Source organism: Puntigrus tetrazona, chromosome 20, assembly GCF_018831695.1.
Source record: "Puntigrus tetrazona isolate hp1 chromosome 20, ASM1883169v1, whole genome shotgun sequence".
NCBI classification, from domain to species: domain Eukaryota; kingdom Metazoa; phylum Chordata; class Actinopteri; order Cypriniformes; family Cyprinidae; genus Puntigrus; species Puntigrus tetrazona.
Window position 1 is genome coordinate 10187087 of NC_056718.1, and position 144179 is coordinate 10331265.

Sequence of the window (144179 nt, forward strand, 5' to 3'; positions counted from 1 at the left end):
AAGCGGCTAAAGTGGGAGATATTGTAACTCACAGACTATCACAAAACTCCTGGACAGCTTTTGGTATTAGAAGCACATTTTTACACACATTTTTATGTGCCAAAAGTAACTAACATTAATAGCTTTCGCTCAAGTGGGTTTTTGCTGCTTATTTAATTTATTTAAGGAAAATGAGCTAATGCAACACAAACATTTTGTCACAACTCAATTTCAGTGCATTCAACCAAATTAAATATAGAAAATTTCGCTTAATTTGCATTGGGACTATGGGAATTATTTTCTCTGTATGTATGAGAATCCGAAACCAAATACATTTTCTGTTGAGTTTATTAAATTAAAACATGGTCATTTGTTTCTTTTTAATTATTTTTTAAGGAATTTTCCATAAATTATATTAAATGAAGTTTTGGATAATAAATCATTGAACATTGCTATTTTTAAGTGGATTATATGATTGCTTTTACATTTATTAATATTATATACTTCAGAAAGACTTTATAATAACTGCACACTATGAATCATTATGTAAAGCATTAATAAAGTGTCAGTACAGCCTTTATAAAGCATTGTCCCAACATTATAATATGCATGCTAATAACTAATAGTAGTAAATGTAAAATAAAGTGTTTTACCGATGAGATCACAAAAACAGATGGTTGGTAATTTATATATATTTTTATAAAATACTTAATCATAAATTACAGCAGGAATATCTGTTAATAAAGCCTTTATTAACACACTGATCAACTATTATCATGTGTCTAAATAATAAGATTTACAACTGTTAAATATCTTAAAGTACTTTTCTAAATGTTTAACGCTGCAACACACCAACATCGCTCAATTGCAAACACACGTTTGGAAAAACATATTTTGTTAAACGCTCCATTTAAAAAATGCTGAGTACCTTTTTCCAACTCTATCAAAACACAGCAAACCTGGAGTCATTTGGTCAAAACATAATGACTATTTTCTACCCAACAGAAACATATAGCCAATCATAGCACACAGACTGACAAATTTCTAACAGTTGATGACTCTACAAAAACCACGTTATTTGTCATATTTTTATTTTTTTTGCAATTTAGTCTTCGGTTTACCTTCAACTGAAACCCATTTTACAGTGTTGAATGTGTTCATTCTTGGCAAGTATAACAGTATCTAAAACCGAATGAGTTATTACTTTATAGAATAGAAAATGTCTATGTGATAGAAAAATTGGGTCCTCTATTCAAATATTCAGTTGGAACCTTGATTGAAATTGCTTTCCAGTGGATGGGGTTGGATATGGATGGTAGCTGATGCCAGTCATCAACAAAAATTACAACATTCATGGCCTTTGGTTTTCACGCAAGCTTGTTTCCGTCACATAAAAGTAAAAACAGTAATTGTGACCTTTTTATCTCACAATTCAGACTTGTGAAATACTGTAAATTCACAATTGCAAGAAAAATAGAATTCTAGGATAAAGTCACTATTACCTTTTACCCTTTATTTTTCATGGCAGAAATACCCTTCATTGGTTCCACATCTGCTCCGCTTCCAGGCATTATCTCTATTCTTATAACTATTTCTAAATATTTCAGTGATTTGCTACTTAAAAATACTCATCAGTTGTTACAACATTTTATATATATATATATATATATATATATATATATATATATATATATATATATTCAGTATATTTTATATATTCAGTACTTTTGAGTTGTTTGCAGAACTAGGCGCTTTATACTATATTTTAGGTTTGGGACATTAGGTGTTCATTTCCGACATGCTAAAAACATAAAAAATTATAAGAAAGATCCATTATTTTGGTATGGGGGTAAACTTGTGTAGAAAGAAAATGCAAGCATTTTAGAAACGTGTTAATTGACTGAATATTGTGTGAAAACAACGCGCATTGTGTTAATGGTATGGTTACAAGAAACGGATGCTGTGCTAATTGTGTTCAGAGTTTTGAAAATCTGAACAGAGAATGGACAAAAGGACGATAGCAACGGAAAAAAAAACACTGACCTCTAAGATACGAGGACTCAAAAGCGTAAAAGTGTAAAAGTGATCAACATGAGTTGTCTAGTCTGTCATTTGAGAAGAATAGATCGAAGCTGTTATTCACTGAGATATAATGCCTTAATTTAAATTAGTCTTTATTTTGTGTCATATCAGATATATGTTAGCAATTAAATAACACAGGGAAGTAAAAAGAAATGAAATTTATAGAAAATAGAAAGCAATATCAGCGTGTGTGCTTCTCTTTCAATCTCCTTTACTCTGTTCTGGTGAGAGGAGTAAATTTCAAGGGAAGGTGTTTTGTTTTTGTTTGTTTATATTTTTGTGTTTGGTTTTATTTTGGGATTTAGGAGTATGAACGCCCTCTACATTAATCTGCTGTCAAAGGGTGCAGAGATATTAATGTATTACACACACACACATAAACAACCTCTGTTTAATATTTCATGTTTTCACGCTGAGGAAGTGAAAACTGAAATAAAGAGTTTGATGGAGTTCTTCTTCTTTCAAAGAAGGGGCTATGAATTATAAAACAGCTCTTTTACTTTTAAACCTCAAATTAAATTTACTGCCACACTCCTCACACTAGCTTAACAATAAATATATGCATATGTTCACACATTTTGCATTATGTGGGAGCGACTAAAGTCTTCCATGACCTTCATGATAATATTCCATTTATTATCAAGGCTTCAAATGTTCAGATGTTGACTAGTGTCTGTGTGTATATATATATATATATATATATACTATATTAGTGCTCTTAAACTATTAATAGCGATTAATTGCATCCAAAATAAACGTTTTTGTGTGCACTGTATACATGTATTATGTATATATAAATACAAACAAATGCAAGTATATTAAAGAAAATATATTTATATATTGCATAAATATAAAATATATGATGCGTGTGTGTGTGTGTGTGTGTGTGTGTGTGTTATACATAATAAATAAACACAGTACACAAACATATTTTATGTAAACAAAACCTTTAGTATGGATGTGATTAATCGCAATTTATTCATTTGACGGCACTAATTTAAATATATTCATATTTCAAATTATACAATTATTTCACAATATTACTGTTCCTGTTATTTTTTTATCAAAATAAGCACAGCCTTGATGAGCATACGAGACTTGTTTAAAATAAAATAAAACAAAAAAATCTTTTAAATGGTAGTAAAAATGGAAATGAAATCAACACATAACTGCAACAATTTTCATACTGAAGCTACATTAGATGTAAAGCGATATCTATATCAGCACGGCATGGCTAGACATGCACGCCTCTTCAATTCTTCTACATCCTGCATTTAATAAACATTACTGTTACATGAACATCTTCCAGAATATGTCTTGTGTTCCTTTTCCAGAATATGCTTTTCTCCGCACACACTATGAGTAATAGAAGCGCTGTAACGTAGAATTCAAGCCTAAATTGGTTTCCCACTTCAATGTGAAATTCAATTAGAATATGTTCCAGCGATTTGCCAATTGAATTTATTTTCAGTGCCAAAAAGAAACTGGTGGAGAGATGTGTGGAGTCCCAGCAAAGCCATAAAGTGGCATTTTGGAGGTCTAATTCAAAGGCATTGGTCCAGGTAAATGTGCGAGGCTGATTGCTCCAGCCCTGCTGTGAAAATGTCTCCATGTCTCTTTTACCCTTAATGAGAATCAGTGCAGCAGCCCTGGGGCATCGCACTCAAGACAAGCATCAAACTCATTTGCACACCTTTTATACACACACACACACACACACACACTCATTATATGCTATCATGTTTTCATCTTTAAACGAGAGATAAAGCACTAAAACTTTGATTAGGTGAACTCGAGAGGAAGAGTGTTTTTTTTTTTTTTTTTGTCGAAATCGCTCTTTGTTTGAAGTCGGAGTCTGCTATAGTCAGTGGCGTTTAAACATAAGAAAGATATTCAAGAGCAAAAGCGCCAGCGTCCCAAATGCACGTTCTGTATCTATTTACATATTCAGCCACAAGACAATTAATACAATAAAGTATGATCAAATGAAACTGCGTGTTCCAGGGGAAAACCTGTTGTGCCTGTGTTTACGTGGCTTGCTAATGTCTTTGGGGGAGAACGTTTTGTAACATGGTGGTCTATAAACAGACCCACCTACAGAGCTCAAAGAGTGATCGCTTTAATAGGTGTGTGTGTGTGTGTGTGTGTGTGTGCGCACAAGCACAGCCACAGTCCTGTATTTTTTGCATTATATTTGATTTAGATCAATTTCAAGGACTCAGAAATCCCTTATATCTACGACCTTTACCTGACCTATAGGTGACCTATTCTGTCCTTACAGCAGATGTAAATGGTAAATGGCTTGTTTATTTCATGTGATCTCTTCTAAGGTCAGATTGCATATTAATAAGCGGTGCTATCTGCATATAAACCACGGACGAGATGCGAAATGGGAAATATAAGAAGATTGAACAATTCTGCTTCTGATTGCTCTTAAATTTGGCATGAAATGGAAATTCACTTATTTATCTGTTTTCTAAATGCATTTATTGATCTTATTGTGAATGATTCCCTCATGCATGCATTTCTTTTTCTTTTTCATTTTTAATCGAAATCTCATAAGCCTTCTCTCTGTTGACGCATGTAGGATTTCTCTCAATTTCTCTCAAGATAATTCAATCTTCTTAAAGGGACAGTTCACCCAAAAATGAAACATTTACTCATGTTGCGCAAATCCTATGATATTTTCCTTTGGACAATTCTTAATAATTTACAATTCTCACGTTTAAGGTAGAAATTTGAGAATAAAACATGTAATGGAATTTGGTTGCCAGATGCTGTGATAATAAATGCAAAATGACAAAGGACAAAACAATGTGGTAACATTTTATTCATTTATTACCACTAACAAACTAGGACTATGAGCATCAATACTGTTGCAACACTGATTTAGCTCACGTTAATGAAGCGGGACATAAAAAAGTGTACTTCCTACAGTACTTAAAAAAAGAAAAGTCACAGTCATTTGCTTGAGAATCAGATTGTGTGGCATCGATATTGACAACAGAATGCAAGCAAGAGAACAGATAAGAGAACCAAACATAAAAATCATGGAGAAAAAAAAGTTCAAGAAGCACACTTTTTATATCTTTTTATGGTACCTAAATGATATACTCAGATTAGCTTGCTAGCATTATCTGAAACCCACACTGAGAAGTCAAGTCAGCAAAGTCATTTCAGAAGAAGAGCACGCATTCTGTTTTAAGATTATGAAAACGTTTTTTCTTCTAAGTAACACGAAGCAATGAATTGCTCGCAATAAAGCCGAGAATAGGCATTGAGAAACTAAATGGGGTTCATGTTGACTTTAAATTTGTGGTGAGACACATGTTTATGCTATTGCCATAATGAATGAATGAGGGAGTTACGGAAGAGGATGAAATACTCCTTGTCCTTTGAGAACACTTACGGATGTTGTTGTCTTAAAAGCCTTAGGAGGTTCAAGGCATGAAGAAATACCCACACAGAATTATTCACATGTGCACAAAGCATACACACACCGTCCTGCATGTACACACATGCGCGCACACACACACACACACATTGATTAATACGTGGTGTCAGTGGGAGATGTGCAGCACTTGTGAAATGGAGATTCATTTACATAATAAAATCACTGAAATATCACACTCGCACACACTGACAGCATAAAATCTCACCAGAGATGGAAAAATGAGAGGGGCTGAAGGGTGAAGAGAGGAAAGGAGGATGGTACAGAGAAAGAAATGAGGTAATAAGAGGGATGAGAGGAAAAGAAGTGTCTGATGAGAGATGTTCAATATTTACTTGGCCTGAGAGCAATCTATAGGCGCATGCACAAACACAAGCATATTTCACTAGCAGTTTCCAAGAACATGGTGCAGTTTGGTCTCCCATGACTAGTATTTTTGACATAAAGCATATGTTTCTTGGTGCGAGAACTATTAGGTTGATAGATAAACTAACCAACAGAAAATTGTGAAAATTGTGCTTTTGAACACCTCAAATGTCTGTATTATCCAACTAAAATTGTGATGTTGACCAGTTTTTTCTTTTTTTGTCAAGTACATAAAAATAAAAATGCATAGTAATGTATTATAAAATGAATATTACTGCATGAGTCTTTAATCTAAATAATAAATTGCATTTCATTTTTACATCTTTCCGTTTTGTTGTCTAGACGCTGGCCACGTAATTAAGAATTTGTTCCCACATTTCAGTAAGTTCATTCCCTTGTCGCATTTTAAATCACGACCATGACTTAACTAAATTAAAACAAGGAAAGGAATCGTGCAATTTATCTCAAATGAGGGAATAAATTATCCCTGAATTATTAATATTCTGTTTGACCACCTGAGACCAGACCCTTATATTGTACTCCATTTGTGGAAAGAACCTATTCTCTTAGACCCATTTTATATTTTATTCAGTTTTAGATTTTGTCGACTCTGTACTTCTCTTGGCTTTTGAGTGAAATCAGTGTTGATGCACGACAGAAGTAGCCAGGTGAGGCTAACTGACCACAGTCCTGCTATTGACTAGTAGACCTGGGGCTCTTTCTTCATCAGAAGTACAAAGTCTAAACAGTATTGATGGCTCCATGAGGACTGAGCAACTCGGACCACCTTGCGCATTTCACTGTACAGTATTGCTTCTGTGTGGTATGCACAAAATCACACTGATTTATTTTACAATAATATAAAATACAGTTTCTTACTAAATACTCATAAATGCTTTATTAACTTGCACTTGGTTTTATGCAATTCTGGCTCAAGATCTTACAATATGCATATACAGTACTTAATGTTAGATATATTCACTGATTTATTCAAATCTGCATTAACTTAGCATGCTTTCACGTATTTCTAGAGTGCTCATTTCTCATTCCTGTCTATGTGATTGAAATCACATCAAGAATGCAACATTATGTAGCCAGCATTATTTGTACAAATGTTAAATTACATTATACAGTAATGAGAAAATAGCTACATCGCTTGCATTTCTGCCTATTGCTATAGCTTTAAGTTAGACTTGATAATGGATATTTGATTGCACTGACATTCATTCATTAAGCAGCTGCAAAAAGTCTTTTACAAATGTGGAATGCTTCAAAAAAAAGGAAAAAAAATCTACAAACTTGCACTAGGCAACCTGTTTTCAAACATTAGGATTTTTAGGCCCCCAAAATACCACTTTTGTGTAAATGAATCGCTAAAAGCATTAAAATGATGCTGTGTAAGTGTCATAATTAAAAATGTATCGCATGCAAATGCAAATGGCAATAGATAATTTCAGCGATGTCAGTAATTATCAGGAATTTCAAAATACTGTTTTTGTTTCAGAAACCCCCATTGGCTGCTATGACACATTAGCGCTCTGATTGGCCACAGTGTTTCCCACTGGCATTATGAACGGTTAAGATTAATGTCTGTCATATAAGGCAGTTACAGTAGTAGTATCCATGGACAAACAGACTATGGGAGTGTGAAATATGAGCCTATTTACAGAGGAAAGGCCCAGGGCTGTGACTTAACATAAGCACCATGCTTCAGTCTCTGTTCACCTGGAGATCAGCCCCAGCAGGGCTTCTTTAACTAATACACCTGTCACCCCATTTCACACCCACACGTGCGCCCAAACCACACACATAGCCTGACTACGTGCCTGTATCTTTTCCCTTTGTTTTCTCATTCTTTCATGTACAAAGACCTGCGCACCTGGTCTAGGAAAACTCCCTGACTCTAATTAAGATTCCACATCTGCTATCAAGAAGTGAGACGTGAAGTCACTTGACTTGACACCGCAAGCAAATACCGAATCACGCACCTGCACGCGTCAAGAAAGGAGAAAACACCTCGGTGTATCTGATTGAAATATTGGAAAAATGCGCAGGTCACGTTAGCGACATTTTGCTGCCAAATGTCCGTAGCGTCGCGAAGTATCAGCACAGCTCTCAAGGGAGTCAATTCAGTGCTTTTGTGTCACCAGCTGAAATGTGTGAAATTCGAAATATTTCCTTTGATATGGCTGGGTTTCGCTTCTACCAAATATTAATGGAGTGGTAGCATCGCTAAATTTTGCAGTCTAAAAAGTCAGTCTATAGTGTGAATAGTGTGGATGTTTGAAGCACAGCTCACACAAAATTCACTTTAAACCAAACAATCTGTTAGTCAACACAACGACTAACTGAATCAGCTGCTTACATGTATCTGCAAAATATTTGGGCGAAAGATTTTTCTTGTAAATTTCTCTGGGAAATGAACAATCAACAGTGCAGTCACATAGTTTAATGGATTTTTTTGGAAATAGCGAAATCATTTGACCTCACGTGACAAAACAGTCCTTTCATTTCTTTTTAAAATGGCTGGATTGTGCTCCTTTTGATAATCACTGGTAAACATGACCATACCTTAAAGGATTTCATACAAAAATGTGTTACACAGCTCCAATAACCCATCACAGTTATTTGACCACAACTGAGTTTGAATCAGCTTTTTGCCAAATCCGTTCCTCTACCTTTTCCTTCACACGAAAAAGGCTTTTATTTTGAAAATAGTAAAGGAGATAATTCGTGGGTATCTGTTGGTTAAGGTAAGGTTTTTTGTACTAAAGCTGCATTCATTTAATAATTTTAATAGCAATGATAATTTACACTCAACATGCTATTATTAAATCTTATTTTATAATGTACTACAATAAAGAGGTGCAAATATCTGAAATATCTGCACTAAATACGGTCAATGGCACAAATATTTCCTGCTTAAAAACTTTCGCTGACACTCAAAAATGGCTTGATTGCTGTAGGTGGAGGCACATTTTCTACTGCTCAGCCAAATTTTGAATGCATGATCTAATAATTGATCCAATAGGAAGTTTAGCAATAGGGCAAAAACCTGCAGATTTGCTTGGTTTGACAGTGACATAAGCACAGGTGTGTATATATATATATATATATATATATATATATATATATATATAATATGCAATTGACAATGAATCTACATTTTGTGACAACACCTTAACTGTAAATGTGACGCGTGTTAATAAGGTTAAAGGTAGAATTTTAAAAATAACGTCAGACATAATTTTTTGATAGCTTTATAGTGTGAGAAATCAAACGCCCACTCCATCTGCTCCCTCCTCTCAGAAAGAGGCTCTCCATTGAGATCACACACACTTCATTTACAGCCCTCAGACTTCTGTACCAATTACACTCATATCAAAAAGGCGCGGGCTGACATGTCCTACAAAGAGCCTGATTAAAGCCTCACATAAACACACGTGTGTCCTCGCACAATTTATTAGCCGGAAGACCCGAAAGGATATTTTACCTCAGAAGATAACATCTCTGCTCTTAATGGCCCACTGAACAATTGCACACACACACACAGCGCGTGGAGGAATGGCAGGTTTTCATTGCACATCCTGTGGGCTCTTTGACTGGCATGGAGGAATGAGACAGGTTCTCCACTAACAAGCCAACTTTTTTTTATTTCCTCTCCTGTCAGATGGCTCTAATATTAATCCGTGGTGCTATGAGACAGGAAACTCCTAGCATGCAATTTCCGTCTGTTTCTTGCAAAAGAGAGATCGTATTGATCAGCGGATGTCTCCGAGCGTGCACGTGGGTATGCGCATGCGTGTATTATATATTACGCGCACGTCTCTCTCAAGGACGTACTTCAAACAGGAGGCCTGTCAGTCAACTGGTGGTTGGATTAAATTGAAGAATGCGTTTGGAGCCATTTCCCTTCCTCCCAACCTGCAGACAAGCACACACACACACACACACACACACACACACACTGAAATGGACGCGCACCACCCACCAGTACCTGCTGAATCCATCCATCAGCACAGCTTTGTTTGCTTGCTCTGGTAAATATGTGAATCCCAGCTCTGTATTTGTTGTTGTTGGTTAAAGCTTCACTTGCATGTGGCTTTTTATCCTTTACCGTAGTAAACATGTAGAATTGGATTTGGAACCTGAGGCAGGACAACAGAGATGAACGGATAAGATGGGTTTAAATTAGGGCTGGTTAATTGAATTAATTTTTGTGATGTGCTGATTATTTAATCCGATCATGTGCATGTATAAAAGTTCTAGAGAAATTATTTCATAAATTATCGTGCCATTAAAGAACGGGCTTATGTATTTAATAATACAATACAATACAATATCAGAATGTTTGGGAATGGTCAGAATTTTTAAAGACGTTTATTTTGTTATTTTTGGTCTGTATAAATGTAATATCTTTCAGCATTATTGTAAGATGTATTAATTAAAAATTAAAACACCTGCATTATTTCCTGTTGTGCTCTATCCAGATGTTTTTGAATGTATAAAGCGTTATCTTCTGTAAATAGCAGTTAAACAGTTAAACAGCTGAATCAAAGCAACATTTTTTTTTCTAGCATGACCCCAGAAAAACCAGTTAAATGCAAACACCACCCCTGAGTCCATTCTAAAGATTTCATTGCTCGTGTCACTTACAATACTAATTGCCTACGAGAAAAATAAATAGCAATAAATAAATAATACTAAACCATAACCTTAACCTTGCTACGTGGTAGCACATGGCAATAGATTGCATTACTGTCACGATTGTATATGATTTTTTTTCTTTTCTTGAAAAGGTGACTGGGTGATTGATCTAACCAATAAAATCTGTTGCGGCAAAGGGTTTGTGCTTAACCGAGTTGAGGAAAAATCACACACATCAGTGACCTATGGCAACACTGAAAATGACTGGTGACAAATTATTATTGTTAGCGGCTTACAAAGTGTTAACTTAATTTAAATGAGCAGCAGTTCAGTGAGGCAGCTACTAATGTTAGTGAAGCTCATCAACAAGATGATTTCACTTCTATACGATTTTGATGTCTATGTGAAAAAAAAATATGCATGAAAACTGTCAAATTACTGTCTTTCTGTTTGATACATGCATTCATAGTTGTTTGTCTAGTTAATGATATGATGTATTTGCATTGCTGCAAAATAAAGCTAATTCTCTCTCTTTTTTACACATCAATACAACTCAGATTTTTCAGCCTAATTTTTATTTATTTTCATAAAGACTTAATCACACTCAACTAACGCATTAAAATGACAGTTCTAGTGTAAAATCATATCTGTTTCAGTGGCAGAAAAGTGATCACAAAAGAACCAACAAAACAAAGCCATACATTCATGAACATAGATGAAATATTTCATTTATCCTTTAGGATACAATTAGAGAATCGGTTTGAATACCATGAAAGCCAGATGCGTTTTGAAGATCTCTTCATGTCTGCGAGAGATCTATCACAGGAAAGAACTGGATTCTGCTCTGATACTGTGTTGCTCTTTTGTGTTCTTTGGATAAAAAATAATGATACTGAATACTCACTTTGTGACATATTTTGACATAGGCTAGTTGGCAGTCTGCCACCCTTACAAAAAGAACAAAATGTCAATTAATATGGTGACCGTGGCAGAGAAAAATAAGAAATATTCTGAAGGTTTCAGGAAGAGAACATCTGTAAATAAGACAACTAAGTACAATGATTTATTTAAAATATCAACTGTAAGCTTTTTAAAAAAACACTTCTGGGTTAAAAGCAACCCAGCTTGGTTTTCTTGGCAACCCAGCACTGGGTAAATATCGAAAAGAATACACGCTAAGTTATTACTGTAAATTTTTGCTGGGTTGTTTCATTCAAATCAGCTATTGTTTAAAAATTATTATACTGCTGTCTTAAAATGGACTGGATATTAAAAACACACGCTCAATTACATGGACAAAATACAAGACCAATTGAATTTATTTGGACGAATACAACATAACTTGTCAGAGACAGGCTCAACCCAGAAAAAAAGACCCATTAAAATAACCCAGCAACTTAGTTACAGAAAAACTACAAAATAAAAATGTTAAAAACAACCCAATTAAATGACCCATCTGGACACGGCTTAGAATAAAAAAAAAAAGGGTTAGAAAAAAATAACAACCTGGCAAGTATAAATTGCAGGAATATCAGCTTTGCTTTTTTAAAGAACAAAGTTTCATTTTGGTTTCTGGAAGTCTGCTTCTTGAGTGATTCTTCAAAGAGAGAGACAAGTTGCTCCACTGGAACATAAGCATGCCTTTGTGTAATTGTCTAAAGTTTGTGATAGTATGTGGGGTGAAGCAGAGAGGGGATGATTGAGCTAATGATTTACTGTGAGAATCCAGCACAGTGAATCATTAATGTATCAGTATATCATGGCCGTATATAATGACTCTCGCCGCATGGAGAAAAAAAAGAGAGAGAGAGAGAGAGAGAGAGAGAGAGCTGGTCAGAGACAGCACTGAATCATCAGCATCACTGCCATAAAAACAACTCGTACCTCTAATAAATAGCTTTTATAATCAAACCTCCTTCCCTTGCTCTCGCTCCATCTATTTTTCTATTCTTCTGTTGTCTTTCTGGCTTCTTTCCTTCAGTCATGCTTTACGCTATCTAGCCGCAGCAAAGCGCAGGAGTATTTCCGGTGCTCTCAGGCTCTGAGGATAATGTTCTGCATCACGGAGACTCCAGATGCAGGAAGTGCAGGTGGCTCTCCGGCGGTGGTGATTGATTTCCATGCGCGGAGAAAGCAGCTCATATTCCCTGATGTGCCCTGACAGGACTTCCTAAACACCCCTACACACACACACACACACACACACATACATTTTAATCTGTGAGAGATGCGTTTAGCGGAGCGTAATCTGTCACCTCCACCACTTCATCATCATCTTCTTCATCGCAATGGTGAAGATCAAGCAGTTCTACTATACCCATGAGACTTGGCTTGAATGCTATACAAGTAAGGCCAAATAACATATATATTGTCTGATATCATTTGTAAAATTTGAAGAATATCCTGGTCACTGTTTTAACATATGAAACGACATTTTTGAGAATATGAATGCTTTATTTGTTTATCTATAAATCAAATCCTGATGAGATGTTAAAGAAAAGTTAAGTAATTAATAATAAAGCACTATTTTGTAAATATTTATCGACAAGTATGAAATATCATATTTTGTGCATGAATTAATGAAAAGTCTAAATTAAGCATAACATTTAACAGTTTGGGGTTTCTTTACAGTTTCTTTATTTTTTTAGAAAAAAATCTTATTATTACCAATAAATATTATTGCAATTTATTGTTTTCTATTTTGATTTATTTTAAAATTGATTTTTTTTTTTTTCAGAAAAAAATTGCACTAGTCTTCAATATCACATGGTCCTTCAGAAATCATTTTAATATGCAGATAAAAAAATGCATATATATGTTTTTACAGTCACTTTTGATAACTTTCTTCCTTGCTATATATATATGTGTGTGTGTGTGTGTGTGCCGTAATATCCAGTACATAGATGAATACATATGTATATGTATATGTATGTATGTATGTGTGTGTATAAATCTAAATAGATAGATAGATAGATAGATAGATAGATAGATAGATAGATAGATAGATATATCCTATGCAGTATATCTTCCACAACAATTCATCATATTGAGCAATGCACAACATTATTTTCTCTCTTAAAGAGGAACTGTCAATTGGTCAGTACGATGCGAACAAAAATAAATAAATAAATAAAATGAGATTAATCACAAATTATTGACATCAAATTGAATCTAGTGACAGTTTCATTTGACAGTTTCATTTCATGAGTCACCAGAGGCTGTTTATATGCTGCCTAAAGTATCGATTTAGTACCCTGAATCGGTACCAGAGCCAAAATTTTAGTATCGATCCAAAGCTATACTCCAGACAGCAGTTAGCATCTCCTCAGGCTCTGACTGGGCTTTATTTATTTATTTATTTATTGCAGAACTTTGGCAGATCGTTTGTATCTTAATGAGAAGGCTCTATCAATGTATTAATTATGTCAAATTAATTTAATAATTTTAAACGCTATAACCGCATATAAATGTAAGCATGTTTATTTTTATAGCACAGAGATTTTTTTTTTTTTTCAAACCTGTTGTTATGGGGCTTTGGTTTTAAATTGGAAACAGGTGGTTCATAATTACACAAATAAAAGATCATTGTTCTAATTGTTATTCATCCAATTATGTACAAAATGTGATTTGATGACACGTGATGCTGTGTGATAAGAGGGAATGTGGTATTGAAGCAGCTGGATCAGAAATAGTAAAATTTAACAAGATTCAGCTTGACTCTTTCCAATTATAAACATTAAATGGAAACATTGTTCAATGTATTTTTGGCTCAAGTCTCTATATGTAGACCACATGCAATATTTATAATGCCCGTACAACAGATACAGGTGCTTTATGCAATCAGAAATCAGCAGCGCTCAGTAGAGTAGATACCACATGAAAATGATATATAACAGACACAAGATAACCATGAATAATATGGAATATTTACTAAATAATGCATGATGCGGAAGGGCTGCTTCATCTCTTGGCTTGCATTACACATCTTGAATTTCTCACTTGGAGGCGTGTGAGTTATTGGGGATGTATATGTAATGTACCATGTGTATGTGGTTTGAATTTCATCTTCACACTGAGACACCAGGTGCTATGACCCAACATCATAACAGTGTTGTGGAAGCAGAAACTACAGTGTAACAACACCTATATAAATGTAAAACATGGAAATGATTAGTTCTGAAATTAGAGCATTTATTCAATACACACACACACACACATACAAATTAAGACCCCTTGAAATTATTTGATGAATACCCTTTCTCGATGTCTTTTCTATTCGAACAAGTATAAGTTGGGTTGGAACGTTAAAAAAGTCCTCTCTCTGTCTCTTTGCCTTGTTTATTTATATGGGCCCAGTTTCACAGACAGGGCTTAGCCTAAGCTAGGATTAGGCCATGGTTCAGTTTGAACATTTAAGTAATTTTTATAAACATGCCTTTGAAAAATGCATTACCGGTACAAAACAAAGCCACTGGCATGTTTTAAGATCAGTCAGTGCAAGTTTCTTTCAGTTGAAACAGCTCAGATTTACATTTTCGTCTAGGACTAGGCATGCCTGTGAAACCGGGGGTATATTTTAAAATAAAATTAGGTCACAGCTATGAACCGTCAGCATATTAGGATGATCTTTGAATGTAGTAATGGCTGCTGAAAATCAAATCATCGCAAAAAAAATGTTTCAGAAACATTAAAAAGCCTTACTGAGTCAAAAACATTGTGAAAAATAGCAGCTTTGAACTGCATTTATTTGAAAAGTGAATCTGTGAAATGTATAGGTAACACTATTTCGATAGTTTCGACATGCAACTACATGTCAACTAGAGGTCATTTAAGTTGCAGACTGTCTACATAATAGCTTTATTTTGTTGGGTCCAACAACATGCCGACTATCAAAAAACTTTGCAAGTTTATGTGAACTTATTCTACCAACCTAACCCTCTGAAAGTTAGTTACAAAGCTACTTATAGGTAGTATAATATTAAAATAAAGCGTAACCTTTATTTATATAAACTGTGCAAATAAATCAATTCACCAAAATGAACCAGGCTTCCCATTGCTGTCTATCTGATGGTTAAGATGTTTGATCGGTACTTAATCTTGCAGTAAAACTGTGGGCACAATAAAATGTGTGGAAAAATACAACACAACACCAATGCTTTATGGAAAAAGTAGCTTGTTAAACAGCTGAGCTACTGTCATGCTCCTGAAAAAGTTTGTGTGTTGCTACTTTTAGCCACTTACTGTGCAACACTGCATCATGACCCTCCTTGCTCTCCCACTGTATGTGTCTAAGAAGACTGGAAAGATGAAAAATTTTGTCCTTCTAACTCTACTAAAAACAAACTGTACTTCAGAATTAACAAATGGGTATGAAACCAAGGGGCATGAAACATCCATTCTCAGGACAGCACCCAAAACATCAAGATTTAGAGAAACGTGGCATTAGAACGAAAGAAAATGTAATGAGAGAGAGAGAGAGAGAGAGAGAGAGAGAGAGAGAGAGAGAGAGAATGTGTGTACTGTAACAAAAGACCCTGAAGAGATGATTTAAGGAAGGATAAAGGAAGTGACCGACTGGATAGAACTCACATACTCAAACTGCGAGTCTTTCTTTCATACTCTCCTCCCAACATGGTTGTACGCCGCACATAGAGTCGAGATGCATTTCTGACTCGGACTTTAATGCAGGGGCCATTACTCAACTTTCTGAATACCCTCATGCATAATGTATAAGCCGAGAGGTGATTCCTATTCCAATTCATTTATTATTGCACTTAGAGCCAAATCCTACTGTAATTTCATTTTCAAAGTGAATCATATTCTTGCACTGCAGAAATATTTAGACTGATATCAGTAGACCTTTGAATCAATCATATCTCAGAATCGCCTAGAGTGCTCACGTCGTAGCCTCATATTAATGAGACTACTTATAGCAGCAGCACTGCCTCCAAAACCGCAATAAACTCCACGAAATAAATCACATTGTATATTACTTATTTCATTTTGACCACAGCTGTAGCATTTCTCTGTAATATATCTTTGCTTTCCAGATGGTTAGAGGCTTGATGTAGGTAAATATCTAATATTCAGATTTCTCTGGCGGTTCCCAACCTCAGTCTGCCAGTTTTGGGACCAACAAACTGTTATATTTACAAAATATTTTACAGTCACAAGCTAATTTTACCAACGAGTGGCATGACCATGCACCATACAGCTCTGTCTGTGCCCACAGATTCATATTTTTTTCAGACAATCCTCTCTTTATGTAGTGTTGAAGGATCTGATTCATTCTGATCTGATACTGAATGGTTTGTTCTAAAAGTGTTCTGTAGTAATGATGCATTTTGGTTAACGTCATCGTTGTTTCCTTGGAAAAAAGGATTATTGCAGTAAACAAGCACTGTAACCAGCCAAAGTTTTAGATTTTTATGTTTTCTTATTATAAAAAGCCCAGAGTGTATGAATTTTGAAATATAACATGTAGTCGCATAACATAAGCCCTTTCGCACCAAAGAAACCTTTTAATAGTTCAGAAACTATTTGGGGAAGTACCCAGATGCTCAAACGTTCACACCGCAGGAACTAGGAATAATTTTAGTTCTAGCAACTAAATTAGCTCCTACTTCAGAGTATGGTTTAAAACAGTTCTATAATAACTGCCAATGACATAAGTGTACGCTGATTGGCCGAATGCAGGTGCGCAAACGCAGGCACCCATTATTTTTAAAAGTCAGACGCAAAAATTAAGTAAATCAAGAAAATAAAGAAAAATAAAGTTAATGTTAACGCCATTTACCTGTTGTCATTTGTCTGCGCTATTGTGCTCTTTTCTGAGACTCGATCACATGTAGAAATACAAGCTGCCGATCGTCTACATTCTATTTCTATTATAACGAAACCCAGTATATAATTAAATGAAAAACTGCTCTGATCACAATGTCCTCCATCCCTTTGCTCAAATGATGCAGAGTCACTTCTGAGTTCATGTTGGCAGTGCGAATGCAACCAGGAAAAGCGGCCCGGTGGAACCTAAAGTTTCTATAACTTAATTCCTGGAACTATGCAGTGCGAAAAGGGCTTTAAAGCATGAGTGTCAAACTTAGTTCCTGGAGGGCCACAACCCTGCAGAATTTAGCTCCGACCCTAATTAAAGACACCTGATCCAACTAACCAGGTCCTACCTGGTATGTGTGTTGGAGCAGAGTTTGAATAAAACTCTGCAGGGCTGTGGCTCTCGAGGACTGAGTCTGACCCTTACTAAAATTTACAAACCCATGAAAGCTTTGCTTGTCTTCAGAATACAGTTATTTTCAAATGAAAACCTTGTGGCTTTTGACTGACCTATTCAATGCCAAATAAATAACACTGTCAAGGCCCAGATAAGTATGAAAGACTTTGTCAAAATATTCCATCTGCTATCATCTGAATATTATAAAGTGACGAGAATACTTTCTGAACATGAAGAAAATATTATTAAACAATACATCTTCTTTGTGTCTTCTCACATCACCGTAGCTCCATTTTGGATAATATCCACTGAACACTATGCTATTTTGTTCAAATCAAAACATATCCGTGTGTTGCAGCTGACACAGAATAGCACACAGTGTCCAGCAGATATTCTTCAAAATTGTGGTATGGTGATGCGGACACACATAGAGGAGAATCATTGTTGAAAATCATCATTATTCTACATATTTCTTTGCGTAAAAAAGTATTCTCATCGCTTCGCCTGCATTTAACATGGTCAGCTAAGTCAGCATATTTTGTTGACCCAGGAACAAAATTTTCATAAAAAATTAGTCTTGACCATATCTTTACCCATGATGTACAAGCACCAAACATTGATTATAAGCCTAAACTTCAAATCTGATTGGCTAATCTCAACATTGAAAGATAGGAACATGTTGAAATCAGCAAAATCAGGTTCTGCCGTCACTTCATACATTTCAGATTGAACCAATGATTGCAGATGGGCTATTTTGACTATTTCTTATACTGGGTCTTGACAGTGTTATTTACTTGTTAGTCAATGGGACAGTCACAGGTTTTCACAGGTTTAGATCAAAGCATTCACATGAATGACAATTTTATTTTAGGGTGGAGTAACCCTTTAATTTCACTACTATTAAACTTCTGGCAAAACTTTTATTCTTACACAAAGTGGATGGCTATTTTATGTTAAGCAAAGACCTTATCTCAAGCATTTAACCAAAAAACCCATTCAAACACACAAAATTGACTTTAGGACGATGGAACTGAAAGTGCTAAAATGCTGACACATTTGTGATGTTTGGCATACAAAAAAAATCTTATATGAAACATTAGAGAGTCCTATTCATTGTAATGAAATGCCATTTTGAATTGTTCTCTTTCATGCTCTTTCCTGAGAGTCCAATTTTCAGTCAAATGGGTTTGTTCTTTAATGTATTTTTTATGTGTGGAAACAAAAAATTCAGTTTGTTGTGAATGGTCCTCTCCCATAATAAATGTTGGGTAATTCAATTAATTCTACTGAATCAGTTTAGCTCAGATGGTTAATGTAAATGAACTGATTCAGTCTCTGAATAATGATTCTGACTTTATGCATTTATAAAAATGTTATGTAACTGCAACGAAACTGACTGTGACAATAATAAGATTTTGACACAGATTATGGTTTGACAAATTATGGCAAAATGGTGATGAACGATAGCAGGTTAGTAACTAATCTCTTGGAAACTTTGGTTGTGAATGGTCGTGACTTGACAGGAGCTTGAATCTGGACAAGAGAACCTGGAGAACACACCACAGTCGGAGACTGAGAATAGGAAAACTGGAGGAGAAGACAAGATGTAAGTATCTTATAGCTTAGACTCAGAGCTTTAGCGCTAGTCCTTTTCATGTAGCAACAAGAACAGACACTGAGGTAACTGTGGTGTGTGCGCTTTTTGTACTGTCATTGATGAGGTGACGATGATGTGCAGGTGTGACTGATTAGTGGGGTACTGCATGGTGGTTGGTTTTGGAAGAGCCTGGAAAATCCTTAACAGTACACCACCACCCCCCAGTTTACCAGCTGGCAGATGATGTGGACTCTTAGCCATAGTGCACTCCTCACATCCCTGCAATTGCAGGCCACCAAAATTGGTCTGATAGCAGTTAGAGGGTTGCGTTGGCCCCTCGGTGACCAGCAGGTGCTCTGTGTCTGTGGAACGTACTGATGATCTGGAGGGCTGATCAGGGAGTACCTGAAATGGTTGAGAAGCTCCCTCCAACCAATGTCTCCATTCCTCCAGGGAGAGTTTGATGACAAGTAGCTCTCTGGCTGAGCTTCCTGGAGAAGTAGGCACATGGATGAAGGATATCACTGCACTCACTCTGGTGGTTGAAGCATCAACTTCGACTAAGAGGTAATTCGGGGTCTGGGTGGACTAGAAGAGAGCACTGGTGACAGCTTGAGGGTTGCGAAGGCTTCAGTGGCTTCTAGGGACCAGAATAGAGACTTGGGCTTATTCTTGAGGAAAATTGTGAGTGGGCTGGATGAAACTGCGGTAGAAGTTGGCAAATCCAAGAAGTCTTTGGAGTTTATTAAATGGAAGTGGCTTTAATAAATGGAATGAATGATAATATACCCAATGAATTGTATGGAGGACTGATGGAGTGTACATATATCTGCCTTGAGGAATAGCTGGTACTCATGTAACTTCCTTTAGGACTGCCGCAATGTGCTGGCAATGTTTTTCCTCACTCTGGAAGTATATCAGAATATCATCAATGTAAACCAGAACTGATTTGTGGTACCTTGTACATAAAATCTTGGAATATGGAGGGGGCATTGACTAATCCATAGGGCATGACCAGATACTTGTAGTGGCCAGTAGGGGTCACAAAGAGATTTCCCTCATATATTCTGAGGTTGTAAGTACTGTGCAGGTCCACCTTCGTGAAGATCTTTGCTCCTGTTAGATGTTCCAGGGCATCAGGGATAAGGGGAAGTAGATAGCAGAACTTCACAGTTATGTTGTTGAGGGACTGATAATCAATATAGCCTCAGTCCTTCTTGGCCACAAAAAAGAAACTAGATGCAGCAGGGGAGGTCAGTGGTCATAGAAAGCCCTGTTTGAGTGCCTCAGCGATGTATGCAGCAATCTGAAGGTGACAGCACCAAAGAAGTGCTTGGTGCTAGAGAATGGCTGACAGGTGTTTCCGGTAATGATGTGGAGACTTCTGGATGCAATAACACTCTCCAGAGCAAATCCACAAGCTTCTGAAGGGGGTTAGCCGCATGTTGGTCCGGTCTTCTGTAACCATGACACAGTAGGGAGTAAAATAATGAGATGGTTTATTGACACAGATGAGTTATAGTAAAATGGTAATGAACAATAGCAGGTTAGTAACAAATCTTTTGAAGCTTTGGTTGTGAATGGTGGTGACTTGACCTGACCTTCTGTGTTGACAGGGGCTTGAATCTGGATGCAGAGAGCCTGGAGCACGCAACACAGGCAGTGACTGGGAACAGGAACACACTGGAACTGGAGGAGAAGACAAGAGATAAGTATCTTATAGCTTAGACTCAAAAGAGCTTCAGCAGTAGTCCTTTTCATGTAGCAACGAGACCAGACAAACTGTGGGAACTGTGGTGTGTGCTTTTGTACTGAAGTTGATGAGGTGATGATGATGTGCAGGTGTGACTGATTAGTACTCTGATGATTGGGAACATTGCGGTCGGCTGAAAGGGGTGCTGTATGGTGGTTGTCTGGTGGAAGAGCCTGGCATATCCATAACAGTAACTACATCAGTATGTGGTATTGTATGTAGTATGTAACATTTTTATGAACCTAAAAAAATGTTTAAGATTTATAGCTAAAAAATATTGTACTCCTATGTAACTTGTTAACTACTTTTTGTTTGTAGCTTTTTCCTGCTATAATTATGATTAGCTAGTTTCAAAATAGCTCCCGCAACACTGCTGTCTGCACAGCTTATTGTTTGAATGATTTCCTGCAGAACTCTCATGTTAAAAAGACATTTATCAATGCAAACTTCCTAATACATATTATCAGCAGCTCTTTGGAGAGCAAGAATATTGATCACAAAACGTCTTGTAGACTCCATGGGGCGCAAATTGTGGCCAGTATTGATTGCATTGCTTGAATATCAATTGTACTGACCTTAACCCATCCTAAGCACCTCTTTCCTCGATAAAAAGTGTTATGCTAATGAAGCATCCTTATGTTGATGCAGCATTTAAACACAAGGAAACACAGTTGAGACAGAGTTGGTGGCAGGCAATAAATGACTAAAGTCAAAGTTCATCCGCAATCGTGCTGTCAGTAAGGTGTTGCAATACGCCTCTCTAAATTAGATTCAAGATTTCACACAAAGGAACGTCTCTGGCTCTGAATAAAACATTTCCTTTTCACAACTTTTGGTGCTTGATAAAGCAGCAGAAAAGACCAAATTCAGGAGATGGGGGAAAAGAATGCATCCTCAATGGGGGCTGTCATCTTCCATCTATGACGAGGGAAATGAATTTACATGGCAGTGGATGGAGTTTCAGGCTTTGTCCAAAAGAGCGTGTCTGGAATAGTAATAGAGATATTCACACATTTTCTTTCTTTTTTTTTTTGGCTTGTTAAGTATAAAACTTTGCAAAATGTGAAGTGAAAGTTGTTTTTCCTCATCATTAAAAGGCCTCAACTACATTTTTAGTTCTCAAAGGTTATAGGGAGTAGAAAAATAGTTGTAACACTTTTGGTTTGCTCTTTTATCAGAAAATGTTTAGCCTAACCTTTGAAATTTTGCCTCAAAATATTTGCAGTCAGAATCTGTGTAAATACAATATAAAATTTAACTGAGTCAGATTAAATTTCAGTACAAAACCATTTTTTTCATTTACCAGTGCTGTATAGTTTTACCCATCAATGGCATGTAAATTTAACAGTATAAATTAAAGCTCTTTAAATGTAAATAAAAATGTGTTGAGATCACATACATTACCCATCCTCAAGTAAACATGTTTAATGGAGTATGTTTTAATAAATGTCAAAAAAGATATGTTTTAACTAAACATATACAGGAACAAAGAAGGACGCTTTTGCTTCAAGAGACAGTTCACTCAAAAAAGAATTCTATATTGGGGCGATTGGGTTTGGTTCCTCTTCCTCAGTAGAAATCGCAATTGTGGCAGCAGTACAAATCACATTCTGGTGGTTCCTCGGAAGTTGCGACCGCACTCACTCCAGTAAAAATTGCCCCCATCCTCATTTGTCAGCCCTTTGAATCGTCTTATCACAGCAGTTCATAAAATGAATGTCTGGAACCAATAGCGTTAACAAAAAAGCAAACACAAAATATAAATGCATTCGCCAAAGAAAGCAGCTTTCTACAAATATTTAAACTGTTTTAACATTGTCTGTGTTTTACATTACTTAATAAGGTAATGCAAACATCAAAATGCTTCAGCTGGCAATTAATGCATGATAAACGTGTCACATAGTATTGTGCAATTAACCACACAAAGAAATGGTAAGCAACATTTTAAATTTAATATTTCTTTATAGTGTATTTTGCCCAAACTTATTTTCTTTAAAAAAATATTTTTTATATTTTTTTCTATATGCAGTGAAGGTCAATGATTCCAATGCAATCTTAGATTCTACAGAGTGGAGAGAAAACAACACCCTGGAATCATTTCACAGGTAATGTTCAAACTAATAATTAATTTAATTAAAATAATTAATAATTCCCACAGGTGCAATAACATTAAATGATCATGTGTTAATTTAGCTCATTATTGTCAGTATAACGCCATTATATTCATGTGCTGTGGTAACCTTCTTGCACATTTTCAATATAATGACGCAGCTGCATGTGATGAAGGTGCATGTCAATGTAGCTTCATGCTAAGCATGCTGGAGGCTATATTGGATCCGTGTTGGTAATGGGGCGTTTGAGGGCGGGTTGCCTTAGCCTCATGCTAACCTGGTCTGTCAGCAGAATGTAATATGATGAGGCGTTGCGCTTCATTGTTTGGCTTGCCGCCTGTCTGATACGCTGCTGCTCTGCTGCCTTTGATCATTAAGCCAAACCATGTCACCGCCCTGGTGTCATGAATTATAACGTGCCGATCTTTGATCTTGACAAATATTTTTCCCATTTTCTGGCCCTTGGTGGGTGATGTGTTACATTCCCTAACAAGGCTGTTCTGTTGTGGATCACAGAATGAATAATTTACCTCTAAAAGGAGCAGAGCCAAGCAGTTTTCTTTTATTCGGCACGATTGTCTTAGCTCATGCTTCTCTGTTTCCTCCTTCTAGCCTTTGTGGAGTTTCAAAGAGCGCAAATAGAAATCTAGTCAGTTAAGGTTTGTCAAGTAGCAATTCAAGGTAATATTATTCATCGTCCTGAAGGTTTCAAGAATTCTTTTCCATTCGTCATGCTTAACCACTTGCTCCTGCATGACTATAATGAAATTCAACAGGAATTGTATGGAACACAATCAGGATGAATATCTGAATCAAAAACTAGAGAAACAAAAGCAAGGAAAAGGCTGAAGATGCCTTGCCTCTCGGTTTGTCTGATACACTGTACTGTGACCTTCACACCATCAACCTCACACATCCAAGGTCCTTTCACACACACACACATACACACACATTGTGCAACCTTGTACATGAGGGTCAGAGTCTTTCTGAAATGGAAATGCACATCCTCCATATGGCATCATTGGCTCTCATGTTTAGTGCGATTAACACGCACACGCACACACACAAAACTGTCACTTCCATTTATTCATAAAGCAAATTTAAGAGGAAGAGAAAATGGCCACAAAACTCCACAGGCCGGGCACATACTTGCTAGAGGTACTTTGCTGTCTTGGTGATTTTCATCTTCACACTGTAATGCATTTGACAGCCATGGAAAATTAAAGACATTAGCTCAGCACTGCAAATTGAATCTACAGGTCTGAATAATATATTATGTTGAGATGTTGCATGTGTTCAGTGATAAACAGCCCCAATGAAATGCCTCCGAGTGGCAGCACGAGAATTATTAGCCCATGCTAACTATTGGGCTCAAGAGCACTTTGCGAGGAAGCGCAGATGTGAGGTTTTGCTCCCCAAACCACCAAGATTGTGAGTCATTGGGATCTCAGAACACCTGGATAATCCTCCCGCAGATGGAAGGAGTTTAGGTATAGCAGCACAACAGCACTGTACGTTAATGCTGACATTATAGAACACATAAATATATGTGTACTGCAGGTGGAAGACTAAAAGCTGTACTAAATGTTTTAAGATTCTCTTTAGTACGCCTCAGTGGAAATATAACACAAACAAACTGATATGTAATGCATCTTTTCTTATTACGGTTTATTGCATGCATTGGATATACAGTCCTTGTTGTTACAGCTTTAGTGACTCATCTGTAGCAAACTGATTTACTGTGAAACATATTGTGATACATTCTACATTCTAATGTTTCTTAGGTGTTCCTTTTTCCTTCCCTGCTGGAAAAAAAAATAACAGCTTTAATCAGCCCACAAAGCACCTCAGGCCAGTTTAAGTTTAGTTTTTTTTTAAGAAGGATGGTCAATCTGGTTTAGTTTAGTGGTCTTAGGGTATAGCTTTGGGTACTTGTAGCTTGGCCATATTGGGCGATAAGCCAAAGATTAGATTAGTAAGAAAAGGACATATTTAGCTTGTTTAAGATGTCTCTTTCTCTCTTTCTCTTTAATGAAGGAAGACCAATCTGGTTTAGTTTACTGATGATGTAAAATTAGTCAGCTGAACAGCCAAAGATCTGCTTGGCCAGAATGGGAACCCATGTGAACCTGATTAGACCAACTAAGACCAGCAAAGCACCTCAGGCTGGTCTGGGATTTTCAATCTATTTTTTTACTGGTCTTAAAGACAAGCCAAACCATTTTAAACCAGCACTTAACAGCAGACCAGATGGTGAATTTGGTTTAGTTTACTGGTTTTAAAAACATTCCCTGTTGAAAAAAGCAGCATATGCTGGTAAAGTAGGTTTTTCAAGCTAGGATGCTGGTTTGAGTTGGTTTAACCTTTTTTTGGTGGGGGGTACTTTTCAGCTGTTAAAGCTAGGCAATTAGCAGGCTGAAGATCTGAACAGCAGCTTGACCAAATTGGTTAACCGGCTAAACCATTTTAAATCAGCTAAGAGGAGTAAATTAAGGTTTTTTTGTTCAAGGTTAGGTTACATTACACATTTGTTTCACTGGAAAAGCTATATTCAAAAAACAGCTGGAACTGAAATTATGTAGGCTGATTTAGTAGGAAAGTGCTTGAAGCAAAAAGTATAAAACAATGTAAATGTTAATCAAATTTTAGCATATCATATGGTTAAACTCTTGCATGTGTTTTGTACAAAATTCACCAGTATGACTTGGCTTTGGAATCATGTCAGCACATCTAATAAAGATTTATTTCTCTGTATCAGCATTAAAAGGTTCTTCTCTTTTTGCTGTTCCATTTAGCCTAATTGCACAATGACTCCATGTGAACCCAACCACAGTTAGAAATTCTCCCTAGAATTGCGCTGCTGCAATCAAGTCTTTTAACATTTAATTTTAGACATCAAAAATGGCATTCACTGTTATGAATAGGACTTATTTATAACAAAGACAAACACTGAGTCAGTTAAGGCCGATCATTACACAACAGTCGAAATTGTGTTGCCAATGCCAGGTACAGATTGTTGCTTTGTGTGTTTATTTGTTTCACCTGAAGTGCAGATGATAAAGAAGATTATAATAAACAGAAATCATGAAGGACACTACTACTTCTAAACTCCAAAAGAGCTGACAAAAAAGAGAAGTAAAGAATAAGAAAGTAGGCTATGTCAAACCTTTGTTGTGTAGCATCTGCCAATCTATAATACTGTATCCTGCTGAAGGACAGCTAGGAAAGAGTGGATGCATTGCTCTTTTAACGAGGAACCTGATCCGACTTTATCAGTTTATGCCTCACATTTCAGTGTGGATTGTTTTATGAATCTCTCACAATGCAATGTGAGATTTACAGTGAGGCTGTAACAAAAGAATGGGGTACAGCATGGGGTAACTACATTTGAGGTTATATATTATATATTATGTTATACTTGAGATTTCTCATTTCACATGTGAAGAGGGCATTTACTTTACATTTTACAGACATGATCCTTTCAGAGAGAGAGAAAAGAATGTTTACAATAACAGTTTGGAATATTAAGATTTTTTAGTAGTTTCTCATCGAAGCTGCATTGATTTGATTAACTTTTTGATTAACTTTTTTAAGACTTTTACAACCTGGTCTCATAAAAATATGTAACATCGTTTTTACGTGCCTTACTGCATGTTTTCCCACAGCTTCAAATAGAAATGTTAACTGAGTGGCGCTAAAGCACAGGTTCAATATGTAAACCCTGGCCCATTTTTATTACATTGCTATAGTACTGTGGAAGTTCAGAATTGAAATATCCATGGACTGTTGCTAAGTTAATGCTCTGCCATGTAGGAAATATGCCCTACACCAGATCCAACCATAAATCTACCAGATAGGGTTAACAAAGCAAAACTGATAGAAAAACTATTTTTTTTGCAACCGCATCATTTCAAATTCCTTTTGCACAGATCTGATTTTACCAAACAAACCTACCGTCTATAAAAACCCATAGATATGAAGCTGAATATGTGTGATGCTAACATTCAAAAGCATCAATTTTCAAATATGCCAGTATATCAATATTGTTTTGAAGTCATAACATGATATTCTTCAGGTAATTGTATGAGAATTACGCTTAACTAAATTTGTCTTAAAAAAAAAAAGATGAGTTTTACTGCCTCTAGTGTTCATTTCTTTTGAAAACTGCAGTGATGTTTACTTGTTGGTGCGTATAAAGAATGCAGGTGCATTTATGCCATAAGACCAGGTAGGATTTTTACAATTTAAAAGATGTTACTGATATTCTAAAAATGTTAATTATATATGGTGAGACTCTGAAAGCAAGAAGGTCAAATATTTATACAGAGAATCTGTAGTGTGTGTGTGACAAAAGATGACTTTAAACTATCAGGATCATTTTAAAAAATGATAATACATATCTCACTTTCCATTTTGTGAGGTCCCTGCCTGACAGAGCACTTATTGTCTTGCACTTGCCTCCCACTTTTTTTAAAATGGTATCAACATGAGCATAAATAAAGACACAGAAGAAGCTTCAGAACAGAATAAGCAGATAATAAAATAATCTTCCATCACAATGAACCTAAAAAAAATACACTTATTGTGTTTTTAAGTGGCAAGAGGTAAAATGATTCATTTTAAAATAACCATTATTTTTACATTTAAACATTATGTTTAAAGAATCTTAGAAACAAAGTTACTGGAAGCTAAAACAAATAATGGGTCAATCTCAACAGAACATAAGGGTTACTGCAACACACGTAGACGTACGTATATACAGATATATTCACTGACGTGCTTTTGTGCACAAACACCAAAACATCCACACTAATACAAACAGAAACAAACACGAACACACTGTGTTCTGACTGTCTGCAAGGTCAGCAGCATCTGGTCCAGAGTGAAGACAGAAGAGATAAATCACCACTGCCAGATTAGAGCCAATAAAATGGAGAGAGAAAGAAAGAGGATAGGGAAAAAAGAGAGAGAGTAGGACTTTAGAGAAAGATAGCAAATGGTCTACATCACAGAAGAGGGCATGCAGGAAACAAATGGTGAGCTAAGGGTTAGCATTGCAGGATATAGAGACTAATGGGAGTCTGTGAAGGTTGTTAGTGATTCAAGGTTGTTGCAAAGAAAATGGAAGCTACAACCATGACTCACAAATGAGACTGTACAAGTTCATTAGCACAGTGCAGCGGTCAACAGAGCCTGTACAGATTCATCTGGTGTTCATTTGGTGATACTTGCACTTTGTTTTATTTCAAACATAAAGACAAGAAGCCGCCTATACAGCTGCTATTTGTATAACCACAGTTTTACTGCAAATGCCATGGTTAAACTATGGTTAGTGTTACAACGCGTGGTCACCATGGCTCAACCTTTCTTGTAGTAGTAGTAGTAAACCACAGTTAATGATGAATAATGATGAATGTTGACTAGCTCAGTGAAAGGAAATCAACAAGGGTGGCAAGAGAATGATAAATACTTTATTCAATACTAAAAAAGCATTGATAATAGTTAGAAAAGTCTTGCACATTTTCAGGAAATAGCTTTTTTCATTAAAAAACACGATTGAATTGAATGAACGGGAATGTTCCATGCACTTCACATGAGAATCACTTTATATCTGTGTCCCAATTCAGAGGTTGTATCCTTAAAAGACCAGATGTTTCACATTGGCATGGCAAAGGCTGTCCCACTTCAAAGGTTCCTTCAAATTCAGTCTTGAAATGTGTCTTTAGATTCCTTGGCCACAAAGGATATAACAAATAAATCCGTCTCAGGCCAAACCAACCCAAGTGGTTTAAATGTTGACATTCTTTTTAAGATTGTGTTTATATACTGTATATAGCTCATACTTTTTAGTTTGTACATAAATGGATCATGGTGAACATATTTAGACAATACTCGGTTCAGTATCGGAAAGATGCAGCCCCTGAATTAAGATACAGCTTATATGTTCTTAAACATACAAATAAATAACATTAAATAAATATGTGGGTTAGTTTATTGTAATAAATTATTTCAATTCAATTAAACACAATTTTAAATTGATAGCCCTAAAGCATAAATTTGACATGAATGTTAAGCTGAATTACTGCCTTTAATCTTCATCTTTTATACAAAAATGTTTGTGTTAAATGAGTCAATCAGCTAATTAGAGAACAATAACATAGGCCCGCATTTACAAAATTTGACCTTATTGAGCTTTTATGTTCATCTCCATGGGATCAGTTTATAACCCTCTCTGCTCTTCAGTTTGCTATTCACAAAATATTCTGTTCTTTTCAGCGCTCATCAAATGCCTCTAGATGCATTTTAGAAAAAGACGACAAAGACCCCTTGTGTTGTCAGACAGTTAAAGGATGCTCTCATCTCCTAGCAACTAGTTAGCAGCCCACTCTGATAACACACTGCTTAGATGAAAGTCAAACAAAGCTAAATCTGATTACACTGCCAAAATGAGCACAGAACTGTCTCTGGCTAATATCAGGCAAACAGCACCTCACAATAGCCTGCTATATTGTTTATTTCAAATAACATGATGTAAGTGGAAAAAACGCCAAGAGCTTTAAAGGGGCTGCGAGTGGGACGTGAGGTTGTGGGTGGGGGGAACAGAGTGGTGTTTGTCTTTGCATTGTTTTCACCGAACACTGTGAGGCTTTGTTGTATTATGCACTACGGTTATGAATGTTTTGAAGTCTGAGCTGGTTTAACTGGATAAAAATGGCAGGTTGTGTACGTGGCCAGTGTGCTAGTGTGTGTGTGGAGGCAGTGAAAGAGGATCAGGATGAGTATTGATCCCAGGCGAATGCATCTCTGCTCAAGGTCGCACTGCTTTGAACCTGCACACATACACATACGCGCAAAAGGTGAAGAAAAGCTGCTGATCTTATTTAGGAGAGGTTATAACCCTGTCGTCCTGCCCGTGTCAAATTCCACACATTAATTTAGGCCTTTCTCATGCAAGTGACCCGCTCGATCCAGTTCACCGCGGGTTTCATTTGCATCTCATTTCCAGAGCCCTGCATGCTAATCGGAATGGGCTAGCAACATGGAAATGTCCAAGTGTGGTCATTTGGATGTGAGAATCGATGCTTTGGAGGGGTTGCGATGATCAGGAGCTGTGCGGATCGTGATTGACAGGTTGGGAGTCGGCGACTCGTGAGACAGGTCACAATATTTCGGCTGGCAGTCAAATATTAGCACAACCTTCGTGACACGAAGACTGTCTGGGTCAGGAGTATTATCCGCACAAACACGCACACACAAAGATAGACTCATCAGAGGGAAGCGAGCCCGCACAAACAGGACATGACAGTGCAGGAGACACCAGGAGTTTTGAGTTGGGCGTCATGGCAACAGGGGTCAGAGGTGAAAGGAGCGTGCGGCACGGAGATGATGATGATGAGAGTGCGTACTGCAGCAAGAAGTGAGGGGTAAAGAAAACTGCTTGTGTGAGGAAAGATGCACTTGATAAATACTGGCTCTGCTCCAAAGGCTAGTGAGCTGCCTTGCTGTATACTGCCTAAATATAAAGCTGCCTTCTAAAACAACATGGGAACTCAACCAGGCCTTAATACTTCACTGCCTTGTTGAAAAACAACATCTTAAATGAGCCTAAACAGTTTTTCTGGTCTTAGGCGGACCACCTGCAAACCATGGTTTGTTGGCTGGTTTTCGATGTTTAGATTAGCGTGTTGCTATGCTAATGACACAGTTTGAAATTAGACACTACAAAGACAGAATTTGACATTATGCTGCTAAGCTAATAGAGTTTGACATTAGCGTGTTGCGAAATGAATAATATGAAGTTTGCTATTGCTATTAGTATGTTGTTCATTTAAAAAAATTAAAAAAAAACAGCATATGCTGGTTAAGTAGGTTTTGAAGCTGAGATTGTGTTGGTTTTATCTGACTGGTTTAAGACCAGCACATGACCAGCTAAGTATCAGCTTAAACCAGCTCAAACCAGAAACACAAAACTTTAACCGGAATATACTGGGGGTTTTTCTGGTTTGTTTTTTTTTCAACAGGGAAGCTGATGCAGTATTTAGCCGTAGGAGAATCAGAAATATATTTTAAAGTAAATTATAGCAAGGCAGAGATGAAGTTTTAATTAAACAACTTGTGAAGAGTAGGTGTCAGAAATAATGGGAAGAGGAAAAAAACAGGAAGATGGTTTTATAACATTCAATGAAATGTGGGTAAAAGTAGAATAACAAGGAGAAATAGAAAGGAAGAATCCAATTGATCTAAGCTTAGATTTGGTCATACAGCACTAAACAGTACCTTGAATAAAATAAAGCAACATCAGACAGGGAAATGTGATCATTGTGATCAAGAGGAAATCATATTATAATGAAATGTCCAATGTATAATAATGAAAGGATTTTGTTGGAATGCAATTTGAAAATAACAATAAATGTGAAATTTGAGACATATTACAAAGGAATTCATGTGATGATTGTATCAATTTTGTAATGCTTTATCTAAAAATTACTAATCTAGATAAGAAGATATAGATATTTGGAAAATTGGCCAACACTCCTAGCCAGCAGGTGGCAGTTATGCAACTTGAAGCTATGTGCCAACTGCCATTAAAATACAAAGATGAAGAAGAAGACGTAGAATTATAATGGTCACCATGATTTTGCCAAGACATGATCCTGGATCAACATTTTTTGTTGATCCTGGATCAGCACTGCTGTCCAAAAATATATTATCCCAATCCCAATCCCTACCCCTAAACCTAACCCTACCCAAAAATGTATTCCTAAAAATCAGTGGCAAATGATAGCTAATTAACAAGGGTGGGTGTAAAAGCACCTAACCCCGATCATAAGCCTAAAAATTATTCCTCAAATCTGATTAGTTATTTGAGGAACATGTACTTGGTGAAATCACGCTCACCAGAATTTAATATAGCATGCATTTCTGACCCAGTGACGTGGAGTGTGACATTAGTAGCCTATGTTGCTAAGCTAATGACAAAGTCTGGCATTAGCATGATGGTAAGCTAATGACTAATGCTAACATCAGGCATTCATTACGACATGTCACAAAAACGTATTTAAAGTGCCAGTTTACATAGATCGTTTAATGATATCTACAGCTAAATGTTTACAAAACAGAAATCATCAATGATTTACTAGGCTTTGTTTTCAAAACCACTAAATTCAAAAAAACACTTTTAGGTATAAAATGTATTTAGTATAGATATATCTTCACTGTCGCCATTGTTTCTGTTCCCTCTGCCATTGTGATGAATCTTTCAGTGCATTCTGGGATCGCCTTCTCCACACTGCCAAAATAATAAATGTGTTTCTTTAAAAAGCTGCTGTTACCCCCTGACTTGCAACAATGTCATTGTTCCGATAAGCTGTAAGTTCTCAGCTAATCAGAAATGGCAGCTACATATCATATCTTTGAGGAAGATATTTTTGGCCGACGTCCTGGGGATCTGACAGCTGCGTGAAATGGGTCACGAACCAGGCAACACAAATTGAAACCCTTTGGACTATGCAGTGGACAGTGACATCATGAAATGCTGTTGATATTTTATGGGCCAGTGAAACTTATTAATATCAAAGGGAATATATATACATACTTACTCTGACCTAAATTTTCCATATGGCTGAATTTTGCATTACTTGCCCAGTAGATTTCTTATTAAACTGGCTCCAGGAAATAGACTCTAAATAGAAAGGAAAGAAGCCCAAACATTTTTATATGGGAGAAGACCACTAACCATTTCAAATGAACTTTAAAGCACGTCGAAAATCTTTTAGAATGTGGAAAGAGCTCAGAACATCTCTCGGCAGTCTATTTAAGAGTAACAGAGGCAGAGGAGGCCGTAAATGCTTTTCCCTCAGCACACGGCTTAATATACAATTGTAGAAATAGGTACAGGAGCGCAGAGATTTTTTTTTTTCTCTTCATCTTTCTATCTCTATAGTCTGGACTGAATTGAAGTGGTACCCTGGTGAACTATCCCTCGTTTCTGTACCTCTTTTCCTGCGCTCCCTAAAGGCCTCCGTTGGTTAGCAACCCACACGTCTGATATGTGTTTAAAAAACATCAAAGTACATTATTTAACAAGCATGTTGGAGAGGCAAACCGAGTAAGAGAGAGAGAGATGGAGAGACAGTTTATATTCTGAAAATCCTACACAACCCTGAAAATCCTGAAGAAGCGAGAGAGCCAAATAAATTTTGCAAAGTACAAAAACTTTTAAAACTTTATCTGAAGTGTATTTATTCATTTATTTATTTATTACTTAGCTAGGCTAACAGAGGCTTTTTGTGTCAGTCTTGGCCACTGAGTCATAGATTGACGCTTCCCATATGCGTCTACTGCTGTGGGGAAAAAAAATGCTAAGTAACACTCAAAGGTGCTTTCAATACTGTACATGGTCAATAAAATCATCATATAGAAAAATATGAGCTTAGGGTAACCATACATCCCTTTTTCCCAGACTTGCCCAAATTGCCTAAAATGGTCAACAGCAAATGAGTTTAACAAGTGAAAACAACAATAAACCTGGTTATGGTTTGTTATTGTTTTCACTTGTTGAAGATAATGGCTGAAAAGTAGTTTGATCAATAGCGTGCAGATATAATTGACCAACTGCGAGGGGGCAGGACCAACAGAGAAAGGTCAAAAGCAATGGAAATATGTATGCATATAATGTAGAGAGCTGTAGAGTGCATGTCAATACAAAAACAAAAACATTTTAGGCAATTTAGAAATCGCAACCATGCAGGACATTATATTATATTAAAGGAACACTCCGCTTTTTTTGAAATAGGCCCATTCTTAAACTTCCCCAGAGTTAATGAGTTGGAATTTTTTAATCCACTCAGCCGAACGCCAGGTCTGGCAATAGCACCTTTAGCGTAGCTTAGCATAGATCATTGAATCCGATTAGACCGGTAGCATTGTGTTCAAAAATGATTTTCGATATTTTTCCTATTTACAACTTCTGTAGTTATATTGTATACTAGGACCGGCCGATAAAGAGAACTTGCGATTTCCTAGGCTGACATGAACAGGAACTAATACTGCCATTTCAATCAAATAATTAAGTTTTGATATATTTACGGTATGAAATTTACAATCTTTGTGTAAACATTAACTTTACTTTTTGGTATAAAAGAAAAATAATTTTGCCCCATACAATGTATTTTTGGCCATTGCTATAAATATACATGTGTTACATATTACTGCTTGTATGGTCCAAGGTCAAATATTTTATGTAATCTATCCATAACTAATAAATAATAATCAAAGAATATGCTCAGACATTAGTAATAATATTCAACTCTTTTTAATACCTAAAAGAGTATTAAAAGCATGCTCATCATAGAAGAGGTGCATATATTCTAGAGGCATATTGGTATGCATTGCATATTTTAGCCATATTTTTCTATAAGTTATAATCTTATATCATAGAATTGTTCCACACATAACACATTTTTGTTAACCCAGCTACAGTCTAACCGCAATAAAAACGGCAAGCTGCATGTGAAATCTGAATTAAATATAGGGATATGTAACAATGTGATTTAAGCATTGAATCTCCCAGAACCTCCAGCACTATTTGCAGATTTTGAAATGCTTATGACAGACATCACTGTCTTCACACACCGCCTGGTGTTTTTTGCCTCTCATTTGCATAAACCTGAGCATTTCTCAACTTTTTAAAGCTCTCAGTGCTGTCAATTCCACAATACCACACACAAGTCTGTCACTCAGCTCCCAGAGAGAGTGAACTAAAACGCCTGCTCAGCTCTGCGCCAGTAAACACGTATGGTTAGCCAGTGACCGAGGTCAAAGGTGGGAGGTCAGATACCAGGATGTCTGATAATACTGATAACAACCAGGATGTCTGATAATGCTTGTGACAGCAGTATTTTGGTCCGGGTTTATGGGGTGTATAAATGTGCAAAGCTGCAAATATTATCTCAAAAAAGATAACAAAAAATAACACAAAGAATGAGTTTTTTTTTTGTTAATTTTCTTTACAAATTAAGCATGTTTAATAGCGTTATAAAATTGGTCAAACATATGAGTGTAATACTTATAATATATGTGACTCTAAAAATGTCATGCAGGGAATCAAAACATGTTTCTCTTTTTGATGAGGTGTGATACATGTGTGTACCATCTTATATTATATATATATTTGTTAAATATATTTAAATTTTACTGTATTTATTATAAATGTCATTGGGCATACCATATGACATTTTACAACATCACATCAACTGTCTTGATTTGACTTTGAATATTAATAAGCAGTGAAGCAGTTTTTATTTGACGTTTTTATGATTCTAAATGTCATGTGTGCAACCATCAACTAAAAATTATGCACTTGTTATATATATATATATATATATATATATATATATATATATATATATATATATATATATATATATATATATTATATTACACATTATAGATATAACAAATGTTAAATATATTTGTTATTAAACATTTGTATTATTTTAATTACTTAATGTGCCAGACAGACAAATGTTTTTCAGTTTTTCAGGTATTATGCTAAACTGCTTTTCATTTCAAGAATTTATTGTTCTTTTTTCTTTCTTTCTTTCTTTTTCTTCTTCTTCATTCTGAAATTTGTATCACCCCAACGTTTTAATTTTATGTCTGCAAAGGAGCACGTGCAATAATGCTACAGTATTTGCTTGGTTCAGCAGCTTATGAGTGTAATAATAATATTTGTCACTCTTATATATGATATTCTTCCTGTAGGCTGGTGGTTAAAAGATGTTTATCCCAAGGCAACTCATCGTAGCCTCCAGCTATAAAAACCATGCTTGTGTTTATCTGTGTGGTTTCATTGCTTTGCACACTGAAGCCTCCTGAGCTCATTTCTAAAGCTCTCAAATCACAGAGAAACCGTTCACGTGAACAATGAGCCTCAGATACCAGCCTTAAATAAATTCACATACAAGTTTTGAGTCTTTTCGCAGATTGTCTTTTCTCCGTGTTTAGAGTTGTTCCACGCCTCAGAGAGAGAGGCAGACGGAATGAAAAGCTCAGAAGAGGAAGATTTGAGAATCCTTCGCCTATCCTCAAAGCTACGCTGATAATTAGGCTGAAGAAAGAAGTGTGTAAAGTGAAGAGGAGAAAAACGAGGGATCTGTTCCTTTTCTTCTCAGCTCTTTTCTTGTTCTTTACTGCTCCGGTGTAATTATCTGCTCAGAGCCCCGTGCCACCTACCTAACCCTTGTGTGAGCAGGAGAGAGTGTGTGCCGGCGTACACACACTTATGTGTACGAGAGCTCGCCAACCTCCAAAAACAAGTCACCTCAACACAGTCAGCTGAACTCCTGCAGAAGGGATAATTAGGCTTATCAAGAGAGCAAGAGATGCAGAACGAATGGGTGCCGCCATTAGTGAGGCAACAGAGAGGAATAGGTTATGACTGGCTTAAAGAAATCATTCAGCCGAACATTAAAAATATAGATTATTTGTGGATTATTGTGACGTTTTTTTGTTTGGACTCTCATTCTGACGGCACCCATTCACTTCAGAGGATCCTCTAGTGAGCATGTAATGCTGTGTCTCTCAAAGTATGTTCTGATGTGGAAGCAAACTCATCTAGATTTTGGATGGCCTTAAGGTGAGTGCATTTTCATCAGATTTTCATTTTTTTTTGGATGGACATGTATACATTGACATTTAAAACTGAACTGAAAACGAAACCTTAAAAAAATGCATTTCACATTCGGCTGTATAATTTCAAAATCTGCTGAATCGCTTTAACCTGAAATGCTGAAAACGGTCATTTTTAAAATTAGAAAATGGCTCGTAATTCAGCAAAAAAAATAAAATAAAATAAAAAACTCTTATCAAGAAACATTTTTTTGCTGGATGTGGTTTTTGAGTTTGCTAAGCAGTTCTTTGGAGATTAAAAAAGCGGTTTTAATGCTACGTGTCAGCATATTTAAGTACAGTCAATATTGCTGATATCAATAGAATTTAGTCAGGGTAGCACCATATTTAACTTCCGACAGACGTGACATCAAGTCTGAAGAGGGATAGAAGTACACTATGTTCAATGGATTGTATGGTTGTTTAACAATATTCTGATTGGTTCAGCTGATGGGGGGGAAACTTTCAGAAAACAACAACAGCAAAAAATACGCCATAGTTAGTGAAAATAATGCGATCTAGGACCTGTATTCATGTGTGTTCTTTGTTTTCCTGTTATTGATCATTAGAATACGATTAGTAACTTTTCTACATGTCCAACAGCAAAGAAACCAATCAACCCTTGATAGATGTCACATTTAGCTTTGTTATTATTTAGTGGAGTGAAATAACTCTAGGTGATGCTTCTTTTCGCTGTCATGACCTCTGGCAAGACGTCTGTTTGTACGAGTGCTGTGAGTGTGACTGAACGCTGTCTGACAGCTTGTGCTTTTCAGCATTTCTGAGTCCAGACAAGCGGAAGGAGAAGTTGTTCTGATACTGCACAACTAATGGCTAGGCCTTACCAAGAAAAATCCTTAGCAACTGGCATAATTCATGTTTACAGTATCAGCATGTCGGAATGATTTCTGAAGGTTCACGTGACACCGAAGATGGATTAGTGACCTCAGAAAGATCTGCTTTGCCATCAAATTAATTACATATATATATATTAATGTGGCCCTATTATGGCTTATGAAAGGTTTGTATTTCAGTTTTGGAAGTCCCAAACAACTATTAGAAAAGATGTAAGGTCAGAAAACTGTTGGGTTTTTTTTTTCACAAACAATTCGTTCAACTATTCATTTTTGCAATTTTGATTTCATTTAAAGCATTGTTTGTGAGCTTTTCAAGTTCCAAAAGTGGCATCTAGCAAAGAATGATTTTTTATTTATATTTTCGATGCGAAAAGGCCGACAAGCGAGCAGCAATATGCTAATATTTCATGTTGACGTCAGCGGGAAACGGCTTGGGACTCGTTTTAAAAATAACTTGGTTTCAATGAATCAGAGTGGACTCTTTCTATTGAGAGACAATAACTTAATACACAGTGCTTAATACGCAGTGCATGTTTTAATTGTGTGACACACTGCATAAAATATAATATTGAATAATCCATAACTTTAAAATATTGTTTTAATAATAATTTTTCACAAACTATTACTTTTTTTTTTTTATTTTTGTTTTAAGTGAATGCAACCTTAATGATACAGTACTTCTTTCAAAAAAAAAAAAAAAAAAAACTTTTTTACAAAAATGTTTATAATGAATTGATTCATTATGCCTAGTATTTCTTAATGGGGGAAAAATCATAGCCCAGATGGTATTCAGGTAACAACTGAGAAAATTTTAGAAAAATTTGAATTTCTTATGGCATCAGACTGTAAAAAAAAATACCTTTTGGTAATCTTTTTGTTCATTGCTTTAAAGTGTGGGAGTGTTGTTGTTATTTAAAAGTGTTTGATGATATTTCCAGTCGCTGTTATGACAGATTTCACTTTTACAACCTGGATGTGACAGGCCAATATTACACACAATTTTGTCAGATGTTAAAGCAAATCCACTTCATGTTTAATATACAATGACGCAAAGTGATGCTTGAAGGCATGTGAAGGTGAGCGTGTCATATGAGCTTGTAAGATGATGATTTACAAACGGTTACGGAGAGCGGAGCATTGAATGCAAGTGCATTTCTGCAGCTCGCGCATACCTTTAAACCTCCGTGACAGAGGCACTTGACATCCAGATCAGAATTGATCGGGCAGTGCCATCGTTGTTGTGATCGTCAAGTTTCTGAGCGATACTTTCTTTGACTGTGACTTTTAGGAGATTGTTGCGAAGCCTTTCAAACCGGATTGTCTTTTTCAGGTTTCTCGGTGCTTGAGGCCTAAGGTGTGAACCTCAAATGTAAACCGAAGGAAACCGTGAAAGAAAAAAGGAATGATGCTTTGACAGAGAAGTGGATTTGGAATGTAGAATGTTTTAAACGCGCTGTAGTGAAGTGTACAAGAAAGTGACCCCACTTAGCTCAGTGCAAACGGGCACACGCACGTATGCACGTATAACACACAGAGCATCTCAAACGCACTAGAAAACACACAGTGGCATGCTAATGAGATAAGTAGAAGATAGGATCAGAGCTTACTCATAACTTACCTCCTCAGGGAACAACTACATGAAAAGAAAGAGAGAGAATGAAACTCAAGTCGCTGACCGTACATAGCCTTAATCGCATTTAGTCTTAAAGGGACAGATTAAAAGAATATATATATATATATATATATATTTATATTTATATTTTGTCATATATTTATATTTACTCGTTTCGTTTTATTTTGGAACCCATCGACGTTCACTGTGGGACAAAAACGTTCTTTAACATAACCCTTCAGGCCGTCCGAGATGTAGATGCGTTTGTTTCTCCATCAGAAAATATTTGCGGAAATTTAGCATGACGTCAATGGATAAATAATCCACACGACTCCGGCCCATCATTTAACATCTCGTGAAGAGAATAGCTGCGTGTTGCTTCTGGCTAAAAAACAAGCACTTTATCCTTTTTCTCCAGTGAACGCGTATTCTTGTCTAAATCAGGAAAGAGACATTCACAGATCATGCATCATTTATAAGTGAAAACAGAACTTTTCTAATATATTTCGGTGGATTTCGATGCGAGATGAAGCGTTATTTTGCGCTACAGACAGAGTTTAAAATGTCTTAGGCCACATCCACGCCAAGCCAGAGCTTTTCCTGTCTGATCTTTTTTTTTCCCTTGTCTCAAGAAATGTCTGCGTACACATGACACAAAAAAACAATAAAAAAACAGTTGTTCAGCGTTCATGTTGTTTTCAGATTTATCCACTCTGGAAGCATCTTTTTTAGATGTTTTCATCAGCTGTTCAGACTCTCGTTCTGACGGCACCCATTCACTGCAGAGCATCCGTCGTTGAGTAAGTGACGTAATGCTAAATTTCCCCAAAACAGTTCACATGAAGAAACAAACTAATGCGCCTGTTCACACGTCACACAGCGGTAGCTGACATTTTTCACGGTTACCTCTTAAAACCTCTCTAGTTTCATTAGTTAAAGGTAAATATTCCCAACATCCAGCCCTGCGTGTTTTCTGTTCTTAAGTATCCTGATAATGTTTCACGAACTGATGAACCGCATGAGCTCTCAGAATGAATGTGAATCGATTCCCTTTTTTGTGAACCCGTTTGGCCAGTTCACTGAAAAAGAAAGAAGCAAGTCAAAAGAACGATTAATTCACAAGTTCAGTCGACAAAAAAATACGGGACACACATAACTGCTGAAATATTCACACAGAAAACATTCCTCAGGTTCTGCATTCGCCACTGTTTAGAACGATAAAATGATGTCTATCTCTTTAAGACAGTCCTCTATGAGTAATAAACTAGTGAAAAACATCTCATATAAGCTCTTTCGATGCACACAAAAACACTCTCCGCTCAACCTTTAGCCCTAATAACTGTTAAAGTACTCTAATACATCCATATCCATCCCTCAGTGGACCAATGAGACTCCGCGTCCCCATTCAAAAGCCAATCACCGTGAAGTAAATTAATAATGAGCAACCGTTTCCGGCACGTCTCCTGCATCATTAATGCGCAGATTCTAAATATTTCTACCTCATGTGAAGACCAGATAATAAATCTTTATATGTCCTTTTGGGACGCTGTAATATTTGCACAATTTCACTTTATTCATATAGCAGATGCTGCAGTTCAGCATGACTCATGACTCAAAGGGACGCCAGGGCATGAAAAAACACGGTCTGGTTGAAATATGGTTTAGGGCATGGAAAATGTAGTCTGGAGGAAAACAAATTATTTCTGGATTCTGTAGGGAGTCTGAAGCTCAAGTGAGGGCCGGCCTCCCGTGAGGAGCGATGGCTAGTTAGCTAGCTGACCGTAATGTTCTGATCTGACCCTAATGCTTTTAGCAGCGGACTGTGTCTACATATGGGTTCCGCGAGGACCTCGCTGGTCATTTGTTCACAAATTATTCATTAAGTAGCTAAATACGTGTGACTATTAGGTAGTCGCTGTTATTGGTTGTACGTAATGGGCCAATCAGCTTTTCAGCCTCAATGAACTGCCATTACCATAACGATAACGTATAAGAACGAGGTTGTAGAATCGCTAAGAACTGTATTAAGAATGTCCGTTAAAATTCCAGTTCATTTCCTGAATTTGAAATGAGGTATAGACGCTCAGGGAACAGAATTGAAAGTTGAGTTTAAACAAGAACAGAACTGAAATTGAATCAGGTTCTTTACAACTAAAACTAAACCTTTTAAATAAACGAATGAATAAACAGCTATTTGAATTGAAATAAATGAAATAAAAAATGTTATTATTATGATTTCAGCAACATTGTTATTTATCTCATGTACAACATGTTTAACTAAAACTAAAGCTGTAAAACTAAATAATAATTAATATAGACATAAAAAATTACCAGAAATTACAAACACAATAAAATGTCTCAAATTAATAATTTTGTCTAAATTATTAATTAATTATACAATTATTTTATTATAAATTATATTACTACTACTACTACAATAGTATCTAAAATAATAGCAAATGGAATAAGGTTTGAAAAATCTTCACTATAACTGATGGGTATAAGTTTAGGTTTTATGAGGTATTTTTCGGAACATTATATTAACGTTTAAAATACTTGAAATACTTGAGTTTTTCAAATAATGTTTTTATTATGTTTTTGTTGTGTTTTATTGTGCTAGCTATTTTTTTGTTTCTTTGTTTTGTTTTATTTAACCTAATCAAAATAACCCAGCAGCAGATTTATTGAGATTAATTGTAATGCACATTTTCTTTTTTTGTGCGTTAATGGCTTGGCCAGTATAGTTTAATTTTTTTTATGTTTTCTGCATATCAGGAAATATACTTGCATTGTAAATTAAGAGCGTATTTATTTCTTCTTGTGACTGTGTTAAATTCCTCCAGATAACAAAAGAGACCATTCCTCTTTGTCATTTCTATTCAAATTACAATTCAACATCCTGTGGAATGAAACCAATTGAATTCAAATTCGCACTCATTATACGAACGGGAGCCAGTTCTTACATTCTGAATTTAGCCTAATCTAGCGAAGGTGGCGCTTCTTTATTAACTTTTCGGTATAAATTTGTGGTAATGAGCTGATAGAATGTAATAAGAGTTCATGAAGCGGTTTCGGTTTCCTTAATGAGACGGAAGGAAGATAATATCACAGATAATTTTTTTTTTTTTGCTCTGCAGTCCGGCTAACTTCAAAACCTCCCTCAAGCCATCTCGCGAAGAACATCGCTCCTTTTGGTCAAAAATAAATTCTGAGAAAAAACAAGACGGTGCGCGATCACGAACCATACGAATGTGATGAAATTCTCAGGTAACACCGGTGCGCGAAGATGGGCTTTGTGAATACACTTTTTGACAATTCTGCCATCATTTAGTCAACCTCGTGTCATTCCAAAACTGTGTTTCTTTCTTTCTTTCTTCAGCGAAACCCACAACTGATTTTTTTGTCTCTTTCATAATGAAAGTAAATAAGCTGTCAGTGTCTTTAAAACAAGCAGCTTTTGAAATTGAGTCGATATTCTTCGTGCGTTTCAACAGTATAAATAAATGCACGCGGGGTTTTAAATCAGTAAATGGTGCAAATGTAGCATTTTCTTTAAAACCGCATGCTAGGGCCACAGGTCCCCCTCTTGTTTCTCCCTCTTTCTCTTCATCTCTTATCTCTCTCGCTCTCGGTCAAGGCCGACCTCTCTGACGTCACTCAGACAGACCGGCGGCTCCGCGGTTCGTGTGTGTGTGTCTGTGTGTGTGTGTGTGTGTGTGTGTGTGTGTGTGTGTGTTTCGGCCCGGGCCGGTAATGATGAGCAGATGGCGGTGCGCGCTGATGACCGGAGACTCTCTCGGAGAGCGCAGGACATCTGCTCCGTAGACATTCGCTGCTGTCACGGGCGCTCCGCCTGCCAGTTTCCCCCGTCCCCGTCCCCGTCCCCGCCTGTCACGACGAGAGACGCGGTCAGGCCCACAAGACGGCGACGGAAGAAGACATCACCTGGGCAAATTCCCTAATCAAGTTTCAGCACTGTCATAAAATCCATTTGCACTGTCAATTCACGCTATTTAAGATTCACGGCACGAGACGAGCGTAATTTCCCCCATCTGATACTCATGAGGTTTTTTTTTTTGGCGTAACTAAAACCAAAGTGGCCTATATTGAATTAGTTTATCTGAAGTTATTACGGAGATGTCGGAATTTCTGAGCGTTCATCTCGAAAAGCCACGTTACCTCTTAAGTACTAAAGGTTGCTAAAGGTTACTAAAGGTAAAAAAAACCGCTAACTGAAAAAAGGTTCTAAAGTAAATCCAAAATGTTTTTTCCGACCTTTTTCCTAAATGCGGAAGTGAGCCTATGGGCGAGATTTGTAGTTCGTTGGCCGCTGAATGTGCAGGACATGGTTAAACGGCTTGCGCTACGAATCAGCGTGCTCATAATTAGGATGATATATTAAAACAATACGGCGAGACGTACAAAATCTCCGTTATCAAGCGCCGCAATTGGCCGCTTTGTACAACTAAAAATAGCTGGAAGCGACTGAGACCGGAAGCAAGACCCGTCAAATTTTTTATGGGGGGCGATATGGATCGCTGCACAAAAAAAAAAAAAAAAAAAAAAAAAGGTTATTTAGACGATTAAAATGTTATTTTTATATTATTACAAGTTATAAGTTATTTACAATAAGGGAAAATTTGTTATATAGAAAATTAAAAAAATAAACAGAAAGTAACTGCCTTTATTCTTTCTGTTTTGAAGATATTTTCATATTCACCTGTCTGTCTAATGAGTGTGTTGTAAGTCTGTTTTCTCCCCTCTTCCCAGCTTCTAGTCCTACTTTCCCACAGTTTTCCACACCTGTCTTCTCCTGATCCGAGGTGTGAAAGACCAGTGCTGAAACAAAAGGGGTTTCACGACAAGTCTTTTGAGGAACGGACTCACAAATGCTTCCTCTACACTTTTTTTTTGTTTTAATTGACGTTGAGGTTTCAAGGCTAACTATCAATCCAGCAGATCTTCTCTAAAGCAGAAGCAAGTTCTCTAAATGTTCGTCACATTGTTCGCAAAGGGCTCTTCGTGGAACAAAAATAAATGCGTCTTTATTGTTAGAGCGCTCTACGAATAACTTTTCACGTCTACGCATTCATTTCTAAAATACCCCGCGTAAAGCAGAGTCATTTGTAAAATACACTTCCATTCTGCGTAATAAAATATTTTGAATTCCAGTTGCATGTGTTGTTCATGCCCGGCCCCGGCCACCCTTTTCGGGTTTCTTTGGCGGTAATAACCCGCTGACTGCGCGTTACCCCTCGCTCGAGCTCGTTAACGATGCTTTCAGAATTGCTATCACGACATTAGATTTTCAAAGTAGCCCACCAGCGCGATACACGCACTTTAAATCCAGGAATCCTCGGTCCCTCTTGCCGATTAGCGGGCATTAAGGGGTTGGGTGGGGTTAAAGAAAGAAGATCTTCCTTTTGTTGTAGCGAGGAAGGCGGGGTCTTGTCTTCTTCGCTGTGACTTCCGGAGGCTGAAGGGGGTGACATAAGGAAAAAGGAGCCCCTCTCTCCGGTGCAGCGCCGCCGAGCGCGGCTAGAGGGCGCCGCTGAGAGCGCCGCTCCGCCGTTGATCTGCGCGAGCGAGCGGAGCCTCAGTACCAGACCGAGAGCAGCACGGATCGGTGCCAGAGAGAGACGGAGGAACGATTCTGTCGCTACATGCCGCCGCTACCGCACGGAACATTATAACGCAGCGGAAAACGGCCAACTCTATCGGTTTCTTCATAAAGGACGGAATTTAAACGATGTACCGTTCGGGAGGCGTGATGCTGGGGCTTCTCGCCGCTCTGCAGGTAACGTTAACGATGAAATCAAGGGTCCGACGAGCGGTGCGCGCTCGGGCGCGATGCCGCTTTATGTTTGAGCTTTGGCGTATTTGCGCTTGTAACGCGTGGAGGAGGATTACCGGGGCGCAAAACACAAACAAGCGATTTTGCCCGGTGGCAGGGTATTTAAACAGGGCGACAGCGCCTGGATCAGATTCAGTGCAGTGTGTGTGGGGGGGGGATAGTGGTTCGGTTCGCCTCGACTTCGGATCGCGTCTATTTTGCTCGCCGTGCAATTCTGAGGAGTCTTTATTCAAAGCGTCCTCGCTTCGGAGTTATTCACGAGCGGTTTAGACTCCGCGCGCGGTGGCTTCGTGTTGTGCAGCCGTTAAGATCGTGCACCAGCAGCCCCGTTTAAACCGTCCCGTGCTGAACCGGAGCCAGTCGCGGATGAATGCGGGTTTTCAAACGCGCTCTCGCGTCTTTTGGCACGGGATGGAAAAGTTGCCCTCGGGGAGGTGATTAGGTCACAATGGTCCCTTTCCTACTGATGAAACAAACGTAACAGCGATCGGTTAATGAACAGCCCGTCGGGGTGCCCCCCTTCCGCTGACTCCGTCTCTTTTAGATGTGCAAATGCGAAATCTCACGGCGGACGACGGCTCTGCGCGTAACCCAGATATGACAGATCACTCTGACCCGGATCAGCGATCGGAGAAATGAATCGCGCTGTCAGGTTTTGGGTCCCGCTGCCGCTGAAAACGCAGGGTCCGGCAGAATTAACGTTTGAACGCAGGGAGCAGTCGTGCTGTGTTTCCACCAGCCTCGGATGAGAAATCGCGAGCAAACTGTTATGTTGTGGATGGAACCTAACGTGTGAAAAATCTGCATGGCAATAAAGTTAACATTTGGCCACCGGCCATTTGGCACGGGTCTCCATGTTTTTTTTTTTTTTTTTGGTTTTTTTTATTGTGTTTGTGGTTCTGCAGTTGCAGAAGTTGCCGTCCTGACCTCGTAAATGCCTCACTGCGGCATGTTTTTTAAAGTGTAACGTTAACGTCGCATTTTACTACTGTTTGTGCGCGATATAACGGTTCCACATGTTTGAAGCCCCGCTGCTGCTCGAGAGCGACGTGCGGTTGGCGAACGAGTCATTATTTGGAGTCGAATCTTTTCGGCGAATCGTTGGAACTGGTTATGTGAGCGAGTTGGGCCGAGTTTTTCTTTAGCCGACAACTCGCTGATTTAATGAACCGTGGATCGTCCGATTCGTAAGGAGCCTGTTGAAAAAAAAAATCAATGTGCTAGTAAAAAAAAAAAAAAAAATCAAAGGGAGAACGCTTTCTTCAAAAGAGATACGGATGATTTTTAAATTGTTTAATGTAAATGCAAATTATATTTGCGTCCTTTTATGTCTTACTGAATCATGACTGCAACAAAACTGAACTGAAATGCGTGTAATTATAATAAAACACAATTAATAGAATATTTACAGTATTGTATACATAACACTATAATGTGAAGAACCAAATGATGATATATATATATATATATATATATATATATATATATATATATATATATATATATATATATATTTATTTTATTTTTTTTTAATTATTATTATTTGTTTTACCTGTTAGAAAACAAAACTCACTGCGTTTTTAAATGGATTTAATTTTTTACTTTTAAATCTCACTGTAATTTATCTCCGGCACTGTAAGGCCATAGCGACATAGCGGCTTTATATGCCTCTTTCTGCCTCTGATTCTTCATGTCAGCAGGGCCGCTGGTGCAGCTCCATCTAGAATCATTCGCTCTGTGTGGATGTGCAGAGGCAGCATATTGCTAAGCAATTGCTGACAGGACAGTTTAAAGTCAGATTTTCAAACACACCCCTGTAGTGCCAGCTTTTATATAGGCGTTCTGCAGATATATCATCAGCGAGGCAGCTGGAGATGACGACATCAAAATCCCGATCGGCTCTCAGCTGATGATGATCCGCGTTAGCACAAAAGCAAATGTTTGACGGGTCGTCGTGCGCGGGACGTCAAGTCAGCGTCCACCGAGCTAACAAGTAATTAACATGTTTGATAAAGTGACTATGGGGCTATTAACAAACACGGGCCAGCCGTCTTCTCCGAGCCTCTGATCTTATTCCAACACAAAGAGGCTGTTTTACAGTGGACGCCACCTTTGATCTTCTCGAGCCTCTTTTAAAAACCAAATTCGCCTATTTGCCTACAGAGAGCCCGGCTTTGCGTGTCATATGGGATGCTATCGACTCAAAGCTGGTCGTCTATTTTTCGAATGAGACGAGGCGAGCATGAAAGAGGCTTTGTCCCGAGCGTCGCACTCTAGGTGCGCGCGCCTGTTTTAAACGTAAACCATAAAGGAGGGTTTGTGACTTGTCGCCGGAGCGCTTTGGCCAGCTGCGCGAGTGTGTGTTTGTGTTTTTACGCGATAAGTGCTCCGCCAGACCGTACCATTCAAGGTAGAGTGTGCGTAGCCTGGTCAGCTCTGCTTTTTTAACGTCTCGCCCTCCTGACCTCATCAGTCTAATTACACCCACCTCAAAATAACAGATGCCCCAGCGCCGGAGGGGGAGGAGGCGAGAGAGAAACCCCCTCGCTATCCTTTGAATGAAGGGAAATGGAGCAACGCGGTGAATCGCCACGCGACGAGCCTTATTTAATTTCGCCGATCTGCTGCAAATTAGCGAGTAATCGGCGAAAAATACAATGGCATTGCTAATTCAAAGAGTTCATTTGGAGCTCGATCAATGGACTCGGCGGCTCTGGAAAGTCATCGCCGTGCTTTTCTTGAGCAGAGTTCTGCCTCATTTCCTCTGTTTATGGTGAAAGAGCGTGATCGTTATGTCCATCGATTCCTCTCGGGATTCTGGATATTTGGCTCTCGCCGTGGTGTAGGTTGGCCCGTGCTGCGTATTAATCACCGTTAATCGGGGGATTAATTTGTCTGGTGCTTTTGTGTTTTTGGCAGGTGGCGGTCCAGGGCACGGGGGCGATGCCGTGTCAGCCGGGTTTCACCGAGAACGAGTACAACGTCATGACTGCCGACGTCATCACCGAGGGACAAGTTCTGCTCAAAGGTAAACAGAGATGTTTGCATTTATTCTCATAATAAACAGCCATCGAACCGGTGCGGCAAAACGCTCCCTCACCAGGCTTCGGTTTCCACCCTGATTCTGTTGGGAAGAGAAAAAGAGAGAGAGAGAGAAGGGGGATGGGGGAAGGGACGGCTTTATGTGTGTATGTGAAAGAACGAGATAGGGGAAGGGGGTTAAGTGTTAGGGTTGCTTTAGCGGGGGGTGTTTATAAAGGGGGATATGTGTGTGAGTCGAGAAAGAAAAAAGCAGGAGGAGGAGAACAGCTCAGTGTTTTGGTGGAATGTGATTTGAAGGGCCACAGTGTGAGATATTTGGGGGGCTGGATCGCCCTCCCCCACCGCGCTCGAAACCCCCTGTTGTGATCAATAGCATTGATTGGACCAGCCCGTATCCATACAGTCAGTCGATGGCACAGATCCCAGTCAGCCATCTCAATGTATTCAGTCAATCTGGCAGGAGCCACATTTGTGCTGTGGTTGTAAACTTCGGAGGCCTTTTAACATCCGCGCGTCGCGTCTAATTATAAAAGCGCAAAAAGAGCACAACTGCGTGCTTCACATTTAGAGCAGATAAACAAAACCAAACCACCGGTTGCACGCATGACTTGCGATTGGGTCGAAATGCGTTATTGCGGAATTGGCGTCGCAGCAAAATAAAATTTGGAGCCGAAATGCTGATAGCTTTTACCGAGCTCAACGTTTTTAAGTAATTCGGTTGATTGAACTGTCCCTACTGTTCGGGGTGTCATGCTCTCAGGTAATAAATGAAAACAGCCACAGTAAAGTCCTTTTGCAGCAAGCCGTCTCTTGATGTTGAAAAAAAATGGCGGTGAAAAAAGACATTTCTAGCAAATAATTACAATTAAATAATTACGCATTACATCGTGACGTAGAGAGTCTGAAAAGTGTTTTCTTTTACCTCGGTAATCTTAAAGCTGCAGTCCGTAGCTTTTCGTGCTCTTGCGGTTAATAAATAGAAACGCATTTAAGTTTAACTTTAGCGAAGCTTTAACTTTAGAGTCGTGGCATAATTTGTGGTCAGAGTGAAATGTTTACCTGTTGTTTGGATAAAGCAGCCAAAACTTGCTGTCGGAGACATGCTAAGTAACCATTGTTTCAGTCGAATGATGTTTCACCCTCAAAATTTTTTAGTCTGAAACCAAAACTGCTTTTTTTTTTGTATATTCGGCTGAATATTTTCTGGTTGCGCCAGTAAGCAAAATATTTTTGTCCCGGAGAGCCTCGGAGTTGTTCCTTTTCTTGTCTAAAAGTGTTACGCGACTTCTAACAAGCGACATATTTTTACATTTCCATATCGTTGACTTATTCATGGGTTACTGTGGAAGAGAGAGTCGTGGAATACGAACAGACGGTCGCAAGCTGTAGCTTTGTGCCTCTTGAGGTCTATTTGCGAACTGTAGGACACACACACGCGCTCACAAACACGCACGCACACACACACACCTGTGACAATTACAATAAAAGCAATAACACTTGCTTTAAATTTCACACTAAGAGTCGACATATCACACCCTGATAGGAATTTCCCAAGTGAGTGTGTGTGAGTCAGGAACTGCTGATGGCCGAGTTGTATCACGCTCACAAAGACTGGTCATTTGATCTCGCGGTTGACTCAGTGATTCACTTCCTATGTCCTTTTCTGTAGAAAGGTGAGCTGTAGCGCAGTGGCCACACGAACACAAAAGCGGCTCTCGTTTCATTACCATTTCAGCCTGTACGGTTAGCAAGTCAATGTGAACTCTGTTACGCACAGTGCCTTTTGCCAAAGAACTCAAAAATTTGCTTCCCATCATCCTCTGCCCTCCCCCTTCACTCTTTTTCCATCTCCCCCCTCCTGACAGAGGACTGGGGGAGTCTCTTGTTAAACATGAGGTGGATGTTTTGTGCCGCTGACATTCATTCATCACATCCTTTTTAGGCAAATGACTTAGGGATGAAGACTTTCTCTTCTCCCCTGCAGCCTCTCTTTCACTCTCTCTCCCCTCGGTCCCTCCTTTTCTTTTTAAGTGGGACAGAGGAATGTACAGTTAGTGCTGTCTCACTGAGCCCACTCGGTGATTCCTACCCAAAGAATGTGCTTATGCAGTCTTTGCTGCTCTAAAGGATTTTAATTCGCTTCCTGTGTGTCTGGAAGATGTGGATAAAAAGTGGAAAACACAGCTTTTTTCTTAGTCTTTAGACTGTTTATCGTTTTTTGATATTCGTATGCCAATTTACAACAATCATTGTTTGCTAAGCAGATTTAAAAAGAGTAATGTAAGAAATAAAGTACCGTAAACATAAAAAAAAAAGCATCTCATTTTTAATAGTTTCAATTTCCCTTATATGCATTATTATACACAATAAAAACAATAATATATATATATATATATATATATATATATACTCCTTTATTATTATTCTTTTTATTATTTTTTGTTTTTTTATTATTATTTATTGTACATATACAGTGAATAATGTCACAAACAATGGCCCAATCAGTCAGGAACAGTTTGTGGAAATTTATCAAAAATAGTCCCCACATCAATTTTGTTGATTTCAGTTTCAAATCTGAGACATTCGGATAAAGACTTTAGTTTCACATTCTTTTTCGGAAACCTAATAGCTAAATAAAAAGCATGTTAAAATCATTGTGTTTTCCAAGTTGCTTGGTTTTATATTGCCAGCAAAACCCATCTGAAATATATCATGAATATTCATGGTATGCACAGCCCTACATGCCAGTAAACCATTTTTTATTCTTTTGGGCCTCCTAAGCCTCCTCTCAAGCTTTCATCTGTTTTTCTTTTCCTCATGTAATTCTCCCATCTCTTCTGAACAGAGATACTGCTTTGAAGTTTTAAGACAAACTTGTTTTACTAGAGGAGTCATTTTGTAACTTTTTTTTCCCCATGAAATACCTTACTCAAGCCTCTTTTAACCACTGAGAATGTGCACTCCACGAATTTCTCTCTCTCTCTCTGTCTCTCTCCATGTCCTCCTCGCGTTCACAGGAACCTGTTTTTACCTCGTTTGATCTGTTTTAAAACGGGAGAGAGCAAATGATCAGAGGAAGATGCAGTAGGTGAGAGGTGATTACCGCATATCGCGCCGCGCCGGAAGGCGGTGTTTGTTTTTGATCACTTCCGATCAGAGCCAACAAAACCCAACTTTCAGCTCTGCCTGTTTTTGCGAACAAGTGAAAGAGCCGACAAACAATAATGAGTCAACACAGAGAGGGGGGAGAGAGAGTGACAGAGACAGAGTGGCTTTTTTGTCCGGCCCATGTGGGGGCTGTTGGTCACTGAGATTGACCAATCGTAACGCGGCTGTGAGGTCATCAGCACGCGGTTCACTGCCCCTCAATGGGCTGACTGAGGTGGAATTAAACAACGGTTACGGGAATACAGGGAGCAAGGGGAGCGAGCGAGAAACAAAACACTGAGAGCAAGAGAGAGGTAGATTTGGGGGGTGGGCACTCCTGGTGCTTTGTCCCTTCAGTGTTTTTAAATTTAATATGAAGTACCTAATGAGCTGTCTAAAGATTACCAAGCGTGCTATTGTCTTATTTGTTCAAGCACCGAAATTCTTTGTTGCGCGCGTATACATGTGATAATGAGCTGACATTTTTAATTAACCAAAAAAGAAACATAAAAACCCCGGGTGAGAGGAAGCTTTGCAGGAGTGGATTGTTCTCTGCTTAGTTCACCATCAAAATTTGAGTCACAGAGTTCAGTTCGGTCCTAATTCGCCCGTTTACTTGAGTGACAGCGCGAGTCACCCAGTTTGGCCTTTGCTGTCATAGTTTTTAAAGATCACATCGCCAACGACTGCACTTTCCATCTTCATTTAAAGCTGTAGTTCAACCAAAAATGAGAAATGAAACCGCTTACTCAAACGCGTGCCGTTCCAAACCTGGGCGATTTTCATTTTTCTGTGGAGCAAGAGATAAAAAATATCCCAGCGAGTTTTGTTGTCTATTTATTAAAAGTAAAAGTTCACAATTCAATGATAGAGGTTTGGAAAAATACGAAGGTGACTAAATAAGGATTGGAGTTTACAGTTTTGGGGTAAATCATTTTTTTCAAAAATGAAAAACTTTTCATTTATGCTGTAGAACGCAGAAGAAGAAAAATATTTGATGCATTGAAAGTCTGTGCCGTCCAATGGTGGAATGAAAGCAATGCTGGTTTGGAACATCATTAATATGTGTAAACAAGAACAGAAGTTGAATTTTTAGGCTAATTGAAACCGTTTGAACAATTCTGAACAAATTTGAGTCTAATCATTTAGTTTGATATAAGTTTTGGCTGAATCGTCAGGGTTTATATTTATAATGTCTACACTTTCTATCTTCATTTAAAGAAGTAGTTCACCCAAAACTGAGAATTATTTCATCTTTTACTCACCCTCATGTTGTTTTGAGCTTTTATGACTTTCATTTTCCTCAGAAACAGACTCTGATAATAAGCAGGGTCCGACGTTGTCTGCAGAACGACGAAAGTCACGCAGATTCAGGATGACCATTTTAATTAAGCTTTCCCTTTAAGACTGGAAAAATACGCACAAACCGCTTTCGCAATTCTTTAAACGCAACGGGAGGATGGGAAGCGCTTAATTGATGGCCGCGTGGAGAGGTAGTCCGTGTTAAACAGGTAAAGTAAAACGGATGAGAGTGAAACGTGACCTCTGTAAAGCCTCAGCTCTGATCCGCATACGGTCAAACCTCTGGGCTTGACAATCGCTCCCTCTCCCTCTCTCTCTCGGTAGGATTTGGCCACATGGACTTCATTACCCTAAATCGATCTGGCAAAACAAAGACCCTAAGAGTATTGATCAGAGCATGCATATATGAGAGAGCTGATGCATGTGAGAAACAAAAGAAAGAAATGATTAATCCTTGGGCAGTGAACCTGGGAAAGACAAAAAGTAGACCTTTCGGAGTTTACAGTTCAATATAAATCGGGGTGGTCTGTACCAGACATACCAGGATTACTGTAGACCACGAGATCCGGCGCTCTCTCATTAGAGTCTGTGTGTATGTGCACCTGTTAATGTTGCGTTAAATCGCAGTAAAAAAAATCTCAGTTTCAGCACCACAGTGTTTCTTTAGTCAGCTGGTCTCAAGGTTTGGTGCGACGGGGGGAGGAGTGGAACCCGTCCTGCGTGACATCAGCCCTTTACACAGATATTTTTAGAGAAGTGCTTTGCTCTAACACATAAGCTGTATTTTCGAAGAGTAAAGAATGACATCAGACACGACTCAAGCTGTGTCCGATGGTTATCGTTGGCTGCTTATGGAGCTGGATTGTAGTTTTGGCAAAGCTTAGGCAGGGATCAACTATAAGGATTTTTTTTTTCTCGTGGCCCAGTCTGGCCAGTAGATCAGATTTGCACTCGCCCTGCCAAGGCCCCGTCGCAAATAAGATTTCTGTTTTTAGCATGTTTAAAAACAGCAGTGTAAAAAAATAAAAATAAAAAAAGGTGTTATAAGTAAAAATGAATATGATAGAAAAATATTATATTAAATAGATAACAAGTAACAAATGTAGTATATGTTTCATTCTTTATATTTAATTTATTTTTTAAATTATATTTAAAAATAATAATTTTGAGGGTAAATAAAGGTCGCCACAGATCGTGGCATTACCTACATACTTAAATGTGCTCGAAAACATGAGCGTAAAATATGCTATTTATTATAATTAAATGTAAATATACTATAAAATACAATATTAAGAATGCATTTTAAAAATAATGTAAATATGAAATGTTAATATATTATTTTTATTTGTTTTAATATAGCTTAACAATATATTACTACTATTTTGTTTATTAAGTTTTACCCATTTTAACTTGTGTAAGACTAGCCTTTCATATTATATTTAAAGGGTTGGAAAAATACTATTATAAAATATTATTATTAAAAATGATAAAATACAACATATTATAACTAAATAGTGAAATATTTATATAAAATACAATATATTAAACAAAATATATGTATTACTGTACAATACATTTTATATAATAATAGTAGCTAATATAAAACTGCATATAAAATATAGCATTTTATATATTTATAATATATTTATAAAGCTAAAAATATTTTTGTTTAATATTTGTAATTAAAAGCAAGTTGACATTTAAGAATGCAGCCATCATGTTCGGCACATCACAAGAAAATAAATATATTAAAAAGGCACCTTAATAATGAATGTAATACGTAATGACAGTGCAACAGACGACCAACAGAGCTAGCGACTGTCTTGTCAACTGGCCCAAACTCTCTCCCACTGGGCCCGGGCCGTTTTTATTGTCCAACCATTTTTTCAAGACTGCCGAAGGGCGTTGGAACGCTAAGCAAACACAACCACAGGTCATTCAGTCCTTCTCTATCTGTCTCTCTCTCTCACGTGCACACGTAAGCCCCTTTTGACTGTTGGGGGATTATTATTGGGTGCTTTGGTGTCATGGCAACTGTCTGATTCCATTCTCTCAGGCTCTTTTTGTTGTCAGAGGTCAGGTGACCCAAAAACTCTGTTGTCTCTAATTTTGCGCACGACTTTATTTCTCACACGCATGCTTTCAAACGCACTGTACGAGTTCATACGGGATGCCCTAGTTTCCGTAGTAATGATGGATTCCTTCCCACTGTGCTGACCATATTGGGTGGAGGGGAGGGGTGGAGAGAGGAGAGGAGAGAAACAGAGGAGAAAAAGAGGAAACATGGGTGTGGTTTGAGTTTTCATACTCGGAGGATTATTGATCGTCGAACAGAAGGCATTTTAGACATCATTTACGCAGTAATGGTGTTTAACCGCAGGAAACGGGTAATTATGTGGCGTGTATGCTAATCATAGCGTGGTTACGCGGTGAGACTAAGAGATCCCCATCGAATCGCGACTCTCGCTCTGCTTCTGAGCGCGTTTATGCAGCACTGGCTGTAAAAGGCTGTTTTTGTGTCATCGTTGGCTGACCGCTGCTAAACAGAGCCCGCGGTTCAGAAGCCCACTGCTCACGATCTCTCCCACACACATACACACACACACACACACACACACACACTGGTCAGTGGCGCTGACCTCTACGTGCCTGGAGTTTGCGGTTGGGTGCATGCCTGGGTGACTGCTTGCTGCAGCGCTGGGAGAACGCGGGGGTGGCTTAACTACACTGAAGTCTGGTTTCAATCATCAGGCCGAGGCAGGGGCTTTTGGGGGAGAGGATGATTGAGAGATATGAAGGTTTGATCCAAATGCTGGAGTGGAATGAAAAACACAGTCAGGGTTTACAACATGTTACAAGACATGGGTCAAGGTGGTCAATTAATCTAAGAACCAACAAGTCAGGTAGTGAATGGTTAGTTAGTGAGTTCATCCAGATCTTTTTCTCTTTTATTTTTATTTTATTATTTTTATTATTAAGAAGAAGATTTTTTGTACATATTAGTTTCAGATATGTATACCATATCTATTTCTCATATAATAACGATAAAGTATACAATATATTTTGTTCATATAATAAAAAATTCAATAATAATAATGATTATAATTGATTAATAAATAAAAATAATAATTTATGTGAGTAATGAGACATTAGAATTATATATATATATATATATATATATATATATATATATATATATATATATATATATATAAAACAAAGATAGTAATAATAATTATTTTTATTCTTCACACATTCTATGTATATCTATATTTATTTAAATTGATCTATCTATAGTTTTATTTATATAGTATTTAAATATTGTATATATGTGTGTGTGTGTGTGTGTTTGTGCACGCACACCCTGGCTGTAAAAACCCCTCTGAAGTCTTTTGTGATTTACTGTTTTCTACATAAAATCTTAACAGCCCTGATACTTAACTGAGTAAGACCATGTCAAAGATTTAAATCATAATGAAATTAATGTTCGAAATCAAATTTCGATGCTTGTTATCTTATAATTGGATTTTGAGACTTCAGCCTGGATTTCACAGTGAGGGTCACATATACATATGTGGCACATCACACAGTACACTATCAATTACTCAACTAGTTAAAAGTTTTTTAACTCATTTTTTATTTAGTAATAGGCTATTTTCCACATTTCTAGTCAAGAGAAAGAAAACAGTTCGGACAGAAAAAAACAGACAGAAACAAATGACCGGATTTAATGTTTTTCTTGTTCATTTTAGACGGTGGTTGTGAATTTATGAATCACGGCTGAATCCTGTTAGTGTGTCGCAGCTACATGGAAAGGCCAATTATGATGTCATCAATACCATCCCAATGATTCACAGTGCTCATAAACAAAACACCATAATGCTAAAACAGTCCACTGAATGGAGCAATGCTTTTCTCCCTGTTTCTCTGTGTGTGTGTGTGTGTGTGTGTGCGTGAGTGTGCGTGTGTGTGTGTGTATAGATGCGCTCCTATGGCCGTGGTCTATTTCATGCTCTGCCAAATCTCTCCTTCTCCCATCCTGCAAAGGGAAGATATGGGACACACACTTTTAGCGTACAGTTGTGTGTGTGTGTGTGTGTGTGTGTGTGTGTGTTGGATGGTTTAAAATGCCTGGCAGGAGCTCTTTTAATGCTTTATTAGTGTTTATGTTGCCTTGACTTGTGGCGCATACGGCTACCGCAGACACGAAGAACGCACTTCAAATACACACACATTCCTGCAAAGCCAGCAGACGTTACCCCGTCTCCGTCTCGCCACCCTCCCCCTCACCCCTAATCTGGTTGGTATTTGTGTTATTCTAATCTTCACCCATAAAGGGGTTGAAGCCCTAGACATAATTGCGCGTGAGTGTGGGAGCTATTATTCGATAATGGTAAACGACGGGTTAATCCCGTCCTAATGGCATGTGACAACAACACTGGATTTCCGTTTCGCACATATGCATGTGTGTGTGTATATATGGATGTATAATGCCAACAGAGCCCACCGGTTGACAGCTGTAAGTACCCCCTACCCTCAAACCCCCCGACAATCAGGATAAGCCTAGATCGGTATGTCTCAGGCGAATGCGTCATTTTTTCCCCCTCCGTCTAAGTGTGTGTGTGTGTGTGTGTGTTTTTACAGGAGTTAGGATAGCCTACATCAGAGAGGGGACAGCTGGACTGGCATGTGTCCATCTCCTCTTCAACACGAATGCTCTCATCCCATCATTATTACACTCTTCCTCTCATTCCCCTTCTCCTCACACCTCTGCTTCTGCTATCAGCTCGCGCACCAATTTAGGTGTGTCAGCAGCTAAGCGAAGGGAGAGAGTGTGAAGTGGAATTCTTGCGTTTTCCCGTAAGATGGAGGGATATATTTGGATCGGGGTAAAGCTAGCATGACCTTAATACAGGACAATGGATCGCAGCTGTGCCCGATATGGGTCCGCTTTTTTAAACGCATACACGCACAACAGGAGAGGAAGGACTGGCGATTAAAAATGATTTCTCTGGTGTTTAATGAGAAAAGACATAGCTGGCACAAGAGTTAGCGGGTGCAGGAGGTGATAATTGGACCGGCTCACGTGACTTCTGTTCTCCGGCTTAAAGCAGTAGTTCGCCCCCAAAAATCATTCAGTTAGTCTGGTGACAGTCCAAGACTGTCGTGGAATAGAAAGGTGAAACGCTAAAGATGTTGGACTAACAGCTCTTTACGTTGAAAGCGGATGGTGGTTTGTAATGCCACACATCGAAAAGCGCAAAAGACATCAAAAAAGTAGTTAGGAATCTTGTGTTGTATTGCGGATATATTCCGAAATCATTTACCGTCTTCTTTGTTTTATGTGTGGTTACATCCAGCATTAAAAGGTGCTCGTTGCCGTGGCCTAAATTTAAGACTGACATGTTTGAATTGCGTATAAAATTGGATTACAGCTTTAACACAAACAATCTAATAAACTTGATTCATATTTGGCAGTCGTGCATAAAATAGATAAGGAACAGGTTTCATTTATGAAATAGTACTAGTGAACGTGCATGTGCTTTACATACAGAGCAACCGTGTTTCTTTTTTATCATCAATAAATTTTACTTCAACCGTAGACATTTTACTATATGATTCTTGCTTGTTCCCCAGCAAGCCAGTATTTTTTTCCCAGCAGTCCGGATACATTTGTTTTGAAAATAGGATTAATTAAAATAAAAAAATGCAAATAGTTAGAAAACAAGCAATTTTTTATGAATGTATCTACTATAATGAAGCATGTAGCCACATGGCTTTGATTTGCTTTTATATATTGTTTTATATTTATAATAATCCCATAACATTCTTCTTTTTTTGTTATTACTTGAAGTCTCATTGTGTAGCTACATTTCCACATTTCCCCAAGATTAACATATTTCAAGTTCATCTGTTAATGTACAATGTCTTTTTGCGATGAACACTCAAAAAAGCTACTTATATTTTTGAAAAACCACTGCTGTTATATGTTCGTAGTTGATTTGAATTATGCAACAATGGTAATTACTATAAACATCTTCCTGTTGAGGTTTCCAAGATGGCCACCGAGTGAACTGACTTATTTAATTTGCGAGCTGCAGAATTAAATAAAAAAGACTTAGTATTACTGTTATGATTTTTGGCATTATGAATCATCATTGACTTTCACCGTACGAAAAAGAACAGCTTGGACTTGAATCCGGCTTTCCTCTGAGGGGCCATCTCAAAACTTACAGCGCTGACATCATCTCGGTCTGTCTCTCTCCGCCCTGATCGCCTTGTTTCACTCTCTCTCTCTCTCTTTCTCACTCGCCCGTCTGTCTCATCCTGATATTCTCGTCTTTGTGTTGTATTGTCTCACCCTTTCCTTTGAAGCGACGTTTACTAGTGTACGCTCTCGCGGTTTTTACACTCAGCCGTTCCTCAAAGGAAAAGAGCTTTTGTGTCTTTTGTTACATTCTCCGTCGCCCCTTTTCTGAGCCCCACTTTTATTCCGCTATCACCTTTCCATCTTTTATTTTCACGATACTCTATCACCTGTGCGAATGCCACGGTTAATACGGCGCCGCCCATGTGCTGCAATGTTTCAGATGGCATTTCCGCGCTGGCCGAGCGTTGCAGCTACGTTATTACAATGTTTTCCATATGGCCGGAGAGGTGAGAGAGTGGGCTTCCCTCGAGTGAGATTTATTGGCCCCATATTGATGTCCTTGGGCGTTGCCGATTGATTTGACACGGCCGACATTGTTTTGCGAGCCTGGGGGGAGGTGTTTTGTGGCCGAATGAAACTCTATTCCGCCCCTTTTGCAAAAACCCTTCCAAGCTGGAGGCCTTGGGGTTGTCAGGGGCGACCAGCACGGAGCTAGGCAACCTGGCCTAATTCGTCCCATTTGGCTGAGCTCGGTTGCGCAGGGACTATTGTTCCTGAGTCAACAGAAAACTAGCCAGGCGCAAACGTGACCGCACAGCCGGAGGAATCTTTGACGTCCACTACAAATCAAAAGCGTATGCTTGTCCGGGAGGGATGTTTGATAGTTTTATCTGCGTGTTACATCTGCACATAGTTATGTAATTTGAGAATTTTGAAATATATCTCTTGCTTATTTTTCTTCTGCTCGGTCGGCGATAATCCTCACACACACACACACACACCTCCCGGCACACATATCAAAGTACTAAGTCCGCCCTTGTCCGCAATACTGTATCCCACTGTCTCCCCAGCTGTCACCATTCACACACAGAAGCTGACACACTTATGCTAACAGACACCGAAAGCATTTGTTCTTCTGCTCGCGGCGGATGCGAGAAAGTCCTCTAAAACAAAAGCCCATGTAACTTCATTCCAGACATTTGCTTTTTGTACTTGTAAAGGCAAATCGCAGTGCGTTCACGCTCACACACGATCCTCCACTGCGGGCTTGCTTATCTGGGTCAGCGCTTGTACAAATCTCATTACACTCCAGTCTGCCATCCTGATGCATTATGGGTAATGTAGTTTTGACCCAGTATTAGAAGCAACACCTCAGGCACACTCATTACTCTTTAACTGCATGGGATTCGATTTGCTTTTAGCATTTGTAGTAGGCATACGCCCTCCCTTCGCCTTTAAAAAGGTATCGAGTGTCTCGCAGAGCAGCGTCGATAATGAAAGACGATCCTCCATTGCTCATTTTCGCGCTATGAGCGTATTTGAAACCTCTGTAGGCTCGCTGGAGTCGTGTTTCTCACAGTCTGCCTGTATCGTTGACCCACCTGAGGACAGGTACTTCACTTCCTCACACACCCTGTTCAAAAGCGTTTTAGCCCTGTTTTTGAGTGGGATGTTTCTCTCTGAACTGCAGGATCTAATGGGCATCTGTTATGAACAGGAGGTTATGGATTTCTGCTAGCCGAAAAAAGATCAATATCCGCAATTCGACACCCTCACCACATCCGAGTGTGCAAAATAGGAAAAGTGGTTCGTTCACAATTTCGTTTGCATCGTATTTGGGCTCCGTCTGAGACGCTATGCAGATACGAAAATATGGTTCCCTCAGGGTTTCACCTTGATTCTATACAACGGCGTTTTTTTTTTTTTAGTTTTGTGTTTTTTGCTTTTTGTCTGTTTGAACGTACCTTTATTGACTCAGGCGGTTTTATCACCCTCGTCCTCGGCTGCTGTGTGTCAGATGAAGAGATCAAAGAGGAAGAACCTCTTAAACAAATAACACCGGGATGCCAACACACATGGCACGCACGCACTATAAATTTAATCAGGGCTTGAGCTCAAATCACTATTATTTTCCCGGGAACCCAAGATTTGAGGAAGTCTAATCCTGCTTTTGTCTTCGTTTGTTTGCAGTCTGCTTTTTCAATCTGTGCTTTCTAAATACAGATTAAAAGAAGCCGTGAAAAACACTCGCGGCATGCAGGTACATACACAAATAGTGGCGTGTTTATAGAACAGACAGATTATAAAACGCGTCGTAGATTAAAGTGACTGTTTTTACCTCAGGCAGGCAGATATGTTAACATACACACCGCTGTTTCGAAATCTTGGTAAATTACAGTATCATCTGCGTTCAGGGCTGTGAGAGGGAGTGCAGATGTTTGCAGTTTTATGCTGTTTGTTATTTCTCGTCGGTCTTTGTGATACACAATGAAGAGCGATTACAGTGGTCAGCGTTACTGACCCGAGGGAGTCTTCAATCACTCACACACACATAATCTGAAGCCTGTATAATCCCCTCCTCCCTCCATCAACCTCCAATTAATGATTCCTGTGGCTCACCATCCATTTTACATCAAACTCTGAACACTTGAGAGCGTGTTTGCAGGTTCACATAGTCCTAGAAAATGCAAGGCTTTAAATTATTTATGTATACCTCCTTTTTTTTTTTTTAAATGCTGGAAACTGGACACATCAAACATTCGCATTGTGTTTCACGGGCCTTCGAATGTATTGAATAACATTTGTATAAAATAATTCATTTTTGTAATTATTACGTTCTGAGATTAGCCATTGAGTAAAACGTTTTAGCAAATTCGAGTGAATCTGTTTATCGATAGGGTGAATAATTTTGGTAACGTATGAATCCATACGATAAAGGTCATCGAAATGTTGGGGTGGGAACCTGCGTTGTTCTTGTCAACATGTTATTTTTTTCCTCTCGTTTGTTTATTTATTTCCTCTTTTGTTGCTGAACTGTAATAAAAGAACCTCTCCCTGAATTGCTGCACTAGTCCTGTCTTTGTAGCGATGTCCATTCATGATACTGCAGTGCTTTGTGCTGCTATAATGCAGCAGATGCAGGTTTTTCTGCCGCGTCACTATCGTTGCGTTTCTGATCCTTGAACAGAATCGGGCCTCTGACCACCGCCATATGCACCGAGAGGGACATATTAATGTTCAGATCAGTATGGTTTTCAATAAACAATCGTTGCTTCAGGTCAAACTACAGTAACCCTTTCAAGAAAACTTGACATCCGAACTAAATTTAGTTTATTAATAAATGTCCCTTAGACCAGTGTGCGCTGTGATCTAATTCTAGGCCTTTAAACATAGCCAAGGCCAGGTACAAAATAACATTAATATCATAATCTAACATGTTTTCACTTTGCATGACCCAATCAAATACTAAGAGATATAATCCTGCTCTACATTATTGCCTGCTGAATGTTCTGTTTCACCCTGAACTACCCTCATTACCGCACTTAAATGAGTTGTGAATACCGTTTTATGTTATCTTTAAGTACGCTTTTCTGAATCCCTAATACGAGGACATATTTCTCACATTTTCATGCCGTATTAAATGCGAGCATTTCACGTGTAGGAGACATGATAACGTACAGAAGGCAGGGGAGGAAGGTGGCAACTGTAATGTCTGTCCATTGACGCGGCAAATTTCGTGACCCAGTCAGCGTCCCCACAGGCAGCATTGTCACAAAAGCAATTTTCTGGGTTTTCAAACCCAAATAATAGTAATTGTCATGGACATTTGGTCACACATTATAATAGGCTCCATGTTATAGTGCAATTATATGAGTAAATACAGAGCGAGAGTCTCAAACAACATGTAATATGGAATTATCTGGTCTGTAATGAAGACTATTGCAATTAATTTGCCTAATGTTTTAAATGTTTGAATTAGCTCAGAAAAGATGAAGCCATTTGCTATAAAATGGTGCGATGTGTTTGACACATTTTCTGGTGGAGGTGTCGAAATGCGCTTGCAGGAGTATTGAGTTTGCATTTTTAAAGGCCCACGACGTGCTTGACAGATAGTCAGAGGTTTTACGCATCAGTTTTTGTTCGTATATTTTGTAAAACAACAGTGTGTGAGGACAGACAGCACAGGAATGCGCTGCCCGTTTTAGGTCCTCGGGATCGGGTTGGCGTGGCGCCCCTGCCATATGCTGCATGTGTGTGTGCTTTAGCGTGTGTGTGTGTGTGTGTGTGGCTCTGCGCACGGTCATAAATCCTAAGTCCTCACAGACACCACCAATCTAGCAAGGTCAGAGGTTAAAATGACTTTGCACGCATGCGTACATACACAAACACACAGGCAAAACTGGAGCGTTGCACTAAAAAATTATGATTGAAAAAGTAACCTAAAGGCCCTTAGTGCTATTATGATGCGAAATGAATAATTGAGTTTGTCTGTGACAGGGATTATCCGCTGAATGCCAGAAAATGATTTTTTTTTTCTCACTGAATTCAGTATCTCACATTTTATTTGTGTCTATTTTGGAGGTGTCTGCTGTATTGCCATTTATGGTTATAAGCCGACAAGTGCTGTGCATGTGAAATGTGGGGTATGGTTGTATTCTGGGTTTTGTTGGCATGTTTGGCATCCAGGTTTTGCACATTACTACACACCTTCCTCAGCGCAAAGCATTTGTTGAAACTCAGTATTTGCATGTAAATCCAAAATATACAAATGATGATGTCAGACTTGTTAGCAGGGAGTAACCAAATGAGAAATATACTGTGGCGCGACCGTGGTGCAGTGACGTTATCAGGTGGTAGGTAGAAATATTTACATGGCACTCATTAGATTAACATAAAGTATTATTTGAAAATCTGGAAACTGAGGGTTCAAAAAAATCGAAATATTGAGAAAATCACAAGTTCATAGCAATACATATTACTAATCTAAAATTTAGTTTCAATATATTTTATTCAATATATATTTTACCTATATAACGTATTGTTGGCTACTTATGAGTCTTCCAGGGTCACATATATTTAAAATTATAACTACTATTGATTCTTTTTCAATTTTATTTCTTTTAATGTTGCATTTAATTATGTTTACATTAAATTGTACGATAAACACGGTTATTATTTAGTTTTGTTTTAGTAATATAGTTTATATTGATTTTATTATTAAAATATAATTCGAAAGAAAACACATTGGCGTTACATTACGTGGTAATATACAATATAGACGCTATTGTTTTCATGCCGGCATTGTAATATGTTGTCAAAAATAAAATGTGTGTGTTTTTAACAGTGGAGCCAGTAACAAAAAAACAACATTCAAGTAAAAACACTCAGCCACGAATGTTATTTTTGTTTGTGGCATTTATATACAAAATCACCAGGTCCTGTGGATGAATTAAATAAAGCCTTCTGTTACACTGACGTTACATTAGTGTGAGAAAAAGGTACGAGGCAGAAAACGCGTGTAATGTCACTGTTCTCTCTACATGTATTTATCTGAGTGCGCATGCATTTGCATGTGATCAAGTCATTTAACAGGTTGAGATTGAGCTTAATCAAGCGTGAGATTCACCATGTTCTTTTGATCTAAAGTATAAATCTGAACAAATGAGGAAAGAGACGAGAGGATGTTTTAAGAGGGAACGTCATATTCTCTTCCTAGGTTTTTAATCGCTTTGTTTGAGGGGAAACAGCGTGAGGCGAGTAGATACGACATGTTGTTAGTCGTACTTTTGGATCAAAGACTCAGATGATTCACATTAACAGTGAAACACATAAAAGCAGCTGTTACTCACCATTATAACATTTTGGCAACTAATCAATAGCCATTGGCTCATTATAGGAGCTACATATTGTGCTAGTTTCCAAAAGAGATAATGAATCCCTTTATGAGCTGAAAAGCTCTAACAGTTTAATGCGCACTTTGGTTTTCGAATTGATTTAGTTCCCATTGGTGCATTTTCTCGGCCTGTGTTTAGGTGTGTTTGTGAATGTCTGCCTTTTTTGTGTGTGTGTGTTTATTTTTGGCGAGGGAAGTGTATCCGAGTTAAACCTAAGTTGCCATGTCCACCGAGGGATGTGCCTGAGCGATGTGGCCATTAGAGGAAGCTCACCCTTAGAAAAGTCATGGAAAAAGGGCAATTATAGGCAGGCGGTACAAAAGACAGCTTTGCTCTGTGCGGAGTGGGGTCCTAAGTACCACATCCATCTGAATTCTTTCACAGGAAGGCTCAGTATGTCTCGGAGACCATGAAACCCCAAACGACGACATTAAGACAGCTATTTTACGCTCTCTCATGGGGGTGGTGCGCTAAACAAAACTATTTTTCCATTACTTCCCTCATTTATGTCTTGCTGTTACTAAAAGCTTGTACCAGTTGAAGCCGGCTCGTATTAAAATGAACTAAGAGTCCCATTGGGAGGGAATAGTGAGGACGTTTTGAGCGGTAAAGATGTGATGTTGGTGCTGAATGCTAAATGCTAATGGGAAAAAGAGATTGCTTACGGAGCACATCGCACCTCTGCTGGCTCACCAAATCAGCACTTCAGCTTCAATGTGTACTCGTGGCCAGGTCTTCATTGTGCTTTTTTTTTTTTGGAAAAAACTTAACATTCACCAACTTTTTTTTTTCTATCAAACACAAAATAGACATTTGGTATGCAGCTCTTGTCATACTACACCAGTTTAGAGTTTTTCAAACCTAAAAAAGGACCCAAAAAAAAAGACCCAAAAATGTTCCAGTCCAATTATTCACTGAAGGTCTTGTGTTGTGTCCATGTCCGCAAAGTTGGCTAGTTGGGAGCTTCAGGGAAATGACTGAATAACGACTTTTCGGTCTGTTCATCGCATAAAGCTGTTGTGTTTCTGTAGAACCCATGGAATATAGCACACAAGTCATATTGCTGATACTTTTTATTGTGTTTTTGTCCTATTTGGAGCTTGACAGCCTCTGGTTAAAATACAGCGCGGTGTAGGACAAAAATTACGTAACGGTTCTTCAAAGATTTGTACTTTAGTGCTCCTCAGAAGAAATAACAGCATACAGGTTTGAAACGACATGATGGGTAAGTAAATAACAGCAAAATTGCTTTAAATTCTAGGCTCCCCTTCAATCGGCCTCTTAAAAATCTTTCAGGTGATGTTGAAGAGACATTGGTGAAGGGCAAGTGACTCTTATCTTGCTTCTCAAACACGTCTGTGGTGTCTGATCACCTTCTCGCACGTTCTTAGACACGCATGCATGCGCATATCAAGCCTCCTTGCTTGCATTTAGCACTTTGACAAATTATTTTCCATATCATTGGTCAAGGTGACAGAAAATGGATGTTTTTTCTTTAATTGCCTCCTATTTAGATTATATCAGTTCATTACAGATAAATCAAGACCTTGTTTGTCCCATGACTTTATAGTTGAAGGATTGGATGTTTTATGTTGCGTTTCCTACATCATCAATACTTAACAAATAACACCACTTCGCGTTTCAGTGCGGACAAGGTTGATGGATATTTTCAGGTTCACATTAAATGCAGCCGAAGAATAAAAAATAAAATCTATTTATCCGAATCAATTTGCTGTTTTGAAGACTCATATGTGCGCTCATTTGCTGAGGGCTTTGAGAAAGCACATGCAAGCTACCTCAGACGTAAATGAATGAATTATTTTAAGCAAACTCTGTCTTACATTAAATCACCCTTATAATTAAATCACTTTTCACTGTTTTCGCCGTAACCGTGTTTACTTGCGAGACGCGATGAGTAATGTGGCTTTTACGCGCCGCATTAAGCCGAGTTTGCAGGGACGCGTAAAGAGATTGCGACGAGAAGAAAGACTCAAAGACACTGCTTTTCCTGTTTCATCCGTGAGAAGAGCAGCACTCGGTAATGGAAGGAGACAGCGTGGTAGACATATAGCGCTCGACAACACCCTCCCCCCGTCCTCATGAAAACTGCACGAGAAAATGCAGCTGCAGGGGAAACTGGTGCAGCCATCTAATAAAACGAACTCGGTGCACTTCGTCAAGCTAGACTGACACACACACACATACCACAAGCACCTACCTCACACCTGCCGAGCGGCACGTTTTGTGCCATCAGGGCAGTCGCGTTACATTAAACGCATTACTCCGTGATGGGTACCATTGCGCCAGGGGCCGCGAAGAGGAGTCTTTTAATTTTGAAGAACCAAAATGAAACAACATAGGAGGCGGTTTACGCAAGCAACGCGCAAGGACGGCGGGATTACCAATATTAACAATCAGATAAACGTAATAATTGCTCACCCCCTTCAGCAGGTCTTTATCTAATAATCAGTAATAAGGTCTCATTGGTTGCCATGTCTAATAATAGTGAGCGATTATTTTAGCCTACTGTAATACCCTGAGAGGTCCTCGCATAATAAATGGTGATTAACAAGAGCGAAAGGTGTAATTTACCTACGGACCTGCCTAATTGCTATACGGCAAATCAGCGTTGTACCTCGTACATATGCGTGAGAGCAAGGAACCGCACTTGCAAAAAACAACACGGCACACACAAACACACACGCACCGAAAGCAGATGGGTTGAAAGCTACCTATGAGAGTGAAATTCATCTGCGAGGAGGAAGTGTAGCCTGTGCTCTCTGCGAGAGAAAGGGTGGAAATTTCCATGGAGATGGAAAATTGGCTTTTGCACCATTTTTATTGTCACTGATAGTAGAGAAAGGACGGAAATGTTTAGGGAGTGACATGAGCTTAACTTTTCCTGCTTGAGCATCACGATACAATGCGTTACTGCCAGGCCGAGGCACAATTGCGTAGCTTGTAGAGCTTTGTATCGAGACTTCCTGATTTACATCAAACAATCTTGATTCAGTTTAATGCCATTTCATTTGGATGCTTTTTTTCTGACATATGAAGAAAAACACAGTATATTATACTTGTAAAATTGCTGTATTTTATTTCCGACTGATTCATTTGTCTGTTTCAATTTTGGGGTTATCAGACCACACTGTGTATTTTTGATTCACTAAAAAGATTCAGTTCACAAGAGTCATTTGTATGTTGAATTATATCGGTCAACGTCTCTTCGCATGCAACACAAGGACCGCTGGCTGAAAAGTTAGTGAAAAGTTAAATGTTATTATCTGAGAAAATATTACATTTGGACAATTTAATTGGAAACTTTGGAAATTTTACTGCAATGAGCCTTTTGATGATCGTTTGTTTACAAATTTTACACGCTGTTAATAGCCAATTAACCCTGCAGGACGACTCGTATCTGGCTGCTCGCGACAGGTTTCATGTATATTTCAATGATTAGACTTGTTAAATGATATGCAAATTGTTCATGCATATTCAGCGGTCTACGCATGTGTACATCGAGAAGGACAAAATGTAAGGATCTTAGCGTGCTTACAGGTGTTTATATTAATAGTTCATGTCCTGACGGGGCTGAGGAACACTAAAATGAATCCCTGTCAGTAATCGTAAGTCCACCGCAGCCATACCGTGTGACGTTAACGCTCAGCGAGACATCACATGCGCCGTCCACCTGGGCTGGATAATGAGAGCTGGCGTTCTGCTTGAAAGATGAAAAATGTCAGACAAATGAGCCCAGTCAATACAAGGCTCCTCGCAAACAAATGCGTCCTGATAGGAAAGCGTCCCGGCGTCTCTCTCAGTTCTGGGCGTGTAATTGTCTGTCTGTGTTCTCTAATTGCGGCATAATAAATAAAGCACATTCATTTGTTTATGTCTGTACTTCTAATGCGATTCCCTCCAGTGCTGTGCCGCAGATACCTCTCAACTCGGCTTTTTCTCACTTTTCTCTCTTTTTCCCTCCCCTCATCCCTCTCTCTCTTTGTCTCCTCGTCCTCCTGTTCCTCCGTTCCTCGGCACACCTGGGGGCCTGCAGGGGATGTCTCAGCATGAATAATGCAGGAGAGCTTCAGAAGTTGTACCTGCTCTCCTTTCCTACCATCTCTCTCTCTCTCTCTCTTTCTCTCTGTCAGCGCATACTCTCCATCTCTCGCTCTCCTCGTCCTCACTTTTCAAGTAAAACCATTATTCCCTTGCGGAGGAGCGGAATGTGATTTCCTGTGCGCTTGTTTTTTGTGAAAAAAAAAGATGTTTGCAGTTTAAAAACAAAAGCAGGCCTGAACTCAGTCCAATCTCTCTCTCTCTCTCTCTCTCTCTCTCTCTCTCTCTCTCTTTTGCAGTGGATTTCGTGGACTGTGGCCGAGGTTCCGGCTTGCGTTTCGAGAGCGGCGACCCAGCAGATTTCCGGATAGAGGCCGACGGGACGGTTTTCGCGGCGCGGACCCTGCAGCTCTCTGACAGGAAGGGGCGGAGCTTGGAGATTAAGGCCAAGGACGTGAAGTCTCAAGAGGAATGGCTGGTGCACATCAACTTCACCCAACCCAAGCAGGTAAGAAGTCATGCGCTCTCGCACGTTAACAGTTTAGGCGGCTGCGCGACTGCGAATTCGCACTAATTATAACCGTGTCAGAACGCTAACGGCGCATGGCGTTTCTAAACTAGCCTCACGCTGCAATTACACCATCAAACAGCCATTGTGCGAATGTGAGCTCACAAAAATGTCTCTCTTCATCCGTAGGCCCTCTGTGACAAAGCCAAAGCTCTAATAAAACTATATTAGAAAATTAGCAGAGCACTAACACGTTGATAGTAGGGCTGTAATTAATGTTTAACGATGCTAAAGAGATATTAAGGCAGGAGGATACATTAGACAGCGGAGATCTGGACCCTCAGCTTGGGAACACTAACCATATGTCTCATAGCCCTGCCTTCTGCTCAGAGACAGGGAGAATTTACTCTTTATTACTGATACACACATGCCCACACACTGCCGCCAAGGGGAAGGAGGACGAGAGGAGCCGGAGGGGGAGAGAGCAGATAAGGGCGAGATTAAGGATGAGATGGTCGAGGAGGCAAAGGAGGAGAGGGTGAAGAGTTTAGGCTAATGCTGGCTAGTCACGATGCATTCCCAATGTGTTTGCTGCAGTGTTCAAGCCAAGCAACACTGGGAATATCACTGCGATTTTAATGAGCTTTTAATTTGGCCATTACGTTTCCTAAAGAACGTGTCATTAGACTAGTTTCGCAACCGGTCTCTTTCCTTGTCTTTTGAGATTTAACTGCGTCTGTGATTCAAAGTAGCAAAAGAATCTTTAAAACGGGCATGTTTGATCAATTTGTGTTTCAAAACTTGACAGTTCGTCGTGATTTAAATCTGGTATAAGCCTGCATTTTTTGCATTTTGCTGTAATCTTAGTAAGTAAAATGGATGTACACTACTGGTCGAAAGTTGAAAAGATCTGTAAGATTTTGAAAGAAGAAAAAAACAGCGATGCATTTGCAGTCACTTTTGGTTAGTTGAGTGCATTCTTGTTGAATAAAAGAATTTATTTAAAAAAAAATCACACTGACTTTAAAGTTTAAACCTTTTAACAATAGTGTAGATATATATAGCTGTTTTTTTTTTGTTTTTTTTTTACAATGTATTGATTTACAGGTGAATGAAAATTATTATATCCAGGGTTCTTGTGATCTTGAAAAAACATCAGGTAATTCAGTGTTCTGGAAAAAAAGAAAAGATGTGCTTTCCGTGGAAGATAATGAAATTTTTAAATCTCCCGGTCCATAGACAATATAAATATTTCTAGTTACAATCAAGTATCTTTAGCTACAGCTGACCTGATAAGGTGTAAACCTTTTATCAAGTAATCAGAATGACTAATCTAAGGATATATATCAAAGAAATTTGCTGGCCAGAATGTATGATAAGCCTGTATATACCTGTATGTTTAGATTCCCTGAACAGATTAATTTAGGGAAAATACGCCTGGCTTATTGCAGAGTAATTGTTTCTTTTTATTTTTTCTTGAATTCAGCATTGGTTAATGCTAGAGAAAAACAAACACGTTAAATAAAATTACATCTCAGAGTAATTAAAAAAACGAATTAAATATATATCGAACTTCAAAAGCTCAGGCCCGTTGTGTACATCTCGAGATAACAGGAAAGAGAGAGGTGCAAAATGTGGAATGAGAGAGAAATGGGAGATGTGAAAAGTTAACGAGAAGGAACAGAGGTGAAAGACGTTTTTCCATCAGCTCAGCCGATGTTTAAGTTGCGGGTGAGTTCGTTTGGAGAGATGGTGCGACTGTGAGAAGGTACAGGGGTAATGAGTTAGCTCGTCACCTGAGAGAAAATCGAGAGCGTCAACCTAGCTTCGTCAACACCGAACACCCCACGTGTTTGTCGTTACCAGAAATGTTTCACCAGCGAGAGGAAGAAAGAGGAGATGGGCCAGGAGAAAGAGACGCTAAGTTGATATCAGCTATTTTGAGTCACCTTATAAACAGAGATTCTGTACTCGTATAAAGAATTCAGACTTTATATTGTGTTGGTAGCTGAAAATGAACTCTTAACTGAACACTCAGAGGGGTTTTTGTTCTGTGTCACACTAAGAGCAGGGCAAATGTCTGGTCAAGCACATCTCTGGCTGCCTTTGGCACAGGAATAACAAGACTCAGGGAGAAAGAAAATGGAACAATACTGCAAACTCGACACACACACACACACACACACATTCACTATGTGGGTGTTACTGCTGAGGGATTTAACGATGGAGCTGCAGTGATATTTATGACCCCATTACAGAGGGTAAAATTAATTCTGTAATTATTTGAGGCCGGGGCAGATGTGTTGAAAGTGCCGCAGTGTGTGTGTGTGTGTGTGTGTGTGTGTGCCTTAATGTACACCAAGTATGTGGGTGTTTGTGAATGTAACCGTTGTTCTTTTTGCTGTTTTTTTTTTTTTGCTTTACCAGGTGCCAGAGATACTGTTTCCGAGGCACAGTGTGGTTGTCAAGGGCGACGGCAGTGTGAATCGCGTGAAAAGAGACTGGGTCATTCCTCCTGTCAACGTGCTCGAGAACTCCAGAAAACAATTCCCCGAAGAGCTTGTGAAAGTGAGTGTGTACACAAAGCAAAACAACACTGGTTCATCATGTGAAGTGTATACGAAAACGTACGATAAAAATAAGCCAATTCATTCATCAGGTTGTTATTCGAACGCAGAGCAACTCAGTTTAATGTTTACCCTGCAAAATGTTTGCGCTTCAGATTCAGTCAGATAAGGACAAGAGTAACACACTGCGCTATAGTGTGACTGGACCAGGAGCAGACCAGAATCCCACCGGTCTGTTTATCATCGACCCCATTACAGGAATCCTGTCCGTCACCAAACCGCTGGACAGAGAACACATCCCAAATTTCCATGTAAGTGTGTGTTTATGACTCCACATGCTGAGTTGTAAAACTTTAATGGAGATTTCATCCAAAATTATTAATGTTTCAACATGTTTCAGATTTATAAATTGCCTGCATTTGGTTTTTGCTTAAAGGTTTTTGTCCTAAAATACCTGTAATATCCCCTAATGACCATAACCATGTTTTACTATGTGCATATTAACATACAGATATGTAATGCAATGCATGTCTGCATTAAACTTGTTAGACATGTATTATACTTGGCAAAAATATATTTTTCTTAGTACATTTTTTTTAAATATTTTTAAACCATGATCCATTACCAAATTTTTCATGCAATTAATGTAAAAACATCAGTGTCATGTTTTATCTCCCACTTGATGATAAAAGTATAAAAGTGCCATTTATTTTATGAAAGTGGTGTATTTTTGTAGATTTATATTGAGTTTAGGTTGTTTTTTTTTGTTTTTTTTGATAAATTCATTGTTTTGCCACTAGTGTCTGGCCACCAAATCACCCTTTAGTGTCGATTTATTATTTTAATTTCAAAGTTTATTTTATAAGAATGTACGCATTAGATTGCATATGCACTTTTCAGTGACCATTTTGAGCACACACATTGTTTAAAGATCAGACCTTTGGTCTTTTGATCCATGCATTCCATCCAGTGTAGACAGAGACTCTCTAAAACTCCCAATAAATTACGTGTGTCAGGGTTACCATGGCAGCCAGTCTGAGAATGTGACCTTTGACATCCCTTTAATCCACTGTACCATGAAGAGGATAGCAGACAAAATTAAACTCGGAGGAGCTTATCCTAACACTAAGTCACACACACGCACACACACACACACATTCATTCATTGTGCTCGCAGGGGGCATTCCCTAAATCTGGCTTTTCCTAAGTAAGAACAATCCTCAATCTCCCCTGGAAGTAGTTGCAAACTTTTCCTGCCTGGTTTCAATACCCTTTCACTTCGCCACTGGAACCGACAGGCTGTTAACCACCCTCAGTGTCCACCTAATCCACATTCAGATTCAAATTATGCAGAGATTACATGAATATGAAATGATTTGCTTCCTAATGGTGCCAAAGGTGGAGCATCAGGCTTCTTTCTGTCAGCTCATGCATATATGCAGCACTCCTAAGACTGCACTAGCACGCAAACTGCAACCTAGTCAGCTGCGGCAACTGCTTAACGTGAATAACCACGGTAAATGAGTGCGGTGCTTAAGAGCCTCTTTTCTGCTGACAGCGTGTCAGTACTGCAGTTAGAGTTTTACACTTTATTCGTAATAATATCTGCAAGACACCGAAAAAAATGCTGTGAAACTTGTAAGACTCAAAAAGTACAAATGTGATTTTTAAAGCAATTTACTTCACACATTCTTTAAATAAATGCAAAATGCCCCTATTATGGGTAATGAAAGGTTCGGGAGTTGACAACAGTAGCATTTTTCAGCCTAGTGATTCTTCGTATACAGCGTTACCGGGGAAACTGCTATTTTTACGCTCCAAAAGTGGCATCTGGTGGCAAAAAAATTATTTGCATTTTCAGAGTAACGCAAAAAGACAAACAAGTTGTCGGGCAATATGCTAATGATTCATGTTGACGTCAACGTGACGCGGCTTGGGCTTCTTTTTCAAAATGATTCATTTGAATTATTCAGAGTTGACTCTTCCTGTTGAAAGACAATAACTTTGAGAGACAATACACAGTGCACTTTCAGATTTAAAACTTTGCAGGATGTTTTCATTCATTTACATTTGTGTTACTCGCTGCATGAAAAGTAATTTTCAAAAATATTTAGCTAATTAGCTAAAAATATTTTGATCACATTATGCAGCATTTTTGATTATAAGAGACTTGTCAAAATGTTCTGTATTATGTATATGTATATGTTTTAAAACATTTGACTTTTTGCATTTGCAGCTACGTGCTCATGCTGTAGACATCAATGGGAATCAGATGGAGAACCCCATCGACATCATCATCAATGTCATCGATATGAACGACAACCGGCCCGAGTTCACTCACCAGATCTGGAACGGAACCGTGGATGAGGGCGCCAAACCAGGTACACCTGTCTTCACATTTATGTGGGTATAAAGGTGATTATTACTGAAGGAAAAACTGACATTCATTGCTTGGCTCTAGGTACATTTGTAATGACAGTGACCTCTCAGGATAAGGATGACCCAAATACAGCCAACGGGATGCTCAGATACAAGATCCTCTCGCAGACCCCAGAGAGCCCCTCCTCCAACATGTTCACTATCAACAACAAGACCGGCAAAATCATCACTGTAGCTGCAGGTCTAGATCGTGAGGTACGACTGAGTGTGTGCTAGTATCAGCAAAATGCTGTAAACCAGAGGTATTCAACAAATGTTAACACCAGTAGAAACAAAGATAACTATATTAGCGTTCACACTAATGCGCGAAAACACTGATTCTGTTGCTTTAATTTCTTGAGCTTAGGTGGATTCTGATTGGCTGTTTTGAGAGCGATTGCAACAATTTTGTGTCTCTGTGTCTTCATCATTCCTATAGAATTAGAATGATTTTTTAAAAAGTTATCACTTATAGTTATCATCTCTTTTATCATCATACATTTTTTAACTTTTGTTTTTTTTTTTGTTACTTTATATTTCTATTTATCTATTTGTTTCATTTTTATTTGTAGTAATTGTACTTCAGTTTAAACTTATTTTATGTCATTTAGATGACATAATAATAATTATTATTTTGTTATTTTAAATAGTAAGATCCGAACATAATTTTTCCCGGGTTCCTCATCCTCATCAACCACTGCTGAAAACCATTTATGCCTTGCGCGTTTAACCCAACTTATCTTGATTTGTTTTTGGTGGCGAGCAGAAGGTGCCTCAGTACACCCTGATCATTCAGGCTACCGACATGGAGGGAAACCCCACCTATGGTCTGTCCAACACCGCCACTGCTGTCATACGCCTGCTGGATGTCAATGACAACGCTCCAGAGTTCACCCGAGAGACCGTGAGTGACACACACACACACAGACACTTGAACACGCGTCTCGCCAAAGCCATCTTTGCTGAAAATCGATCTCTCTCCGCCTGTCCCTGTAGTTCCATGGTGAGGTCCCAGAGAACCGTGTGAATGTGATAGTGACGAATCTCACCGTGACTGACAAAGATGAACCGGGGACCACTGCCTGGAATGCAGTGTACCGTATCATATCCGGGGACCCAACCGGACGCTTCTCCATCCCTACCGATCCCGTTACCAACGAAGGCCTCGTCACCGTCGTCAAGGTAACACTCGACAAAACTTACAAAGAAATAAACATACTGACATAGCAGAATACGCTATACTCCGCTTAGATACTGGAATGACATAAACAGAGAAGCGGAGTGATACAAACAGTGAAAAGTCCCAGGACTCTGCTCAACCAATCAAATTCAGGGACCGGAACTAATTGTTGTATAAATGCTGTAATTGGGTTGCGCTGCTATTCGCTAGAATCTCGCTAGAGTCCCTCAGGCACGGGTTCAAATACAGAGCAAAAGACGGTCTCCATGGAAACAGCTTCCACCTGCTGTTCAGCTGAGTTAATGGTTTATGTCTCTTAATTGAGAATGAGTCATTCATTAATTATTATTCAAACATTTCTCCTCTGTGTATTTAATTGCAACACAATCCATTCATTGTATCATTTTGATTCTCTTTCCTAACAGATTATGACACTGTTAACTTGATTGTGTGTGCGTTTGTGTGTCCTTGTGTACAGCCAATTGATTTTGAGATGAATCGATCATTCATGCTGACGGTCGTTGCTGAAAATGAGGTGCCACTGGCGAGTGGGATCCATCGCACCCGCCAGTCTACATCCACCGTGTCTATACGTGTCATCGACGTGAACGAAAGCCCAAATTTTGACCCCAACCCCAAACAGGTCAAACTGGAGGAGGGGCTTCCGCAGTGGTCGATGCTGGCGACTTTTACAGCGCATGATCCAGACAGATATATGCAACAGACTATTAGGTATTAAAACACACACATGCATTTTACATGCACGTTTATAGAGCAGCCTTTATTTATGCATTTTTTTTTAAATTGCATTAAGTAGATCAAAGCAGAAATGTCTTGCCAGTCCAGCCAGAACTGAAAATGCAGTAGCAAAAAAAAGAGGTTGCAAAATACCCATTTAAAATGTATGGTCATGAATATGGCCTATTTAATTAATTGTTAATGGCTATGTTTGGAAAGGAACACTAGCTTACTGCTTACTGAATATTTTATAATATAAATAGTATACTAGCTAGTATTTGGAAAAAAATTGCCATTTTTGTCACATTACCTTCTGATTTAGTTAACAAATTATTATCAGTTGGAATCGTTACAGAATCATTATTGGTGATATACATTTTACAAAATCAATAAAATCTAATATTGATATATATATATATATTTTTTTTTATTTACCATAAACATTATAATAGTTCTAACAGTAACAACACTGGTCATACTGGAAAGGTCAAGCTTGCAGTTTGCATTGTGGGATTCCCTAGTTGTTTTAACCTATTTTATATTGACAAATGAAGTAAATATTAACCACCTTCATATGGTGTATTTTAAAGGTACTCTAAACTATTTGACCCCGCCAACTGGCTAGAGATCGATCCCAACAACGGACGAATTTCCACTATTGCTGTCCTGGACAGAGAGTCTCCATATGTCAAAAACAACCTCTACAACGCCACATTCATGGCCGCTGATAACGGTAGGAGCAACTGTGTTTGAATGCATGTGCATGCAGAAGCAGCTGAGATTGAGTGATTCCATTGATTTTAGCTCTAGGGAGTAATTGCAACCTGAACAAACTGCAACTGAGATGTACACATGCCCACACATCCATGTTGATGATCACACCAGCAACATATGCAAAGTCATTTTTGAATGTCTATGCTTTCGCTTTTTCTGGGGGTTTTCTTTGAAGCACACAGATATGCACATACACTACCCGCTGTGTGAAAGAGTCTACAGAAGTCTGCTAGGCCCTATTCTGCTGTGGTGTTTAACATTCTCGCTGCATCAGAGCTGTGAAACAAACCCCCTCTCTCACACACACGCTGTAAATTTGAAAGCTTGTCTCCAGAAACACTCACTAAACTGTTGTACCATTTTTGTATGCGGTATTTCAGCCTCAAAAAACCTACCTGCAATCCAGTTTATCCAGACACTAAATGCACTGAAATAGAGAAGCACTGCGTGTAAATTAAGTCATTGTCATTCTTTTTTAGCACAAATACACCTTTGTATGTAAATTAGGCTTGTTATAGAACAGCACTCTTAGATTGCTCAGACTCAACGCTATCTTCGTGGCCAATTATCATTGTGCTGGAAAGCAGGGGGTAATTTTATTAGGCAATTATAATTACAAAATTGAAAAAAGAATAGTTAATTAAAAGAGTTGTTTGTGTACATTTTCCAGTTATAATTGCAGCTGCAATTTGTGAAATGATGAAGATTAGTGTTATATCCAGCTGTGTGGTGCAGTCAAGTGCACTTTGTCCATTTGAAAGGTGTTTAGATTGATGCTGTAAAGTTACTAAAAGTTACTTAAAAGTATTTCATATCGTAGTATTCTGCTGGTCTTTAAAGCAAGACAGTACAAAACAAAATGAGCAAGGTAGTGCTTAGATGCCAAGTTTGTCAGGACATTCATGCGATCTCAAAGTAATAATGGAGTTATTACTCCATTGCCTTTTGTGATGTTAGTATTAACAGTTCTATATGCAACGAATATGCAACCAAGTTACCACAGTTTGAATAGCTAATAAATGTTTGGAATCATTATGTTGTACTGGTAACGCATGCCTAAATGCTGGAATACATTCCACGACTTCTGAACAGATTTTTTAAACACTAGGCATCATACACTGCACAACCAATGATCATACATTACCATTCATCAAAGTTCACAACAAACTCACGCAGAAACGTGTATCTCGTTGCTAGAAGATGCATGGCAAATGAAAACAAATGTTCTAAAATCAGCTGCAAATATCAAACATGTTTGATAACCCCCGACTGGAGAGAATCAAGCTAAAAAAAAAAAAGTCTGGGACCACAAATACTACCCAGTTTTCTATGGAATCTTTCAGACTGGCTCTGACTTTGGGCAAGTGCTAAGATAAAGCAGAATACGTGAATACACAGCACTAATTCCTTTCTCAGTTCCGTTGAATCTTTGCGTGCAAGTGGCAGGGCTCCCTTTTTCACAAAGAAGCCTTTTCGCATCTAGTTTAATGCTGATTCGCACACCTGATTCAATATATTAAGGATACTTAGTCGTATTTGAGTTAGGGGTTTTCAGGGCTGGAACAGATTAAAAGTGTGCTGTGAATGCCAGGAGTAGAACAGAAAGCCACCGCTCCGTCAGACTGCCGCACTGCACTGCCCGTCTCTTGTTCTTTGTTTAAAGATCAGTGAAGTCGAAAGGTCTTGTTGCTCTTGTTGAAACAGAAACTAAGCTCTAAACTCTTAAGTAGTGATGGTCCAGTCTGTGCTGGCGCACTTGTACGCAGATATTTCATGGACGTGGGCAGCTTGATTGGATCTTATAGACTGTGCATTATGGTTTATAAATGAGTTAGCATGCCCAGCAACCCAGAACAGAGGAGCCTAAAGTCGTTAACTGCTGTAGTTCGTCTGTATCGTCGGTTTTCAACTATTAGCGTTGGGCTCAGATGTCACGCCCACAAAGCCTTCACGGTCAGGATGCATATTGCACACTATAACGCCAAGAGCTGTACGCATTCAGTTTCCGGCACTCTAGATGCATAAGTTTTGTTATTAATCCTCCACTCGTGTAGGAACAGATGCAGCTCTGTCCAGGAGTGATGAAACCTCGCCGGATGGACAGGAGGAATAAATAAAAAAAAGACACTCTTCTAGTGTCATGCTGTTGTGTAGGATACTGCTTTTAAATGTTGAAAATAGTGTTTTGAAGTTATACAATTAAACTTTTACAATCCGATTCGTCGACTGTTTTTTGTCAAAATCTGACTACTTGAGATTATAGCCGTGTTCCAATTTTGGGACTGCATACTTCAAAGAATGCAGACTTTAAAGGCCACAAAGGTAAAACTGAGTGTTAAATTGGATGGCCTTTTTTGTAACACTGGTTTTGTTTGATATTATAATAAGGTGAAAACGCAACATTTAAAACTGTAATCCAGCATTGTCATACATTGAATCTTGCTATAGTCTGGGCCGTGAAGGATCCATCTGTCGTATCCTTCATGGCCCAGGAAACAGAGGACATTTTGAGACCGCACTTGATGGAGTCTTCAAATTGGCTTGGAAATACAGCCTTCGAAGAATGCAACCTCTGAATTCGGACACGGCTTATGCTAGTATTAACTTCTCCTTTTTTCCTCTGTCCATCGACAGGTGTCCCTCCTGCGAGTGGGACGGGGACTCTGCAGATCTACCTGCTGGACATAAACGATAACGCACCTCGAGTTTTCCCTCAAGAAACAGAAGTGTGCGAGAGGCCCGAACCCAATGCCATCAATATCACAGCCGTAGACGGAGATCTCAACCCCAACGCTGGGCCCTACGCTTTCGAGCTGCCCAACCGTCCCTCTGACATCCGCAGGAACTGGACACTGACACGAATCAGCGGTACGCTAGACGGAAAAGATTTCTCTGGGATTAAGAAACACTGCATTATTTTTGCCAGACTTTATCTCATGTGTTTTGTGGTTGGTTTGCAGGCGACCACGCTCAGTTAAGTCTAAAGATTAGTTACCTGGAAAGTGGGATATACGAGCTGCCCATCAGCATCACAGACTCGGGTAACCTGCCCATGTCCAACATCACCTACCTGCGCATCAAAGTGTGCCAGTGCGATCACCACGGCGACTGCGTGGACATGGAACGCATCATGGCAGCCGGGCTGGGCACCGGAGCCATCATCGCCATACTTATCTGCATCATCATTCTGCTGGGTAAGACACACTAGACAGAGATCGTTTCTTCCAGGCAGTTGAGTTCTTATCAGTTGGTCACATTTCTGCCAAGCACATGTGATCTGCTTTTAGTCGCAGAGGCGATATAGTCACAAAAGATGTCATAGTGAAGCTTTTGTAGAAAGGATAGGAACAGTTCTGTTCACTTTAAAGCGATGATATCGGTTGAATCAAAATCAATGCTTTTTCTCTTTTGGGGTCGACTGTAGCTTGACTGTAGTTTCCATTCACCAATTTTTATTTAATATTTTATTTAAAAAATGTTGAATTGAAACACCAAGAGGTAAATCCAATTCCTAAAAAAAAACATGTATAAGCTCTCTTGAGGTGGAAGAATGTTTTATTCAGCAAGAAGACAAAAAACAAACTATGATGGAAACGCATTGTGCCTCATGTGCCTAGAGTCATGTGATTAAATAATTCACTTCAGGCCGATATCATTACATAAATTTGGCTCTGGTCTTCAAGAAACACTGGAGCCAAAACGGTTGGCTACTGTCACCTTACAAAACAGTCTGACACACCGTAGCCTCAAATAAACGAAACTTCTGTCATCATTCACTAGCAACAACATTTTTCTTAATGTTCTGCGCCCTGAAGTGATTACATTACTATTTAATAAAAGAGCCATGGTAGTTTTCCCAATAGCCACAACTTTCATTTCTGTTTTGCTCAAACTTCTGTGAAAGTGACAGTTTTGTTCTTTCAAACACATGGGATGTTTTTTCGTTAAATTAAATTTGCGATATGAATGGTTTCGCAGTCTCTGCAGTTTTAAATCACATTACTTACATAATAAAATAATGTATATAATAAACGAGTACACCATGAATCCATTTTCAAAATCGCTTTTCACCTATAATACGCGTTTAGATTCAGACTTTTTAGACTGGATTGTGTAGGTGGCGCTGCGGAGTAACCTAATACCTTCTCAAATTGTCATAGACTGAAACAGAAAGAAGTAGTTCCGGCTACGATGTTCTTCCACAAGATGCACACAGTTCTGTTTATTAACTGCTAGAACTCCAAAAGTTATGAACTGTACTTTAAAAAAAAAAACAGCAGATGAAATATGATGACGTGAATTAAATTTTTACTATGTAATGAGCTCAGTTTATGGAAAAATTACACATAAATATAACTTGTCTGAGCAGTAGACGAGCAGTAACTGAGGGGGGCGGAACTTAGCAAAACATTGATTTCAGTTTGCGGGGCTAAAAATTACACACTACACCTTTAACTGTCTGATCTCAAGTCATTTTGCTCGTTTTATATCGATCTATCTCTCACTTTCTGTCTCTCTCTGCAGTGCTGGTGTTGATGTTTGTGATGTGGATGAAGAGACGGGATAAAGAGAGACAGGCCAAGCAGCTGCTGATCGATCCAGAGGACGATGTGCGAGACAACATACTCAAATACGACGAGGAGGGTGGCGGAGAGGAAGACCAGGTACGTGTATTGCTGCTGCTGGGCATACACAATTAATCCAGCTCAGAATTACTCGAGACAATCTAGCTTGTTTAATAAAAACATTTTTTTAAATGTTTAATTTTAACCAGTCATTAAATGTTAACGATTTTAATTCGAGCTGTGCTGTGCAGTTTGAAATCTTGATGACTAATTTTCAGCATTCGTTTTGCAAGTAATGCCGATTTTAAAGTGACTAAATTTAAAAGGATGAAACGGTTCCTGTTTTGCCTTGTGCTGTGAGCATGTGTGAGACTCACAGATTTGTATTTGAGCCAAACTTCGGTTTTTGCACAGATGACACGCACACAGAAACACTCGGATTTGTATTTGATCAGTTTGGAGACTTTTCTATGGTTTTTATGAGTTAATAATATTATCTAAGTCCCACGGGAACCATTTGGCATTTTTAGATTTTAATTAAAACATTCAATTTAAAAAAAAATCCATTAGTAATGTACTTAAGCTCGGGGTATGCTGTGTTTTCCACCTGCTTCTACATCTTGCACATGGTTGAGTGTTCTAGCATTTTCTAAGTAATACTGCATAAACCATGAGCACTTACTTATGTGTCATCTTTTATGCTTATGTGTCATCTTTTAAACCCATCTTGTAAAAAGCAGGTGTATTCTGACCTTTTTCATATCCGTTTCTGTTGTTTTAACCTTCAACTAGGGTTATTTTATTGGCATTTTCTCAACTAAGTCTTGATAACAGCAGCCCCAACCGCACAATGTATATGCATGTATCAGGAATCACAGAATATATTTCAGCTAGCTTAGTGAAGAAGTTAACTAATTTGAACTACTTTCTTACCTAAAAGAAACAAACAAGTAACATTTTTAATAAAAAATTAATAAAGAAATGGAAGGAAACACTAAATTCTAAATTATACATATATGAATCCTTTAAGCTATAAAAGCTATTTTTTTCTTTGTCATTTCATTTATAGACATCGCAGCAAATTAGATTATTTTGGCTGTTATTTCTTTAATAGCTGCCATTATATATAGGATATTCCAAATTTTTCAGCGAGACGAGTTTTTAGCTAATTTCTAAAAAGAAAGCCTTCATGAATAACCTTTATATAGAACAAAGCAAACTTAAATTACATCTCTAAGGTCAAAACATTCTTTGCTCTCCACTGCAGATGTTTCCAGAAAACAAAGGACTTCGAGCAGACCTCTAACCCTATTTGTAATCGTCTCTTCCCCACTATCTGTGTTTCTTCAGGACTATGATCTGAGCCAGCTGCAGCAGCCCGATACTCTGGAGCCAGACATGATCAAGCCCGTCGGGATCCGCCGGCTGGACGAGCGACCGATGCACTCCGAGCCCAACTATCCCATCCGTTCGGCCGCACCCCATCCCGGAGACATAGGAGAGTTTATCCACGAGGTACGCCATGCGTCCGCTCTTCCGAAGTCGCGCCACATAAAATGGCTCGATGGCACCAGTGATAAGACTTAATGGTGATTGATTGGTTAATTGGACCAAGGTCCTTTTAGTTTTGTTGATCATTAGCCAGGCTCAGGGATTCGATATCTCATGCTAAAGTCTGTGGATGCGCTCTCTCCCACGCACTCATGCAGACCTCACAGGCTCTAAGCAATGCGACTGCGCTCAAAGCAGTGTGAGATTAGCGAGAAACTGCTTAAATCAGGTAATGAATTAAACATTACTGCTAAATGTAATCAGCCACACTTAAAAGACAAGAAGGCTTTGTAGACGGCAGCATTTGCCAATCTGTTTGACCAAACTGTTTTAAAAAACCCGGCAGTTAGGGGGGGTTTTTTTGCTGATTTTTAGCATTCCAACAAAAATGGTCACTTATGAGTTTGCTTTATAGCCGTTTTATGTCTGTAGAAAGATTTGTTTGGACAAGCGACTTCAGGATTCAGAATCATGTCAACTAAATGTCTATACAGTGTTTAGTCTGTGCTAGCACTCTGCCTGGACAGTGTTATGCCAAGAATAGAACTTTATTTGTACAATATGGCAGGCTTTCAAAACCAAGTGAGCTGCCTACCTAGACCACATTTTTGGGCACTAGAGGCATTTTAAACATTCAAATTGAATGTGGATTTGGGTGTTTGATTCACTACCAAAATCGGCTGGGCGCATGTAAATCAAACTTTTGAATTTCTCCATGCCCATAAATGTTGTACATATATTTTTGTCTATAGAAAGTTTGTGCCCAATGTTTTGCATCTAAATTTGTGCCCAAAATGCTGCACTTAATAGTAATAGTATATTACTGGTTTGCAATTGGAAGAAAATGGCTTTTTAAATGTTAGCTTTATAAGAAAAGTGACCGTTACGACCACTGAGTATTCACAACATTTTTTATTTAATTTTTTTTTGCTGAAGTACATCATTCGGTATAGATTGATTTAAAATTATTACAGACAAAACATACACATAAGCACTCCCCCACAAATAAAATAAAATGAGTAGTGGTTAATAAATTAATCTTCATTTTGATTATGAGAAGGTTCAAAGATTCACAGAGGAACTTCTAAAGACATTTTTCATTTTTCGAATAGACTGGGGATTTCCAGCGATTCAACATTTTCTTCCATACTAGGAAATGGTCGGTACACAGTGGTCTTTGTGTTCATTCAAATGTTCGGATTCACCTGCGCACATATATATCAAAACGGTGCAGAACACTGTGAAATAGGACGCACTTAATGGGTTTCGGTTGTATTGTCGCTCCTTCCTCCTTCCTTCCTTCCTCTTCTCACTTTAGTTGTTTCTCATCCAGTGCGCTGACAGAGCGTTCAGTGTTTCATTGTTTAATTGCGCGAGCTCAGACTGTGCTTAGCTGTGCCGTTTCCAGAACGCAGCCGCTTATAAATAAACGCTTTAGCCTGTTCCAGAGCCCAGCATCTGTTTGCACGGCGACCCCAATCCTTCTCCGCTTCCCTCTCCTCCCATCTCCCCTCCTCCTCTTTTGTTCCTACTTCTTTTTCTCCATCCCGTCCCGTCCCATCCCCCTCTGCGCTTAAACAGCAATACCAAGTGAGTAATTTAAACGATTGCACTATTTTAAAACCACATCCGTTCTGGTCATGTTCCCCCAGGGTCTCAAGGCGGCCGACACCGATCCCACGGCCCCTCCGTACGACTCCCTGCTGGTGTTCGACTACGAGGGCAGCGGCTCCACGGCCGGATCGCTCAGCTCCCTTCACTCGTCCAGCAGCGGAGGCGACCAGGACTATGACTACCTCAACGACTGGGGCCCTCGCTTCCGCAAACTCGCCGACATGTACGGAGGCAACGACGACTAGCTTACGCCATCACCGCAGGACCACAGAAAGGGAAGGAGAATCCGGAGGAGGAGGAAAATTAAAGGAAAAAACATCAAAAAAACAGTGTGGCACTTTTTTTTTAATCGCGGGACGTGGACAGTGTGCAGAATCAAAACAATGAAGAAACCAATATACCCTAGAGAGACAGAGAATGAAGACTGAGAAACGAAGAGACAAGAAAGTGGAAGGAAGATCACCATGGCAACAAAACCAGGTCTCTCCAAGGCCCTCTGTTGTAGACGGAGGGGGTCTATTGAAGGAAATCTGCCTAGTTTTGGTTCAGTCCAGGATTTTTTCGCCCTAAGTTTGAAGGATCATCGGTACGAAATGTATGAAGGAACGCTTAAAAAGAACGTTAAATGAATGCTAAGTTACACTTGAATCTCACAGTACAGAAGCACTGGGATATTACGTGCCTTTTTGTACATTTTTTTTTGTTTCGTTTTTACATTTTCCTTTCTTTTTGGTCTTTGTTCATTTGATCTGATGATGTTGTTTTTCTGTTCAATGGTGGCTCAGAGTTTTGGAGTGTTTTTTTTTTGTTGTTGTTTTTTTTTTTTTTTTTATATCGTGAGCCTGTTTATAACGTTGATGCTTCTACACGCTTCTGTTTGCGTTTCTCACCGTCACGCTGTTCGTTCACGTCACGTATCAAAACAAAGACTTTGGAAGAGTGAGAGCGTCTAGACAGAGAGAACAGCTTTGTACAGTATGCTAGAAAATAGATTTCAGTTTCTCATTTTTGTTGCGTTTTCTCTTTTTTTTTACATATATATTCACCATTTTTCCACCAAAACGTTAACTTATGCAGCCGGTTGCAAAATGGGAGACAAGCGTTATTGTTTGGTAGCAGAACTTTTTGTTTTGTTCATTTATTTTTTTTTCTCTCTGTCTCTCTCTGCTGTGTTTTATTTTTATTTTTATTTTTTTGAAGTGATTTAGTATTTTGCAAATGTATTTTTTTGTTTTGTTTTTTTTTCAAATGTCATCTGCCTTAGTCATCCTGGTATTCTCTCATGCCTGGTATTCTTTCTTTTTTTACTCCACTGTAAATTAAATGGTGTGTACATAGTTTTTTGTTTTGTTTCTCCTCTTTTGATGTAGTCTACGAAGAAGAACAGGGCGAGAAGAACTTGTATATGTATAATTTGGACTACAGACAAAAGGATTTTTGCATGTTTTTATCTTTTCCGTATAAAACAGTCTTTCTGAAATTTATTTACACACAAATAAAGAAATGCCCACCTCAATGGAGACTAAAGCGAATAAGTGAGACAGAAGTTTGGTCCAGATACTCGTTGCTTTCATTCCTCCCCTTTCGTAACGTGTAACATTCCTTTTTTGGTTTCGCCCTTTTGGCCCAGTTAACGACCTTCCATTCGCCCGTTCTCTGATTTCATGGCTTGACGTCCTTCATCAAGGATTTCGTGTTGACCTTCCGCCTCCTTTGTTCTTCTCTGCTACGTTCTGCATTTCCATTGTCTTCTCCCCCGGGCCACTCTCATGGATCAACTGACGTTCGAGGCCATATTCCTAAATGCACGATCCTTCAGGATCTTCATGTTTGAACTAAACTGTAAAAGTGGACCGAAGCCCTCATCATAATGTCTCTGCCTGTTAGAGAACCGTATTGGTGTGTGTGCGCGTGTGTGTATCACTGGATGACGTCAGAGGGCCAATTAAAAGAGCAGGACAGAAAGACAAGGCCAGTCCACTCATGAGGCTCAGCCATAAGATGATTAACAGCTTTTTAATGAACGATGGCTGTCCTGAGTTCTGTGGGCTCTGTTTGCAATTACTTGTTGATATTATGACCCATTGCAGCCCAAATGACCAATAAAAGTCTAATTTTGGAAATGTTGATTTGTTGCTTTTCTTTCGCTACACTGGTGTTTTAGCTCTGTTCCAAAACCTAGCAAGTCCCTAGATAGTCAGTTGGCTTATAAGCGGGAGCCTATCATGGGACCTCACTAGTGACCGATTTAGATGATCAGATCACAAATAGTGCTCCACATGGGAAAATCGACTCGCAATGGATTTAAACAGAATTTATGTTGGTATGTTGCTCAGCTGAAAGCTTTAGCCTTAATAAATTTTATCCTATAATCATAAAAAAATTGTGATGCATTGAAATTTCGGCACAAGACGATAATTAAGCTAAAAGATTTCATTAATAAATAAATAAACAATTTTATCCGAAACTGCAGTGAAGCAAAATTAAAAAAATAAGTTTAATTAGTACAGCTTAACATCTATTACAATTTGTTTGACCAAAATATAACTCGAAGAAGATAGATTAAATTAAATTATTTATGTATATATATATATATATATATATATATATATATATATATTTTTTTTTTTTTTTAACTACATAAATACGTTCATTCACGTAAATTTTTTTTATTATTCAGAAGAAAATACTAATCTATAACATTTATCTTGCCTTAACTACCGTTTTGAATTTTTTTTTTTTCTCAGTGTATTATGGGATTGTCTACTGCCGCCTTTGGATGAATTTGGGTATCTTAATTAACTAGCCGACATTTTGAAAACCCTTTGTGTCTGCGATGACCAAAAATGCTGCCTAAGTATGCAGCTCACAAGGTTTTGGAATGAGATAATTGTATATATGCATGCTAAATGGGCTCTATTAAACGGAAAAAGGAAATGCCGTTGCATACCTTGACCTTAAAAGTGATTACTGGCAGCTGGGTCATTATCTGGGTCTGTGCGTGCCTGCCTCCATCATTTGAGTCAGTCTACAGTCCACATACTCCAACTTGTGTATTTCTGTACTCCCTTCAGGGCTATCCTTTGCTCCGCCTTCTCTATCTAACGTTCTCCGGGGACTGAGATTATTGTGCCAACATCAAAGCCTGGCCTCCCCATGTCCCATTGTGTGTGACTGAGAGAATGAGAGAACTAAAAAGTGGAAGTCTTGTCGCTTAAGGTCACATGAAGGATGGGGAATAAGCTTTTCTCTGTGCTGCTATCTCCTTCATTCCACACTCTCTACGTACAGTATATATATATATATATATATATATATATGAACATATAAAACTCCTTCCTGCATTTTATATTTAGAGTTTCCTATTTCCTTTTTTTTACTCCGTGTTCCATCCCCCTCTTTCTCTGTCCTTTGTTTCAATTTTTTGTGCTTGGTTTTGTCAGTAATGGTCTGGGCAGTCCAGTGGAACACTTGATCCTTTGTTACGCCAAAGGGGTATGTGTGTGTGACTGTGTGTGTGTGTGTGTGTGGATAATAGACAGAAGGAAAGGCAGTGAGTGCAGCAGGGATTTACTAGGAAAGATTTAAAATTTGGAATGAGATATACATTTCTGTTCACATGTTTACACAGAGACTGTAGGAGGATTTATACCTGTTTTTATGTTTTAAATAAAAGGAGTCATAGAAAAAAAAAATCTAATCTAAAAATCTAAATTTTAGTACTTTACTAACTAACTTATTTGACATAACAGGTGTATTCAGATGCACATAAATTATGCTGATAAAACTTTACATAGGCCTATCACTTTACATTAAAAATAGGGTGACCATATGTGCCATTTTCCCAGGACGCTTCCTGGCCAGGATTTCTATATTGCCTAAAATATCTAGGTTTTGGCTTTGTTTGCATGTAGACTGATCAGTGTATGACATCGGTTCCTTGTGTTTTCAAAACGCTCTCGAAGTATCAAAGCAATATAAAAATCCTGGAAAAAATGGCAAATAAGGTCAGCTCATAAGAGTCGTTTTAAACGTAAATCTTAAAACGTTACATTAGTCAGCACGTAAAATTTGTACATGTGCATTGCGAGGACGACACAACAAAGTCATTTCTTGAGATTATTTTGTGGTAGATGGCGTTTCTGTTACATACAGTATTCAGTAAATAGGCTATGATTTATTTTGCAGTGGTGCTGAAAAGCAGTGCAGGAACACACTTTTATGTTCTTTCCTATTTTTAACCAAGTAGGTTAGCCATCCTACAAGGGGATTCTGCAAGGGGTATGTAAATTTATGAGCACAACTGTATATTTGTACAAAAGGACCAGTAAAGGGAAAGGGAGGACTGCATGTGTATGTAAGGGAAAGAGTGTGTGAAGGGGAGTTTGAGTTTGAGGCTCTAAAAATAGGACTTAGTGCTGGCTGGAGGATGGAGATGACATTGATCAACTGATACAGGGAGAACAACTCTCATCCCCCATCTCACTCTCTCTCTCTTTCTCTCTGGTTCTTTCCTGAGGTCTTAACTCTGCCTTTTACATTCCTGCTTTGCCATTGCTGTCAGGGTCAAACTCACTCCCACACAATAGCGAGTGTGTGCATTTGGGTACGAGTTTGCGTGTGTGTGACTCAGTTTTTCCTTTATGCCGTAATCCAAACTAAAACGTTTGTTTATGATTCATTGTGCAAGGCGAAATTAGCTATCTAAGAAGGTTAATCAAAGTTCTGTTATCATTTACTCTAGTCTTATGTGGTTTCGAAATGTCTGCATTTCTTTATTTAGTAGAGCACAAAACTGATTTTGATGTCAAACCTGGCGTAACTCATCAAAGGGGGGAATTTTCTGTCACGAATCCAACACCCTCTCAAGGCACACTCTAAATTTTTGTCAAAATCCCAGCATACTCTTCCAACACAAACACATTTTTGTCAAAATCCCAACACACTCAGCTTATTTCATGTTTTGGTGAACTTGTGGTTAATTCACATTAACTTGTGCAACTCCAGTTTTTATAATCTGCATAAAATCAATCAGTCAATCACTTTTATTTATGTAGCGCTTTTAACAATACAGATTGTGTCAAAGCACTGAACAGTATAAAATAGGATAATACAATGATAGGTATGTATAATGACGACATCAAACAATTTGTTATTAAATGCAGAGACAGTCTTTGTAATCAGATCGCTGATTATTGCTAAAAATTATGTATCCCCAACTAAGCAAGCCAGAGGCAACAGTGGCAAGGAACAAAAATCCCATCCATACAGAATGGAGAAAAAAAAACCTTGGGAGAAACCAAGCTCAGTTGGGGCCAGTTCTCCTCTGACCGGATGCCCAGCACTTCATTTCCAGTTCAGTTTTAAACGCAGCTATGTCAGATTGCATGTGTGCATGTGCATCTGGTTCCGGTGATCTGTCCACGAGGCCCATCTACGTGTTCTGATCTCAGATAAACGTCATCTCTGGGTGTTGATCCCCCATCTGATCTGGACACAAACTGAGAAACAGAATAAGAAAAAAAACAAGACTAAAATTAGCGTGGATGCCATTCTTTCATGTTTCATGTTTTATGAGGAGTGTTCCCAGTTCTGGCTGATGTAATTAATGCAGCCTGCAAACCTATAATGGATTTTAATAATAATAGCCTATTATTGTATTAAGTGTAGGATAGGTTAAAAAGACGTGTCTTTAATCTAGATTTAGTAGATCTGGTAGTTCCTCGTATAGCAAAGTCCACTAAAGGTGGTCGAGCGTTTTCACATTTGGCACCCAAACTCTGGAATAACCTTCCTGCTAATGTTCGGGGATCAGACACACTCTCTCAGTTTAAGTCTAGGCTAAAGACATATCTTTTTAGCATAGCATACTCATAAAGATTCACATAAACCTATGCTACAGTACATCGTGATTCCCAATAGTATGAATGGCCGCTACGCTAATTATCCTTTTGTCTCCACCTCGGGATGCACATCCCGAGGCATCTAGTTACCGAGCCTCTCCAGTGGACCCCGTGAGGAGATGACCTTCCTGCGATGACGTCGATGAAAACTTCACCTTCCGTCTGGACTAATTCTATCTTGAATTTTCTTGTATTGGAATTCATCCTGCTGTGTAGTGATTTGCTTTTGTTGTGTAATGATTTGCTTTTGTCTGTGGATTGATTTGCTTTTGTTGTGTAATGATTTGCTTTTGTTGTGTAATGATTTGCTTTTGTGAAGCTGCTTTGGAACAATAGCCATTGTAAAAAGCGCTATACAAATAAACTTGAATTGAATTGAATTTAAACTGACAGAGTGTGTCTGCTTCCCGAACAGTGTTAGGGAGATTGTTCCAGAGTCTGGGTGCTAAATAGGCAAAGGTCTGCTGCCCACAGTCGATTTTGATAATCTAAGTATTATCAAATGGCCAGAGTGATAAGAACTCTTCAAGTATTGAGGAGTTAAACCATTCTGGGCTTTATAAGTAACAATATTTTAAAATCTATCCGATGTTTGAAAGGGAGCCAGTGCAGTGTTGACAGAACTGGGCTAAAATGGTCATACTTCCTAGTTCTAGTAAGGACTCTAGCTGCTGCGTTTTGGACCAGATGAAGTTGGTTTATTAAGCATGCAGAACAACCACCCAATAAAGCATTCCAATAATCTAACCTCAAGGTCATAAACGCATGAATTAACATTTCTGCATTTGATGTTGAGAGCATAGGTCGTAATTTAGATATATTTTTGAAATATATAGCTGTGTCATCAGCATAACTGTGAAAACTAACACCATGTCTCCTGATAATATCTCCCAGAAGTAACATGTAAAGTGTGAAAAGTAACTAGTACTGAGCCTTGATTTACTTCATATTTCACTTGTGAATGATATGATACATCCTTATTTACTGCTACAAACTAATAGCGGTCAGATAAATACGACTTGCACTAAGATCTAATAGCACTAATACCGAGATAAAACCACGATCAGATGATAGAAGCAGGTCATTTGTAACTCTAATAAGAGCAGTCTCAGTACTATGGAATGGTCTAAAACCTGATTGAAAATTCTCACAGATAACATTTTTCTCTAAGAATGAATATAGTTGTTATGCCAAGCCAGCAGAGGGAGCTCTTACTGCTAGATGAACTGTGATCGCTTCCTCTGCTACTATTTCCTGTTTGGTGACTATAAATTCTGAAGCAGGCCTGTCACCTTCATGTAGCATTATTGTTAGCATATTCCTTGTTCATTCTTGCCTTGTTTTTTTTCCTTTTTGTTATTCTTTAGAAATTATCCCTGCCTGTCTTTGGTTTTTTTGATTGTTTCCTGCCTGACCCGACCTCTGCCTGTTTTTGGATTTTGTTGTTGCCTTGCCTCTTATATTCCTGTCTCCTATGTTTCGGCTGCCTGCTTTGACCATGCCTTTGCTAAATAAAAGCCTGTAAATGGATCTGCATACCTCAGTCTCTTCAACCATGACAATAGTTGTGAGGATACTACCTTTTCTAGTATCTTTGACAGAAGAGGGAGATTTTAGCTCGAACTGTAATTTACTAAGCCTTTGGTGTCAAGATGTGGTTTCTTAATGAGAGGCTTAACTACAGCCAAGTTTTTAGGGACATATCCTAATGACAATGATATAATGGTCAGAATAGGATCTTTTAATAGTTTAGATGGAATAGGGTCTAACATACATGTTGCTATGATTTAACAAGTTTGTACAATTCTTCCTCTCCTATAATAGAGAATGAGTGGAATTTTTTCCTGAGGGATACTATAGCTGACAACTGCATAGTTACAAATTTAAATTTAATCTTGGAAGTAAAGTAGTTCATGAAGTCATTACTGCTGTATTCTTGGGAATTGTAAGCACCTGTTGATGCTTTAGTTTTCGTTAATGTAGTCAGTATATTAAATAAATACTGGGGGCTGTGTTTGTTTGTTTTTAATGCTTTTCTGTATGATAGGATACCTTCCTTCCAGGCAATAAGAAATACTATAGTTTTATTTTTCTCCACTTGCGCTCCATTTTCTGGGCTGCTCTCTTTAGGGTGCGAGTGTTCTCATTAATACTGAGTCAGATTTTAAAGGAGAAATTGTATCTAAATTGCTAGAAAAAAGTTTTCTGTTGTATTGGATGCACTAAGGAATTGAGATAAGTTAGGGAGATTACTTAGAAACCACTTTTTGGTGGTGGAAGTGATGGTTATACAATACTTGTAATAAGAAGCAGAGTTTCAGTTTAAACCATTTTAACATCCTTTCCATGTGACCAGTATTAAATTCTGACACGTTTTGTTTATCCTCAATAGAGTTCAGAATGTCTAAGAAAGCTAAATCGTATGCATCTTTTTCATTATCAACATGGATATTAAAATCACCAACAATTAAGACTTTATCTGCATCCAGTACTAACTCAGTTATAAAATCAGCAAATTCTTTAATGAAATCTGTGTATTGCCCTGGTGGCCTGTATACAGTAGCTAGTATAAACATGACCAGGGATTTCTAACTAGCATGTGTTTCTAAAGATAATGATATATGCAGCACCAAAATTTCTAATTAATTATACTTAAACCTCTAAGAGGTACTGAGAATATTGTTATAAATTGTAGCAACACCTCCCCCTTTACCTTTTAGACGTGGCTCATTTTTATAGCAGTAATTGTGGGGGGTAGATTCATTTAAAGTAATGTATTCATCTGGTTTTTATTTTTATTTTAGCCAGGTTTCTGTCAGACAGAGCAAATTTAGGTTCTGATCATTGATCAAATCTTAATAAATAAGTAAATATTTATTCAGAAATTGCTATTCAATTTCAAAGAAGAATTACAAAGAAACTACAAGTATTTCTGAAATAAATTAAAATTGTATTTAAACATAAATAATATTTTCTTGTATAAAATATTTTAATCATCTTTCAAAAGTTGTGTTCATCCATGAAGAAAGAAAGCCATATAAGTTTGCAATGACTTGCAATATATTTTTTAATAAATGTCATTGTTGGTTGAATTACTCCTGTAATTATGAAGGGTATTGTGTTTGGTGAGTGGGATCGAGCTTTCCCACGTATCTTCTACATTAATGAATCAGATTAATTGAAACATCCAGTTCCAAACTGATGTGAAGATTCATAATGTACTATAAATCATAATGTACCCTTCATTTTGCGATACAAATTTGATTACAGCATACATGTTACTTCCCCAAGCTCGGACATTCAAGATCACATGACAAAGCGAATGATGCAGGGCGTTACTTTGGCATGTTGTCCACAGAAATGGCCTGAAGAGTCAACAAGAGCTTCTCTCTCCCTGTCTGTACTGATGTGAGTGGACATGAGAGGGAGATCGGGCCAGCTATATCATTGTACTGACAGGGTCTGTCCACAGCTCTGGGGAAGAGAGAGTCATTCACATAATGCATTCGGTCCCGTTTTGGATGTGGTCTGCTGAAATGCCAAGTAAATCAGAGCACTTTGCCATGCTGTGTCACAAAAAGAGGCTGCTTTAGACAAATGTCCTCTGATGATATGTCATACCGCCTGTTTTCAGGTGGTTTAGGAGCTTCTTGAACTCGATCTTTCATCAAAATGTCCTAAACCGCATGCTTGTGGACACACTGGATGGAAAATGACAAATAAGATTTTTTTCCTTTTTTTTTTCTCCTCAAGGAATAATTTACAAAAATATAACAAAAATTTACTCACCCTCCAGCATCCAAGACGTAGATGAGATTGTTTCTTCTAAGGAACAGATCAGTTGCTCACCAGACAGAATGACAGTTGATAAAAATATCAAAATAATCCGCAAGACTTTAGTCAAACAATTAACGTCTCCGGCAAAAGTAAGTAATCTATTTATAATATTGCTTTCTCCAGTGAAAAGTCTGAATTAAGAGAGAAATATATGTGTCAAGACAATGTCCACATCAAAAGAAATTCACAAAAGTCATGTTTTTTTGTCCAGTAGAAAGGATATTACTGTTAGCAAATGTCAACTTTTAGGGTTTCAAATAAGTTTTTGGAGAATAAAATGTCCAAATTTGGATGACATAATGTTGCACTGTCATTCAACGCATTGCTTATGTGAGAATTCAAACGAAAATCAATAAAGCCTTATTACTTTTGTTTTTTAGGGTTAAACCCTTTTTCATCTTTGACCCATGACAAATTAAGCACCAAAACAGTTGGTCGGTGGATTTTGATAGAGGACAACGGGATGGAGGAAGCATTGTTAACAGTGCTCAGATTTTGTGAGATATTGAATTCGGTAATCAGAAATTAGGTTTCAGTATGAAAGATATTATCGAAAATTTAAGACAATTATCTATCTTCACACTAATATTGTGTCAATATTGTCTCATATGTATTTTTTTTAATCCTCATAAGGAATTTCAGAGAAGCATTTAAAAACTGCATTATGCTTTACTGAGCTATTAAAGAGCTTCTGAGCAGTATAAAATTTTACTCTCCGTAACCACATCACGCATATAAATGTGTGTGTGAACAGCTGAATAATTTTATGGCGTGTGCATGTTACAGCAAACTGTTGGGTCGGGAAATGTGGCTTACTGCTCATAATGATATAATCCAGCAATGGAAGCATTACATTAAGCAGACCCAAAGCAAGTGAAAGGAAAGAAAGCAGACCTACATCAAACTAGCAAGCGGAAATAAAGGCCTTGTGTCTGTGAATACTCCTGGAGAATAATGGACTTTTATAAAGGGATATACCACGGTACAAAAGCATGAATACCGCTTTACGCCTCTAAAGCCAGATTCTGCTTTCGGACAAGAAAGATTCCCAGATGCTATTATTCCAGCTGAGGTAAAGACAGTGTTTTGAAGAGCATGTTTGTGGTTCTACACGTTTCGCAATGTTTGTTTATCTGTGCGTTTGAATAATTCAGTCAGAAATGTTGAATGTGCGCCGATGCCCACAAACTAGTGCCTATTCCTCTCATTTCTCCTCTGTAGTTAAAAGATGGTCTCTTTTGATTACCTATGACATGTCTTTTTCTCAGTTTCTTGGTTGTTTTCTTCTCTTATGTTCAAATCTGTTGGCCCTCTTTGTATTACAAGAGAGTGTACTCTTTATGGATATATTCTGTTTGCTTTTCTAAAGCACGTTCTCGGTTTTATTGTGAACAGCTTATCAGTGCATGTCAAAAACTGATTACATTTGTAACATTTGATTTCATCATGTCAGGAGGAATCCAATATTTCAGTCTATTTGGACATTTACTAACATTCTACACTACACTCAAACTGTATAGTGCTCGAAATATATGATGGTACTGAAAAAGTTCTGAAAAAACCTGGAAAACTGTTCATGCTCATCTTCAAAAAGTATCACAGTTTACGCAAAAAAATATTAACCAGCACAATATTGTTAGTTTTAGACATTTGTTGACTGTTTCTGTCTATATTCGGCGACACTGGATTCTTATACTTTTAAATGCTCGTTGTTGTTTTCCTGTTGCAAAAAATGGCTTGTTTTGATTGTAATTTCATTTGAATATCTGTGTCCTGACAACAATATCATAAAATGCTGTGATCATGAAAGCTGACGTAGGCAAGACTTTGTTTGTTCAAACCCCACCACAAGCAATTGACTAGTAAGCTCCCTTTCTGATCTGCCTACATCCAATCAACAGCTGATAGATACAACCAAGTCCCCAACCTACATTATTATTATTTTTTTCCGGTAATCTTTCACCCAGGACATACATCACGATATGAAAAAAAATATCTTCTTCCATTAGATTATGACTTTAAAGGCCAGGTGGCCCCAAAATGTATTTCTTCTTTATTATTTTTTGTAACACCACTTTATGAGATAGCTGACGCAAAAATAAAAATTCTGTCATCATTTACTCACCCTCCAATTTTGTAGTTTCTTTCTTCTGTTAAACACAAAAGATGTTCTGAAGAATGTTGGTAACCAACATCCAACAGTAGCCATTGACATTGACATATTTTTCCATTCTGTACTTTCCAACTAAACCCAAAAGGTCAAGGCTTAGCTAGATAGCATGTCTTTTTTAGCTCCATTATGTTATGTAAATCCCACCATCCCACATAACCTTTTTTTTGTTATGTTGCCTATGCCTTTTAATTCAGCCATTCCCATTGATGCAGAACCAAAAAGAGAATCTAAATATCATTTTTGTACTGCTAAATGCCTGAACAGTTAATGAAAATGCATGGCTTTGTGAAAATCTCACGCACCACCATTTTCCTTTTTCTTCATCCTTCATTTCAAGGTACAATGGAGCCCAGTAAAACCTGGCTATAATGTGTGTGTGTGTGTGTGTCTCTCTCTCCTTCTCTATTAGAGTATAGCCTCTAGTCATGTTATCTATAGCGTTATTCCACTGAGATACGGGGGAGGAGGGTCTTAATGCTCCAACATTACATTACAATCACTGTTACAGTGTTGTTCTGTCTGGATTTGTGTGCCTTTGTGCATTCATGGGTTTATACGCAGTGTTTGTTGCTTTCCTTCCACCCTGTCTTCTATAAAAGCCTCTAGCTACAGCAAAACTACAGGTTCATGACTGAAACACTCACATGGACACATTCAGTCCCACCCTGCAGCTTGTCACAGACGATGAAAGACAGAAATGAGCAAAAAAATGAAGCAAGCCAGCTAGGCGTCAAGACATTGAATATTTAATACTTCAATACAGACCAGTGCGACTATCTAATAACTCTTTTAATTAGCGCTGGTTAATAGAATTTGCTTTCTCAATGTTTCATTGTCTATCTCCCGCTCTCTTCTCTTTTCTATTTCATTCACACTATCCATCTCTGTTCTCTCGTCGCCCCTAGGGGTTTTCTCTCCTTTTGATTGCGGGCTTTGGAAAACTGGGATTTGAGTTAGAAGACAATGAAGTTGGACTCCATCTTGCGGCAAATCCCAGAGGGCAGTTGGTGGACCATGCATTATGGAGCATACCTTTACTTTCCTGCACCGCTAGTTTTAGCATCCCTCCCTTACCATCCACTACTGCACCAACAGTCACTCGCACAGGTTCACACATCACCAACCAAAACTAAATTAGGGGGTTTGGGTGGGCTTTTAAACAAATGGGCGGGCCTACAGGCATATTGGTGTAGGAGTTCATAGAGGAATAATTGCATGTTTCTATTAGTATAACGTAACATTTAGAAACGTATTGACAAATGAAGTATAAATCCAGTCAGAACAATATATGGTTTTTCTTTGTTCTCAACATGGCCTTGGGTATTTTCTAAAGAATAGAGCATAAAGGATGTAAAAAAAAGCTTAATGTAAGAACTGCTCACACTGTGTCCTAACCAGCCACGACATGGGGATTCTATTTTTGGAATGGATTTTATTTCTGTAACTTCATGGCTGACAGCTCAATGATTATCTCCAGTACATATGTTTTTTTTTTGTTTTTTTTTGTTGTTGTTTTAGTTTATATGTCACAATTAATTTACCTTAGATCTTAATAACAACTTAAAGAATGAAACGTTGAACTCTGTGGACAAACGAGTGTTCTAAGACATAGATGGCATTGTATATCAGTCATCTAAAAATTGTTTCATTTTCATAAATTTGATTATGCACTCATCCAGTTTGTTGAGTGTTTGTGGTTTGAGCCAGTGAGCATCCGGCGATCAGCATATCACATAGGTGCTATCTTTATAAATAAACCACAGATCTATGAAACAATAACAGTAATATTTAGAAAATTAGCGGGGTTTTGGGCAATAATGTTTCACAAGTTCTGTTCAGTGCTTTGACACAATCTTGTTAAAAGCGCTATATAAATAAAAGTGATTGACTGAATGTTTGACAAGTCTGCAAGAACAGAAAAGAATGCATTTTGAGAAACGACAGTTGTCTGTGTGAAAATCTAAAATTATAAAAATACACTGTTATGTTCTTCTGTTTTTGCACATGTAAATAAACCAATGTAAATAAACTCACGGACAGCAGATTGAAACAAGTGAAGGGAATCTCCTTGTATCATGCAGAAGTGACGATTCCAGTCAACCAATCAGCTTGTGCAGTGAGTTTAGCTCCACCCTTTTGGTATGTGCTATGTACCATTAAGGAAGGGTACCAAAGAAGTGGTACGGTAAGGTTCACTATATTGGTACCATTCACAGTGAAAACAGACATATTTGCATACCGCACTGTACTGTATCGAACTGTACTGTAACAAGACAAAAAAAATGATTTTGGCGCTCAAGGTCTTTGATTAATAAAAAAAGAAAAGTCGCTTGATCAATTTAATGTGATCTTGCTGAATAAAAGTATTAATTTATTATTAATACTTCCGGATAATGTCCAAAAAAGTTCTTATTGTCCCCAAACTTTATATCAAGCACTCCAAATCAGTCACTTTGAGTTGCCGTCTTAGTTAGCCCGCGTTTTGAAAGAATGCTAGGCTTCACACAGTGTAGTGACTACTAGGTTTGAATCACCGTCTTGACACTAATCTAGATCATTACATAAGCTGATGTATTGTTTTGTGGTAATGTGAAACACCATTTGCCGGAGTGTTGGGGGCTGGAGCTCAGAGTGTGATTATGGGAGATCTGGCTGTGGGGAGAATACAGCAGAGGATCTCCTGCTGGGAGACAGTATGTCTGAGGAGCACAACAGGAGCCCGGGGGCTAGACACGGATGATAGGTTTAATGGTGCGTCTGTGCATTAACGTCACAATATGCTGCTCAAACTCACTTCTGTCTAATTGCCTGATGTTTGATACTTCTAAAATGTCCTAATTCCTGAAATTAGCCACCGATACTTGTTTTGTTCCACGTATTTTTGCAGTATGTGGCGTGTGTGTGCTGTCTTACCTGACCATCTGGAGAGTATCCTCCCTGACCCAGCAGCCATCTGGGTCCAGTCCAGGATTCACGTCCGTTCTGCTACCATCTGACGCACCACACACACAAAATCTCACAGCGGGGAGAAAAGTTTCAGACTCATTTGCTTGATATCCTGATGTGTTATTGGAGTGACTAAGTGGATGTCAATACATGCTTATGTGAGCATGTGGGTGAGTTTGTGCATCTAAAGTGCTTAAAGCGCACAACCCTGGTGTGGTGGAAGTGTTTATCACGCATAAGCTGTACTTGGACGGGACCAGTTTTCCCTGAGGAGGTCAGGTAAATATGGAGTTTCACAGACGTAGGTTTAATTCTTACACAGCCTTGGTAAAAAAAATTACAGAGCTAATTACAGAACGTTTTTCAGCTAACCCGGGGCTTGCTCGAAGAAATCTTAATTAATTCCTTCAGTTAATTATATTCATAATACTATAATTATATTGCAAATATATTATTTCAATTGTTTTTGTGATGCGCGCATCCAGAGCACTTGACCTTCTAAAGCACCCACTTACAGACAACAAACACTCTTGGTAATAATAACTGAATCCTGAAGACCATAGTAGGATACTACGCTTATTATTTCTGCTATCATATCTTTTTATATGGTGCTTCTTTAACTATAGACACAGCTTAATAACATCCAGTACTAAATATTCGCATATGCACGTTTTATTTTATTTACATTTTTCTGAAAGTCAAGAACATATAAAAAGCTGCATTTTATTCTTATTCATATTTTATACACACACACACACACACACACACACACACACACACACACACACACACACATATTTTACTTATTAACTTATTTAAAAAAAAAATCAGGTGAGTTTTACAAGATAATCATTAAAATAGTTGATTTATTCCACAATGTTTTTACTCACCTAATAATTCCCAATTATTCAACTATGATACAGTATACATGCTAAAAATTAATTATGATGGCATGAAAAAATACTAACAGGTCTTATTTTCTTTCAATGAAATGTTGCTGTGTTTATTATAAATTATTTATCAATTTGTATCATTAATTTTTCATCATTGTCATGCCAAATTTACTGTGACCTTCGTATAACATAGTTGAATGATGTTTATAAAGGCAAAGAAATGCAAAATTACAGAGATCATATTCCAGCTTGATTCGGTACATGATGTCCTTTATAAATAATTGTAACTCTACCATCTTTGAAAAACGAATCGTGTTCTAGTGCTTGTAGTGCATGTGCTCATCTTGTGTAACCTCCTCTAAGGTCGCTGTGACCACGGGCGCTCTCGCCTTCTGTTTCCAAACCCTGACTGGCGTGCCGGTTCTCTAATCAGCAGAGTTAAAGATAAAAGTATCTCCAATGGGACTGCATGTATCTCATTATTAAAAAAAGCATTTTGAAAGTTCCTATCCTGCCCCACAGCGTAAACTGTTATTCTAATGAGATGGGTTTGACCTTTGTCACGCAAACTGCTGTCCTGAAAGCGCATGTGCTCCGGGGGCATTCGGATCCTTCCACATTTGCTATGCTGGCCCGGGGAAAGCTTGGCCAATGCCGGCTTTCATCTCAGTTCCTTTTAGAGGACTGTAAATATTGAGCTCCCAAAAGAGGTATAGTGCCTGGTTTCTGTTTTATTTCAGAGAAGCCCCCCACACACCCACACACACACACACACACACACACACACACTCAAAAAATCTTAGTACATTTGGATCCATCATTTGAAAATAGCCCGTAATGTATAAACATGTTGGCATGCAGAAGGTTATGTTTTAATGATTGCCTCTGTTAACGGCAGCGTTCACGAGTAATTGGTTCTAGCGGAAGACGCTAACCTTTTCAGAGAACAAATAAGATTGCGAGAAAGCGGGATGCGCTGATCTGTGTGTGTATGACTGTGTAACCCCTCGCTACACGCGAGCCGAGTTATAAAAACAATTGAAAATATGCATCAGGGAACGCTAACCTCAGACAAGCACTCTTGCATTAGCTTCTCGACCACTGGAGAGAGCATTGATTGCTGCCACAAAAACTAATTAAAGAAGCATTTGCTGTGCATTCCCTAATCAGGGGAAAACTTTTTAAGAGAGCAGCTTTGCATGTCATTAGCTTCCATAAGAGAAACCCTTGCGAGAGGCTAATTGAACACAGTTGCCTGTGAGCAGACACTGCTACGACTGCGCTGGTGTTATTGAGAGATTTTAGCTTTAGCATTTATTTAGCCAGTGAAGGGGAATAAAGCTGCAGGAGACTGAAATCATCATGGGATGAACGCTAATAACCAGGCCTTTGCATCTAGCTAATGGCCACCGCGCACCAAACATACACTTACTTGAGCACAATGCCTGACTAGCGCAATCGCACAATCGGTCACACACAGATGAATAAATATAATTTTATCCCAAAATTGCACATAATCCTCTTGAATAAACAAGCAGCAACACAGCAGGGCTTTAAAGAAAATTGGCAAGCTGTTCGAGCTAGCGGTAGCATAACTATGCAGCGTTAGCAAAACACAGCTAATGGGCCACTATTAGCACTATATTTTCAAACCAGGCTCACTGGGGAAAAATGCTTATAGGCCTACCTACAATTTTGACAAACATTAAAAATGTACCAGTATGTGAAATGTATTTGGAAATTATTTGTTTCCCTATTAAAGTTGCTCTCTTTTAGTCACTCTTGTTTGGTTTTGAACTATGCCGGTGTCTCTTGCTTTGTCTTGTTTCTTTGTTGTACTGTTGCTATTTTGGCCCTTGGATGTATTTAGTATTAGTTTGCTTTTTAGAGTATTTTTGCTCTTCAGAGAACTTTACTTTTTGGAAATGCTTTTTTTTCTAAAACCATATTTTGATGTGGATTATATTCTACAATCTTTTGCAATTTTTGCTCTTGAAAAAAAAGAAACATTTTTTTTTACTTTTTGTTGCGCCACATGTGGGTCCAACACCTCTCTGTGTCACAGTGGTAGAGGCACGTCCTGATTTTGCACGTCCTGAGTTCAACGTGTTCCTTTTAATCCAAAGATTTTGTCTTGACCATATCTCTACACCTAAACCTAACCTTACCTGTAAGTAATGCCTGAAATCAGAGGAAATTATAGATAAATGGCACTGCTGTACAAGCACCAAATACTGATTGTAAGACTAAAACTATAAACTGGTTCTTCAAATCTGATTGACTAATCATAATGTTGTTGCAAGGTCAGCAGAGATGTTGACCCAGGAACATGTAGAACTCAAGAAATTCAGGTTCTGTCTGATAGAGCCTCTGCTGACTACAGCACTGGAAATCATGGTTTGAGTCCCGGTCCTGACAGACTAAACCTTAATGATGATTCTCCATTATCCAAACATGGATTTTTTTTGTTACTTGCCTTATTCGCCTTTGGCTTGCACACAGCACACTGGGGCTTCATTTATAAAATGTTGTGCAGAAAATATCTTAAATTTCTTGAATATGCGTACGTGTGATTCATAGAATGAATGTAATGGAAAACGTGTGTACGCCTCTCTTTCAGAAGTGAAATCTATGAATTGCAATTACCTTGAACTTGTGCGGAAAAAAATGGTTTCAGCTTTCTGTCTTGTAAACGACTCCTAATTAATGTCATTAACATATAAAATATTACCAATCATCATAATTTACAGCGAGCTGCAGGAACAGCTTATATTTTCAAAAACTTACAATGCTCCAACAATACAAAAGTGTGTACGTTTGCTCAGACCCTGACATGACTCTAAGCAATTTTCCACATCAAAGATGCTTTTTATAAATAAGAGCGTTGGCGTGGATTTAAGGGTACATACACTCTGCGATCAAATCTGTGTGGACGCACGCTTTATAAATGAGGCCCAGTGATACTAAAGATATCATGTACTGTGTACAAAATCTTATATGTGACCCTGGACCACAAAACCAGTTTTAAGTCGTTGTTGTATATTTGTAGCAATAGCAGTTTTACAGACTGCCATGATACAAACAACTCATGAAAAATTCACCTTCATCTGATTCATATAAAACTGAAAACACTTTATACCCCGCTTACTACAAAGTAAAACTCAAAATGTGCAGGATAATATAATTTTGCTAAATTTTTGCAACCGTCCCGTTTTCCGAGCCTGGATTGTATATTTCACACTTCCAAAGTCTCTCCTCTCGAAATGCTAAAGATAACAGGGAGAGATGTTCCAAACGCACATAAAACTTTGAACACTTTCCATGCTAGCTGGAAGACACAGGAGCAACATCTAAATTATAAACGCAATATTTGACATGTATTGCGCTTCATCTTCCAATCACACACACTTCAGCCAGTTTTGGAGCTCTTTTTGATGTTGAAACTTTGAACAGAAGTTCTTGGAGGCAGTTCCTATGGTGGAGGTCATTTCATTCTGTTTGAAAGCGCTAGATGTGAGTAAGCTAGAACAAGGGCATAGACGGCTACTTCTGACTTTAAATGAGGAGCGCAGCCCTTTAAATCTGATTGCTTGCCACTCTTTGTGCCGTGATTTAGACGTTCTTTGCAATGGGGAGTTCGAGATCTCTTTTACGGTAGACCGGTTTAGCAGGCTTCATCGAGTTCCAGCTAGGCTGCAGTTGGAGTATGGCGTCAGCTGTCATAAAGCGAGACGGCTTCTTGCCCTCTGGTCACCTATCATAAGTGATGTATATCACCCTATCATTGTTGTAAGATAGCAGGATAAATTCTCAGAATAAAATCTATAATGAAACTCCTGTCAGAACAGTGTGACTCTCCAAAGGCTCTGTTACATCATTTCGGGTCTGGATTTCACCATTGTTTCTGCACAGCATGGCTGATGTGCTCAAATTGCTCATATCTCTCTTAATGTTCTCTGCAGTGGGCCGTCATCTCAGAAACCCTCATTAGATGAACTGCTTGTTAGTGTGCCTCCAACACCCTTGCATTCCCTGCTGAAAAATGCATTGCTTATGGAGAGAGTTCCATTACATATAAACACACTGGGGTGGATTCACTAAACAATTGTGGCATGCTGTATTTGGGCGCAAAAGCCTGCGTCTTATTCGCTAACCACCCGCAATCCAGATTAATCAGCCACTAAATTTGCCAGAATAGCTCTATTTAAATGAAGAATTGTCATTCTTTTATGCACAAACAATGCACGTTCTGTACAAAAGGGGCTTATTATAGACAAATGCGCTTTATTCACAAAAATTTGCCTGATGCAATTAACTTTGTGCTGTTACTGCCTGTGGAATGAGAATTTTATTTAAAAGAGATGTTTGCATGTATTTTCTGCTGATCCTAATGACTGCAGTAAATCATGAAATGATGACAATTATAATACGACAGAATTTTCATGTTTTGGGTGAACTACTCCTTAAAGTAAAAGCCTGTTCATTGACCCTTCACATAGCGTTCGATTGACAGATGATAAGACCAATCAGAACACAGAACCTGTTATTTTTGTTTGACACACAAACCAGACCAGAGAGTGGATTTCAAAAACTATATATTGACGTCTTTCCGCGATTTAAAACAAAGATACCTTCTGATATTCATTCATGTTTATTTTGAGCTATAACTAAAGAAACATGAAGAGGAAGAGATTATCGGTACACGTGCCACTCAAACTGAGGTTCCACAGAAATCTAAAATCTCATAATCTCATAATCATCTCATAATACCTCAAACATACCACTATATTTACAGTAGATTTCTTAGAGGATTATTTGCAGTTTGACAGCCTGGAAGATGATAAATTGTTCCACTGTTTTCAGCACTAATTTAATAATAATTTAGGCATACATTACCTGATTCTTCTTGTAAATCAAATGCCAAGCTCAGACAGCACGTGCAAATAAACAACAATAAGGGCAATTCATTCTCTGTGTGTCTCACCATCTTTGATTCTCTCTTGCTAATTTAAATGAATACATCCATTTAAGTTTCTTCTCGTAATATTCTCTCATTATCTGTAAGTGTATCTTTCTCTTTTTATAATCCTTGCCCGGGAGCTGTCTCAAGGTTACAGATTGTGAACATGTCAATGTGTTAGTTCCTGTACATTTGCCTGCTAATGTGCTCCGCTAGCTCTCAGCTGTGAGCTCTAAGCCCTTGACGCTCCTAGTTAGCTCATTTGAGTCTCAAGCCTGTGGATCCATTCCAGCACTGAAGTGTGACGATAATTACCATTATATACTACCATAATCAACACATTCATTCGCTCGCTGCTCCCCCTTTTCTCTCACACCCTCTTCCTCTCCAAAAAAATGATGGAACCCCGCCGTCCCGTATGAAGAAGTACTCTGGTGTTGCTGCGATACATGATATTATAAAGTCTTAGAATGATAAGATGGCAGTCCAGTGATATTGTTATGTGTTGTGGAAAAGCATTGGTCATGCTGTCACAAAATCACAGATTTTCTCATAACTGTTAATTATTTGCGACCTTTTAATGTTTTGATAAATCCATGATATATTTTCGTTTCCAAGTACAAAAATCATTTAAACAGTATTTTTAACACAAAACTTTATTACAGAGTGACTTGAGGCAAGAAATGATTCTTGCTTAAAAATTCAAGCGGGCAAATGAATTTGTGACATTTACTTTGACAGCTTCAATCCAACATCTGCCGCTGTCAGTCCCATTTTATAGGTCAGCGGATAAATGTGAATATCAGTAACTAAAAGTTATTAATATCTTTGAGTTAGTGGTTACATTTTGCTTTGAAAATAAGTGGCTTTGGATTCTAAACTCCCTAATATGTGTCTTTATTAATATTTCAGGATTAAAATTAAATGGTGGGGACAGAATAATGATTCTGGTTCATTCTTTGTTCTGTAAATGGTTCCGAGTGCTTTTAAGGAAATAACATTTTTGTTGGTAGAGGCATGGCATTCCATTGAAAAATAACAAATACATTTACAATTTGAATAGCTTTTCACGGCCATTTTAAACTTTACCCCATGTATCACATTGATGTGATCAAGCTCATAATAGCACCTATAATTGTAGTAAAATCCGTGCAGATTTTAATTTCAATAATGAGTACATAAAAAAATCTCACAAGTGTTTCTGCTGAGATTGGAATTGAGACACTTAGATTATAAAGAAACTATGCAGAAAGAGATGAGTGTATGTAAATGATTCGTATCATATCTTCAGCGATTATAAAAATACATTTTGCACCAAACTAGTCATGGATTCATATGTTTGTCTGTTTCCCCTAAATTCAAACACAAAACACAGAAATGTTTATATGTGCTCATTATTATTATTATTATAATCAATATCAGGAGCAGTAATATTTGACAATGACTATTTTTGTCATACTATTGCAGCTATATTAACCGCATAATGTATATACTGTGAACAGTGAATTGTTATTAGACACACATTAAATTATTTTGATTCACTAATTAATTGCTGTAAGTATTTAACAATAAAACCTGCACGGATACAGAGATAATGGTGGTGATAAATATAGCCCCCATTTAATATAAAAGCTCTTTAACATTTATGCTAACAATTCTTCAAGTTATTTTTAGGAGTGAAATTTGGGAAAATGCAATTTTAAATGATATTCAAGTAATATATATATATATATATATATATATATATATATATATATATATATATATATATATATATATATATATATATATATATATATATATATATATATATATATATATATATATATATATATATATATATATATATATATATATATGATATAGTAAGTAATTATTGAATGAAAGGTGTTTACTTTTTATTGTCTTTTATGAACAGCCTTAACTACAACAGTTTAAAGTATTTTGACTGATTGAAGTATTTGGATAAATTCAAGTAAATAATAATTAACAATAAAGTTGACATTAATGCAAAATACAATTAAAAAGGTTGTGATATCCCTGAATGTTTGGATTAGTAGTTTGGATCAGTTGCAGTTTCAGTAACTGAATCCTAAGCTTTGACATTTACATTTCCACATCTCTCCTATCTCTAATATTTGGTTACATTGTTGAATCTGAGTAAACAATCACATAGCAGCATCTTTCGCACAGCCAACTGCTGTTTTTATTATCACAGTCTTGCCTTTCTTATACGTCCTCTAAGATAAAACTCCTCAGAGAAGCATTGGGTCTCTATGTTTTCTCAGATAGGTACATGGTAGATGGGAGAAGATTAACTCGGGGAGGCTGTGTCTGCTTCGGTGTATCAAGTTGTTCCGCTCTAGGTGTTTCTCCCAGTGCTGAAAAAAAAAGTGAGGTGAGAAAAGCAGAGGAGCATGTAGAAATGCTGCAACACTGCAGCTCTCTATGAATAAAAGGACAAATACTCTACGAGAAAACACAAGCTGTTTCGCCTCAGCGTGCGGTGGATGCGTGGGAGATCAGATGTGCTTACGCTTAGGGGGAAAGTGTTTTGAATATTTGACTTCGATTGCGATAGTATTACAGGAGTTCTGCGAGTATGTTTTTGTTTGAAGTTTGTGGTCATGACTTCAAATTATTCTTCAGGTTGTGTGTGTGAGTGTGTGTGTGTGAGAGAGAGAGAGAGAGAGAGGAGTAAGAGCTCAGTTCTGCTCCAAGATCATGAACAGGATTTAAAGTCCTGCGGGAATGCTATCGCTCTGCACTATCACTTTGTGACACCTCGGACAGAACAGGCTCTGACCAGACACAAACACACACACGGTGCTAGCCCGGCTTCTTATCAGATGAGACTTTGATGGGTTAATTTGATCAGTCCTTGAGGATTACGTACTGATTCCTCTAGTTTAGTGTGGTCTGCCAATTTGGAAGCTGCTTTGAAACATCAATCTGAAACAACCACAGTTGGAGTCCAAAGGTAACGCATGCCAGCACTCGCACATGTGCACATTCACACATTCACACACCGCCGGCCGCAGAGTTGCAATTTGAGGCACATCTGCTGCAGTTGCGTGTTGCAGCGCTGCATCATTAAGCTAGTTAGAGAGACATTTGGCTAATTGTCTTCATCTCCGTTGCTTGCTGTTCCTTTGCCCTCGTTTCCTTTTTTAAATGTCTCTTACCAAGAGGCCAGGTTTGGCTGGGTTGCTTAGCCATTTATCCCCTGCTGGGAGATGTTGTATCTACATTGTGAAGGCATCTTTCTCTGTTGACAGTTAAAGTGAATTTCTATCTTTCCTTCTTCTACATTAAATTATGTGTGTATGTGTGTGTATGTATGTATGTATGTATGTATATCTATCCACACATATATATATATATAAATAAAAAATAATAATAATAATAATAATAATAATATTATTATTATTATTATTATTATTATATGTTTATTTTTCTAAAGACAAATAAAATAAAAATTATTTTTAATAGATACTAATACTAATAATACATGATAAAATCATTCTTACATACTTTTAATATCTTTACAAACAACCTTAACTTAACCTTATTAAACAATAATATTATAAACAAAAAAAAATAATTTTTATTTATTTATTTTTAATTCAGGGTTTTTCAAACTTTTTTGTCAGCTGAACCTCTGACATTTTAACTAAGTAAATATTTCAGTACTGTAATGGTAAATTTGCAGGTTAACTGTAAAAACATTTCTTTTTATCAGTTTTAAAATTTTGGTAAAAATTGTTATTACACTCAACTAAAAATTCATATTACAATTTACTTTTTACGCTTTTTCCACAATTTCTTTTTAAACAATGTTTTTCAAGAAAATTATTTTACATTTGCATGACAATTGTATAAACCTGTAACATTTATTTGCAAAAATGTTAAAATAAAAATTCGGTTATATGATTTCTTCACGAACCACCTTGGATTTGCAAACCCAACTTTGGGAAACCCTGTATTAAATAATAATAAAATGAATTTAAAAAACAATCATGTTGCACAAAACAAATGTTCATTGCTGATAAATATTTTTTATTTGAGATATGAACTGCATTGTTTTGGCTTACAAGAGTCATTCAGTTTGTATTAAAGGGGTCATTGGATGCAAAATTCCCAAGGCCGGGTCAGCAGAGCTCATTACCATTTAAAGCAACACGGACTAGAATGTCTTGATCAACAGAGCTAATTTTGACAAGTGTTTTTTAAACTACCATTGAGAACTTGCAACCAAAGTATGTTATAAATTTTTGATTAACATCCTAAAGAATATACCAACATGTAGAGGTAATTGTTCAGATTGTATTTTTTGCATTTTAAATGTATTAGTGGTATAGCGATGCCCAAAGCCTGAACCATTAATAGAACCAACTGTTAAGACATCCGTTTATGCTGCTTTACACATCAACTAGTGTCTTGACAATATACACGGTATGAGTTAAGCGTCCAGTGAGTAGTCACGTTCTAACTAACCACAGTATATCCATCCTCCCGTCAATCTCATTCTTTCTGCACTGATTTAGATGAGTGTTGGTGGCGCCCCATGGCAACACTCTGTCTGATCACATGGGCAGCACTAACAGCTGAAGAGGACTGATCCTGTGTCCTTCATGTCTCAACACACATGGACTCATGCGCTGAAAATAGGATTAGTTCTCACAGAGAGGGAGTGTGTATGTGTGATGTCTTTCATGTGGTCATGAGACATGCTCTGGACCACAGATGAAAGCCATCTTTTTGTCATATGTCAAGATCGTTTTTATCTCTCCAATGACATACACACACGCATACACTTGAAGCAGTTCTTTCCCACCAAATTATATATTCTACAGAGCAAGTGCCATTTGTTTATGTCGTGTGTAAGAAAATAACCAAATAAATCAGTGATAATAAATGATGCCAGCTTGTGTTAAAATATTATAGACATTTTTCTAAATGCATCCATTAATACTATTTAATTTTATTTTATTTTCCTTCCTTCTTCATGAGGAATTTCTCCTTGATGCCGTATATTAGCAAGTATGCATATTTTGATTAAAACATACTTGCACCATGATTCGTTCAGAAAGTTAAAGAACAAGCAATTTTCTACTTTTTATCAAGTTGATCTTTATATATATATATATATATATATATATATATATATATATATATATATATATATATATATATATATATATATAAATATGGTAGACATGGAAGCTTTTGTTTACCATATGTATCTGTGTTAATTAAAGTTTGTGCTTGATTTATACAAATACGCAGCTTTCTGTGGATGGGTAAAAATGATCAAAAATGTCTTTATTTGTTTCTTGAAGATGAATGAAAGTTCCGGTTGTTTTGGAACAACATGGGGGTGAATAAATGATTACATAATTATCTACATAATATATTACATAATTAATTAAGTTTTGGATGCAGTACCCCTTCAGTGATTTACCATCCATTTAATTTTCATTCATTATAATTACGAACCGTTTTATTCCAAATGTCTCTCTGATTTGATCACAGAATATGCAGTTTAAAGTCGAGCAAGGGTCGGATCGACTAATTGGTGAGCAAATGATCACGAAATTTCAATTTTGGGGGTGAATTATTCTTTTAAATACATAGTTTGTCTAAAATGTGCTTTAAATTGATATTTTCAAAATGGAAAAGACAGCCATTTGGCATCAAACCATTTTATTTGCCTAATATGTCAGAGCTGCGTATCACCTGAAGATGCACGGATCTATTAGTTTTATTAACTTGATGGGTTTTTTTTGTTTTTTACAGTTTTGCTCGCAGACAATATTAGCTCATAATCTGCCCCCCTCTGCTCGCATGAATAATGAATAAAGTTAATAACATTAATTTATCCTATTCATTCTGCTAAGTCGCAGTAGATTGAGTTCCAGGCATTCATCGCAGGAGGAGTTTTCATGTCTTTGTCCTTCCTTTCTTAATTAAACCTGTCTTTAACATGAAGGCCTTTTCATTTCTCACTCATGCGCGGAAACGCTTCAAGTCAGACAAAAGAGAAGGATTGAAGAAAAATCATTTTGTCCCTCGTGCAGACTGCATGACACCAGCTCAACGTTCTGACCGCACATGTGTCGCGCTTTTAAAACGCTTGCGCGCTGCATGCAGATAAGAACTCGATCTTATCAAAGCTAATCAATTTTTAGGCAGCAGAGATCACAGCCAATTAAGTTGACATGCACAAACACAGTCGCATGAGAGTTCATGAGCTTGTAGAATGTATTACAGGTCACAATAGCAGAATCAATTCACTCTTTGTTAAAGAAACAGCACACCTAAAAATGAAAATGAGCTGGAAATGTACTTCAGGCCATCCACGATGTGAATGAGTGTGTTCATCCGTCGGAACAGATGTGGAGAAATCGCATCACTTGCTCACCAATGAATCCTCGGCCGTTAGAATGAGAGTCCAAACAGCTGATAAAAAAACATCACGACAGGTCACAAATTATCACATGACTTCAATTAGTTAATATGTCGCGAAGCAAAAAGCTGAGCGTTTGTATTAAAAACTGGAACTTCTAGTCCACCATCCATAATAGACTAGCGCTATCAAACGATTACTTTTACTTAAAGATTAAAAATGATTTAAATGATTTATTTTGGTTGTGATTAATCGCGATTAATTGTTATAATGACACTAAATACAGTGAATCGGTTCATCTGCTGTTGTCCTTCCACATCAAAACATATTTGATTAGAATTGTTCTGGGCTGGTTTTGTTTGCTGAATGCTGAGATGCTGGATCTGTGCATATTTCTCACAAAAGACCTTTGTGACACAAAAGACCATGACACTGCTTTCTCCACTTACACTGGAGAAAGCAGTGTCATGGATTATGAATTTTTCTCAGAAACGCTGATTTGAAGTTTAAAACATCTCACTGATGAATTTGTTTCCTACAAAAATGCAGTTTTTAGACTTCACAAGATGTTATTTGATGGACTGGAGCTGTGTGGATTACTCGTGGGTTATTGTAAGGTTTCCTCTCATTCTGACGGCACCCATTCACCCCAGAGGATCCATTGGCGAACAAGTGATGTAATGCTAAATTACAAATTACAAATCTGTTCGGAAAAAGACTCTTCTACCTCTCAGATGGCCTGAGGGTGAGTTCAGCAAATTTTCATTTCTGGGTGAATTGGCGTAAAAAGTGATTAATGCTTGGGGTGAATTTGTATTTTGGTGCAAATGTATGTCTAGTAAACACGCTCACATTCTCACTTACGCAATTCCAAGCGCATTCACATGCACAAAGAAATAAAGCACTAATCTTATTTTGGGGTTGAAGAATGAATTGAAATGAAGCGTGATTCTTTCACACATCCTCGAGAGGCTGCGAGTGTGAGAGCGCTTCACAGTCTCTATAGTTAATTTATCAGACTTTCTCTGCCCTGCGTAACGTTCTGGCATGTGGTTGCTATGGAATTAGCAGAACAAAGCAAGCCGTTCTAAAGCCTGATTACCCTATTTTGAATTATTAAGACATGAGAGGACACACACACATACACACGCAAGATGACGAGATACTGTATCTGCCGCCTTTGTTCCTCTCGTGCCTTTTCTCCTTATTCATGTGTAATCTTCTAAAATGTTAGCCTGTCACATGCAAAGACAGAAAAAGCGTGATTGTGTTTAAGATAAAATATTGCCTACTCTGGTTTTTTGAAATACTGTAGTGTTTCGCAGTCAGTGACAGGGTCATGCTGACTGATTTATAATAAAAATAGTTGTACTAATGGCTTAAGTGTCTGTGAATTTATATAAATAAATGAAATGACAATAACTGTCACTTAACTAGGTTGTGTGAAACCTGAAATGTTCGACTAGCACTAGTCAATACAGAACCATTATTTCATTCAATATGTTCAAACATATGGAATTCACAAATAAAAAGAAGTGAATCAGGACTGTATTTGGCCTTCTCTCCACAAAAACCGATGCGTTACACTCTTGACCTAGAGTTACGAACTAGAGTTATGAACAAATTTAAAAAAAAATGCCATTGAGCACAACTTGCTTACAATGAGTTTCACAAAAATACTACTTTTTACTACTGGCCATGAAAATAAATATAAATTATGTTGACAGGCCTAGTTTGGTGCTTTTACATGTATTATATATTGTACTTAGTATTTTAAATGTTTTATTCGTTTAAAAAATGATAAACATTTATATATTTTTCACCATATTATTTATGCATAAAATATACTGTATATGCTTACACATGTATAAAATATATTCTTTAACATTTTAGATAGTAGTCCTTATCTGAAAACCCCAGGTGTGCCATAAAATAGACTGTGTAAGGGTTTTTGGTAAACTTACATGTCTGGCATGTGCTGTAATAGTGCACAGTTTAGACCATAAATGGTTTAAAATATAGTTGAATATGTATATCAGTGATTGAGACTCGACCAATTTATTGAAGCTAACCCAGAATTTGAAAGATGAGTGTGTTGCATTTTAGGAAATGGCACAACTGCTTGATAGCAGGTAGTGTACTGCAAGCAACTATGCGGAGTGTCATTATGTCATCTGAAAACTGCACATACTCATTTCCTTTCCACTTTTGTATGATAGCGTGCTATTTCAAACACAGCAAGAGATTGAGAGAGACTGGTATCATGAGATAGCAAATACAGACATTCATCTGCATCTGACAAGCTCCTTGTTGATCATAAAAAGATCACTTATAATCAATTTTTCCCAACTGCTCTGTTCTCTGTTTCAGTCTCCGCTAGTAACTGTTCTTTTGTGATTCCACCAGCTTCTTTAAAACCTCTAGACATGCACAGACTACGGAGCGCAGCAACCGCATCCCATAATTACTGCCTTGTCACCATGGTGAAAGACAAACTAATGAGGCCAAAGCAAGTTTGCTGTCATCTTTTTTTCTAAAACAGACGATCTTTTTATTTATTTTATTCATTATTTATTTTTGGTAGTCTCATTTTCGCAATCCATGATGAAAGATAATGTTAATGGAATAGTTCATCTCAAACCCAGGCATAATTTATTCACTGTTCCATCACTGTTATTACAAACTGGCATGACATTTGAAATGTGAAAAAAAAGCAGTTTCATATGTAATTTATAATATATGCAATCCATGCACTCTTCTAACATTTGCCATATTTCAGCTTTGTGTGGTACAAAATAAGGTTTGTTACTCACTGCTCACCCTGGTGCATTGAGAGAGGGAGAAGCAGTAATTTCTGCTTAGCTGACTCATGAATGAATCATTCTTTTTAAGGCAATCCTTTCAATGAATCAGTTGATCCAGTTCACAAAATCAGAGTTACTTGTTCACAAATAAAGCTGATTTTCTTCTTAAGTTTAAGTTCAACTCACTTGTTTAATGATCTGGTCACAGCTGGACTGGTGTAATGAAAATAATGACATAAAATTTCAGCTTCTTTCTCATAGAAATCGACAGTATGGCTTCTCAATATTTGGAATATTGTGTAAATGTCATATGGACCACATTTATGGTAATTTCTTGCTGCTTATATCCTTTTTACAGTTGTAAACCTCAACTTTAATTGCATGGAAAGAGCCACAAGTTCATTCTTAATCATTTCTTTTTATATAATCTAGGAACAGCATGAGGGTTAGTAAACGATGACAGTATCTTAAATTTTTGGTTGAATCGTCTCTTTAATATTACCAGTAGATAAATACAGTAAAGCTAACAGAAAGATCTGGAATATTTCTTCGTGTATATATAGAAGGTCGTGTATTTGTTATAAACCTCCCTCCCTGCCTGTCTGGAGATTGTTGGCTGAGGTCACTTCAGAAGAATCCATTAACGGCTTTAACATGTGGGTGTTTCTTTCTAGTTCTGTTAGGGTGGGCGGTGAGGAAAAACAGAAGGCTGCGTGTTTCTGCAGAAAGTGTCCACTAATCATTCAGCTTATCATGAGGAATTTGGAGAGGGGCAATCTTCCAAAGAGGAACCCACCCACACTCTCACACCACTGCCTCAATCTAGCACTCGCTCTCACGCGCATATGCATACACGACGGGATCCTCGAATGGGTCTTTAATGAAGCCGAGTGAAGTGATGAAGGGGGGAAAGCAATAAGTCTCTCTACCATCAATAGCAGGGGATGAAAGAAACAAAGAAAACGACAAAGAGCATGCAGAGCTTTAAGGAGTCTGAGGTGAAGGTTGTGGATGGCTACCATTTAAAAAGGAAAACAGCCAAATTATTATCATTTTATAAAATACAATATAAAAAGCCATTACTGGCATATAGAGTCAAATTCTAAGAAATGTGAATGCTGTTCCAATTATACTCTTCCAAATGCTGTGAAAACTAGGATAATAATATTGTCATCTGAACAAACTGTTTCGTACTGAACAATGTTGCTGATTTGTTAAGGGTTTGCGAGCTCCCAGCATGCATTTCTGCGTGAATAAATGATTTGGTTACTGTTATACGATTATTGTTTGTGACTTTATGCTGCTATTGTTTTTATTGTCCTGCAATTTTTGTGGAACTTTAAGAGCTAATTGTGAACCACGGGGCCTGAAGGGGTCTGAAACCCGATTTAAGGTCTTAAAGAAACACTCCACCTTTTAAGTAACTGCACTCATTCTCCAACTCCCCTAGAGTTAAGAAGTTTACCATTTTTGAATCCATTCAGACGATGGTTATAGCACTTTTAGCGTAGCTTAGCATAGATCATTGAATCCAATTAGACCAGTAGCATTGCTTTTAAAAATGACCGAAGAGTTGATTCTTTGACTCTTCTGTTTTTCTAGGTCGATATGACTAGGAACTTTGCTCTTATTCGAGTGCATTAAATCAAGTTTGCTGCTGTAACATAGCCACAGCAGGCGCAGTGATATCACGCAGCGCCAGTGGAAAATAGTCCCCAGCTTGCAAGTTGTTTTCAAGGGCTGCGTGATATCCGACTCCAAATTTTTTTCTTAACAATTCCTTTTTGCAATGCATATGCAGATATGCATGTTTATGATTAGCCTATAATTTACCTAAATACGATATTATAATATTCTGCTTCTATTTATCCAATAAATTATTAGGTAGATTGCTGAATGACCTCTTCACTTGAGTTGCTTCCATAATGATGTTTACTCTCACGAAATGAGATTTTGAGAAACGTCTTTCATAAGCGCTACAATAACAGTCTGACCTCTGAAAATATTCACTGCATTCATCATCAATACCGCAGTGTTTTTAATAAATTTGCAAGGACAACGCAACAAAAGAAGCTCCTTTTTTCTCTCCAAGTGATTCGTCAGTGCCCGTTTTTTCACCCACCGACAATGCGGCTGTTCTTCCAGAAGCTTCCACTGACCATGAAAATTAAACAGTGATTACACATTGTTCGGGTTTACAAGGCAGCATACAAGTTTCAGCAGCGATATCCCATTTACAATGCTGAAAAGGCCCACTTTGTGGGTTGTCAGGATTGAAACATTATGGAGTGTGTCACTTTTAGTCATGACAGTACACTCTGCCTCTACCACTATCCATCAGAGCTGTCAAATACCCACAATGCCCGCAGGGTACCAAGCCATGGTGACTCCAAAAGAATCTTGCTGCACTGTTTCCCTGACTCTCGACACACTTCTGCACTAGTTTGAGCTCTGTAACCCCTTCGGTGATGGACTGCGCTGTCAGTCTGGAAAGGTGTGAGGGTCACTTTTTCACCACGTGGTAATTTATTCACTCCAGCAGTGACCTTAACAACCTCTGCGCTTCCAGAACATTCATGCAAACTCATGTGCCTTCTCTTGATCTGGATTTCATTATTCGAGGACTAAAATTAATAACCATCATTGTGTCCTGAGCCTTGAGCATGCGTGTTCTTGAAAGCAGGTGTGTGTGTGTGTGTTGTGTGTCTACGTCTGTTGGCCCTGAGGCCGTGATCATCTTTTTGAGGGACAAGAACAGGAAATGAATTCTGGTGCCGTGGCTTGTACCGAACACCCAATATGATGCGTGGCCATGATGTGTGTTTTACACTGAAGGAGATCTGGGGAAGTGGTTTGTTTATTTTTGCCACTGTGAGTGATCCTGAAGGTTCAAGAACAGTACATAAACAAAAAATAAATAAGTAATATATAAAAACTAAAAAAGAACGTCATTCCTCTTTTGGTTATTTTTGTGGTATGAGACACACTGGCTGACCCTTCAGAGCCGACCCGAGAGACAGAATGGAGACGGCTTCTGTCAAGCATGTACTGTCCTGCAGTAACACAATGGGCGGCTTTCACATGGTCACCCCAGCTGTCTCATCAAAAGCCGCATGAATAATGCTCAAACTACATTCAAAGAGAACAGAGCTTGAACAGACGTCTCAAATACTGAGTGTGTGTGCATTTGAGTGTATGCTTCCCTTGCTAAAATACAAAGCTGGTTTGCTAGTTTTGACTGGTCTGTCATTTTACAGTTATTTTTTTGCAAAAAAAATACGAAATTTCAAAGAGACAATAATTGAATGGGGCTATTTGATAAGCATGTTTTTAAATTAATGTATTTTTTATTTACTGTTTGCTTGCTTGCATGATTGATTGATTTAGTGTTTTATTTAATGTACTTGAAATGTATAAAATATAATGAAGAAAACAGTGTCATTAAAATAATGCAGTTCATAAATATTCTACTGTAAGTGACATACTTTTTAATATGCTTCACTGATTATTAATTTTTGAAAGATTGCTGTCATGTGGTGAAAACAATATGTAAAAATATGCAGAAAAAGTTAAATGTCATGTGGTCCAACTTCCCCCAAAAGGTTTTTGGAATTAATTGTTAGATTAATATACGCAACAAAATATAACACAACAGAAACAAGAAGCAACACGGCCAAATTAGCTCAGCACAATACAATTATTCATATGCGGTGTGTTGTGGCAGTGTAAGGAGCTAAATCAAAAACCTGTAATGCAATAAGACTAATCTGAGAAGGGATATCCAAAGGAACAAAAGGACCCTGTTGTTTTATTACACCCTCTTCACCTCTGCTCTTCCTGACTACCCTCCTTCTGCCCAAAAGACTTGGCTCAAAGTTCGTTAAAAATAAGGCATTATATGCCATGTGTCTTGTGAACTTCACTTTCATGTTTGGTCTCATTTGAAAGGTCTCAATCGGTAAATTGGTCTCAATTTCACAGAAATCACTTATATTATGGAAAAGATGTGTTCCGTGGAGAAGGGGGTGTGTCCTTCTTTTAGGGTCTCTGAAAATGTTCAGGCCAGGTGTGACCCTGGAGCACGGGAACCTAAACACCAAAAGGTTTTTACAGCTGATTTTGGGATCTCTTTGTCTGGTCTGAGTATATAAAGAAAGTGACAAAACCTAACAAGGTGCGATTCTATAGCCAGATCGGCCCGTAGTGTGTGTGTGTGTGTATATCTATACACTACAATATGTATTTTCTAAAGACCAGGTATGATGTACTATTATAATTTGGTTTATCTTTGTTTTGTTTATGTACTGCTGATCACTTGTGCAAATGCTTGTGAATTAAACCAATTTGGAAAATATTCTTGCCTGGCAAAATAAACGTTAATCTTGGTTAACTTGTAATATTTTCTGAAATCATTTTTCTAGTAGGTTAGTGACTTCTGTTGTTTTATGCATTGTTGGTGTGCTAGGGTGAGTCAACTCAATGATCAATGAACAGAGCCGAGGGCACATTTTTGAGATCTCAATGTCTGGCCACCAAACTGGCTTAGCATGCTATTTTTTAGGGATAGCATAAAAATATATTCTTTTTGAGTCTATTGAGGAAATGGCTGCATTAAGGTAAGCAATCCATGGGGTAGCCGCTGACTAAGACCTGGACTAGCCCAGATGTGTTGTGAGCCTGTTCTGGCCAAACATGTCTCTAAGCAACCCAGACTCTATAAATGGAAACTAGGAAGTATTATAGTTAATTAAAGATCCAAATGTAATCACAACTAGAGGAATCAACTGTTACATTTGAAGATAATATAACTAAAATCACAAAAGATTGGAGTCAGATAAAATTATATGAAGGGTCAGAATTAAAATTGGAAACGCAAAAGATTAATAAATAAAAGCGCAAGGAAAAGACCGAACGCGCAGTAAACCTTTGACCAGGGCCTCTGGATTCTGTTCTTCAGGAAAGGGGGACCCTTACAGCAGTTTCAATGTTTTTTGGACTTTTTTGTGTGTGTGTGTGTTGCCACCATACTTAATCCTCCAAAACTAAATGTTGTGGTAGGTCTTAAAGGGATATCTAACCCAAAACAAATCTTCTGTCATCATTTACTCACCCTCAAGGTTTCAAACCTGTATGACTTTCTTGTCTCCTGAGCACAAAAAATGTTTTGAAGAATGTTGTCAATAGTCCCCAATGGCTTCCATAGTAATTTTTATAAGGAGAACAATAACAGTTTGTAGAAACATATTCTTTATTTAGTATTAGGGAACTCTGTGTTCATGTGTGTGTGCGCTAGCATGTGCGTTTATGTTCATAATAGTGATTTTAATTACCTTTTTCTGCCATTAGATTGGGATTAGAGACTGTTTTACGAGTTAGAGGTAATGACTTTTAAATTGAAAAAATACTCAAGCACAGTTTTGAACAAGGAAGTCATGTTTTCTTTCGAAAAGCTTGTAAGCAGCAAACAAATACATCAGGCAGCTCTATCGTCAGAAATCACCAAGCCTAATAGAAAGTACTAAATTGTCTCCTCAAGGTATTTTTCATTTCTTTTTCTGACCAATTGACAATTTCTTCTAGCAAAGCGCCTTTTTAAACCAGCGGACCACACCGCTGTGACCAGCAAACCAGCTTGGGCTAGTTTAAGCTGTTTCTCTCTCACTCTCTCTCTCTGTGGAGATATGCAAAATGTATGCCTGTGTGAAAGAAAAATGGCTGATCATTGACCTTGGGCTAATTTTCACCATAACAAGCAGTTGCTGCATTGCTGTTTACGTGTGTCTTTGAGTGTCTTTAATTCAAATGGATCTACAGTCTAGCCTTCACAGATGTTAGAGAGGTTCAGTGGTGACAGCTGCAATCCCGCTAACATCCTGAAACTTCACATCCAATAAGAGAAAGATAAGAAATAAAGAGAGGTAGAGAGAAGCTTTTTTTAAATTATTGAGTATTTACGCATCCCACCTCCGTTCGCTTCATGCATCAAAGATGTTAATAAGTGGAAATATGCTCCTGGAATTGATTTATATTCAGCATGTAAATCAGATGAAGGACCTCTACATTCACCACAGACATTAAACATTTTCAGTTGTAGCTTGAACCTTATTTCTATTATGTATTCACATGTGTTTGCTCAATAATAAAATAACTTAATAGAGAGTTTGAGGCAAATGGATATTGCAGAGATTGAGTTCTAGAAACCAAGAATGGTCTAAATGGATCGCAAAGAAGTCTGTAACGCTCGTTCGCATTCCCCTTCATCTCAGTCTCACTTGTTTGGACAAGCAATTTATAAAAAACAACATATGACTGTAAAAGCATATATTTAACAGTATTTGGACAATAATCTTCCTTTCTCTTTTTCATCTTCAGACAAAGGCAGTACGGTTAGCATTTTAGCTTTAGTGCTAAAGCCGCATAATGAATAATAAAAAGGACGCACATCAGGCATGTCATTTGTTTTATCTGCGGCTGTATTGAGAACCTCATGCTAGTATACCACTAATAATTTTACCATATTTCCAATGGCAGAAATATTAGTATGCTAATATGTGGTTTTTGTGAATTCAGTGAGAATGATGAGAAATATTTTTTTCACACAAAGCTGACAAGATTAATTTTCTGCCTGATTACAGTTCAAAATCACATGATATGTGTATGCTGTTGTTGTTAGCTTACATACTAGCATAGCATGATACCTGATAGCTTAGATTATATACTACGCATTTACGCTGATTTATAAGTATTTAAAGTTATTTAAAGAACAGTTTAATAATGTTTAGTTAGTTTTATTGAGTGAAAAAAACTATTTTTGTTATAAAATGTTATAAAATGCACCCTAAAATGCACTATATATATATATATATATATATATATATATATATATATATATATATATATATATATATATATATATATATATATATATATATATGTATTATTAACCAATGAAGAACCAATTATATAGTTAAAAAAGAAAACTAGTTTATTTCCCCAAAATCTATTATTCTCTCTACCCCTTGTTGTTCAAAAATGGTGTGGCATTATTTTTCAGGAACAAAACAAAACACAAGTTTTGGTGACCATCTACAGATTTATAATGACTATCCTAACCACTATCCCAACCAACCAAAAGGTCTGGGGGAATGTTTTCCCAATCAGCTCGCACTTCTCATGATGGAGCATTCGTCTTAGTCCCTTAATATGAAATGAGAAATGTTTTTCCCTGACATTCAAGCCAACTTTTCAGTAGTTTTCCTCCAAACTTTGCTTAACCCAAAAGGTGACCCTATTAAACGAAGCAGCACTTGTTCTCACCGGGGTGTTAAATGTTTAATGTTCTGCATGCAGCATAACCTTTGTGCATCTGAGAGCTGAGTTTGCACCAAATGGCACTGGACAGGTTCAAGAGAGCAGGTGCACAAACACACAAACGCTGCAAAGAATTACGTGCAGCTGCTCTCTGCCAACCAGATAACCTCATGGTTGTTCTCCGAACACAATCAGATATATTTACCTTATCTCCATTGGTACAGCTCTGTCCCACAGGCTTAAGCACAAATCTTCAGATGTTTAAAGTATTAGCAAATTCTAGAAGAGAGGAGGACAATCATATATTTACTTTATATGCTGCCTCTTCTCTTTGCCGTTGCTCCCCGTAGAGGGAGACAGACAGAAGTAAAGCGATAGAGCCAGTGAGTTTGTAGAGTTTGCACTCACTCCTTTAGCTGAGGGATTTGAAGGATGAGAAATGCTGAGTTTTTAATGGAGCCGTGAACAGATTTTTTAATGGGTTAAAGTTTTATAATTGAGTTTGAGATTTCCACCAAACCGTCCTTGGTTATTAGGACTTGCGCAATCAGGACACTCAGCACTCAGAGCACTTAATTATTAACTATAATAAATAAATTACTAGCAACAGAAACTCATGTCCTAACCCTGACCTTTGACCTCGACTCCATGCCAAATGTTAGCGCAAGAGTACAGTGAACAAATCACTCATAGAGCATGTGTTAAATCTCATGCTCAGGCTGACTTCCCAGACACATACTAATAATAATTTTTTCCTTTACTGTTTTTGTAATATTTGTCCGACCTAAACAGAGCCCAAGAGGATGATGTTATTGAAGTTTTATCCTTCTGTTGATATTTGGAACTTTATTTCTCATAATTGTAACTAATTAAACTATCACCAAATCAAAACATTAGCAAATTATTGATTTTGTCCAAGAAAGTGTTCCACTGATTTCTCATAACTGCTCAGTGTATCTGTATTTTGAAAGTGTTTATTTTTTGCGATAGCAACTTATTTATATCTTGCTATATGATATGTACTTTGAAAATGCAGACCTGTTTCTTGTAACTGTTATTTTATTTCACATAACTGCAACTTTCAACTTTCAGAAATAAAATTTCTAAGGGAATATTCATCAAAATGTTATTTCTATCTTCCAATGACTTGTCTTGAAAATGCATCTCACTTTATTACAATTTTATTTATTGGAGTTGCAACATTATATCTCACACTGTGACTATGTATTTTGATTTTATATCTTATTAAATCTTAATTCAATTGTGGTTTTAAAACACACAACTTAATTGTTCATTTTTTACTGATGTTGCAAATTATTTCTTGTAACCGCGGGTTTATCTAACAGTGTCTTTACATCTAAGGTACTTTATTTCTTTTAATTTTTAATTATTGGAACTTGACTTTATTTCTTATTTTAAAACCTTGTTTTAGATTGTTTTCATTCTAATGTGCAAACAGGCTTAAAGACATTAAACTTTTTTTTTTTTTTTTTTTTTTTTTGATTTTATATGCTCATCTGTTTAGCGTATAGACCACATTTATTGCATTTGAGACCCCAAACATATTTTGCCATTTTTAAAAAACACTGCTGTTACCAAGTTAAACTTTGATTTATAATCTGGTCTCCTAGGATTATAAGTCATAAAAAGTCAATTGGATATTATTGAGCATATTTTTCAGCTATTAAAATGGCCTTAGGATCTCTCAGACCCCAGACAGAACATGAGAGTTAATATAATCCTCATAGACACCCACAAGACGTCTTAATTAATTTGGACAACTGCCTGAATTTTTGATGTTCAGCCACATCTCCCAATCAGAGCATTTTAAAAGGTTCTGTTAAAAGAAATGACAGCACATTAATGGGTACTTACATAACTTCCAAAATTTTTAACCTTAACAGTGTTTACAGCCGAAAGGAAGATCTCGCAAATAATGTCGAACAGCTGTTACTTATGAATATTTACGTGTATAAACCTGTTATGGAGACAATGTCTGCATTAATGTAACATGTAAAGCACAAGCCCTTCAAGCTATCAGTGACATTTAATCATTTAATTGTGTTATCGGGCCGCATGCTCCCCCTGGACGCACACACACACACACACACACACACACACACACACACACACACGCTAAAGAATCACCAGTCTCATCGGATTTACAAAGTGTGTTTGAGCTTGAGTTGTTTGTTCTAGGACTGGGAAGTTAAAAACATGCCTGTGTTTGATTAAAACATGGATGTGCATTTACTCTGAGTGACAGCCGAATGTGGACTGCAGGGAATAGATGTTGAGAAAGAGGACCATGGGATAGAAGAAGCCACACACACATCTAGCCGGGCTTTAGACGCTCAAAAGAACACACTTACAGGCACCGCTGCAAGTCTCTCTAGGCCGCCCATCAGCCAGGAACAGAGAGACATAACGCCTCACCGTAACCAGGGAGACTGGTCCAAAAGGGACATCTCCCGCCAAGCATGATTGATGACTGATACGAGGTGATTGATGGTGTTCGCGGTTTTCAAAGTGTACGCGCGTGCTTACGCTTGTCCGTCTGAGCAAATATGGCATAAAAGCAGAAGTTTGCGTGGATGCGTGCTGTCGTGAGGTGTTAGGAGACGCTGGGTTTTGACTGACACGCTCTTTGACCTCCGTAATGTGACAGGGTTAAATCAAAGATGCTATGTTCGGCTGAAGAGCTGTGATGTTATCGTTCATGTCACGAGGAAGTTTACTTATGTGTTGAGTGGCGTTTCACTGAGGCGATGTGGACAGAGAGATAGGAGAGTTTTCCCAAAAGTATTTGGACACTTCGGGACGCGCTGAAAAATGTATGAATTTCATCGTATTAGATGACAAAATGTCAAAGCAATTGGCATCTGCAAACAAATGCTCTTACAGCTTTTCTCATACCTAAGTACAGGGGTTTTTTTTCAGTGATTTGTAGTAACTTGTTCAAAAGTCATCTTTATACTACATATTAGGATGTATTAAGTGGAAGCGGTCACCAAACCGACCAGCTCTGAGACATTACAACATTTGAAAGAATAAAATGTTTATGAAGCCTAGAAAAAAAGACTTCACAATTTTTATTAGTCTTATGAAACACTGCAAATGATAAATGCTAAAATAATCATAGCGATTTATTTACTGGTTATAGTCACTGGTTATAACTTTTAAAACATTTAACAAAATTTATACTGTTATACTGTTCTTGAGTTTGTAATGATTTTGTTTCTAATAAATGAATACTTTTTTTCAACAAGGATGCATTTAATTGATAGTAAAGACGTAAGGTTTATAATCAAATAAATGCTAAATGTTCTAAAAGCAACTGTTTTTTAACATTGATAATTATGAAAAATGTTTCTTGTTGATCATGTGACACTGAAGGCTGGAGTTAACACTGAAATAAATGTATAGTCAAATATATAGTCAAATATTAAAATGTTTTAAGTTGCACTATTAATTCACAATATTGCTCTGTTTTAAAGGACTCATTTCAAAGACAAACTTTTATAAAAAAAAAAAAAAGTCTTATATATCTTATTTACAGTCTATATATTATATTTAGTTAAAGTCACACTGACTGATTGCTGCAACAGAAACATATACCATTGATTAACAACCTCTGAGATTCAGAGATCATGGTGCATTCGTCTTGGAAGCTTTAGACAGGAAATACATTTATCTATGGAGAAAAGAAATGAGATTTGTACTCACAAAAGCAGACTGTTGCAGTCTATTCCTGTCACATTCACACAAGTGTCCAAGCAGAGATAATCATCACATTAACTTCAACATTCACTAATACCAACATTTGACAGCCGTTTGGATTTTTTGGCGATCATTCATTACCTAACAAATATCTTAAAAATGTTTTGTCTGACAAATATTTAATTAAGCGTCCAATTTCGTATTTGTTACCACCGACCAATTAAATACTACTCAAAACTGGCGATTTCTATCTATAAATGTATGTTTCACACGTAACTTATCACTAGCATTAAATAAGCAAGGAGAGTCTATTTCTGGATCTGCTGTACGGTGCTATTAATGAGACTTCCAGATACCCTGCAATGTTCTCCACGAACCCAGCATGGCACCACCTTCAGACCAAGCCGAACGCAGAAAGCGGTAATTGGGCTGCAGTCAACTCCACGAGCCTCGTGCAGAAAATCTTCTAGCGTAGATGTGATGACCATTGAGAGCTAATGGGGATATTAAATATGATTCATTTCAATTATACACCGCTGCTAAAGGAATTAGCATCACTTATAGCGTGCCGTCAAAGGCGCAGAGGAAGAGCCTTACAGGCTTAAAGCCGAACGGATCAAAGAACACCTGAGCAGGTCGCATGAATAAAAATGAACATTTATATGTATGAATGAGAATGAAATATTGATGTTTTCCATGGAAAGGTTTAGCGAAGTGCTAGCAAATACGATGCCGGGCTACTTTGAAGCAGGTGGCTTTGAAACAAGAGCTTTGATTGGTCGTCCTGCCAGAATGATGGTCTCATCGTGTCGTTCCATCAGCTGTGGGGAGCTGCTGTGGAAAAAAAATAAATAAAACATCCCCGTCCTCGAGAAGCCTGCGTGTCGACTTCAAACAAGGCTTTAAACATCTCGTATACGAGCACACGAACGTGCACAAACAGATACGCCTACATTTGTGCGACTTTTTCACTTTAAAGACCTTTAAGCCGCGTACTGTATAAACACACGCTGAGGCAATGATTTACATGTACAAAAACAAGGCTTTTTCTCACGTATATGCATTCAAAACATGCACACGCTCTGTCTTGTTCATTTCAATCAATCATGTATAGCTACAGGTTTCGAATCTGAAAGAACTAGCCGTGAGAGACAGCGGGAGACGGAGAGAATGTGCGTATGTGAATTTAAACTAAAAGAGGATGTGAAATTACCCCGTTGAAAGACAGAATGAAAGGGAGAAATGAAAGAAAGGAGCTGTGTGAGGGCTTGGAGAAGAGACGAGATCCATTGATCATTGTGCTGATTAACAGGAAACAGGGATATGAACTGTTCCACGCTCTCATCCGCTTTATTTATTTCTTCGTTTGTAGTTGATGGACCTGGGGATGCAGGAAGATTTTTGCCCCTGTTTCTGATTTCATTTCAAGGAAATGAAATTCTAAAGAAGTGATTCAACCATCGAAGTAGGCCTATATGCTCAGTTTTTATGGTTATAATATATATATATATATATATATATATATATATATATATATATATATATATATATATATATATATATATATATATATGTATATGTTTCAATTTCAAAAACTGTCAAAACAAATATATTTTACAAAAAAATTATTACACATATTAACATTTCACATTACAAACAAATTTGATATATTTTTAAAAATTTAAATTGAATTTTCAGCATCATTTGCTGAATATATAAATTTATTTATTTATTCTAATATGCTGATTTGCAGGAAATTTATGGAAAACTAAGAAGCATTTCTTATTATTATCGGCAGTTGTTGAATATGTGGAAACCAGATTTATTTATGTATTGATTGTGCAGGATTCTTTAAATAGAATTTTCAAAAGAACAGCATTTATATGAAACAGAGTTTCATAAATGTAATGTGTCCAATTTAATGTGTCCTGACGGCAAACGTTTCAAAGGTAGCGTATCTTTGAGCCTTGACAACACCACAATAGAAATAATAGCGACACTCTCCATTTCTTTTTATACCTTTTGAAATTTACTCTATAAAACCACCAGAGGCATATGATAGCTGACCTCAGTGTAAAAATAAATGCTTCACAGCTATATGCGTGTGCTGTGTGTGTCTGTCTAAATGCTATGCATGTGCATAAAAATGTAGTCAATGCGTGACGGAATTAAATACCAAATGCATTCGAGATGCAATCACTTTGATTTTAACTTAGTGACATATGGCTTTATTGCATCTGTTGTAAAATTAAATTCAGTTTTAATGTCATTCTAGAGTGTCACACACCATTACACACATATCAATTCGGTTTCTACCAAGACAAAATATAATACTAGAGTGTTGTGAGTGTGCGTAAACATTTCAAGACAAACAGACTCACAGTTCAACTTTTGAGTGCTTTGACTCTATAATTAAAACACCAGAAATGAAATGAACACAGGGCACAGATGAAATCCACAGAAAACTGAATGAAAATGGGCTGATTGTCTTTGCTTCCCTTCTCGTCAGATATCCCTCTGTGTGTATGTTGTGTGCTTTATGTCCTTTTCCAACCGAATTGCAAAAATAATGACTGTTTTCCAGCAGGTTTGACTTGAAATACAGTAGCTTTAAGTCATCTTTAAAAACACAGAAAAGCAAGAACAAGTCTCTAAGTAAACGGTTTTGTCTGTTTTATCTTCTCTTCCTGTCGCCCGATCAAAAAGCAGCACCTTCAAACACTTCTGCCGCTATATGAAGCGTGTATGTTTGTTCATGTGTGCCGTATACGTGTAGAAGTCTGCGGAAACGTCTTCCTTCAGATGTGCGGCATCAAAACAAGCTCTTGACACTTGCCGCTCTTCACACAAAGTAATTATTTTTCCAACCAAAGGTGTAGAAGATTTTTCAATGAAAAACAACAAAAAAAAATAAAACTTGAAGTTTAAAGCAACTGTTCTTTCTGCAGCACAGCTTTAACTGCCCCTCAGTAACCTTGATTAAAAAAAAAAAATCCCGACAGATTTTAATTAGGTTTTTAATTAAAAATTCACAATTTTTTTGTTCTTAAGTGTAAGAAGGAAGTTCGGGTTTAGCTGACAGTGTATCTGTTGCAGATACTTGTAATTTTTTGTCTGGTTTGTGACCTTCATGTGGACAAGAAAAAACTTTCTATGAACAATTATACATCTATAAAAGTTAGGTAGTTTGAGATTCAGTGGGCTGCAGAAATGTGAATGGAAAAGAAGAACAGTCATCAAGGCTGAAATTGATCGTCCATAGTCCTTCAGGCAACTTTCATAAAAACAGACAGAATACATACAAAGCAGTGTTTTTGGTTTTTTTTCACACTTTTGGTATTTTAGCTCTTGTAACAGACTGGTTATTATAGTCATATTTCAAATTTCAAGTATGTGTGAAGCCTATGCTTATGTTTTTATAATGTCCAAATTCAAATTGGATGGTACCCCTGTCCTTGCTAGTCTGCTTTCACATTGTTATTCCAAACTTTTTTTTTTTTTTCTCACATTGCTTTCAGGGTCGTTGTGAATACCGCCAAAAGCTTTTAATCACAATCGCCAGACATCAAAGCTTATAATATAAAAGTAAAGTTCCATTCTCACTGACAGTGACCAAAAGTCATTTATTTTCAAAGAGCTTTGGCGATTTCTGGCAATATGAGCGTCAGTGACTGTTGCCAGCAACAAAGTTGACAAAAGTATAACTTTATTAAATTGAGCCTGCAGATTTGATCCCGCGGCTTTTAGTGGAATTGAAGGCAGTGGACAAACATACAGCAATAATTAAAATATGAGGCTTGCAAAAACTATGTAAAAAAAAAAAAAAAAAAAAACACATTAGATTCGCGCATTGATATTAATATGTGACCCTGGACCACAAAACTACACAAAAAACTACTTCAGCAGATTTTTGAGTTTTCTTAACTTATGTTTTTAAGTTGAGAAAACTCAAACATCTGCTAAAGCTGGTTGCCTTAAAAATGCAAGTTGGCTACAACAACACATATTTGTATGTCTACAAAAATACTCATTCTACTTATAAGCCATCCTGGACAAACAAAACCAGTCATATGTATGATATATGCATTTGTATTCATTTTGCTTTGTTATGGGAAAGACGTTTTGTTTATGTTGCATATTATTCTTAAATATTTTAGTATTTATTTATTCATTTTTGTAGCTTATTTAACTTTTGTTATTTATTTGTGTGTTTGTTTTAAGGTTACTTAGTTAGCAAGTAAAAATTTCGCAGTTCGATATCAAAAACAATGCCAGATGTTTTCTATATAGACACTTGTTGTATAAAACCATCGGTTTAAAACTAAAAAGTTGGTTTTCACTCAAACATTACAGTTTCGATCTCAGCTCGGCACCAAAATCTCTGAAAGCAGATTCTTTCGCAAGCCGCTGTCTGTGTGTTCTTTATGCAAAACTCATTACTGGTGAAATCAGCCCTCACCAACAGAGTCCATAAAGACCTCACACAAACACACACACACACACACACTTATGCAAGTGCAAACAAGTTATTTCATTGATCTTGCCTTGAGGTCCGTTCATGTTTGGCACGGGTACACAGGTTACATCCTTGTTTGCATATGCGTATGTGGATTGCCTTTGATGGTGCAGATGTCCAGCTACTTGGTTTGAGAGTGAACCACTAATACACTTTCATGTTAACAAGCATGTTCCTTCAACAGCCCTTACCAGTAATGAGGCAGTGAAACCCTAATCAGACTCCATATTTGTGCATTTCATTCATCACCAGCTTCACTATGCAAACAGCATTCTGTGAATGCTGTGCAATTTGCAATTTGATCAAATATATGATATGCATTTATTTTTATTAAAACGGATAGATAGATAGATAGTTAGATATGGGTGGAATATGCAGTCTGTGATGGTCAGCGGGAGGCGGTTCTCCTCCGGAGGCTAGAGGTCCATCTCAATGACAGAAGCTTTCTTCTGATGTACTTCAGTTGGCTGGCATCACAACACAACTTAAGCATAAAACAACTTACTGGGAGATGGATTTGTTTTATACACTTGTGACTTTCATGCTTTATTGGAGGATTTGTCATTTCTGACTACACAGAATTTTTTTTTTCCTGTGAAAAAGTTTGGCTCTCTTTTGCGGGAGGTACAAAAAAAAATGAAAGAACAAGAATTTATAACACACACCTGGACTGCAAGCTGTGCATTCTTCTCTATCTAAACCTGCCAAAAATGTGTAAAGCCCCACATGTGTGCCGTTTAGACAGCCAACTCTCAGTCAGAATCACCTCCCTCTCTCTTTCACTCTCTCAGACGCGAGAGAAGAGGATTATATTGATGAGAATATGAAGACAGGAGTGTCGGACTTGAGTGAGCTTATATATTCTGCGTGCTTTTTTTCGATACAGTAATCTAATCACAGATTTATTAAGCTTATGTTTAAATCTGTGAGCTCAGTGCATTAAATGCTGATATCTTCATAGATCTGCCTGTATCATCATTCAATGATAGAAACATTATGACACATTAATGTGAAGTGGAAGCCATTAGCAGAACAAGATCTTTATATTTTTCTGAAGACAGTGACTGAGTCCGAAATCGTGAGGCCTCTGAGTAGTCACTTCTTTTGAATAATTTCTTTGCAGCAATTAAAAAAAAAAAGTATACTCTATAGAATGTGTGTTTTATGAATGCCATCTGTACTACTGTACTACTTTTTGCCATGAATTCAATGCATGAATCATTTCTTTTCTCGGGGTTAAAAGCCTATTTCCAGTCTTAAATACCAAAAGCAATCTCACGGCGGTTCGTATATATTTTACAAGGTGGCTAATTTGTACCAATTCGTACAACCTCACTCATACAAATACATACGGTTTTTGCTAAATTGTATGTATTTTATGAGTTGCCAGTTTGTATGAATTTGTACGAATGACCTACATCTAACATGTTCCTAAACCTACCTGTCACTGGGGTTTAAACAAATCATACTAAATTGCACAAGTGAGGTTGTGCGCTTCATATCACTGTGTTATCATAGACAGCAGTTTTGTTCGATGTTCTCACGCAGTACAGAGATGTACTTGAGAGGCTCAAATCCTGTGTAACTACAGTTTACAGGGAAGCTGTTGAGTTGAAATGACACAGTTGCATCACCAAATGGCTTTTTGTATCAGTTTTACATTTTTTTTAACTTTCTGGTTGGTTCAGGTGTAGGTCATAATTTTCAAAATGATAGAGCATTAACTTTTAGCGCCAATCCCAGCATTTAACGGAATAAAAACACAGCAATACGTACTTATATCAACGTAATAAAAACGTGCTAGGGTTCATGTATTGAGCCGGTGTTTTAGCGCCACTCAGTGCACATTTCTCTTGAAACTGCTGCAAAATATGCAGTAAAGCACATAAAAATGTTGCTGCACAAAAAGTGCACAGAGATACATATTTTTATGGGGCGAGGTCGCAAAAATCTTATTTTTAAGACACATTCATGTGTTGAAACTTTCCATGCATATTCATGACCTTAAATGAGAAATATTGACAAGCTCTTAAGATAAAATAAATTGTTTAACCTGTACTTCAAGAGGTTTGAAAAGGGCTTTGAATACATTTTAGTATATTTACTTTTCACTAGGGTATTCTGTTAACTAAGCATAACTTTAGCATAAGCACGCACTGCAAAAAAACCCCAAAACGAGCGAGTAAATAACTACTAAAAAAATCACCGACCCACATGCACATAAACATGCGGACATAAAAATACACGCAATCAATTTTAGGCCTGTGAAAACTACTCCAGGGAAGGTTTGTATATCTGGGATGATGTTGCCAATGTTAAAATTTATTTATTAAAGAACTCGTGCCAAAAAAAATCGATAATTCCCAAGAATCTTCAAATGCCTGACCATCAGCTGTGAGAATGAGGTCACAAAGAGACCGTGTGTCGGTTGCAGAAGCAGAGGGCTTTGAGCTTCGGCACTGCAGCCAAACAGAAGCGTGTGGCAGAGTTCATGTAGAATTCATAGCACAGAGGTCTCTCATGTTGTTTCTACTTCTGAAGGGAGCAGGACAGATGTCTGAGCGTCTGTCGCCCTCCGTCCCTCCTGCATGATTCAGACATATAGTAAAGCCATTCCCAGATGGGACCGGAAGATCTCTCTTGCTCATCCTTCCGAGCGCTGGAGGAATTGAAATGGGGAATACCTGTGTGTTTTTGTGAATATAAACCGGGAACCCTCAATCACATACTACCGCAGTGAGCTGAATATTGACCAATGCGGTGATTTCTTGTTTTAAGGTTGATTGGGAAGTATGTTGTGCAAGGTCTGAACTTTCTTCATGGTTGAGGTACATGCCAGTCAGAAGTGAATGAACCATTCACTGCGCAATCTCTGAGTTTATGCAACACAAGTGTGGCACAACGTGGTTTACCCCAGTAGGACCTGGATCAAATCCTTTACTGTTCCTGGAACATGCATAGCTTTAACCCTAAACCAACCAAAATCCAGAGCACAGTGGCTGGTTACTATAGTTGGTGTCCCTGTTATTTTGAACATACTTTTCATTCCTTGAAATAAACATTAAATTAAATGTAATAAACGTTTAAGATATTATACAGAGCACGTTCATTTTTTAAGGGCTTATATATTTATATTTAAAACAAATTAACTTAAACCGATGGCATGGTGCTATCAAGTATTTTCAGTAAAGTAAACACTTCAGGTTGTGCAGTTAATTACTCAAGCAGTAATTAAATAAAGGAAGTTTCAAGCAATAAAACAAAAATACTAATTAATTACAAAGTGTTTTTCAGATGTCTAACAGCAGTTTCAAATCTTCAAACAAACATTCAGAAAATGAAAATCCAACGTAAAATAAACTACTTAAATGATTTGCTAAGTCCTCACTGCATGATTATTTGATATAATGCATTATTATTGATTTGTTGCCATCAGAGTTAGACTAAAAGCATTCCTGTATTTAAAATTAGCCTTCTTTTTTTTGTTTGGCTTCATTTTGGGTGCATATTCAACTGAATTTGTATTTAATTAAAGCTACTAAAGTTATTCCAACGAGAGAAGATTTTTTCAAGGCAGTATTGTTGCAGTAGAATAAAACAGAAAGATTGATCAGTCTGTCTTTAAACTACAAGTCCTAATGCACAGATTCCACATTTTGACATATATACAATTTCATTTTACTCTGCCTCTTTACATTCACTTATGACATAACTGACTGTGTTTACAGTAATGTCTCTCCAAGATGGGCGTTTTGACCATAAAGTGCATTTTAGCGTTGACATGCACAGCCACATTACAGTGAGTGCTCTTCACAGAATGAAACACTGGAAAGCAGCTGTTAGCCGCATATGGCCAATGGAAAGTAACCGCATGTCAGTCAGATGGCACTCAGGAAACTGAGACCACACTCCCTGGTATCAAGTGCAAAAGTTTAGGAGATATATATAATTTTTAGAAAAGGACATATAGGAGCACATCCTATTTCTGCATGCCACATTAAACAGTCAGTGTGACTGCTATAGAAATCTATTTTTCTTTTTTAAATGTAAATCATTTAACTGTGACTGTGAAATGGATATTAAAAATGCAGCAAGATACATTTACAATAGCAAACTGGAAATACGGTCATACATAAGAGCAAAACTGCGAGAGTTTTTTTTTTTTTTTTTTTTATTCAGGTCATAGGGCATTGACAAATAATGCTCTGTGATCATCTCTGGTTATTGTAGTAATGTTACAGCCACAAGGCTGTGTGAGGTTTTGCTTTTATACTCTGCTTTTGTATCCAGGGATGACTGCAAGCACACAGTGAGTGGCAGCTCAGTGGATGAACTCATGTTACACACCTGACACACACACACACACACACATTGTATAAAGTTAAGTTTGATGTTTTCGAAACCAGTTTTCCATGCTCCCCAAGTCTGTACTTATTTAATAAGAAAGAAGAAGACCATGTTTGAATTCATTTATAATAGAATATTTTCCAGTGTTGTTAAATAAATTATTTTAATATGCTCATTCGCTGCTTAATATTTTTTGGAAACCATTATACATTTTTTCAGGGTTCTTTGATGAATGGAAAGCTCAAATGAAGCAGCTTTTATTTGAAACAGAAATCTTTTGTGACATTGTCTTTACTGTTACGTTTGTATTGTGAATGTAATGTGTCCTTGATGAATAAAACTATTAATTGCTTTATCTCTCTCTGTCTCTCTCTCTTTCTCTCTCTCTCTCTCTCAGACACACACAAAATGGTAATGCACTAATACTTCTGCTTTAATTCATGCATCCAACATACAGATTTTCCACATCATGCTGTTTTCATAAAACACCAACATGTTCGAATGTAAAGCCCTTATCAGTCGTTTAACTCTAATTTCTCACAATAAACAAATGAACTCACTAAAACCAACAAACTCGCATACATACACATTAAAACAGACATAACTGAGCCTGAAATAGAAAGTCTCAAACACAAACCCAGCAGCCTTACCAGATGGCATGTGTGTGTATGTATGAGTGTATGTGTGATATTTAGCAATATTTCTCCTCCCTCAGAGATGATTTTCAGGGATATTTCCCTCCCTCTGAAATGACAGATTGTGTGTGAGTGTTTCTCTTTATGACAGCGAGAGGGTGTGTGTTTCATTATTTAAAAGTATGCTCCCGTTCACACTGACAGCAGATGAGAGAGGAAAGAGAGGAAGCATTGCTTTCTGTGGAGGCTGTGTCTCTCTCTTTTTCTTTTTTTTTTCCAAACAGTGATTTGCATTTCAGTGTGCTGCCAAGAAGCATGTGAACACACACACACACACACACACACACACACACATTACCAGCAGCATCCTGAATTCAAATGCAGCACTGGAAGTTAAGTAGCATTTAAAGTTTGGGGCATTCGCTCTGAACATTTTAGCGCCCTGGTGTTTATCGAGTTTATTGCATCTTAAAGCACAGATTCAGATCTGACGGACACGCGCGGTCGCGTACATCATCCTTCATTACGTCAACAGAAGATCTCAGTCCTATGTGGAAATCTTTTGGCTTTCGAGTCAACTATTATGTTGTAGTATTTGTAATACAGGGAATATAAATGAGTTTGTGGATTACATAAAATACAACAAGGATTACAGCGGGATTTCTAAAAGACCTTAAGATTACTTCTTTCATGAAATCAGACAAGGACTGATTTGTTAGCACAGAGCATTAACTCTAAAAAGGCAAGCTGCAAAGCAATCTAAAAAATTAATTTGTGTAAAGATGTAGTTAAGAGCTGATGGTGCAGGTCGGAAGAGAGAGGAAGAGAGGTTCGGCTCCAAAGGGTGGGCCAGAGCTGGGTCAACTGTTCGTTTAAGCCTGAGGGTCTGATGGCTCATCTTTCATCTTAGATCTGGTTTTGAGGGATTAGGTAAGACTTAGAATGATGTTTAGTTAACATTAATTAAAAGGATAGTTCATGCCAAAAATGAAAATTCTGTCATTATTTACTCATTATCGTCTGTGAAAAAGTCACATCATTTGGAAATGTTGACAGTTGTTTGAGTGAACTATTCCTTAAATGCATAAATTATTATGAGTTAACTTTGAACAATACCTTTACAGCTTTTATTAGCGTACATTAAAGTTAATTTCTTCATATACCAACGAGTCAATGATGTGATGCAGTTTTTAGATCTATTGTTTTTTGTGGGTTTTTTTTCCAAAATTATATTAACACATTATTCATACTTTTTTTTTTTATGAATATGCATTTTGATATTTTTGTTCAGTGATAATTCTGTCTTGATATGATAATTAAAGGGAAAAGCATCATTAAAATGAAGAAAAAAGCCTCGTTAAAAGAACGAAATTCTTGGAAAGAAAAACGTAAGTAGCTTGGCATAATTTTTAAAAATTCTTTTCTTAGAGAAAACATTGAATTACCAAACAGTTTTTATTGCTTGCTTATTTAAGAAGAATCAAAGATCACCGAAATAATATGGTGCATCCAACGTGCAAAGCAAAATAAAAATAAATAAACAATTCTAGTTTATCTAAGTTTATCAGCTTACCCAAAGGACATCTGTCTTTTTTTATTCGTTAGATCCAATTTTGAGATTTTAAGTCAAACCGTTGTAGTCTGTCAGTCAACTTCCTCTATGAGAGGGAAAAACAACATGCACAGAGACATCCAAATTAAACCATACCCCATCATAACGATACATCGATGACTTAAGACACAAAAAAAGCAGTTTATGTAAGAAAACCAATAGTATTAATATTTGTTTTTACCTCTTGTGCACCACCATGTCCAAATGATCTGAAGGTGCACACACGTCTGGTGTGTGATGCGTTGTGTGTGTGTGTGTGTGTGTGTGTGTGTGTGTGCTCTCTGGCGTATTCTGTGCAAGTCAGTCCGTCAGTCAGGTGTGTGATTGGACACTGCCGTCAATGTCCTCGTCGTTCAGTGTCGTCTGCTGATATATCAAAACCATCTTCCATTTCAATGTCCTGCACGTCTAAATATGTTTAGATATTCAAAGTGAAAGGTAACACTTCTGTGCTTCATTGTCCATTTTTTATGCGCAACATTTTTTGTGTGTATTAGCGAGAAATGAATAAATGCTGTACAATTTATTATTCGTTGTCATTTAATGATGCTTACTGCACTTCATATTGAATCTTACATGTTACCAAAGAGTTTAAGAAAATGTAGTTTTGTCATGGTAAAGCATTCCAACCGCCTCTCTCTCATCTCCCCTCAGACAGCACGGTCGATTTCTAAGTTACGTTGCAGTAGCAGAGTGCATTATATGCTAGTCCCGCTGCTGAGTTCGGCCTCTGCTGAGGACACGGGTGATGTGGTGCTCCGCACTTTTGGGCAGAAATCCCATTACAGAGAACAAGCTCTCACCTCAGACACTCTCCAACAAACTGAAACTCAATATCACAGGGTTACAAGCAGTGTATCATCCACACTCACGTCCACACACACTCAGTAGGCAGCGTATTGGGTGGGTGAGCTGTGCGCATCGGCGGATTGTACCGTAGCTCAACAGACACGGCAAACGGCCCACCTGAAGTTCTGTTTACCGAGAGAGACCGGAATAGGCAATTTAGAGAGCGGCCGAGTGAGAGAAAAAGAGGGAGTGAGTGAAGGATGAAAAAGTAAATCCTTATTCATCTCGCATCGATTCTTCTCTGTTTCATCATCTCAGGCAGGAATATGTCTCTCTCTCCCCAGTTACGAGTTCCTCTGATGGCAAGATCTCCCTGTAAGGCGCTGTGTTGCCAGCGATTGGGTTGAGCTCAAGGATGGGAAATGAGAGCGCAGCTGTCAGGCTGACTTCTCTTCAGTGCGGCTGCCAACTGATCTCAGAACAGCGACCTGAACTCTCTTCCAGGCAGTCTGGGAGTCAAACAGAGCTTTGGATGCCTAATTGAAACATGTTGTCCTCGAGAATGCGCTTTGAAATTAAAAGAATAGCTCATCTGAAAATGAAAACTCTGTCGTTATTAACTCACCTCCATATCATTCCAAACCTCTAACTGTTATGTTCTCTTTTTCCAAAGATGTCTTTAACACCTTGAGATGTCTGTTAGCTTTCCTAATCATCTCCTCAAAGATCTACAAGGTCTACAGTACCTGAAGGAAACTTACTACTAGCATTCCCAGTCTTCTCAGTTGAAATCCTCCATCTTTGCTCATGAGTGCTTAGTTTTAAACAGGTTTAGAACCAGATCAATAAATGACATGACTGATAAATCTGTTCTTGCAGTGCTGTGACATCTAAACCTACTTTTGAATCTGTACATGGATGAACTTGGGGGAAAAAATTATCAGTGAATAATGGCTTCAATTTCTCTTCCTTGCCCAAAGCTGTCATATGCCATCAGAAGATTCCAAATCTAGGTCAGAAATTTAAGCGGGGCTTTGGGTTCTTGGTTTTTGTCCTATTTGTATGATATATCAAATGTGATATGATGTAGTTAAGCAATATCATGCAAATAAATCTAAATCTATATATATATATATATATATATATATATATATATATATATATATATATATATATATATATATATATTTATTTATTTAGATTTATTTAGATTTATTTGTTGGGTTTGGGTTTTTTTTCTAAATGTCACATATAATCAACTAATTCATCACATGTGGAGTGCGTTAAGGTAATCAACCTAATTAGCAACATATTAAATAGTACCTGGTTTCATGTTCTAAACATACCTGTGAGACACGAAATACTTACCAATAAGTGCATATCACAACAGTTTACAAAAGAAATGAACACTAGAGGAAATAAAACAAATTTTCGGTTCAATAAAGAATATTTTTCACAAAATTGCTTCAAGAAAAGTATGTTAATACTACAAAACAATTTTAATATGTTGTGAGATTTAAAATCGGATACTTTTTTATAGATGGTAAATTTGTTTGGTAGCTCACGAAGTACAGAGACATACTCCATACTCACTGTTAATGCCATGTCATTCCAAACCCGAAAAAATCTTAGTTCTACTTCAAAACGTTCTACTTTAAAATATTTACAGCTTGTGGCTGTCCCATTGACTGCCAAACAAGTATAAAAGTATAAAAGACATCATCTAAATACTCTGCCATTAGTGGATCATTCGTAATTGTATAAAGCGTCAAGAATATGGTACTGAATATGGAATTGTATGGTACGAAAACAAAAATAATGACTTTATTTAACAATTTGGCACTGTAATGTCACCGTAGCAGCATTTTAGACAGAATCCTGTGAACACATGTATTAAACGACCCTGGCACATATTTGTTGCATTGACATAGGCATATATAACTGAGTTTGTATTATGTTGCTTCAGGTATATATTGTGGTGGTTCATAATTCAAATATTCAAGGATTGTCACAAAAAGTTAATTCTCTGTTGTGTTGGAAATATCTTCTACACCAAACTCAACCCACAAAAATGGTGTTGCAGAAAAGTACCCAGAGGTACATATTTTTTATAAGACTTGGTTGAGTAAATACAGGCAATACAGCCAACTTACCTCTGTCCCATGAGACTTTTCCAGCATCCCTCCCTCACCAGCTCCTCACTTCTAACTATTCTTATCCCACGGTGAGAGTGTAGGGGAGTTCTCTGGGTTTGAGCTAAATTCTTAGCTTGGAGCCCTCTCCTCAGGAAGCTTGCCAAATCGAATCGCCCAGTCTTATCATATAAGTGTGAACTACTCAAACATCAGCATAATTGCAAATGTGATATTGATTTCCAACAACAGTTCAATAGACAAAAGGTTCATATTGATTGAGTCACATTTTAGATACAGCACTGTCTTTGCAAAAATACTTCCAGTAACGCTTTAAAATAGGGAATGCATATTTGCTATTTAATTTCCCCATAACAAATTTGCTGATTTGCTTCTTATTAATATTTAGTAAGGTAGCTCTTAAATTTAGGTATGGGGTAGAATTAAGGACTCTAGAATTTGGTCATGCAGAATAAGGCATTAATATATGATTCAGAAAAAAACTGCCAATATGCTAGTAACGTGCATTTTAATAAGCAACTAGTTCATAGTTAGAATTGGTTTGTTTTGCAACACAGAACCATTGAATCTGTTTATGAGTGAATCGGTTATTTGAATGATTCAAAGGCCCATTCATAATAGAAGATCTTTAGTCTAATTTCTAATTTACTTACTTTAATTTACTTTACTTTCATATTTTGATAATAACGATTAAATAATTGCATTTTTCTAATATTTAAAGTGTTCTATTTAAACATCAATCACATATTCAGTGTAAATGCTTTCATGCCAAATCTGATTTGCATTAAACCAGTCTGTTTTAATACATTGAAATGCCACTTTAGATGTAATGTTTGTGCCAGCTCTGCAGGTGCAAAAATAGATTTTACTGGTATGCATTTCATTTGATTGGCTTTGGATAAAAATCATATGCTAAATGCATAACTGATTGTTAACAGTTCTGCGTTGATTAAATGTGAGAATTTCAGATAGAAGACAACATACATATTTAATAAAGTTAGAAAAAAATGGCCACATAGAAGTAAAGATGTCATTTTAAGGGAAGAATTTTGCTTCTTAATGAGAAGGTTTCCAGTCTTATGGGCTACTTTTGTCACATTTTTGTTGTTGTTTTGTTTTTAGAGCTTGACAGCTAATGCTCAACATGTAGTGGCTGTCAGTTTCACTGAATAGTAAGCAACAGCATAAAAGACTGTCTCTTTGTGTTTCACAGGAGAGTGTTGGCGACATGAGGGCAAATAAATAATGACAGAATTTCCATTTTTTGGGTGAACTATTCCCTTAAGCAAAATACAGTTATCAGAGGCATTATGGCATATTTTAAATGATGTTATGCATGATTTTTAAACAGGGGTGAAGCATTTTTGGATGCTGGAACAGTGCAGGACGCTCACCAACTATGCATGTATTGCCTAGAGCTGTGATTAAACAGTAATCAGCCATGGAGAGGGTGGGAGTACTCATGGCTGTGTGTGTGTGTGTGTGTGTGCGCGTCCAAGCAATTTTTGAATTCACCAAGGACAGAAGATAAACAGCAACTCCAGGATTAAGAGATTTGGTGGACGAGAAACAGCCAACGCTGTGCTAATGCTGAAAGGTGCCCGTTTTCGCTTAAAACCTGAGAAACAATGTCCACATTCTGCAAACAATGGCAGTGTTTTAATCCTTCTACTTCAGTCTGAGTACCACTCATTAATATGGTAATATCAGTCATTTAATATTGGACAGAGAATTATATAACTTGCTGTCAAAAAGCTGCAGTGCTGTGCATGTGTAAAAAGGCTGCATGTATTTGAGTGTGTTCTAATACTACCGTGAAAAGTGCTGATTAGCTACGGTCTGAGAATGATTAATTAATACCAAACACACATTTCCATTTTATAGTTTCCTATCAATTATTGAGGTAAGATGCATTTTAATGAACTGCGGGTGGAGGTGTGTGTTTTCGAGAGTGCCGTACACATTTGCACGCTGTGTGTGCGTAATGCACTGCGTGAGGAAGGTCTTATTAAAACACACTTTTCTCTCAGCTAATGTTTATCTTGAGAAGTTGAAAATAATGACTTCATTCCTTCTATCTTTCACATACCACCCACATCCAAATACACCACCACACCAAGTCTGATTGGTTGTGTGTGTGTGTGTGTGTGTGTGTGTGTGTCCATGCAACCTCATTACTTCACAAGGTTCATTAATTCATGTCCTTTAGTTCAGCCTGTGCGTCTATATGTTGGTTTTTCCAGAGTGTCTAAGTGTGTTGTCTTTGTTGTGTAGTGTTTAATTGTTTGATGAAGTCTCTTTTGGACTGTATTTAAGTTCAAAATCAGCATTTTATTCACTAGCGGCTCACAATGTAGTTTTATCAGGCTATAGCTGCACTGAAATAGCAATGAAGCAGCTGTGTAATAATAGAGATTGGTATCAGTACAGATTCCAGTTTTGATTTACTCTTCTTTTCATAAGTTATTGTTTCAATTTCAACTTGATTTTGACAGATTCTGATTCATTTAGGTATTTTTTGGTTTCATTGTTAATTTTGTTTAGGCTGCATAAATGAAATAAATGTGACACTAATGCATTAATGCAGAGCTTCATTCCAGACAGACTCTTTTTAAACGATCTGGACCAAGTTACCAGCTACATGTTCATACATTGTTCATATGTGTTTGATTCACTAAAAAGAACCGACTCATGAGATCCACTTGTTATTTGTGAAATAAGCCACACTGTTGGATATGCATGTTGTTAATTAGCTAAAAATAATAGCTCATAAGTGTCATTTGTCAGTGAATTGGACAATGTTGATTGTGCTGTATATTTTGAATCACTAATAAGAAGCAGCTCTTGAGAGTCATTTGTTATTTATTTATGGATCAGATTACACTAAGGGCACTGTATGGTTTGTTTCACTGAATAGAACCAGCTCAGAAGAGTGATTTATTTATGAATTGGTCACTATGTCCTGTATGTTTTTGATGTACTAAAAGTAATATAAGTCACATGGTAGTGAACTGGGAAACACCGGTTGCACTGTATGTTCTTGATTCACTAATAAGGACTGGCTCATGAGAGTCATTTGTGATTAATCAAGCTACATTGGTGGCTCTGTATGTTATGACTCACTAAACAGAACCAGAATTTGTGAATTGGATGAGTTGGGTTGTACAGTATGTTTGTTGTTATAAGCAGCCCATAAAAACTCATTGGAGTTGCTAGTTGCCTACAAGACGTTATCAATAGGCACAATTTATTCTTAGTACTGAGGTGTGAGTGTAGTCTGAAAACTCAAAGGCTGTAGGTTCAAACTCCTCAAAGCTTGATTCATGTACTCTGACCATTGTGTCCTTGATAAAACACTTAACCTCACCTTGCTCCAGGGGAAATGTCATTGTAATAAGTGTACTGTAATTTCACTTTGAATAAAGTGTCAACTAAATGACTAATTAGTGTGCTTTTGCAAAGTCTTGTGAGGGCCACATAACTGAAAATTGTACTGTGTTTTAAACTCCAAAACATTTGTCCTTGATGGTAAAAAAGGTTTGCACAAAATAAGGTTTTAGTCCACATCTAAAATTCCAAAAGGTTAGGAATTATTAATTTATAATCTTTCTCAGATGTTTGGCTAATAATCTGGCTGTAAAAAACATTTACACATTGTTCTTGAAACCTGTTTTTCTGAAATGTTTTAGCTGGACATTACTTACATTATTACTTCAGAATGTTCTTAGTGCATTCAATATTAACAACAAAAATTAAAAAGTGGAATCTTCCAATGAATGATAAAAAAAAAATCATGAAAGTGAAAGTACTACCCCATGCCATTTAAGATGTTCATGTCTTTCTTTCTTCAGTCAGAAATAAATTGTGTTTTTTTAGGAAAGCATTCCAGGATTTTTCTCCATATAGTGGACTTCAGTGGGACCCAATGGGTTACAGCTTCAAAGGGCCCTACATGATCTCAGAGGTATCTAAGGGTTTTTATCTAAGATAAGATAAGGGTCTTATCTATCAAAACGATTGATCATTTTCTTACTTTGTTCAAAAAGGAAGGGCAAGGCGAATAACTCAATGTCTCCTCCAACATCAAAATCATCCAACATTGTTGTTTTACCTTTTTCTCTAAAGGGTTCTTCACTCTGGGTTGGTATTTCTGCCTTCCACCTTATGTTTTTAGAAAATGATCAATCGTTTTGCTAGTTAAGATTCTTATTCCTTGGCTGGGATTGTATAGAGCCTATTGAAGCTACGTTGAAACTGCAATTTGTAGCAATCTGCAACCTTCAACTCATTAGCCCCCACTGAAGTCCACTATATGGAAAAAATCCTGGAATGTTTTCCTCGAAAACCTTAATCTTTTTCGACTGAAGAAAGAAAGACATGAAAGACATCTTGGATGAAATGGTCGGTGAATGATCAGTAATTTTTTTTTTCATTTGATCATTCAGAAAAACAT

At 37.7% G+C, this 144179-nt stretch overlaps 1 protein-coding gene across 1 annotated transcript; it reads left to right on the plus strand.

Annotated features, from left to right (window-relative positions):
- The first annotated feature begins 44943 nt into the window (after window positions 1-44943).
- cdh2 (cadherin 2, type 1, N-cadherin (neuronal)) lies at window positions 44944-86841 on the plus strand. The gene is made up of 16 exons (XM_043219655.1): window positions 44944-45151; window positions 48128-48236; window positions 69103-69311; window positions 71739-71879; window positions 72034-72189; window positions 74115-74259; window positions 74340-74512; window positions 75063-75200; window positions 75293-75478; window positions 75955-76208; window positions 76805-76947; window positions 79623-79856; window positions 79949-80182; window positions 81513-81652; window positions 82904-83068; window positions 84757-86841. Exons 1-16 carry the CDS (start codon window positions 45104-45106, stop codon window positions 84961-84963), a joined length of 2682 nt encoding a protein of 893 aa, XP_043075590.1. The 5' UTR covers window positions 44944-45103; the 3' UTR covers window positions 84964-86841.
- Window positions 86842-144179: the final 57338 nt, after the last annotated feature.

What these genes read in the sequence shown, in the direction of transcription:
- cdh2 (XM_043219655.1), top strand. Translation starts at nt 45,104, where the DNA reads ATGTACCGTTCGGGAGGCGTGATGCTGGGGCTTCTCGCCGCTCTGCAG. An exon ending in AACACATCCCAAATTTCCAT is followed by an intron (nt 72,190 to 74,114) that starts GTAAGTGTGTGT and finishes TTGCATTTGCAG; the next exon opens with CTACGTGCTCATGCTGTAGA. An exon ending in CTGCAGGTCTAGATCGTGAG is followed by an intron (nt 74,513 to 75,062) that starts GTACGACTGAGT and finishes GGTGGCGAGCAG; the next exon opens with AAGGTGCCTCAGTACACCCT.